The 119133-nt window shown below is 37.7% G+C and overlaps 2 protein-coding genes and 1 long non-coding RNA gene across 6 annotated transcripts; 2 read left to right on the top strand and 1 right to left on the bottom strand.

The window, feature by feature from the left end:
- The first annotated feature begins 15464 nt into the window (after positions 1-15464).
- On the top strand, positions 15465-107387 carry LOC143165479 (uncharacterized). 2 transcript variants are annotated; one of them, XR_012996261.1, is made up of 10 exons: positions 15465-15537; positions 16072-16166; positions 88444-88524; positions 97904-98289; positions 98755-98829; positions 100933-100974; positions 103920-103975; positions 104580-104700; positions 106014-106209; positions 107293-107387. It is a non-coding gene; the product is annotated as an uncharacterized LOC143165479 (long non-coding RNA). The 2 variants fall into 2 exon arrangements; XR_012996262.1 differs by lacking the exon at positions 88444-88524.
- PLA2G15 (phospholipase A2 group XV) lies at positions 25982-53214 on the bottom strand. Of its 3 annotated transcripts, XR_012996302.1 has the most exons (8): positions 53001-53214; positions 44724-44880; positions 43152-43270; positions 41464-41562; positions 40834-41058; positions 36608-36877; positions 32309-32525; positions 25982-26162 (listed from the first exon to the last, which is right to left on the bottom strand). XR_012996302.1 is itself a non-coding variant. In XM_076349340.1 (7 exons), the coding sequence occupies exons 1-7, from the start codon at positions 53137-53139 to the stop codon at positions 32497-32499; spliced, it is 1038 nt and encodes a 345-aa protein (XP_076205455.1). In that variant the 5' UTR covers positions 53140-53214; the 3' UTR covers positions 31408-32496. The 3 variants fall into 3 exon arrangements, 2 of the variants coding, with proteins under 2 accessions (XP_076205455.1, XP_076205454.1); XM_076349340.1 differs by lacking the exon at positions 25982-26162 and having other exon boundaries at positions 31408-32525; XM_076349339.1 differs by lacking the exons at positions 25982-26162; positions 32309-32525 and having other exon boundaries at positions 32606-36877.
- On the top strand, positions 71346-72675 carry LOC143165473 (leukotriene B4 receptor 1-like). Its single transcript, XM_076348931.1, has one exon. It carries the CDS (start codon positions 71415-71417, stop codon positions 72423-72425), a length of 1011 nt encoding a protein of 336 aa, XP_076205046.1. The 5' UTR covers positions 71346-71414; the 3' UTR covers positions 72426-72675.
- Positions 107388-119133: the final 11746 nt, after the last annotated feature.

Below are 119133 nucleotides of genomic sequence, written 5' to 3'. Positions count from 1 at the left end.
CTCATTTTTTAGACTATAAAATCATTCGTTTTTAATCCCTACATCATCACAGCTACAATACCATCATTAATAAATATTCCAGTTTTTTCCCCCACATTGATAGATATGTGAATATATGTAATCGTTTACTCACTGATCCTTCAAAAACAAACACCAGTGAAAAAATTAAAGTACACTTCTCTTCATGAAAACACCTCAAGGAAGTCTTCTAGTTTTGGAAATCATAAAGAGGATCCGGGAACAGGATCCTTTTCAAACTAGGTGTCCATTTGGAAATTAAAATGAAAAAAATAGAAGTAAAGTGAATGAATCACAGCTCATTTTATTCTGCTGGATATGATCATCTAGGACTAATATACATAATATTTGCAGTTCATTCTTGTTTGCCTAAAGAATTCTGCTCAAGATCCTGAGTGTTAACACATGCCTTGAATTCCTATTAGTACCCCTGTTTAACCTCTGCTACAAAGGTTCATAAATAGTTCTGCCTTTTGGCATGGAACATGCAGAGAGGGAATATAATGACAGGCTTCAGTGATGAGCAAGTACAGAGAAAGTTCAGTAAATAAAGTGCAAGATTGTGGTTCCAGTTTCCAAAAGTATAGGAGGGAAAGGCTATATGCAAGACAGCTGCACCAGCTTCTAAAAGGTACATGGAAGAGCAGAGATTTATAGCCATTGCATAGCATGGCTTTCGATATAACTGGAAGTTTCCATTCTGTGGTTTTAAACACATGAATTTCAAATGAAGTCTAGGGTGGCTTTGATCTGGTAGTATTTTATTAAATGGAACCTATTTCTAAATCTTCCTGCTACCTTTGTTTATCAGTAATCTTGCCTTCCAGTCTTCGTAAGAATTATTCTTAAATTATACAGACCTATAAAAGAGGAAAATATTTTTAAATTTAAGTAATGAGAGTGCCAAAGGCTAATCTAATTAATAATCTGATTTTTACCCTTGCTCCACCATTTCTTCAACATCCTTTAAAATATTAATTTGATATAAAACCAAAATGTCATACTACTTGCATATGCATATGAATGCAAGTCGTATCTTCGTGGCATATGGTATTCAGTTAAGCCTGGTATAGTTGACATATGTCTAAGTAAAGTCTCTTTCTGGTATTAGATATTTAAATTTATTCATTTGCATTTTGCTGTGGATAAGATGACACCGGGCATTTCTTGCACTTATAGAGATATCATTTTTCTTTAACAAATGGTTCCTGTTTATTTAAACCTTTCGGGAGAGTTACTGGTAAATTTTTGCTATGCAGAATGAGAGTCCCAAATCTCTACTGTTGGTAATAAATTCAATTTGCAATAAATTGGAGTCCAATCTGACTTACTCTGGTGATTTTCACTGGACTTTTAGTTTTGTAGGTACTGGTCCATAAATTTACGACATCTCAAAGAATGGCAGACTTTACAATGTCTCCCTCTTCTGCTGTCATTGCATGCTGTTCTATACTGAGGGATTTCACTGACATTCTTTTTCAAAAGATATTGGTAGTCTGCTCATTGTAGTCTTAAATGCTTTACCTTTGATTTCTAGTTTGTTTCTAGGCCAGTATTAAATGTGTGAACATTTGCAGTGTCCAGCAGAGCGCCTTGCATTGTTCTTTTAATCCCTTATTCTTGATTGTGATAAGCAACACTGGTTCCCAGAACTGAACGACTAGCTTGTCATAGTGCAAAAAGTCTGGATAATGAAGCTTTCAAAAAATTGTACTTGCTTCTCTAACGTTGCCATAGCAATATCATTCTGCAAATTCCTGAGTGAAAGTTTTTCACTTAATGTGAATAACTTCATTAGGGAAAGAACACTTAAAAGTTCTAGATCTACATGTTCTACTTTCCTAGACATCCGTAATAACAATGTACTTTAACTTGAATTTATTTTAGGAAAAGGAATGAGAACAAATAATTCTTTAGTGGGAGAGTATAATGTGTTTTAAATATGTAGTCTGCAATGAGTGCAAAAAATGGAGAACACCGTTTGTAAAGTTAAATTGAAACACACTAAAAGAAAGTACTTGGTAATTTCGTAGCTGCATGAACTACACTCTTGAGTGATAGTAGTCTTCTGCTCTTGGCTTTATTTCCTCAGAAGAGTAAGATAAATTCAGATAAGGTAGCGGAGATCTGTTCAAATTAAAACTGCATTGTTCAGCATAGCATTAGTAAGAAGTTTGAACTAATACCATGAGTTTGAGATGTTTTCATCTAGACAAAATCTTTGGGGCCTCAGCATCCCTAGAATATGATATAGCAAAAGGCTTTTCAGGAACGCATTTTGGGAAACTTCAGATTGTACTTCAAGTTGGGGGTACAGGCCCATATCTGACTCATCTTTATTCTCTGCTAAGTCAAATCATTTTCGGGTTAATTTGTTTGCAGTATACATAGTGCTTTGTAACTGAGTAGGGGAAAGATTGTTTTCCTCTAAAAGATAAAGAATTTATACTATTTATCCAAATACTGATTGTTCATCTGATGATCATGCATATACCTGCTGAAAATATATTCACCTAAGATCTGCTTTTTGGTTCCATAACATTTTGAAATGAGGGTTTATTTGACTTTGTTGTGCAAAGAATGGATGATGTATAAGCGTCAGTTTGGGGTATTTGGGTTTTATTCATTGAAAAGTATTCTATCTACTAATGTGAACAGATTCCTAATCCAAGCGTGTACATTGTCTTCTTGTATTTCCTCCTTAATCAGCTTTGCACTGTGATCGACATTCCAGCTTTTGCTTTTTGCTGATTTATATACTTGGAGTGTTAAAAAGAAATATACCCTTTACAACAAAAGCCAGAAATCAGTATTGTCAGGATAAATCTACCAGATCTTTAGCTACCTAGTGTTTATTAAGGATGCAAAACTAATGAGTGCACCTAATTGGCACGCCACAAATCTCTGCTTTTATGTTGGCAAATCTGTAGGGCTTTTGTTGCTGCAAATAAGATAGTACTGCAGTACAGTCACTGCAATACTGTGGTTGCAGTAAAAGACTAGATGACAACTTGCTCGGAGTCGTTCTAGTTTTTTACAACTATGTTTTAAAGGAAAATGTTTTTCAAATAGCTATTCTTCACACTGCGTCAAGGATCATATTTCACAAGAGCTTAATTCGTATTTAGACCCCAAAATTAAACAGTGATATTTTAAAAATACATAAACTGATTGGAACTTGCTGGTTGATCAGCATTTTAGGAAACTTAGCCACTTCCTTTTCTATCCTAAATGGAAACTGCTGATGACTTTGAAAAATCTCTCCCCATAATTGTATACTTTGATTGCTAACAGAAGGCCGAAAATCTCATCTTGAAATGGTAAAGTACAAAGCACACAGTTTCAGTGATTTTTGAAAGAGTGGCTTTTTAATCTGGTTATTGGGTTTCATGTTCTTTGTTCTTCGCTATTTAAAGTTTGCACATATGGTTGTGCTACTGTATGATACTACAGTGACCTTAGAATAGTTAGCGGTAGTTATCCTCAGAGCCTAGACTGCTGTCCTTATAGTCCAGGAGTATGTCATTAGTCTAGGGCTATGTTATTATCTCTGAATCTTTTTGCATCCTTAGATTTTCTGCTTATAAACTTAACACGATCACTAAATAGAGTATCACAAGTAAAATGAAGTCTCCCCAAACCAATTGATAATTGTCAGTTTATGTAGCCATATGTATCTGGATGCTGACTAAGATTAGAGATAGATCTCCCTAATACTTACTATTTGTATTTGATTTGTCCAATCCTAGGACATAATGCTACAATTAAAACATAATTTCTATATAAAATATGTTAAAAGCACCCTAACACTGTGACAACACAACAGTGAACATGGCTCTTTTTCATTAATAATCTGTTAGCATCGGTTGCTCATGAAGAAGCTGACCAGTCTTCCAACTTCCATTTTGCCCCTTAGGTTACAGGGAGAAAATGGCATACACTAAACTGTCTGAATAAGAGTGTAATTTTGTTGGAAACTGAACCCCATTGATGGGTAGTACAAGCCAGCATCTTTCTTTAAAAATAAGGGAATTCAAGGGATTATGCTGTGATAGCCACAGCAGTATGACAGGAGAGAGGTTATCTTTAGATGACGTTGTCCCAGCTACTATTTTGTCATTTCAGAGGCCCAACACATTTTACTAAGGGATTGTTTTATTTTAAAGACAGAGGAAACTTCCTTCTACCAAAAGGACAACATAAATCAGCATGTGTGTATTGGGAAGGAAAAAAAAAGCCTGTATTTTCGGTTTGCCACAAAGTTGTTTGCAATGCAAAACTGCCTGTAATTTCAACATACAAATACAAGCCTGATTACTGTGTTTGAGGGAAAGCTATTTTTGACAGTTTGACCTCCTTGAGTGATACAGTTTTAACCACACTGTCTTGTGGAGCCAACATCTTTGTAAGGTGCTGTTGCTACCAAAATAGCTATGGTTAGTATGTTGGTTGCCTAACTGTACTTAGAGCACCATGGGCTTTTTTTCCTATGTTAGTGGAGAAAATCATGTTATACAGCTAGAGAGTCTTATTCTAGGCTGGGTATCTACCCAGAGAGAAGAAAAATCATGCTAAGAAAATCAATAAGGCTGTAACTGTTTAACCACAGTTATTTTTGCATAGCAGAGGAACTAGATGTTAAAGTACTCTTTTCCAGTCTTGTTTTTAACATGTAACATGTTGAATTGAAATGTTGAACAGTGAGATTTATTATCCCGAGGTTGTTTGGCCTTACCAGTTTAAGAGATTAGGCAGTGGAATAGACTTCTGAAGAAAAATGGCTGTTATGGCAGTAGCGGAGATAAATTCAGAGTTAAGATTAAATATAAAGAAAGGAAACCATATCAAGGCATTTGAAGGCAGCCATGGCAACCATATAACTTCTCTGTCCTGCAATTACATTGTCATTTAAAACATTTTAGGTTTTGGTCTCAGTTTAGATGAGATTGGGTTCTAAAAATTATTTTTCTTTTCCAGAAAAAATTACATTTTGTCCTATGTCCTAACTCTCATCTCCTTGCCTTTATATGAAGGCAACTATAAGCATTGTTTTCCACTGACTGAATTATTTCCCTACAAGATCTTGCTTTATCTCCCATTTTGAGAGGGGAGGCTCTCTTTTTTTATTCTTAGGGGTAGAGTTTAAAAGAAGTGCATGCCAATTCTTACTCAAAGATTATTTTGTGTTTTATTACAGGATTGTCGTGGTTTAACCTCAGCCAGCAACTAAGCACCACGCAGCCGCTCGCTCACTCCCCCCCCGGTGGGATGGGGGAGAGAATCGGAAGGGTAAAAGTGAGAAAACTCATGGGTTGAGATAAAGGCAGTTTAATAGGTAAAGCAAAAGCCACACACGCAAGCAAAGCAAAACAAGGAATTCATTCACTACTTCCCATGGGCAGGCAGGTGTTCAGCCATCTCCAGGAAAGCAGGGCTCCATCACGCGTAACGGTTACTTGGGAAGACAAACGCCATCACTCCAAACGTCCCCCCCTTCCTTCTTCTTCCCCCAGCTTTATATACTGAGCATGACGTCACATGGTATGGAATATCCCTTTGGCCAAGTTCGGTCAGCTGTCCTGGCTGTGCCCCCTCCCAGCTTCTTGTGCACCTCCAGCCTTCTCAGTCGGTAGAGCATGGGAAGCTGAAAAGTCCTTGACTAGTGTAAACACTACCTAGCAACAACTAAAACATCGGTGTGTTATCAGCATTGTTCTCACCCTAAATCCAAAACACAGCACTGTACCAGCTACTAGGAAGGAAATTAACTCTATCCCTGCTGAAACCAGGACAGTATCCACCCCTTATTCTATACCATCTACGTCATGCTCAAGTCCCATATTTTCCAGTGCAACCTCATTAACCAACCACCCCGCTTTCCATCCTTTGATATAACACACAGATATCATTCCCTTAGTCTATGGACCACCCTTGTGGAATGTCTGTAAAATGTCCAGAAATGTCCATGAAATATCCATTGAGTTCATTTAGTCCGTGACTTTGGGCTCCGTCTGTGATGGTGGTCACTCAGGACAGGAGAGGTGGTGTGTTGCGTGGAGTTACTGGGCACCAAAGCCAGCTCAGGTCAGGTCACTGCTGCACTTGCACTGATTCTTGTAAGGCTTGTCCTCCACTTGTTCGGGTGGTTCCTGCTATAGTAATTCCTATAACACGCAACTCAAATCATGGGTTACAACAATTTAAAGGTATTTCCATTACAATCTCCACCCCTGGTCCCTTTGGGCCAGGTTATAGGGTTTAACATTGCAATGAACTCCTCCCCTTGCTCCTAGCCTGGCTAGCAACAAGGGGTTTCTGCTATAGTAATTCCTATAACATGCAACTCAAATCATGGGTTACAACAATTTAAAGGTGTTTCCATTACAATCTCCACCCCTGGTCCCTTCAGATCAAACCATAGGGTTTAACATTGCAATGAACTCCTCCCCTTGCCCCTGCTCTGGCTTGGACTTATCCACAGACTGCAGTCCCTTAGGGTAGTACCTGCTCCAAGTGGAGCCTTATCTATGAGCCACAGTCTCTCCAGGGGTACGCCTGCTGCGGCATAGACTTATCCACAGTCACTTTGAGATGCACCTGTTCCAGCACGGCCTTCTCCATGGGCCACAATGTCTTCAGAGATATACCTGTTCCAGCGTGGCCTTACTCGCAGCCACAGTCCCTTCAGAAGTAAACCTGCTGTAGCACAAACGTAACCGCGGCCACAGACGCTTCGAGATGTACCTGCTCTGGCATGGGCTTATCCACGGCCACAGACGCTTTGGGGTGTCCTGCTCCCGCATGGACTCATCCACAGGTCACAGTCCCTTCGACTCGAGTTCACACTGGATTTCCAGCCTGTCCAGTACAGCAGCACAGAAACAGCAGGGATGCCCTGGCCATCTGCCAGCCCAGGCACATCGCCATTGCGTTATCAAAATGTTCCCAGGCACAGCAGAATACGATGATAAGCAGTACAGCAGTACAGCAAGCAGTGAAAGCAAAAAACAGCCACTAACGAGCATTGGACTCTAATATACAGTAAGGCAAGCAAGCCCCATGGCAAGCACAGGAGCCTGCCAATTAATAGCTAAACAGCTATAACAGGTATAAATTCGATCTAGCACGTTCCAATCAAACCTGTCATTATCTCGAACCCTTCGAGCCCCACGTTGGGCGCCAAAAAGGACTGTCGTGGTTTAACCTCAGCCGGCAACTAAGCACCACGCAGCCGCTCGCTCACTCCCCCCCGGTGGGATGGGGGAGAGAATCGGAAGGGTAAAAGTGAGAAAACTCATGGGTTGAGATAAAGGCAGTTTAATAGGTAAAGCAAAAGCCACACACGCAAGCAAAGCAAAACAAGGAATTCATTCACTACTTCCCATGGGCAGGCAGGTGTTCAGCCATCTCCAGGAAAGCAGGGCTCCATCACGCGTAACGGTTACTTGGGAAGACAAACGCCATCACTCCAAACGTCCCCCCCTTCCTTCTTCTTCCCCCAGCTTTATATACTGAGCATGACGTCACATGGTATGGAATATCCCTTTGGCCAAGTTCGGTCAGCTGTCCTGGCTGTGCCCCCTCCCAGCTTCTTGTGCACCTCCAGCCTTCTCAGTCGGTAGAGCATGGGAAGCTGAAAAGTCCTTGACTAGTGTAAACACTACCTAGCAACAACTAAAACATCGGTGTGTTATCAGCATTGTTCTCACCCTAAATCCAAAACACAGCACTGTACCAGCTACTAGGAAGGAAATTAACTCTATCCCTGCTGAAACCAGGACAAGGATTCATGCATCAGACATCAGTGTAGCTTAAAAATACTCTGCCTGCTAGATTCCTACTTAAATGTTTTCAAGCTATTACAAGGCAGATGAAATACAGGTCTAATTTAAAGGTTTTTGTGCAACCATGCATCACAAATATAATACCTAGGTAAATCATAGATATTTATTTACAGATCTAAAAATACACTTAGTAGTTGCCTCGTGAATAAAACGTACTGGTTGCCTGGAAAGCTCCAAACCTTGAGCAGTAAAGCTTTCATTATAGGATCCGTTGTGATTAGAAGAGGTTACTGTTAAAAATTATGCTTGCAGTGCACAGCCGTGACGTGGGGACTACAACTGCACAAATAAATTTGCATTTTTGGGACTGGAATCTTGGCTCTTTAATGGAGAAAGAAGGTAAAAGAGAGAAAGACCAAGGAGTTAAGGAGTTTCCATCACTTGATAACGGGGTGGGAGAAATCACTGTGTGTTTATTCTTGCAGAATCATAAAATTAAGACCAAGGCATGTAAGACATGATGCAAATACCTCCAGTGTAATAAAACCCCTCTTAAATAAGAACCAACATCTTTAGAAATAATTGTATTTCTGTAAGAAGCAAGGAAAAATTTGTTTCTTACAGGTTCATTAAATACAAATAGTTTCTGATATGTTTTCCGTTCAATAAAGTGAAAAAGTTTGTGTGAAAAATTAATGTTTGTGATATATATATTTTACTTAGTTGATAATTCTTTTTGTTCATATGCCTTTCCCTCTAGTATGTGTATGAACATTTATATTAATTGATTGAGGCATCATTTGAAAATCATGCTTGCTTAGCTTCTGAGCTATGTGGTTTATTTTGTCTGTAAGTGATCCAACATTATTTAAGGAAAAAATGAGGTCTGGAGAACTACAGCTCAAATTTATATAGTCTTAGTAATTTTTAATATGAAAAAATTACTGTGTTGCTATCAGTTCCAAGTTCCAAATTTGGTAATTACATTCAATGCTATAAATTGTGAATGAAAATATTTTTTTACACAGGGATGCATGAGTAGAGAAACTAAAACATGGTGGCATTATTTTGCAAAAAGTTGTGAAAGAAAAGCGTAACACCACTTACGACTCTCCTGTGGATATTGAACTATATTTTAGCATCAGCTAATATAATATATAATAAAACCTGATAGGATTAATTTAGTAGTAAATTGAAGATAAACATCTACCTATGAATACTGTATGAAATTTATTCTTCAAGGGCCCTTTTCAGAAGTTGACCTAGTGTATTTAATACTGTTATATCACCTCTGTATCCTTCAGCACCTGTGAAAAACAGAATTGAAGCATATCTTACGAAAATAAGAGAAGGAGCTGATATGGAAATGTTACTCTATTGATTTAAGGAGCTTTTACAATGACTAGTCTGGTCTAGTGCAAGCAATGTTTGCTTATACTTCATTACACATTTCATGGTGTGATATGCCATCTAGCGTTAAATTCCCCAAAAGGAGCAAAACACTGCAAAATCCTGATATTAGCTTCATCAACAGTACACTTTGAGACCTAGTGGATTTTCTGAAATGTTAGGTGTTCAGGAACATACTGTGTATATACAGTAGAGTGAAGAGAGAATGTTTACTTCTGGTTTTACTGACTGTTTATTTTAATGTTTGCCATCTAGTATTCTGTTCAATAGCCCTTGTTGTCTGTGGATACATATGTATTCAAAAACTGTCTTCCCAGCTACAACCGTGCAGTTTGATGTTTATGCCTCAGGTAATGTTGATAACCTGCAGTGTCCTTTCTAAGAGTGCATGCTTTATGTTATATTTATGAAGAAGTTAAATTACAAAGAGAAACAGTTTTCTAAGGGCTTCTAAATGCATCTAGCTGGGTAGGGAAAAAATTTAATAACCCAGAGATTTTGTAAGGAATATTCATAGAATACGTTTTGTAATGCAGTGGAATATCCTTGTAATAAGCTGAAAATGACAACATTGACTTACTCTGCTTCTATCATACAAACAGAGGTGGGATTGCATGCATGTAGAACGTTGCTTAAAAAGTATGTTTTTCTGAGGGAAAAAGGGCTTCTGTATTGGGGGGGGAGAAGGGGGTGTCAAAAATTTGAAAAACTAAGGCTAACAGTGTCACAGTGAGCAATTTTCTTTCCTTTCCTTAGTTGAAATACAGAAATATTATGTTCAAAAATATTATCCTGAAGTTTTGGAATTAAACATTCAAAACTCAGGAGCAAATTGTGCAGATGAGTTAATTTTCTCTGAATAAGGCAATAAAAACTGGGGGACACAGTTCTGTCCCCCACTTGACATTTAAGCAAAAGTAAAATTAAAAAAAATTAAAAAAAAAATTAAAAAAAAAATATTTTCTAAGTCCTATTTCAGTAAAGGTTTTAAACATGTTTATTTGCTTTGCTGAATCAGAGCCATAAAGTGTCTTTTTCATTGGATGCTATGCTATATATCCTCAAAGTGTTCCGTAAATAGCCATAACTTACAGATTTTGTCACCAATCTACATCATGAATTTAACTAAAAAGTTGTAATTTGGTGAGCATCCATTTCAAATTATGCATGAATTTCAATTCTAACAAACGAGGATAATGGGTTGAAGAGATTACATGTTGATATATTCAAGAGAAATGGATTGAAATACACTCCCCTAGTGTTGTTCTGCAGTAGTCTTAGGATTCTGATTAAACCTGGAAAAGAACTCGTAATACCTCCCCACTTAGCATCCATCTTAAAATAATTCTTGCTTTGAAAAGAACTGAACCTTCCCTCTAAAAGCCAACATTTTAGTCCTAAGGGCAGCGCCAGTGTGTAAGTAATGTTAAACTAGAACTTTTAGGCTGAAAACTTCTTAACTCATATGAGCTTCTGAAATAATACTGTTAAAATGCATAAATTAAAAAGTTTTCAAAAATTGTTATTTTAAGAAAATGAAACAGAGCTTCAATATTTTAAAAGGAATGTCTTATTGCTTAGTAAGCTTGATCTTCAAAACAACAAAAAAAAATTAATTTTAGCACTTCTTGAAGAATCTGAATCATTACAGGAATGGACATTCCCTATTCTGGTAGGTAGTTGGGTATGTCAGGCTGTTGTTAGCATCTTAGAATGCTATTACTTAGAAGCCATTTTGGTGTTCAAGTCCTTTTACAAAGTTGATTTTATTAATACCTGGTACTTTTTTTGTCCTCCTCACACAAAAACTCACATAAAGATATGTCATTCTTTTTGATCAAAATGAGGGAGAAATGAAGAAACTCACTATATCCAAGCTCTTTGAGTTTCCAATATTTATTTTCTGTATTATGTCAATTTTCTAAATTAGCCTCGTTTTTTAACAGTTTCAGGCGAAGCAGTGTAGAAGCAGCTTGTTTTGTGGTCTGGCAGCCATCTAATCTGAAATGGGAACTATTTAAAGTACTTGTCAGACAAATATAACTTTCTCTTGATTCTAGTTGAAGAAGGGAAATGGCTTTTATAGTGAGTAATTTTACTATAATGGCAAACTTCAGAATCACTGTATTTACGAGTTAGCAGCAGTTGAAGTAATAGAGTATAAATGGAAAAGACTAAATGGTATCTCTTACAAAAATGCAATACACTATTTGAAAGTTAATGTCAGTTGGAATACAGTAGAAAACTCAGATCTTGCTTTTTTAATTAATTGAATGCATTAAGTGTAAACAGAGTAACTCAGAAATCTCTTCTATTTGTATATGTATAAGCCAGTTGTAACACTACTCTGGTTGCATGTTAAATTTTGTGAAAACTTGAGTCTTCTGTAAACTATGCTATACCCGTTAGGAGACCCTTGTCCACAGCTGGATGTGAATCTGTGGACATCAGTTTTCATTGATCCAGTTCAGGTCTTTCATAATTATAGGCCAAAGGTAGCCCTGACCAACCTCATTGGAAGTCATAAACTTTACCTCCTTACAATAAAATGAATATGAGTCTTCCTTTAAGAGGAAGGTAGTGTTTCACTTGTACAGCACACCAGCCCAGATAGGCACTGAGAACTGAGTGTCTATAAGTCATAGAAAAGTGAATTTTACTATCATATAAGAAGCTATTATTTGCTTCTTAGAGGAAAGCCAAAAAGTGAATCATACGATTCACTATCACTCAACCAAATTGGTGTTACACAACTGTTCAGTGGATATTCATATAGACATGCCACTCATACTCACAGTTTTTAAATATTTATTAAGTATGGACATGAATTTAGGGTTATCTGACTAAAATTCTGATTCACTGAGATTTAAAAATGTTACCTTACAAAATTAGTTTTTATGGGAATTATAATTAGGGTAATAGTAAGATTGTGAAAGAGCAAATTGTTCTGTTCTGCCTGTAGATCATTAGAAAATCTGTGTGCAGAATTCTAATTTCACAATATTTATTGGTAGTGGTGGTGTAAGTATTGTGTGTAGCAGAAGGAGCTCAGCTTGACTGTTCAGATCCCAGATGGAACTTGAACTGCTGGCAGTTTAAAAATTCTATATTTGACTTACAAATTCCTGCAAATGTTGATGCAGAGAAATAATCACGGAACAAGAAGAAATCAGAAAACTGGAAAAGCAGAACTGAGCTGAATATATTACCTTCAACTTCAGATAACGGTTTCTTGACACTGACGATATCTGACTAACAGTTTGAAATGTCAAATAGAGTACAATATGGCTTCTATACCTAAGGACAGGATGCTATTCATGCAAGTTATTAGTTTATAGAGTTCTTCAATGCATATTAAGTCTTATTAAGACATGAAATACCATTTTTTATGTCAAGACTTACAAAAATCTTTAATAAAATTTTCATGAACATATAAAAAGAAAGAATTGACAAAAACAATTTTTTGGAATACTGCTACACTGACACTGTCTTTAGCTATTCTTAACCTGGCTGCCTGTGTACCTTTTAGTTTCAAGGCTTTGGGGGTTGTAAGCTTTTGAAACACGATACTAGGATGTAAAGGTTATATCATATCAGTTTAAAGAAAACATCATACCTGCTACTATACACGGTAGCAAAAAAAACCTGCAAAATGGATTTATTGAGGGATTTTGAAAGAAGAAATGAAAATGTACCTCATTTTGCTATATAGTTCATTTACCACATAAAACAAAAAGCAGTGATGGTGTCTATTTAGAAAAATAATATAGAGTGTTGAATATAGCTTTGTAACATAATTCTATGAATGCTAAAGCCATGTTTACAGTCTTCAGTAAATGCATGTTTAAGGGTTTGGGATAATATCCAGGGCAAATCTGTACATTGGTTTTCACTTGACGTACAGATTAAAGTGACAGAACTAGCTTACAAGTCATATAAATGTATCCCAAACCAAACTTGGATTAGGTTATCATCTTCGACTACTTAGTTTTACTTTCTCTATAGATCACCTCAAAGTATTTCCATATAATTCTTCATGCCATCTGCTATTATTGATAAAGTACTGACTGAAGTAATTTGGTCTCTTGGGTAGTCACCTCCCCTCTGCCAGCCACACAGAAACTGAACCAGGGAGAGCAGAATTAACTCTTATGGGTGCATTTTGCTTGAGGATTCCCTGAGGCCTCTCTTCATGAGAGAACTGGCTCGATCTCTTATGTTGCCTTTTGAGGAAATGGGAGGAATAAATACACATTCACTTTTGTTGAATGAAAAAATATCACTGCAAGTATTATTACTGTGGTTCTGTATGTATGTAGGCCTCCCTGTTGGAGGAAGTGTGTATAGTGCTGTGTGTTTTGTCAGGGGGTAACACTATGAGAGAAGGTAATCTGCAAAATACCCAAAAGAGGGTTGAAAAGTCCTGAAAAAAATTTACACAGTAAGAAAGAAAAAGAAAGAGAGAAAGAGAGAAGGAGGTATACAAGGACAGAAAGTATGAATGAGCAAATGAGCATTATGAAGAAGACATTTAGGGGAAAACAAAACAAAAGGGGAGAACCTGATAACAAGTTAAGAAATTACAAATTAAAGGTAAAGAATATAAAGATGAGGGAAAACAGTTCTCACACACCTGGAAGGCTGCACCTGGAAGCAAGTAGTGCTTTGTAGGATCCTTAAAAAAGTGTGATGCGAAACTATCAATGGAACCTCATTATAGGTCAGGGCATATAAGACTTTAAGTTAGCCTTATGCTTTGGCATGTTTGCTATCCACTCTGACGTAACACTTACAAAAACCATCCAAAAAATGTGCTGCCTGTCATGTGTGATCTCCTACTTTTGTTGAGAACCTGTTCCCATAGCAACATTGCTATCGCATTATAGCCTGGGTATGTAAGTATAGCAAATTAAACTTACATTTGTATGTGTGCACATACTTTTTTTGCCTGAATAAACACACACGCATATTGTGTGGGTATTCGGATGGCATATTGTATGTGTCTTTTGGAGGCCAGGACACGTGGCTGGGATCTTTTCTCATCCAAAAATAAATGTGTACTATAACTTCATGAAGAAATACATTTAAATAATACCACAGACCCCGAGGCTGGAAGACCTAAAACTATAGATTAATTTTATAATTAGCTGTATATTTTGAAAGGTTTCAAAACATATTTTTGAAGAGAAGAAATATTCTGTGAAAGTAGATTATGTATTGCAAACCTGAAATTCTGTCTGTTTTAAAGATTTACATTTAACTTGCATATATGTAAGTTACATCTTGAGGTACAAATGTTGTGATAGCCCAGTTTCAGCTTTGTACAGTTCTGTGCATTGGATTGCTTTAATGGAGAACTACACTGTTCTGTGATCATGCCTTGTAAATGCTATAGTTGTGCTTTTTTCTAAACAATCTAACCAGGGTTCCCTCTGTGGTAGGTATATAAACCATTGTCATTTTACCTAGCTGAGAGAGTTAAACTGGGTATTTTAAAAGGTAATTACAGTGACTGGGTTATGGAGCTAGAATTCTAATGAGAGGTTTTGGTGTTACTGAGAATGCAAAATGTGTTTAACAATTCCTGGTCCAAATACTAGGGTGCAAGAAAGTAATAAAATAAAATACACAGTAAGCTTAGAGGGCAAAAATAAATTTTATACCAGCTCTCTTCCTTCATGTATTAGTGGGAAATATAATGGTAGTATGTTGCAGCCATCTCGTACTTGAATTCATTTGAATGCAGTGCAGCTGTAGTTCCACATCTTTTTCCAGCTCTTTCAAAAAGCTACTGAATGTTTTAATGTAAGTATAGCAGCTGCCCAGGAACAGCTTGTCTTGACTAAGTCTCAGTTTAACCTTGCAAAACAGACAGTTGTTTTTCAGCAGCTGCAGCAAAGAGAGTGCATTATTTTCTCACAGGTGAATTTAGTGGAGTAATTGACTGATTGTTAATGTACCTTTTAGGTGATCTTACATAACAGCTTTGGATGCTTTAAATGTTCCCGACTTCATACAGTACGTTGAAATATACTGTGTATTACATTTGTAGAAGGATAGGATAAAATTACAAAATCACTGTATGTATGAATTTATGAAGGCTTAAGGCTTTCTGCATCTAATCAGTGCTGAGTGTTATGATTGGTAGCAGTCATGCTAATACATATTTAGCAGATTAAGTGGCTCTCTGACTAGTACTCCTCTTACTCTTTTTTCCCATCATCAGTATCGTTTAAGGAACTGCACTGTCATAAAGAAAACTAGCAAGAATAGGAAACAATTATCCTTTGCTTCAAGCTTTAGATGATGTGCTAACATTCTTTTGGTATGTACAAGGCAACAGTGATAGATTGTTTTTATATATCTGCTGAAGAGAAGACAACTTCTGTGTACTTTTGTAGCAGTTACGGTAGGAGTTGGGTATAAGGCTTTTTCTTTCTTTGTAACTAAACATTATAACAGACTCTTAAAAGAACTAGAACCTCTATTGGTAGAGACTTGTAAAAACCAAATTACATGAATAGCTGCTGCAGATAGTTTAGGTGTATGTGATGTAGCTTCATTGCCGGGGGAATGTAGAAGAGTATTTCCTGTCATTTCCCTGGTTTTCTATTATTCTGACGTGTTTCCTGAAATGCAGTTTTAGACTGTATCCAAACACTATGTTTTAGTGCCAGCCATAATAGCTGCTGATGTAATACTACTCTGTAATTAAGTGCTTTTCTTTGAAGGTAGGGAGATAATAGCTTTTTAATGAATTTCCTTTTTCTAGAAAGAATTATTACTTGATCCAAGAGAATTATATGGTGGTGGTGGGGTTTTTAACTGTATATATAAATTCTTTTTTTTTTTTTTTTAGCCATTGACAAAGAAAGAGAAAACATGAGATGGACCATTTCAGAAATATGAATAAAGGAAGAGGAACTGATTGATGTGTTGCAGAACCTTTTCAAGGTAATTTATCAACATTTTTAAAAAATATGTAATTGTCAACTATGGCATGAGACTCCTCCTTTAACAGTTTATTTCCAAGTTGAAGGAATACAATGAACTTACTTTTAGATTCATAAATCCAACAGATTTTTAGTTATTGCAGTTGGGTCACAAATGGAAATATTTGAGGAACTACTGTCTAAATATTCACCTAGATTTTTAGAAAGTTAATTTAGATAAAAAGCATGGTTAGTTTGAATTCTGCTTCTGTCAAGTGCCTTATTTAAAAGAAAAAAAGATATGGCTGGCAAATTTTATTGAAGTGTGATACAGAAAACAGTGGATGTGGGGAATTACTTTCATCTCACTAGAATTTTTTTTGATACAACATTGCCCTGAGCAACCAATACTTAGGAGACTCTGTGAACCACCTGATATGAATAAACATTGGCAATTTTTTTTAAGTCATTCTAAGTCCAAGCACATCATGAGTCTTATAGTAATGATTAAAATACATATAAGCAAATTGTGCTACTTAATATAAAGTTAAAAGAACCTACCAGACACTGTGAGTTACTAGGTTACCTGCTGTTTGCCGTTCTCTATGCAGTATGTCTTAGAGTATAAGTATCTCTTAACCAATGTGTACTAGTGGCTCAGAAAAAAATGCTACAGGTGTTTTTTTTTAACCTACCAAAGAAGTCTGAACTTTCTAGCTGCATGAAGCAAAGGTATATTCTTTTATTACATAAATTATTAGAAATAAACTACCTGGTCCTTTGAATAATTTGCTCTACCAATACAGAATAAATAAGTAGATGTAAGTTGATTCTAGCAATTCTTCAAGATATAGTTGTATGTCTGAGGCAACATTTCCATAGAAATCTCTTTATTTGCCCTGCAGTAAGGGAGTCCATCCAACTTTGGTAGAAAAAAGTAAAACCAAAAAGCATGAATAATGCAGTATTGAGTATAACTTGTGGTTACACTTCAGCATTTTCCAGTCCTCAGTTCCTAGGGACATTAACATTTCAATCTGCATACATTTTTGAATGTACCAACACTTGATTGATTACAAGTATACCAAGGTTCTAAACCACAGCATATCACTGTGGAAACCAGGCTTAGTAGTCTGTGTGATGAATTCCTGGAACCAAATAAAGTGTGCAGAATTAACTGAGAGATTTTGTGTATTGCTTTTTTTTCTTTTAATCAGGTAATAATGAAAATACAAATGGTAGCATTTGTAATTATCATAATGTAGTAACAACTGATCCAAAGCTGCAAAACAGTATTTCTCATGCCAACTTTTTATGTAAACTTAGACAAATCACTTAACTCTGCACTCCTCCCTCACTTAATCCAGCTGTCTATGATGATAGTGCTACTTGAGTGTCTTATGACTGACTGTAGGTCAAAACTGAACAAACTTTTTTTGTCTGATGGAAAAAAAGGGGGGAGTGGTCTCTGTTCAGACGCCAAAGGGAACAGGATGATATCCAGTGTTTGTGTACTATTATATAAATGCTAAATAGACATCCAAATCTGATTATTTTCATTTACAATTTCCTACATGAAAGACTTGTAGCCTGCATCATCTACTTCCATGTCTAGCTGCATTAAGTACCTCAGAATGTTAGTTTAGTAAAGAGCAAGTTGCACAGATTCAGATAGGTTATCTTGAGATGTACACCTTGTATAACAATATTACCTTTCTGAAAGAAAGTACATGAAAATCCTACTGAATTCTAGAGATGCATATTTAAGGGTTAGCAGATTGTTTCTGCAGGGAGGTGCCTGCATCAAATCAGCCCTGATCTGACAAGCATGTGTTGCTATGGCAATGGAGACTATTGAATGTTAACACGCTGCTTCAGCTATGTGACAAATATGAAGTCTAAGATCTGTGATACATTTTCATTTTTTAAAGCATGTGTCTGCTATACTTTTCCCTTAAAAATTTGATAGCAGTGAACCATTTTTTTTTTCCTTCTAATATTTTCCTTGGTTGCAAGTTCCCTTTGGCAAGCTTCAAACTTGCCTACAGTGTGTTTATAAATAAAACTACTGAATAAAAAAAAAGCAGTGTTTTACAGGTTGCGGATTTATTGATGCTCCTATGAAACACTGGAAGCTTATATACTATTTCATGAATAGTTTTAATACAGTTCTTTGTATAACTGATGTTAAAAGGCAGCAAAGTTGGCTTTACAGTAATGAAGTTTGGTGCTAAAGTAAAAAAAAAATAATGTATGTAAGCTGTGTAACTGTCTATATGCAAGTCTATTTGCAGTGAACTATTTCAAGTTAGCTTATTTGTCTTTCATCCTTTGCATGTCTTGATAAATAATTCTCTGCTAAATGACAAGATTTGAGTGTTTGTAGAGAAAAAAAATGAAAATTACCATCATGTAAATGAGACATATGCTTTAGGTTTTTTCACCCTGCCGGTATTGCTGGACATGTCTAGAAAGGCAGGAAGTTTTGGACACTAGTCCTAAACAATATCTGTTCCCTGACAATTAATGTAAATGCTCTTTGAGCATTTGAGTGTATTCTTTCTTAAACACTGTCCTTGAAGGTCTATGTTAAGAGAAAAAATGGATGGCTTTTGGTGTCTGAATATCACAATCCCTTTTACATCCAATAGTCTACTGCAAATAAATTGGATTTCGGTGGACAATTTTGCTTCATAGGCATTTCTGCAAGATGGGCTTGCTTGATTCTGTGCAAAGAAGCTTGACTCTGCAGTCTCAGAAATACATGCTCCATTGTTTGCTCTGATAATGAGATTAAATGCTTGTTATTTTTTTCCCTTCCCTTGCTATATTCTTTTTTGATTTTGTGACCACTCATTTCCCAAATGGTATAGAATTCTTTCATTGTATACACATGAATCCCACCACACACCTGCTTCCCGCATGGGATCAGTACAATGAGCACCCACAAATAAAATGTCTGCTTCTACAACTACTATGCATGCCCCAGTAAGAGGATGTGCCTCAAAAGGCCCAAGAGGGTCTAGGCAGATTTTCAGTTCTCACCAGAGCTGTATTTGTATTAACCTCATTTCATGTCATAAATCTTTGACAGGTGGGTTAAAGATCAATTTTCCACATGTGTTTTCAGGGATTGCTTTGTAAACCATCAAGTGCAAAGGCCATAATGATATTAGTTACCATGAGCTTGCTGTCAGAGCTAACCTAGGACAACTGAAGTTTGTAAACAGGGGGTTTTTGTTCAAAGAGAACATTAATTAAAAAAGACTGTGCTTAAATGTGGAACTCAGTGGCAATTTCCACAGGTTTTACATTGCTGTAGTGTAAAGCATATGGTATACAGTAATTTCATTAACAAAAGAATTTTTGATCTGGGCTTACACCTAATATACACAGTGACTACAGACAGCATTACTCTCCCCCTCCAGATTAACTATACTGCACAATTACTATAGAAACTAATGATTTTCTAGATTTCCTTTAGAGCATACTTTTAACAATTTTAATGCAAAAATAATATATTCCTATATCTCAAAGGGCTTTACCACAGTGCACTAATAATGACTAAAAATGTTGTGATGTCTCTCAGTGACAGTTAGAAATTATAATTGAAGAATTTTTAAAAATTTACATTTTCTGCTTTCAATGTGTAAACCACTACTGATTTGGAAATTTCTGTGGTTTTATAAATGAAAGAAAATTTCCCCTCCTTCCTATTTAAAATTTTCATAAATACTTTTTGTCTCAGAATTCTGCAGCGTTTTAAGCAGGCATTCCAAAAAGTACTTGCTTAATAGACAGTTAACTGCACGGTATGGAGAACTGACATCTCCCAGATGCAAAACTTTTTCCAGGAACCTACTTTAATTAAAAATTAATTTCCTCACTTACCTAGTATTTGTATAGTAATGCTATTACTTAGGAATACAAATTTTCTGAAGGTAAGCCTAGCCTGTATCTGACTGAAGTCTATTGTATGTGATGTTTTGAATTTGGGTCTGAGTTCAGAGAGAGATCCAGGTGTTTTCACTCAGGTCAGTCTCAGATGCTTTAGTAGTCATTTTTATCTTTTGGGGTTTTGCTGGGGGGGCAAGGGGAGCAGTTTTTAAATTTTTTCAGAACAAATTATTTTTTATCTTAAAATGAAGGGAAGAATTTGATCATCAGTCAGCCTTAGGAGTCCTATGTTAACTTCTAGAGTAAATTAGAACATTATTAAGAATTTTATAACTTTGCTTTCTATTCTGCAGCAAAAGCAGTAAGCTTGTGTGCTTGATGAGCATGTTCGCTGTAACAGAAAAAAATACAATATATAGCTTTCCTGTTTTAGTTCCCAACTGCAGATGATAATAGTAGCACTTAAATATGGAAAATAATTTCTAAAGCAAAGTAGCAAACATTAATCTTTGTAAATACATTCTTGTCTGTATATTCAACCTGTCTTAATCAATGCATTAGCTATGCCAGATCATCTTCCAGCTAGCACTTACATGTGGAGAAATTAGTCAGTCTGAAAAGGAATACCTTAGTTTCCATGGAGCTACTCTAGTCTTTATGGACATGTTTGTAGGTTAGAACTGTACTGTAGGTAGAAAAAGCAGCACTGAAATAAATGGGGAGCAGAAAGCCTATGTAAAAAGATTTTGAAGAAGAACGAAATTAAACAATAAAGAATATTTAGCATTAGGCACTTCACAGGTTTCACTTCTACAAGAATCAAGTTATCGTCAGATCACCTTGTCAGGTAGATAAATATTTCTCTCTTCTTAACCTCTCTGGATTTTATTTATGAAGAGTCAAAGACATTGCATATTATTAGCAACATAGAAATAAAACATCAGGAATTCCTCAGTCATTCTTTTCTATTTTGTAGTTTTGTGTTTAGTTGGTGCTATATTGTGCCCCATTATTTCTGAGCTAGCCATCAGGTATAGGGTAAGAAAGCTTCCATCAGCTCATGGGCTTATATACCTGGTTCTAACAATTCTGAATGAAAGAATAGGAGAAGAACTTCATCTAGTCTCCTCCTTGGGCTAAGTATCTCAGTGAATGGTTTTCTTGGTAAAGACACCACCTTTCCCCCAAAATCTCAACTAACCAAAAATACCATTGAGCTCAGCAGCAACACAATTGAGGGACAGCTTGATATAAAAAAAAAAATCAAGCAGAGAATCACTGGTTTTATAGTGGAATATGAAAAGTAGCAGTATTCTCATTAGCTTTGCAGATTTCAAGATGCCAATTCTTGGTGGTCAATGATCTTTGTCAAAAGGCAATCGCGTCTGAATGGACATTCAAATCAATTGACTGCTTCAGCCAGCATACATGCACCCAACTGTATTTGAACTAATTGAGTCTCCCCTGTAAATCTAATTATAAATATAAACAATATCATTAAGGGCTCATTAAGAGGGTAATTACTAGTTTTGGAAACATCTATAATGAAACCCTGCCATTCTAGAACTGCAGTTTAAAGCCACAAGCTAATTTTAAAGCATCATCTAATAAGTCTCTGGAATAAATGTTGTTCTTTCAGGCAGAAGTTTTGCAGATTACCAGAAATAGAGAATTCGGTAACAAATTATAAGACATGCTTTCTTCCATACTTGGCCTATTATTTCAGTGCAAGTCCAACTCAGTGAGCAGAATTGACAGTAAAGTTAATGAGACTTTTAAATGTAGTTAGCTCAGGTTTTAATTTTGTGTAAAAGGAGGAAAGCATAAACACACAAATTTGGAATCAATTGTGACTGCTTAAAAATGCAGTCAACAGTCAAGGGTATAAATACAGTCTGTCCAAACAGCTAGCCTTGATGCTTTTGTTGCTCTAAAATCGCGTAGACACACAGCTATCTTCCCCTTTTATAGCTGTGCAGTGTTAGGATTCAAACACTGCTGTTTTGTTAGGATAGCTTTTTAACCAATAAACAATTCACTTGCCAACTCTTGGGCAGTTCTAACACCTGTATGATCTAAGAAGGAAAGTTGCATTTCTTGCCTTGTCCACTGAAAGCTTATATTACAATATGTACTATATATGTGATATATAAATTACGTTTAAATTAATATGAATAGCAATTAGTTGGAACAAGTAGGCAAAAGTGGCTGTAATAATGCTGGTTGTATGAAGCAATCTTTTTCATACTTTAGTGAAGATGATAGTTTGTTACTGCTTTTCTAAGAGAAAGGTGTGATTTTTTTTTAAAGCTCTGCACTGCATTCCTGCCCTTATACATATGAAAAACTTCCTGATAAAATCTAAGTCATTGTTATCACCTCAAGACTCACCCTTGCTATAGTGCTCTTGTTTCGACCCTCTTCATCAGAATCAGTTTCCAACTCCAGTTGTTACAGCTGGTTTTAACACAAAAAAAAAAAAGCCGTGTCCATTTTTCCACCTTTAATTACATTTTCTGCATTGGCCCTTCTCATTTTTGCTTGTTTTTCAAATATATAAGCCCTTAATTCTCTTGATTATCTCTCCTGTTTTATGCGATCTGTAGCACAACAGTACTTGTTGGTCTACCATAAAATATGAATGTCTTTAAATTCAACTGTGGCAGAATTGTACATCTTGTAAATCCTGGATAGTAACTGACAACTGCAAGCTAGGTTTGGAACTTGCTTTGGGAGTTGGTTCATCATCTTACAGTAAAATTTTGCTTGTTAAATTTAAAGAGAAGAGGAAGTGGGAGTAAAGACAGGTTTGCATCAAGAATGTAGCAATTCTATTCAGCCTTGAAATAACCCCATGGAGTAAGAGTGCTTAGGAGGTAAAAACTGGAACAAGTAATTGAATACATAAATAAAGAGCAAGGAGGATTTTTCAAGTGATTCAGTACCTTCCTCTGTTCTGAAGTTTGCCCACCCACTCCTACATACCACCTCCTGTGGTGCAGGACATTTTAATGCAACGTGGGAGGTTAGCATACAAATTCCTACTGACTGCATTTGTGCATAGCTTCCCACACACCTTTTGAAATAGGGTCCCTTATTTAGAAAAGTTAATGAGTATTATAGCTATGTCCCAAACTACAAATGCAGTGGGTTGAAAATTACCTGTTACATGCATTTTGAATTACTTGGCATTTCATAATTTTTAACTTTGTTACCGAGACAAGTTTGTGCACTAACTATGAGCAGTCAGTAACATGGAGAAAAGTGTTACTGTGCTGAGGACTGGAAAGCTAGATGCTGCATCTTGAAACAAGTACCTTGCAAAGGATGCTGTCCAGTGAAGTTAAGCGTACTCCAATGTTGAGTCATTGCTTGCGTTGATGACACACAGAGCTTAGGAGAAAACAGTGATTTTTCTGCAACTGCTTCATAACAGTAGTATAGTAAACATGACATAAGTCAACATCAAAGAAGTAATTAACAGCTTATCAGTAAAGCTTAATGACAAGTCTCATCAGCTTTCAGTGACATGCATGCTTTAGGCTGCTTCAGTCAGTTTTCTGTCTTACAGGAAGCTAACATACTCTACTCCTATTTGCTGAAAGCAGCCAGAGCTTTGCAGTCTGTTTTGGTATAATAGGTTCCTGATTCACAACTGGACCTCAGAGCTATTATAGTAAAACAGATGGAATGTAAGGTCAGGTCTAAACCCTACAGCTCTTATTATTTATCACAACTTGACTAATTTAGTCAGATAAAATATGGCATTTCCTGTTTTCAACCTGCCACTTCTCTGCAAAAAAAAATATTTTTATGGATTATGTGTTTGTACATTTCTGAGAAGTCAGTCTGAGCCAGCCCATACCTTCTACTGATTAGTGAAACCAGACAAATCAGTTTAATTTCTTAATTTACTAATTGGAGTACAGGAAATGGAAACAAACAACAAACGGTAACAAGTTGTTTCCTCTATTGATCTGAAACATTCAGAAAAAAATACTGACTGAACATACACTTAGCATTTACAAAAACCTTTCTGAAAGGAATAAGCGCATAGTATCTTACTGTATTCCATTAACGTATCTTGCTTCTTAAGGGCCTGATGCTGAATACTTATTCCCAACAACAGCCCCACATAACTCTAAGAAAACTATTTCAAGTAGATCAAGGCTTTGATCCCAAATTCTGGCTGCTTCATTGTACAAGAATATGGTGAAGCTAAACCTTAAGAAGTATTAGAAAAACTGTATCTAGCTGAAAAACTAAATACATTTGTAACCTACCTAACAAGGACTGGGGGTGAAGAATCATAGCAGCGGTATTTCTTCTTGTGCACCTCACTGTTTTGTGCTTTTGAAAAAAAACAAACATATTGCTACTACTTTGTCATACTTGGACATGCGTCTGACAGGTGTCATTAGTACCTTGAAAAACAGAATCATTTTATGGATTAACAAAACTTGGGATTTTTTTTAGAAATAGATTAGGTAAAACTATCTCTAACTTCTGCTATGGATCAAACTGGTTCCTCACCTAAACTCTATGGGATTTAATCCCAAAAGATACAGATTTTACTTTACAAATTGAATCCTTCTAGATTGATAATAAACGTATGAAGTACAGGTGATAGAACTTGTCTTTTATTCTATCTTAAGCTGCAACAGAGACAAGTTCTTATTTAAATTGGGAGCTACTCCTTTTTTAGAGATGTATGCTACTGTCATGTATGCTTATGTCCTTGTCGCAGGTGTACTCAGTGGTAATAAATCAGTGATCAACCTCAGAAAGTTAATAATAAAGACAGGTGAACAAGGAATAATGTGATGACCTTGAATTTATCACACAGGCTGTTCTGAACTGGGAGATGAAATAAACTGTGGGAGACATGAAAAAATTGGCAAAATACACTGAGGCATGTGGCCCTTAGGTGAGTCTCAACTCCTTAGCTAGGAATCTGAGGCCTCTTCAGAGCTGAAGCCTAGAGACTAGAGCTAGGCAAGTTAGCCACCATGAATACTAGAGGTCTCTGAAATGTGGAAGTCACACACAGTTCAGGGCCTTCTGTTAAAATTACTTTTAGCTAGGTGGAGACAGCAAACATTATGTCTCATTAAGTTTCTCTTTCTCCACATGTAAATCCAGATTCTTTGCTGCTTCTCACAGGAAGCATGCTCTGAAGACACATGATCTATACAAGTATCTTGTGCAAATATTTGATAACTTCAGGATTCCCAGACAGCTGCAGTCTTTACTGTTCAGCAATCCAACATCAGTCTCTGCTGGCCAGGGCTCTCTGGTTGAGAGCCCAGGAAGCTTTAAATTAGCACTTGCTAAGCAGATTTTGATGTAGGATAGTCAAATACCAGCAACTGCAGTCTAGCTAGCTACTTGTTTTTTCCTTATCTCCCCCAGAGTCAGAATTTTCCTTCTGCTTTGATGAAGTAGTCTTTAAAAGCAAATACATCATAGCCTGACAGACATCATTCTACCAGCCCAGCCTCCCACTTCTTCCTGCTGCCTTTCTGACATTTCAGTTTGTTCTTTTCTGATTTCCTGACACCCTTAAGCTCTGAGCTAAATTCTATCTTTGCATAGGCATACCTGCTAAGAAAACATGGGTTTCTTAAACTTCATTTGCCATTATTGAAGCATTTGGTCTCTCTCCAAAAAGAAACTGTGCATAACATTTGATTGTTATCAATTTGCTTCTGTCTGTGTGGAAGCTTTTCATGCAGTGTTTGGCTTTGGAAGGTTTATTTGAGCTTAAGGTGCTGAAATTTTGCTAACCATTTAAGCAGGGAAAAAAGCTTGGGCTCAGGGACAAGAACCAGGTCAGAAAGGCTTGAATCGAAGGCAGGGAGGAGAGTGAGTCACTGGATTAGGAGCCAAAACTAGACTGAGGGATTTTTAATGGAATGTTTTTTTGTTTGTTTTATCTTTTATGTTCTATATTATATCATATTTTAGTTACATTTTTCTTCATCGTATTGTAGTCTGGCATAGAAGTACAAATGGACACAATAGAAACATAGACAATGTGAAGTGACATATACTCAATACTTACCAGTAGGTGAAAAATCAAGCATGTGTTATCTTCACATGGGATTAACTGCTTTGGAACCTAGAGTTAGTTCAGCAAGATGAAATTACTAACAAGGAATGTGTTATGCAGAAAATGCATTCATTCACACACTACATTTTTCTCAAGTATTCTTTCCTCTATCAAAGAGTAGCATGCCAGCTTTGCCCTTACTCTCTAGCAAATGATTTGTTCTGTAGACTGAAGATGGTTTAATGACAAGAGCACTAACTTTGGAATTAAAGGTACGCGATTAGATTCTGCCTAAAGGAATTTGAACAAGTTACCTGTGTCTTTGTGTCAAATAGGGACAATGGTACTTGCCTTCATCTAGAAACATCGCCAGAGCTCAAGACTGAAGCAGGTACAACAGAACTGAGGATTTCACACAAGTACCAGAGATTACTATATTCTTTGCTTTATCATTTTACCCTCACTAAAACCTCTTTAACACTTCACTGCACAATTTCACCATCCAAAGATCCTTCCAAACACCTGAACTGCGTAAAGCAGGGGTGACCAATCCATGTTTTGGTTTGGTCCATGAAAGTATACCCTTGCCACGTGGATAGGCAAAGATCCCTTATTACTGCCGCTTGCCAGCCTTGTCTCCCAGATCTGTTTTCAGATTCCACTGTCATCTTTAATCTACTCTGGTAATGACAGTTTAAGTATTTAGTGAGATCTCCTATATTCTATCTTGCCTTTTCTTATACAGGTACAAAGAATCTGATAGCACAGCTAAGATAACAGCAGTGAGTTCCTAGCTCATCTTAATCAAACTGCTTAGACCTGTACTAGAATCTTTCTTTGACTACCTCAGACACAGCACAGTTTCAAAAATAATAATAGTGATGAAAATACTTAGCCTGTAGGCACAGTATTTTCATGCAGCTGAATTTACCATCTGGCTTGATGACTCTGTGGATACTTACTCTTTACTCACATAAGATGACATTTTTAGTTATACATGCAATGGAAGCTTGGTCAATAATTCTGCATTCCCAGAAAGGTTACTAGGTGTGAGTCAGTGGTTACAAGCAAAGTGAAAACTCTGAGGAACAAGATTTGTCCATTGTTCAGCAGTGCAGTAGGAAAACAGATCCAGCAGCATTTGCAGCACTTTTTTAAAAATACATGATCTGTTTTGTACATCATAGGACTGTACACTGAGTATATACATCCACTCCATGTAGTAGTTAGAGAACAACATGTCCGAATGACAGCTTACAGACTTGTAAAATTCAACAAGATACATGCTTCGTAGTTGGTGTGCAGCCACAACACTTAATGCTCAGACTTCTGACAGCAACGTCCAATTTGTGCTTTAATCTGAGCATGTAGAGGGGAGTGGCTATATAATTCATGCCTCGGATTCTTTTACTCAGAGTTTGAATCAAGCTGAAGTTTCTTGCTTTTTATGTCAGATAGAACAACCTTTGCCTTACTATTTAAAGTTCTTCCAAAAGCAGAATCTGCATATGGACAATTGCTTCAGGACAGGAAACATTTTGTGGATATCAAACTTAGGTCTTCATTTCCCTGTAATCCTGGATTTCTCAGGTGACATTAACACAGATGCCATTCAATATTACCAAAAAAACCCTCTGTAACTTATATACTACTGCCCTCTACTGCATTTTTAATATAGATCATAAAAGTATGCATTATGTCAACTCAAACCATACAAGTCACAGTTCTTGTCAGGTTTATGAGGATCATTCATGTCATCATTCAACAAGCCCACCTGCACAGCAAAGCTATAAAACAAAGTATTCAAAATTTTGGTGAAGAAAATCGCAATGTGTCTGAACCAGGAGAACCAAAAAAACCCAAGTACTTGTATAGTTGTATTCATTAAGTAAGTCTCCCATCTTTCATCTCCCAACTACATAAGAAAAATAGAGCATCACAGTCATTGTAGAATTAAAAGCCTCCAGTCAGTTCTAGCTGCTCAAATACAAGTTGAAAAAAACCCAAAACCTATAGGAGATGTGAAACACATAACCAATATTAACGCCTTTGGATTATCCGAGGTTCACAAATCTCTAATGCTACTGACTGCTGAAGGTGTCTACCAGTACAAAAGACATAAGCCTACACAAACGTACTTCTTTCCCAAGAACTGAGGTTTTCATATTTTTGAACGTGGCTCACATCCAGGATACAGCTTGGAATAAATGGCATCAGAACAAACTAGGTGTTAATCCTCTTAATTCAGTTCCCCAGGAACTGATGTTTTGTTTCAGTATAGGAAAGAGATTTCGGCAGGACATGGGGCACTTCAGACTTAACTTAGTTCCTCCAATATTTACAAAGCGTTCTGCATACTCCTACATCCCTCCTTTCTAATGGACAGTGGGCAGATTGAAGTAGAAAGACAGTGCTGCATATTTGCCATAAACCTTTGGATTAAGGTCAGGTAAATAACTTTCCTTGATGATATCAGGCTAGGGAATGTTTTTCTTCCCCTTTCACTTTCACTGCCATGACCAAGCTTTGCCATTCATTGCCAGGACACCACACCTGAGCGTTTGTTGAGATACTCCTCCCTCTGGTGGATACTTTGGTAGTTGTACCGCAAAGCCAGAGCCAAAGTTCGCATGAAACAGTTCCATTCGTCTTTACAAAAACATGCTTACAATCCTATGGCTATTTCCCAGAAGGGAAATAAATACTGATTTGATTGCAAAGAGTCCCTGGCACAGAATTTTAACCCAAGCTGCAGCGTATCCCAAGGAGGGAAGCTATAATTTTAGATACTGTTGCCAATGTTTGAATTCCAAACATCCCAGGTATTTCCAGACAAAGTAGATGTAAGCTTTCTAAAATTTTCCATGAGAAATTGGTGAAGCAGTTACAGCCTCAAGATCATGATGTCACTGAGTCTTCAGTAATTCCTCCCCATTAAAAATCCATTACCTTTCTAAGCCCTCATGTTTAAAACAGAAGATTTAAATGAACACACAAAAAGACTTCAAAAGCCCTTGACCACTGAGAACATCCCATTTTCTTTTGTTACAAATTCAGAATTTGTAAGCAAGCTTTACAATTACATGAAGCTGGGGGAAGAAATGCGGAGTAGTTTGATTTTTCAATGTTTAAGAGTGAGTATACTAGCATATTCCAAAGCATTGTACAAACATTGACTAAATTTAATGTAGCCCTGGAATTACCAGAAAGCAAGAAAAAGTGAAACTGATGGTCAAGTTCTGCTCAAGGCAATGCAGCAAATTACCAGAAAGACAGGATTACAACTGTTATGAAAATTGCTAGAAGCAACGTCTTACACTCTCTCCCCACAAGCTTTGATTACAGACAAAAATCAAGGATTACTTTGATTTGGCTTTAGTGTTCAAAATAGTTCTTTTTTATTTTGTCTTGGATAGCTATCAGATCCACACCCTCGGAGGGTACAGCTGACCTTTCATATTTACCACTTTTGAGAGGGTAGATAAAACCTGTCTTGAATGTTTGTGTCTTTGGACATCCTCTGCATTAGTTACCTCCATATTCATGTTTGACAAAGAGTAGCTTGCTGTCAAGGTATTAGTCAAGGCAGAATGAGAAATGGAAGTAGCTCAGCATAAAGAAAAGATCTCTTAGGCACAATCACACAGTCTCAACCATCTCAGTTGCACTGCAGGAGTGGGCAGTTCAACAGCGGTTGTGAAGCCTGGGTAAGAAACAGTGACTGGCTTTAACACTTTTTCCACTGAGGCAGCTAGTCTTTGGTGCATATGATAGGAATGCTGTTGAAGTGTAACAGATAGGAAAATTAACTCATTTTTGGTTCTCTTAACACATATCAAAAGACATTCAAGATGTGGTCAAATATTGTTGAGGGATTGGGGGGGCATGTTTTATGGTTTTGGTTTTTTGTTTGGTTTGGTTTTTTAATTCAGTTGTCAAAGACCAGCAAAACCATCAAGTGCTTTTCACTATTAAGGCTCAATGCTGCACACACAAATGCAAGCTAACTCTGTCAGATGGCCCTGTTTCTCAAAAGCCTAGATTTCTAAGTTGTTCAAGTCACAGTAGTCAAACTCAGGCTGATATATAAAGTGCGTAACATGCGACTTCCTCAAATTCATTAAGTCCATTGAAACTAATAGTCATTGCATAAATGGGGCTGTTGAAGAATCATCAATCAGTAAGAGAGTTTCTAGCTGGATTGCTTTGTCAAAGGCATCAAAATGTATTTTCTATTTACATTTTTAATCTACTAAAGTGATTCAGTTTTCAAGTTTCATTAGGGACTTTGTTACTGCTGTTCATCTTATTTTAGCTTACTGTACTTTTCCACTTTTTCCAGCTTCTGAGCCTTTTTTTTTTCTCTCTGTATTGCATGCTAAACATTCTTTCTACAAAAGGAGACAGCTCACTTTTTTTGCATCATAAAATTTGCTTTCCTTCACATAAAAGAAATAATTTTGTAACTAAGCCAAGTGTTTATGTATCCAGGTAACACAAGTACAAAGGTTCATTAGTTCACTAGCCACTCTGTAACAACTTACAAGGCTACAGAAGTATTTTACTTATAATATGGCTTTCCAGTACACCAACATTTAAAATTACCTGCTCCTTTCTAGATTTTCAGCAGTAGCTCTTTAACAGCCCCAGTAAAATGCTATGCAGTCTTTGCTTAAAAGCTGAATTTAAGAATTTGCTCCAGTCCACAGAGATCATTCTAGAAAGAACAGATTATTTTCTATGATTGTTAGCTGAGAGTGACACAGATCCACATCAGGCACCTTGAAATGCTGAGAAAGTGCAAGCAGTACCGTAAGTGGTAAGATGTGCTTTAACTGGTAACAAACTGAATAGAACCTGCAAAAAGTGCTAGAAGTGCTGGTATGATACCACTGTTGCTTCCAAATCTGCTGGGGTGGGGGGAATAACTTAAACTTCAACTATTTGAGAACTAATCCCTAAAACCTGAAATGAAGGTACCTTGGTAAACTATTTCACAAAAAATTAGTGATCACCTGTTACATGAGAAGGAAAAGAGTTCAGGATTGGGATATTCTGCTCAGATGCTGCTTGGTTTAGAACAAGAAGTTGGCAAGCAACATCAATATCGACAAACCATTAAGACAAACTTAACATCAATATTTTGAGTAAAACATTGCATATTAATTTCTTGGATTTCCTGGGCTCATTACATTCTGCTTTTGCCTGAAGAATGCTGATTTGGAAACTAAACATTCCACTTAACTCTCATTTGTTGATCTGAATGACCACAAAGTAAATTAGTCTTAAAACAAAGGAAACTATTAAGCTAGAATTTTGGAGGAAAACTGTAATTTAAGCAAAACAGAAAGTCAACATAATTTCTCAAAACTGTAATCCCATCATTAAAGTAAGCATTTAAGATAGCACAACAAAATAGCATCAGGGAGTATGCCACTGTAACTTTGTTATTTGAAAGATGCACAACCTGAGCTAGCACCGGTGTTATATCAATATTCTAGCATTACACAGGACACCAGTCTTTCACGTGGCTTGGCATCTCTCTAGCCAGGCCCCATTATCATTCTGTCCCCCCTTCCCTGTGCTCTTAGCCTTCCCAGCTTCTTCCAAGAATTGGCACAGTGCTTTAGTGCAGGACTTTCCCCATTTTAATAGGGAGCTGGAGGAAGTTCACATTCCCCTTTCTCCTGCAGTCATACAGGGTCAATGAACCTTGAGGAAGGCATTAACAAGAACTGTATTGGGACAAGATGTCCGATTAATAGGGATCTAGGGCACAGAGAGGAGCAGCAGTCACTAACACTCATCTTGTATTACAGTCTTTATCATGTTAAAAAAAAAATCCCCACAAGGCAAGTTTCAGCCTCATCATTTTTTCTTCTTTCTCAAGAGCTATAAGCAATCATTTGTACTATGATGTACTATCATTTGCCAGCCACCAGCGGACTTGCGCTTGCCCAAAAGGCTTTTAGATTACTTTGATAATGGAGATAATTTCCAGGGGGTTTTGCCTTACAGAATCATTGTCTACCATTAAAGTTTCTTCAGAGCCACAAGGCGCTATTTTTAATTGCAAAAAGACTGTTTCATACAACCATGAAACTGTATGGTCAACATGCATGGGTTTGTGGATCAGTTTGGAAACCAACAGTATAAAGGCAACTGCAAGCATTTAGGACACTTCAGGATTGAGGGACTAATTTCAAAATGATTACCTGAACAGAAGCATGAGGCATCCCAAGAACTTTTTTTTTTTCTCTCTCATACGAGGTAAGTAAGAAAGCAACAAACAAACGAAATCAAGTAATCTCAGTCCCACATCTCCATAAATTCAAGAACAATTAACAGAACTCCAGATGTACCACAAGGCAGTAGGTGCATTTGGAAGATGAGCCAGAAGCAGTTACTGTGAGAAAATGAGACGCCAAGAATCTGCAGGGAAGAAAAACAGCAACAAGTTGACATTCCATCTGAGCAGTGAGACAACACATTATTCACAACAGGAGACAAACTGTATTAGATCAACTTTATTATGTTATCAAAGTTTGACAATAAAATATTCAAAATCTATTGAACGCATTCATACACAAAAAGAGCATATAAAATGCTAGGTCTCAGAATATGTTCTGTACAAAATACTGTGAAGTGTAGAGCAGCAAAGTCATTGCCAAACATTCCCTGAATTTAAGAGGGCCTTGAACACACTGTGCTCCAAGAACTACCCTAATACCAGACATTCCTTCCTTTGGTCTGCAAGTCCTTTGCAATTATTGCTAGTTATTGAAGCCTTCTGTTTTTAAACAGAATCACATAGTGACTCTGCACCTCTTCAGAAGTGTTAAAATGACAGCTGAAAGCTTCTTCAGCATTTTCTGTACGTTTTGTCAAAAATAAGAAACACATTTGGTCCTCAAGACTATTTTTGGTTTCTGAAAATACCCTGGAAGAATAAAACCAAGTAAAAATTATGGAAAGAGAGAGACATGACAAGATATGTCAGTAAATTCAAACATTTCAACTGTGCATTTCAACTGTGCAGTGTGGCAAAGCACATGAGTTAGTCCTCTTAAGGAAGTGCCACATTCTCTTCTCCTTAAAGATTTATTTCTTCAGACCCCACAAGAATCTAGAATGCTCAAGTGCACATGGCTCTAGCAGGCCTGTAACAGTAATGCTAAATACTCTTGCCTTGTAGAGGAACATGCCGTAGTGAATAAGCACTTTTCAACATGCTGAGTGAAGTGGTTCAGTTTCAACGACTAGAATAATACAGTTTACTTGCTGCATTCACTTTTCAATGAGAACTCCATCCTAATATGCAATAAACTGAAAACGAAAGGGCTGACGATGATTTGGTAGAAAAATCACAACTTCTGGACATAAAACAGAACTACAGCCTGCAGAACCATCACATCCAATCAAAATCTCACCAGAAGCACCGTGCTTGTTCTAAGACAGCACTTAGAACTCAGGTACACACATTCTTGCACAACAAGGCTTTATAGTGACAAACAACATCAAAACAAAACAAAAAAAAGCCTTGAAAAGCTTTCAGTTTCATTTTACCAGGTTAACTAACACAAGTTTATTTAAAGAGACACACTCTAGGGCTTCTCTACTCATGGAAAGCTGATGTACAAATCTTTAGGTTAAAAGATACAGTCAACTGATCTCAGAAACAGTACTAGGTTGCCAAAATTAGAAAAGATTTTTTTTTTTTCTTTTGGGGCACGAAAAGTAGTATTAAAAAAGTAGTAAAGGAAAAAAGAATAAAAAACCCAGAAGAGCATCTTTTGGAATCATGTATTTTGGAACTTCAGATCACAAAAAACCCTGAAGCTAAACTCTTGGTATGAGACTGGAAATGCCACCAATTAATGGGTAAGGATGTAAATGAAGCTTAGAAACATTCTCCAGATCAGGTTAGGAACTGTTTACCTATGTTCTTTTCTCATTTTTTCAGCCCTTGATGCCCATGTTGGTATCCTGCAATACAGCCTCCAGCTCCACTCATTCCAGTGCTTATTAATAGGCATTCTACTTCAGCAAGAAATACAGATTGTGATAAGCTGTTTTCTGTAATTTCTTTCTGTTGTAAACCAGTAACATAGCAATTTATTCAAAAATTGAGTCAGACCACAGGAAGAGCTTTATCATCTTTGAGCAGTCTTGGAACACAAGCCTGAAGCTTATCCAGCTGACAGCCCTGCATAAAATAGAACACTTGACTAAAGGACTTTTTTGTGGGTTTTGTTGTTTTTTGGGGTTTGGTGGTTTTTTTTTTTTTTAATTTTTATTTTCAACAGTTACCAATTACAAATGGCTTGGGGCATCTCAGTACTTACTCTGGAAAAGTCTAGGCAATATTGCTGCTGAACTGTAGGTTCCTGGGCAACTGAAGACAAGATAAACATTCCATTTTAAAAAATCAGGAAAATGAGTACTCTTCCTCAACCAAAGTAATAGGGAAAATGCAGGGGGAAAATGAAGCTACATAAGGAAGTTAAAACCTAGGAAGATATTTAGCTTATCCATGACCCTAGTTCAAGTTGTTCTGGATTTACAAGTCATTTCTGAATTAAAACTTAAAGCCTTAAACCTACCTCCTCTGCCAAAATGTTCGCATTCTACAGTAACAAGAGTTCAAGCCTGTCATTTCAACACGTCTTATTGGTATATTTGATGGCAGCAAACATTTTATGCATGCTACCAAGACTGTTAAAAACTTTACCCTTTAGACAACTTCAGTTTCTTAAGTAATGAATCCTCAATAGTTCTGATGGGTTTCTGAAACTCTTAAAACATTTTACTTGGAGGACCTAGCATTTCGAAAGCATTCAAAATTGTGTTTTCAGAAAACTAAGTGCAGTCTAACTGGGTGACTGGTTTTAAAGCAAGCAAAAGAGAATCTTCGAGTGAAGCTATTTCTCCAACAGGACTTCTGTAATCAAGGTTGTAAATATGATGGCCTTTAGGCTGTCATTTCTGTGGAGTTCAGAGTTGAAATTTTTTTTTTTTTTTAAACATTGAGTAAAACAATACTGTAGGAAATTAACAGAGTTGCACATTCAGCAATTTATAGAAACATTTAAGGAACAGTGTATCCCAACTTCTTGAAACAGCAATAATGAAACTTGTAATCTATGGGAAATGAATTTTAGTCTTAAAATGTAAAGTTTTTCAGCTGAATGCAGTGTTGATCCAATCACTACTTGGTCAGTAACTGGATCAGAGCCTAAGTATTTGATTGAGAACAAGGTTTATACTTCATACTGTATTATATGCTGGCTTCCATTCCCCACCCCATTTCAGGAAGTTAACTTTTCTTTTTGAATTAGTGCCCACCATCCATTATGATTTCCACTACAGGAAATCATTTTTCACCCAGAAATGCAATTCTGCACTGTATGGATTGTTTGCCAGTATTCAATTCAATTAGCTTTAATTTATGTGCTGCTCCACACAGCTACCGTTATTGCAAGCACCATCCACTGTTTAGTTTCTTTCCCTCATTGATAAATAAAGCACAAGGTGAGAAGTCCTCAGACTCCAGACTGTATGTAATCAGGTTCTAAAAGTTGATGAGCAAACAATTTCTTCTTCTTTAAAAAAACAAACAAACAAAAAAAAAAACCAAAAAGGTACCTAATAAGAAGGTTCAAGTAATTCACACAGCTATCTTTTTTCCCCAAAAAGCTGCAATAAAAGAAAGGCTGGATTATGACGAAGGCAGTACAGTACCAGGCAGACCTCTTCCCTATCTTACCTGGTAGATATGCACAATTACAGACTAAGGTACTGGGAACTGTGGATCAGAATATGCAAGACCCTTTAAAAAGTTTACTGTGCTTCCCAAATTAATATCGTGCCTTTGTTTTATGGGCATCTGAAATTGCAATCCTTCCAAGCTCTCCCACTCCAAACCCTGCAAAGACCACACAAAGAAACTCGGGTATCTATGATTCTATGTAGTATGTGCCAAGGGGCTGCACAATCTCCAAACGAAAGTCTGTATGAATGTTGGACACAACACCAGAGGCACCAAAATGCGTATTTGACCAAATTTGCAGAATGTGAAAATACCATGAAGCATCATAAACACAAATCGGAGACAAAGGATCATTTAGAACACCAAACAACTTCTTGAACACAGCCTTAAAAAAACCACAAAATAAATAATTCAAATATCTAAATATCAAGGGATTAAAAGGCTTTTTCCCATATTTAAGGGAAGGCATCACAGGTGAGGAAAATAACTGTCAACACAAGGTATCACAAATCAAAAAGCAGCTTTTTCACATAGGAGATAGTAGTATCATTGGATAGCATTTGAATATGCTCATTTCCTGAAAGCTCAAATATCACTACTTCCTGTTTTTGCATGTCCACCCACTTTTGACATTGCAAGGCACTCTGTAAGTTTACTGTACCATCCCCATCACTGTAAAGAATCTTGGGTTCTTTGTCAGGAAAACTGTCATAATGGAAGGAATCAGGTGTTTCCACGCCAGTACCATAAAGACAGTGTATGCGCACACCAGGTGGTGTCATCTGGTAGACCAGGGGTTCAGTGTCTTGTCTCATGAACCAGCCATCTTCAAAATTTATGTCCCTGTAGAATTTTCGGTAATCCCGAAGAGTGTAGTTAGCTATAGGTGTGCTTACAAAGACCTTATCTGGAGGCCATGTGTAGTTGTAGGGGAGCATCCAATTTGTGGAAACTGCTGATCTCTGCTGGTCTCTAATCTTGAGTGAACTGATAACAGGTATTCTATTGTTGTCACCTTAAAAAAAAAAAAGTGGAATTTCATTATACACAAAGCAATGCATGAATCTCAACCAGCAGCAATTACTACCACTCACTGTGATAACATGAATAAAAAGTTTATTCCCTTTGCTTACAGTGACAATTTGAGAAGTTTTTCCTCATTTATGATTGTTTTGATAATTAACTTCTGCAAATAACTTCTGATAACTTACAAATTTAAACACAAGTTGAGGAATGAATGATTGACAAACTAAGAACACTATTGCCTTTCCAATGTGCTCCTTTTTAAAGGAGAAAATACTTCCTATATTAGCCAAGTAAGAAATCAGGTTTTATTATGCATTATTTATACCATTTGCAAGTTTTGTCTTAAATGCTCTTCTGGAAATGTGTTTTACAGTGATTCTGGTACCTAGGTCATGTTTTTGCTGAAAGAACAGATAAATACTACTATCCACACACGTGTAAGAACTCATGAAGAGACTTTATAGGCCTAACAAAACACTTAAAGTTTTGCATATTCAAAACAAGGAGAGTAGCTGTATTTCATTCAGGATAGCTATAAAAATTACCATATGGTTTATTTACCATTTGGCTTAGTGTTTTACCAGTTTATGCACTCCCTTCATAACGAAACCTACCAGAACATGCCTACAATTGAAAGAAAATGGCAGACTTAATAGTTACCTAAAAAGGTAACTTGCCATGAAAGGAAGAAGCAGCAAAGCAAGTATTATTGTCTCTGCTTATGCTATCAAGTAAGAATGCTGCACTCAATAACCCATTCAGTCTCTACGTGTAGTACTTCGGCAGAAGAAGAGTTAGAGCTTGTTAGCTTCTGGTGGAACCATGGAAAAATCGCCAATATCAGCATCTTCCCTTCCAGTCAGCATTTCAAGACTGCTAAAATACTTGTGTTGCTCAGAACACAGGTTTTCTCTAATGTAGCACTAATATTTTCTAGCAACTCTGGTAACCTAAACTATGTCTTTGCGGGGCGGAGGGGGGGGGTGGGGGCAGGCAAAACCAACAATTCTTGAAATACCAGTTGATAACTACTATAGTTGGGAAATGTTTTCATCTGGCCAAGCTTTTCCAAGGCATTATATTTTCTTAATATAATATAAATCTAGAGAGCTAGAGCTTATTATCAGTAAAGGTCTTAAATTATCCGATACCCAATAAACCACATAATTGTTGCATTTTACCAAATTTAGACTTACAGAACTAGTGTTTGATCAAAACATTTCAAGAATTTTTTTGTAGACATCAAGTCTATTGTTTTCTTAGCAGTTTGTTCCAAAGATGGCTCAAACTAACATGACTAAGTTGTAATTTATATGCATCTTTCTTCATATTTTTACCATTGTTCTTGCATCTTCACAAAATTAAAAGCTGCTTAGTAAATGCCAGATACAGTGATTACTAGAAACAATTTTTTTTTAAAAAAAAGCAGCCCTGAGACAAATCGGAGCTTATTTTCATTGTGACTGTCTGATCAGACCTATTTTCCATTATCACAATGGCTGGCACACCTTAATTCTTTTGTCAGCTGAACCTTGAATCAGATTTTTCCATTATTAGGTCCAGGTGGTTACATCATGTAGTGATGCAGGTCAACCGCACCATAAAAATTGAAATACTGAAACCGCTATTCCTGAAAGAGCACCAAAGTATATTTTTCAATTCCGTAAGGTGGCACTATTGCTTCAGCCAGGAGACCTAAAGCACAGTCTTTAGTGCCATCTTTAGTAGGACTATATGGAGACATTGCTAGTATAACTCTGAAACAGACAAAAAGGAAACCCAGAAGAGCACAGCAAGAATCACAAAGGTCCTGAAAAATGTGTTTCATATTACTGTGTGGTGTAAATACTTAACTGTGCACACTCACCACTAAGCTACTGAATACTACGTGGCAGTTTTCAGAGAAAGCCTGAGTTCTGAATTGAACAATGAAAGGAATGTGTACAAAATTTATTTCCAGCAGAATAATCACAGAACCTGACTATTCCAGCCTTCTCTTACAGAACTATTACAAAATGCTTATGAAATCCTTTACTTTTCTCTGAAGTGCAGAAGTACTCTACGGCCAAGACCATGCTTAAGTCAGCAGGCACAACACGCACTGACAACATAGTGAACAAAATATTAGGTCTAAGGAAGACACTGCTAGCATCTCAAGCTGACCAAAAAAAAAAAAAAAGAACAAATCAAACAAACCACCACAATGAACTTTGTGTCTTTGCTCACTGTAGTGGGAAGAACATCCTCACTTTATTGGCACTGGAATTGTAATGATGTAAGTATTGATCCTGCAAAACACATGAATAAGTAGCAGAAAGTATCACAGAAAATCTAGAGAAAATAATTCCACCTGTGTACTGTTTACCACTTTGATAACACAACTGTGGATTTGACACGAAGTTCCTAGCCATTACCATATTATAAACAGGAATGGGAGCAGAAAGAATGCATTCATAGCTTGCCTTGTCTTTCCTGCAACAATACTGTATTTTTCTTTAAAGCAACAATTCTTTTACATACTAACACCCTGATAACGTCAATTTTAGAAACTCTTTAATAGACTAATGTAATCCAAGTGTTAATGCCTGATGGTGGTGATTTACTACAGATATTTGAGACAGAACTAGCCTAAATATGTGCATTCTGATATTATGTTCTGCCCATTTAACTTTCCTACACCAGTCTTAAATTTCTGCTCTAAACACGGAGTTTAGTACAACAGAAATACAGATTAAAAGATTACTGCATTTTAGGAGAAATTTACCTATTCATTATGCATTTGTATAGCTAGCCACTTCAGATGAGATGCATTATAGAGGATAAACAAGATACGAAGCACAAAAGTTTAATCCAAAAGAAATCTGGGACTGTGGAATTTTATATAATCATGTGGAATTTTGTGAAGGTGATATTAACAGGGCTCACTTCCTGCCATTTCTGTAGCATGCAAACTTGTCAGACGAAGCCCGTAGGAAAAGGGAAATCAATTTTTACAGTGCCATTGCAATAGATTTAATAAAGTATAACTCAATACAAACATCCAATTTAAGTTTTCTAATTAGTAACTGAGCTGTGCACTGCTATTCAGAATCAAATGCCTTTGCTAAGCAAAGTATTCTTTGATCTGTCCATGCATGGCTGGCACTTGCTGTGTGTTCAGCATTTTGATGAAGTCCAGTTTCTGATGTCAGCTTTGTTTAGGAAGAAGACAGTGATATCCAAAGCTAACAAGTCAGAAACAAGCTAAAAACACAAGCAGAAACATCATGAACTAAATGCCAAAGCACAAAAAATAATTATGGTATCACATGATGGGGTAAGTGAACTTTTTCCATCAGTCATTTGCAGTTACTTAGTGAAATACATTATGCTTCTTTATTAAATTTTTTTTAGTCTCAGGCATATCCAGCACGCTAAACTCAAGATCTCAAAGATTCACTTTCGTTATCTGTAGAGTCGTAACTTTTGACAGGCATTTGTGCTGTGGGCACCACTTCACCACCATATCTGCAAGTTTCCCTTAATGTTAACCTCAAGCAGCTTTACTCAAAAGGAAATTACTGAATGCTCTGGAGTCCTTGTTAGCTTTGCAATACTGAACAGAGAGCAATCAGGCTGGAGGCAGAAGTGACAGAAATAGAAGATACCAGGCCAAACAGCAGATGACACAGCAATCTGCTGAAAAGAGGTTAGGAGAGGTCAAGAGGGGACGCAGCTCCCAGTTAAGGGATATAAAAAAAAACCCCACCAACTTAGTCCACTCCCATGAACAAAGAATGACAGTCTGGTCACAAGGCTTGAAACATCAAGTTGCCATCACTTACGGAAAAAATTATGTTTAACTTCCTAGTACCTTAAACTCTCATCCTCCAGTCGTACAGTTAACAGTCTAGTCAGTATCTTGCACTGCTAACAAAATACATTGCAAACCTTCAAATTACCTACCTGAAGCCAGCACACGGAGAGTTTTAGCCACTCCTCCCCATGGAGCACCTAATGACACATAATCCTTTATGTACTTGTCTTTCCAATCCTGAGTCTGATGGTTGAGGAAGTAGAGGATGTACATATTACCCATACTGTGGGCAATTAAGACAACAGGACTTCCATACTGCTCATACATTAACTCTATCATCTTGCGAAGGGCCACAAAATAGTCTCCATTCTCATCTAAAGTAAACATACACAGGTTACACAGTTATAAAGTGTGAATGCTGAACTTCAACACAATTCTTTAAAAGGTTTTTTGAAACTGTCTGTGGAATTAATAATGCAGAGCCTAGAAATTCCAGTATTAAGTGGGAGGGGTGGGTCTTTTTGTGGGGATGTGTTTTGGTGGTGTGGGTTTTTTGTTGTTGTTTTGTTTTTAAGCAAGTCTTCAGTAGCAAGTTGTTTAAAGCAAAAAAAGAAACCACACCACAGGGCTTTCACCTGGGTCCAGGGGTACCCAGGCTCCAAGAACTAGTCAAAATTAAGGTTCTAAGTATAATTGTACAGGTGGGATGGGAGAAGAGACCCAAAACATTATTTGCAGGCTGGGAGAATAAAATTTGTTCAAGTAACAATGTTATTTACTTGGTGCCTTTCGCCAGTCATAAGGTGCTCCTCTTACATCTTCATCACGTTTGTAGCCCCAATCTACTAAACTCTGCACCAGCATATAAAAGTAGCTGCCTGTAGACATTAGATAAGAGAGAAACAGAACAGTGAAAAGGTTAGCATTAGAAGCAGCCGTCAGACACTATCACAAAACATAGTAAGTTCTGGAGGCATTATCTCCAATACCATATATATAGACATTAAAACTGTAGTCTTAGTGTTTGACAATCTAGAAAGCTGCATATTAAACAAAATGAGTTATACTTGCTGTCCCCCAAAAGTGAGAGAATCCCTTATTAAAACTTCTTACTAGTTGGCTGATCTATCAAACAAGTGTGGCAGCAAAACATGGCATACACAGAACAGATAAATTTTCCTCAGCAGAAATGCGTCTCACTCTTGAACTGTAAAGGATACCCCTCAGAATTACTACATTAGAGTCCTAGCTTTTGTTGATTGCAAATTAACTTCAGGTAGGGTATATAATACATTCATAAAGGTTAGCCTGGACTTCGCCAACATTTATTCTTGGAAACAAATGCTTACAGTGTACCCCAGGGCAAAATTCTGGAAACTACCCCAAAACTACTTTTCTGTCTATCAGGTAGTGGACTAAGACTTAAGTGACTGAACATAATGCTTTAATAGCAAAGAAGGGAAACATTTGCAGACTGGCTATATATTGAAAGATGTTACATATTACAAGCTTTGACACATAGGATGTAAGTATTACCACAATTAAATGCATCTAGTAACAGCTTGAAAAATTAAGTGTCAAAATATCCTATTGAATATCACAGTCATATTTAAGTTTTGAGCAGAACTTCACTTGTTAGTCTTGAATGTTTATCATATTGTCCCTGAAGTGAACATAGGCAATTTTAAATATGACCCTGTTCTAGTTATAAGAGTCATCTAGTGAAGACCATTAAGCACTGCCCTTTTGGGCATTGGTCCCTAGAGAAAAAGAAAAAGAAATCCATGCTACTAAGTATGTGAAGCTCAGTGCATTACTGACTATTAAATTACTTCAGCCACAGCTAAGAACTCACAAAAGCTTATCGGAGTCAGTGTTTTCTGAGAGATGACTTCTACAAAAAACACTAAACAAAAAAACCTGCACACACATTAATGCAGAAATCTTTTGCAGCACAAATGTAATTCTGACACTGACAAAAGACAGGGAACTACAGGGTGTGGTACCATATCTCCCAAGCCCATTAACTCATTCTTAAGGCCAAAGAACATCTTACTCAGAACTAAGCTGAAATGAAGTGGTTTTATTTTGTTTTTGCTTGGCAAGCTTCAGTCACAGAATTTTCTGCTCAACCCATCTCATTTTCCAAAAGCGTCTGTCTTCAAAGTGCCTACTCAAGTTTCATCCAGAGAACTTAAATTTGGCACAAGACTAAATAACAATGAATCTTCTTGTCTCAATCTATCAGACCAAACAACAGACAAAACAATACAATGCAATGAAAACACTTAAAAGCAAAGTGAGCCATATGCTACCCTACTACCAAAAAAACCCCAACAAACCACCAAATCTGTTTTTCTACTTCTAAACAGAACTGTAATTTGAAATCACATTTCAGTAGCTTGTTGTATACACGCTAGAAAAATCCAACAAGTCACAAAGCACTTCAGACACAGCTTGTACATACCAACACTCCTTTTACTTGGGTCAAGGAATTCCAAGGAAAACGTCTGCCCAAAACCTGGGACTCTGATATCCACTCCATCTGGTGGTTCTGTGATCTTACTTGTTCGGTTATACACCAGCCTGGGGGGAAAAAAGAAAAAAGAGAAAAACATGAAATAAGTCATATTACCACAGGACAACTCTCAGCTACATTGGATCTTACATTCTGAGTGCAGTAACAAGAACTTTAAGTGCTATTACCCAGAAGAAAAAAAAAAAAACAGGCAGACATGATAAGAGTACTCTAATGGCTAAGAGGTTACACAATGCAAACCATTATTATAATTACTTTAATGCTTTACATGCAGAATCTGAGACTTAATCTTCTCTATAAAACTGAGTATACAGAATTGTGGCTGAACTTCAATTTTAGAATATAAGCTACTTTATATAGTTCTATACCATTTCACTTTGCATCAAGCCACATAACGGAGAAAACTTGTCAAAAACATAAGAATGTGGCAGTAGAAGATAAAATACCTGTAAAATCAGATATCAGAAAAATTCTCCTAGATAAAAATAATTTGTTTCTGTTTAACTAGAATACCGATACCAGCATAAGGGAGTACTTGATATTTCTTGACTGGTAACAATTGGTACCTCAGGGAACACATAGAGGTATTGAGTGTTTTGTAGATACTTTTCAAGTCAATTTGAGATATGAAGAATCTGGAGCATTGGGTCAGGGTTGGTTTTAATACTGTATCAATACAATTGCCATTTCTGAATGCAAGTTTTTACCCCTAGATGGAGTCTTAGAATCTGAATTGATACTCAAATCTTCACACACCAAAAGTCTCTCTAACCTGTAAGGCATATAGCAAGACTTAAAGCAGAGGTACAACTACACAACAGCTTGCTGTAAGTCACATAAAAGAGCAACATGCCAATACAATATTTTTAAATTGCACAAGCTAAATATTTCTTGTGTTCATAGAGATATTTGTATGTTTTTTACAGGAACATTAATGAAGCAGATTGAACGATAAAATAGTCTGAAAGCTTTAAATTAGGCAATGTTTTAAAGCAAAATAATTCTTGAAAGAGACTTCCAGACTGCCCTTGAAGGACCCCATGTGTCTCAGCTGCCCGTGAGACTGCTCTTTAATGACACACTGCCAGCAAAAGTGCAAGCTCACATTCCTCCTGCCTGTCCCCTCAGTGCTGCCCAATGTACCTCCTTCCCCCTTGCCTCATCAAAACTTAAGTAACTCATCAAAAAAGTGGAAAATGTTTTGCTTTAGATAAGCCTACAGAAGTGTCTGATAAGTGCCCTAACAAACACTGAGTAACTGGTAGGAGAGAAAGTGGAAGAAACTAAGAGAACCTCTGCTTTTCATCAGTGATGAACAGCTACCTCAGATGCAACAGAGCCACTCTTCTGATTCATCCTGTTACTCTACCTAGCAGAATTCCAAGTCATTTCTCTCACTGGTCTTGAATTAGAAAAGAAAATTTAAGGCGGCCATTCTGTGCAAAGCATGTCAGTCTAAGGAAAGGAGATAACTACAGAGAGCAACATTTCTGGTCTTACCTGATATTGTCAATCCAGCAGTCAATGATGATGGGCAGAAGCAATTCTAAATTCAGCCAGAGTGTAAAATAACTGTCTGTCTTCTTAGAGCAGAGATAGTGCACGACTGATGGCTTATCTAACTTTGCTTCCAACTGATTACCTAAGTCCCCCGGAACTGAAAGATATAAAAAGGAGACACTTAAAATTAAAATGTATAACATTTTACGTTATAATATATACATCTTAATACTGTAGACCTCATATGCAGTATCACTGCATCTAGAGATACCATTCAGTTTTGTAACTGGATAAAAAAAATATTACATGAGAACAAAGTACTGCATGCACATTTTCCACTGCAAATATTTAGATTTTTAAAAAATCATTAGCTGAGGAACCACCATGTAGAATAATTCTGGCTCAACAGTTCATAACTTCAAAGAGCAGACTGTATAGGAACAGGTCACGTTAGGCCACGGGCATGAAAAACAGATGGTCTCAGACGTTATCAAAATTACCTGTGTTTTAAAGTGCAAACTGAATCTTTCTGAAAGAATTTTTTCTTCAGACTTGCATGTACAGTTGTAAAACAGTTCTCTTTAAAGAGAACTCTCTCAGTTTAAACATGTTCTCTTTAAACAGTTGTCTGCAAACTATCAATTTGACATAAAGAAAATTTGAAAAGTGGAAGCAGCTTCATTTCTGTTTTTTATTTTCACTTCTTCACCTCTGACCGCACTTTTGCTTCACAAGATTTAGTTGGCTAGCATAATAATCCGAATACATAGTTTCATCTTCTCCATTCAGGTTTGGATGCAACACAGGTTTGATGTTCACTTTTTTTTTTTTGATACATTACATCAGTAATAGTTGGAGGGAAGGGTCTTGTATTTGCACCTTCTCTGAAGTGCACTGTTCTTAAGGCATATACTAAATGCCAGTATTCCTTTGATGAAATTTTATTTTCCTTTATTTATTTTAAACACTAGATGGAGACAGGAATATTATTTCTAAATTAGAATTAAGCTTAAAAAATGCTCTTACAATTTTCAGCAGCAAGTTTCCAGAGAAACTTCTTACATTGTGTTTAATCATTTTTTCCTCAAGAACCAGAAAGGCAAAGATACTTCAGTAACTGAAAAGTTTCTCTGTATTAGAAAAATTTAGGAGTTAAGCACTTCTTAAGGGTTCCCCCCACCTCTTTCAGCTCCACACACACCCACCTTTTTTGGGTGTCCATAACTGTATCCTATTTACTTGTCAATGTTTAATTTCCAAGTTTTTTAATGCAGGCCTATCCATACAGTTGCTTTTTTTTCCCCCACTTCAGTAAATTATTTAATCAAAACAGTTTAAGTTCTATAGAACACTGATACTTAGCAATGGTTTAAAGAAAGAGATAATATCTTTTAGAGGAGCACCTAGTTTAACTGGAAGGCCAGATATGCTTTCAGAGAAACACTTAATGCAGAACTGAAAAAGGACAGAACTTCAGATTAAATATAGACCTGGACAACCACACTCTTACAACCTTCAACCACTCCAGGTTATGCCCCACCACAAAAGATACACCTTAGGATTTCTTTATTAACTACCCCTACTTTCTCATTAGGTTTTTAGTGTTTTATTTCTGTAGTCTTAAGTGAAATGTTACAAGACCCGGTAGCTGACCACAGTTTATCTTAGGTCATATTTCAAGGACTCTGATATACTGGAAAGCATAGTAAGGGAGATTATAGTATTGCATCACACCCTAGAAAGAGTTTATTGAAGTTCAGTCTTGTAACCTCACAAAATGCCATTTAGTTATTGCTTATAGAACTATAAGGCAACAGCTTGTTCCACAGTCTCGTGCCTGTGCTGTATCAGTGCTATTAATTAGAAAAGGAACAGAATGTAATTCTATTTATATCAATCATTCATGGCTCGCCAGTTTCAGCAGCAGACCTGCCAAGGACCAAACAGGTTGATTTTGTCTTCAGTTTCAACGCAAAACAAAGTAGAAGAGTGACATTCTGTTCTACCCTGGAATCTCATTTCCTTGGGTAAAAATCAAGTTCTTCCAGCGAAGATACCTTTCAAAAAACTTAGACAAACATCTGGAGTATCAGAGTTTTAAGAACTTGCTGAGGTTTCCAAACAGCACTCAAATAATCATAAGCACACCTGCTCAGCGTAGGAAGACTCACAACTGAAGAAGTTTAAGATTATAATCAATAATATAATTGATAATTATATATAAATTGATAAATACATTTATCAACAAGAGTCCTGAAAGCAGGAAACTGTACAAAGCCTCACTTGGACTTAATGGAGTGATCTTAGATTAACTGCAAATTTAATTTGGTTAAGATACTTTATCCTCAAGCTTTTTGAGGATAGAGGCTGTGCTCCTGTGTCCAATTCAGAGCAGAAGATGAGAAACATTACATGCTAATTTTTACCCAAAGGATGACAAGGAACAAGTTGAAAAGTGGTAGTTTATTTAATTCTAAACAAAAGATAAGGGGCAAGTACCACCAGTGCCAAGATACAGTACTGCAGTTAAAAAATAAAGTCTCATGTACAGGTGTGATGCCTGTTTGTTTATAAAGCAGGGATTAACAAAAAAAAATATTTTTTTTCAGGTTTACATTTCCATATTAACAGTGAAACTGCTAATCACAATTCATGTTTTATTTTCTAAAGTATATTCTGCAAGCTGAAGAGAGTTCATGATGAAGCTATAGGGAACAAAATGCAAATTTTTATTTTTCAGTTTATAGAAAGAAACATGCAAGATTTTCAGTCCTCACCCCACACAATTTAAGTGTTAATGATTTACATTTTGACTGGAGAACTACTTAGTGGCTTTTTGATAAGTTACAGGTTAAAAAAGATCACATTGAAGATTAATTCTGTAGGACAAGGACATACCTTTCTGAATTTTCTGTGATGGAATTTGAAAGCAGTAGAAAAACACATTTCCCTTTACTTTCAGACCATACACAGAAAGCATCTGTGAGCAGAGTAATCTGTAAGTAATTTTTCTCCTCATCCTCTCATCTACCAGTATCTGTAGTTTCTAAGCCTTTTTGCTGGAAACATTATAGATAGTTCTTACTTTTGAAAGCCTGCAGACTGACCCCATAAATGTACAAAATAACTGGCAAGTGAAGTTCTGCAAAATACATCAGCACCAGTTAAAACTGGATGTCCAAGAAAAGATCTCAAGTAGTACCCTTGCTTCCCTAACTTGCAGTTGTGCAATACATGTATTGACTTCTGAACTGCAACATTTTGAAATATGAGATTTCATTTTCAGCAGAAAAAAGTGTTTCCATCAGATTTGATGATATATCAGTTCTAGCACATTCTCATTTTTCACAAAGATGGTAATCCTAACAGAACTCATTCTAATACATCGATGAGCTCAATTCACTTCCAATATTACAGTATCCTTTACAGTATCTTTTGTCTCAACTGCCCTGACAAAATTAGTAGATCTTGTTCTGGGATGTGTTCTTGTTTGATTAAAATTTACGGAAAGCACACTTACAAATGTCATTTGGGAGTTTAGAAGAGGTTACAGACTTTTCTAAGTCTGGGAACTACAATAACTAGCTTTAGGATACACTGATACTCCTGCCTATCACTATCCTTAAGTCTTAATGACAGATTCACAGTTCCCAGCAGAAGACAATAAGCAAACTGCACCCTGGAAAGTGACTTGCCTTAATACCGCTCAGGAAAGAAAGAGAAAAGAACATTCAACAAAAGCCATGAATAGGGGGATTTTAAATTTCATTTGGAAAAAAGAAAAGATAGTACCTACATAATAACTAGGGAAGGGGGGAAGCTATTGCTTGTGTGGCAAAGAGGCCATCAGTTGGTACTTTTTTTTTTTTTTTTTTTACTACTTTTATCTGAAATGCAAATGCCTTTAGATATATATCAGCTATCGTAACTTTTTTTACTGGTATAATTTCCTCAAATAACTATCATCTTTCTGGTTCTGTAAAGTCGCCTTCCTTCAAAATGAACCAAGTTTTCCAGAAAATTGATTTTAAACTCTGACCACAGTTCTCTAAGGAGGATGTCCCAAAGTAGCTCATAGACTTAATGACAGACCACCACAGAAAAGGCTTGTGTTTAAAATTAGGAACAAGAAAGCAAACAACACCTCACATGATACTCCTAGATACCTCAGATCACATGAGGCATAAACATTTAAATCACTCCTGACATCTAGCCAGCTGACCATACAAACACACACACCTCAATTAGCAGTCAGCAGGAATTCACAGACAAACCTCTTTTGCATGTAAATCAATTATTAACAAACTTCATTTAGGTGTCTTTCTAGAAAACTTTAGCCAAGTACCTAACAAATTGTTTGCAGAAGGTATCAGAACATTGATATAGTAATTGTGTTGAGTCAGCTCTAAAAGGTAAAAGGTTCAGTGAATCCACCACTGATCTTATAAGGACAGGTTATCAGCTCCCAAAATTGATAAGACATGAGATAGTACGCAGTGATTATTGATGGACTATATGGGAAAATGAAGGAGGAAGAACAGCCACAAAATAAAGGAACTTCTTATTGCGAGCATTAGAAGACAAGCATGTTGAATATATAACTAAACTGGTAAGAGAAGTGGAAAAATATTATAATTGCATGTAAACATGAAGCAGACATCCAGAAGTACTTGCACAGAATATATATATATATTTTTAGTAGGTATTGTCAGTAGAGCAGTATGCAGCACGTTGTCCTGGTTCTTAAAGGAGATTCTCCTGTATGAATATATTGCCCTGGCTGAATAGGAAACTCTTAAAGAAGACATGAAAGCAATTCAGTATCTTAAGTAGTCCCCTTTTCCCCAAAAACACTTGAGAAACTCCAAGACAATCACCTTGCATTTTAATGAGCATTGTGTCTTTGAGATCAAGCCTTCAGACAGGACTCTGGAAGTAAGACTTTGACTTTTACCTCATGTTTCTTCTCTACTGCCACTATTATATTAATACCCTTTGATGCTTTGTTATTTAAATCTCAGGGAAAACTGAGCAAGTGCATTGCAGTATTTTGCTGTCAATTACTACCCATGTAGTAGTAATGTAGGACCATGTAAGTTTGGTCCCTGGTCTTGCTCCCTTGGTATGTACAAACATCATCTTCAGCCATAGTAGCTCCTGCTACTAAGGCACCATTTGATGATGCACAGACCAGCTTAAAAAAATAACCTAATCCAAATGGAGTGGTGCCACTCTCCACATTCCTTGTGCCAGCTCTTCCATTAAGGTAATTCAGCTACAAAATTAATCACTTCTTCCTCAACGGGTTAATTTTCCTCATGCTTTAGCAAGACAAATGTCTCCACAAAGCGGCCAATAAGCAGGCACAAGGAAAGCTGGGGGGGCACTAATGACCTATTAGATTGGCTTAGCTGTTTCACAGAACCACACTTCACCTAAGCCAGTTAGGGGGCTCCACAACTCGAGATCTGTTGCCACCACAACTACAGCCAATAGTTAGGAGGTTGTATTCAAGCAGCTCATCTGTTTTCAGATTTGAGATTCCTAGAAGCAGTATTTTTGTTAGTGGCTGGGGAGCAGAACAGAGTTACCCATATGTAAGCAACGCCCCATATTTGCAAACTACTGCTCTACTTCCTCCTCCGTTACTTGGGTAAGCACAGGTTGCAACTGCAAGGGGGGGGTCATTACACAAAAAATTTGAGAGCAAGTTAAACTGGGTCTTGTGACCATCACTGGTCTAAAACATTTATGAAGTGATCATTATGTTGACAACATTCCTTTAAACAGCATTCCTTCTTTCTTTATTCCTTAAAATCAGATGGCCAACATGCCATGCACAGAATAAGACCAAACTTGTTAACTCCCCTTTCTACTTAAGGGTTTTAACTTCCAAACAGACCAAGAGTGAATGCTTAGATCATGAGACCACATTTACTACAAGATAAAAACATATTTAAAAAAATGAACACATATGAGGAATTAAGAGTCTAGATGCCAGCCTGATAAATCAGGAGGATCAACTCTGTATCCCCCTCTTGTACAGACTCCAAAACCATCTCAGGCTTGTATAGGCCTGTATAACGCAGCCTTGCGTACACCTCTCAATCTCCTTTTGCATTTGTGATTCCAGTGCAACGTGTTTTTTCTCCCCTCTCCCAAACACCTGTGCTAAGCCAGCACTTAGAATGCCTCCCTAAATGATTCTCCTAAACCCTTCTACCATCCTCATCACAGTAATTCCTAAAAAGCTTATCTTAACATGTCACCTACGCAAGAAGGGTGAAGAAAAGGTCATGAAAAGTTAACTAGAATCAAGATGAGAACATTTCACACAGAACCAGTGAGTGACCAACAGTCACTCCTTCCTCTCCTTTATTTGTTTGACCTTCACTGCCCATGTCACATCTAATTGAAGCTAAGCTCTTAGTGCAGGTGTTTTTACAACAAGTCATTTCTAGACATCAAAAACCCATGGTATTTTACAATAGTAAGTTTCAGCAAATCACTCCCTAAAAGCACCTACTTTCTCAAACATATACAGACAACCCAGAAAAATTATTTCTGTTAAAACCCATTGAATCTTCACTGTCTGGACAGGTCAGGACTGGGCAGCAGAAAACCGCAAGGCTTAAAATGCAGACGCTAACTAGAATAGTAAGAGCTGCAAGTTCTGTAGGTTTGATGAAAATTCACTTTAACAGCAAGAAAGTCTGTGTTTTAAACCACTCACCAATGAACGTGTGCTCAGCCACACAGTATTTACCAGAATGTCTCTTAGGAAAACAAAATGTAGGTCAGCCATGGTTTTTAAAAACATCTTTAGGGAAGATACATACTTACAGCAGTATCATCAGCATCAGTAGTAACTCCACGCTTCTATAACCACTATCCCTTTATCCCAGTTGCTTTTAAATCTTTGATTCCTTCATAGCTAGAGTTAAATATTGGATCAGCAACTAAAACACCATCACCTTTGTCATCGAGAAGCTTGCACTGGAGTAAGTGCCAAAGCTTATTACTAAAACCCAGCATTACAGCGTGGAGTGATGGGATGGAAGATTGTTTCTAACCTTCACGGACAGAACTCAAAAGAACTTTTGTTCACATTTTAACTCCAGCCTCTTAGGACATCCTTTTGCGGTTTCTTCTTCCAAATCTACATCCTCTCAGTTAGTTCAGCCATCTATTAAGAACTGTGAATTTGTACATGGTGGTCCTGAGATACACAGCATCTTTAAAAAAGCTTGTTTAGCGTTATGTCAGAAGTTTTTAACGGTAGTAAAAGTCAATAGCAGAGCCTAAATTATTATAAATAAATGGAGCTTAAACTGGACATGCCAGTAATTATCTTTTTCCCAGTATTTTCCGCATTTTCTTACTTTTTCTTCCCCCTTTATCATCAAGGTTAATTGCATAATAAGAACACATAGCATACTGAATACATTCACAGGACTGACTACGGACATTAATATCACCAAATGCACTTAATGTATTGGAATGCTTAAGAATTATGATTTCAGTAGACAAGTTATTAAAACATTTAAAAATTTATTCACAATTCTTCTTACCAATGGATACAAAAAGCACCTAAGAAGTATTACTTAGCAACCATTATATGAATACTTTCTACATATTTGTTACGAACTATTTTGTGTTAACAGGTGAAACCACAGGCCAGCAATCAATATTCATTTTCTATGTTGTGTGGTGAAATAAGCCTATTATTTTTAAAGTACTTGTAGTTTGACTGCTGTAACATCAAATCACTCCTCTTTCCACATTCTCTTTTATGAAAGGTTCGTAGAGTAAAAACTCGAGAAGCGAGGGTCTGGCTTTAGTTAATGAGCTAAGAACGTGTTTCCGCGAGCCTTGTTTTCCCCGTACCCACTGACAAGCTAAGGCAACCTCATATTTTCAGCACGTTTCTGCCCCCATGTGAGGTGAGGGGCCCGGCCCCCCCTACCCGGGCCTGTACTTTTCGCTTTCGCGGCCGGGGCAGAGTTACGAAGAAGACGCTCCGTGCCCAGCGCCGGCGCCCCCGGTACCCGCAGCAACCGGGTCGCTCGTAAAGCGGGGTCGCTCGGCGAAACACCCTGGAGACCCCGGGCGGCGGCGGCGGCCGGGCGGGGCGCGCCCCCCCGCGGCTGTTCCCGCCGCGCTCCGTAGCGCCCCAGGCCTCCCGCCGCCTCCCTACCAGGGGGGCAACAGCAGAGGCGGCGGGCTCGACCAGGTTCCACGGCGCCAGACGCACGCACCGCCGCCCCCGGCTCTTACCCAGCACCACGGGTGGCCCCGCGGGCCGGCGGCGCGGCAGGCACCCGCCGCCGGGGCAGAGCAGCAGCAGGAGAAGGAGGCTGAGGAAGGGGCTCCCTCCCGAGCGCGGGAGAAGCCTAGCGCCGGCCGGCGGAACCATCACCCCAGCGCATAACCCCGAGGGCCGGGAGCCACCGCCACCCTGCACCGGACACGTCGCCCGCCTGCACCGGGGCTGCCGCCGCCGGAGTGCGGCCCCGCCACCCGGCCCGGCCAGAAAAGGACCCGCCCCGCCCCGCCTCCGCAGGCGTCACCAGCCGATTGCGGAGAGCCGGAGCCGCCGTGCGGCCTCGCTCCCCTCCGCAGCGCCCAGCGGGCTGCGGTCGTGGGCCGAGCGGCTTCTCCTCAGGCTCCGTCGGCGGGAGCCCGCGCTCCTGTCAGCAGCCCGCTCACCGCCCCTCGGCCGCAACGGCCCTGCTCAGTGCCTGGCACCGCAGAAACCTCTGTAAATGTGGCGGCTCCCCCCGCCTTTCGGAGGCCCCCGGCTGCCGCGGCCCCCGCCACAGCCACAGCCGCGGCCCCGGCCCGGCCCGGCCCGGCCCGGCCCGTGTGAGGCAGAGCCGACAGGTAGGGCACCCCGCAGGTCCGGGCTGAGGCCTCTGGTCCCGGCTGGCAGTACGCATTTAGGGAGGGAGACGTGCTGCGGGAGGAGTACGTTTGTCTCGCGTTACTACATCTACAGTTGTGCGATCGTGAAGATTTCTGAGAGTGAAGCAAGGGGCGTTTGCTGCAAAACTTACGCATAAAAATAGCGCGTAAGGGGAGTGGTCAGAATGGTTTAAGGAAAAACAAAAATACTTAGCAGAGCTGGGAATTTTAGTATTACATAGTCAAGGGACTGGGCATCCGATATAAAAGCTTATGGGCATAGCTGTACCTCAGGCAACGCCTGACTAATGTGACAGCTAGTTGGTACAGGGTGTCGTTGAGGTCAGGCATTTGGCAATACTAAAAAAAAGTCATTAGACCTTTATACACATAACAAGAACAGGTAGACTTGTAATTACAGTAATTTAAAACCAGAAGGGATATAAGCCTTTGTGCTTCAGCAATACCAGTTAGTAGGAGTTACGTGCTCAGTTTGAAGTAGATGTGGTTTGGTGGGTGGTTGTGGAGGGGGAGGGTATCCACAGAAGCAGAAACTAAACGGAGAAAAAAATGGTACTTGGAACCAGTGTAATCACATCCCATCATCAGTCATGATTGTGCTGATGGGCAAGACAAGGTTTCCTTGGTTCACTCACATATCTACTGCTGTGGACACACACTTTCCGAGCCAGGTCTTACCAATTCATGCTCAGGGTAAAGCTATTTCTGATAGGGTTACTTTGCAACAAGGGCACTACAGTGCCTGCTTCACAGATTCCTACATCCCTCAGTGTGTCTACTAATTTTCAGAAATATTCCTACCTTGAACAGTTAATACACTAGCATGAACAATATCAGAAATGAAGACGTGGGAGTGAGAGACAAGTAGAAGTAGAAAACTACTTCTCATTGACTTGGTAACTCCTACCAGCTATACGCACTGTAAGGTATAAAATTGAAGCTGTTCTCGTCTCACTGAATTCAGTATTCAACAACATTTGTAATTCCTGCAGAAAGACATGTCAAAAAGGTCTGTGCGTGAAGGCAGAATCTGGTAAAACATACACAGCCTATTGACAGAAGTTTAGAAGAGTGGTGGGGGTGGCTTGGCATTGACATGGAAGGAGGAAGACACATCTTCTGAAATAAGACAGAGGAAGAAAATGCAACAAATTGCTTAACAAAGCTAAGACTAAGTCTAAACCTAGACTTGCCTTTTTCCAAGGCAGCTGCCACACCTTGTGTATTTACAATGACTGGGAAGGTATCAACATCCAACAAACCCAAAGGCCTGTCCCAAAGACAGGTGCTTAGTCACCATGCAAGTGTTGACTTGAAATGACCTCCTACTAAAACAAACTACAAGGCGTGCAAGTATGACTGTAAAACTGATTGCAACATTGATCCTGGTATAGGAATTAAATGTTACAAAATGCAGCGAAAGACCTTATGGAGGGGTAAAACAATATTTAAAGAAAACTGATTTCAATCACTCACAGTTAGTCTCTCATACCCCTGTACTCAAAAGCCCCAAAATGCACATGTCCAAATAGTCAGGCCAGGATCACTTGTGCTATGACACGAGGTTCAAGGAATGCCAGCTGTCAAGTCCTCACTGCATCTCTTGGGTTCCCTTGGGTAGCAGCAAAGCAGTTTTTGTACAGATTTTCTATGCCTTTTAGGAGTGAGTTATTATGATGTGATTTTTTGCCTCAGTCTTATTTCACCCTCTGTAAATTTTGGGCAAGCTCACTGCCTGTTGTCTTTGTTCCCTCCTTTTGAATCATAGAATCATAGAATCATTAAGGTTGGAAAAGACCTCTAAGATCATCAAGTCCAACCGTCGACCCAACACCACCACCCACTAAACCATGTCCCTAAGTGCCTCATCTACACGTCTTTTAAATACTTCCAGGGATGGGGACTCCACCACTTCCCTGGGCAGCCTGTTCCAATGTTTAACCACTCTTTCAGTAAAGACATTTTTCCTCACATCCAATCTAAACCTCCCCTGGCGCAACTTGAGGCTGTTTCCTCTCATCCTATCGCTTGTTACTTGGGAGAAGAGACCGACCCCCACCTCGCTACAGCCTCCTTTCAGGTAGTTGTAGAGAGCGATAAGGTCTCCCCTCAGCCTCCTTTTCTCCAGGCTAAACAACCCCAGTTCCCTCAGCCGCTCCTCATCAGACTTGTTCTCCAGACCCCTCACCAGCCTCGTTTCCCGTCTCTGGACACGCTCTAACACCTCGACATCCTTCTTGTAGTGAGGGGCCCAAAACTGAACACAGTATTCGAGGTGTGGCCTCACCAGTGCCGAGTACAGGGGCACGATCACTTCCCTACTCCTGCTGGCCACACTATTTCTGATACAGGCCAGGATGCCATTGGCCTTCTTGGCCACCTGGGCACACTGCCGGCTCATGGTCAGCTGGCTGTCAACCAGCACCCCCAGGTCCTTTTCTGCCAGGCAGCTTTCCAGCCACTCTTCCCCAAGCCTGTAGCGCTGCATGGGGTTGTTGTGGCCGAAGTGCAGGACCTGGCACTTGGCCTTGTTGAATCTCATACAGTTGGCCTTGGCCCATCGATCCAGCCTGTCCAGGTCCCTCTGCAGAGCCTTCCTACCCTCGAGCAGATCAACACTCCCGCCCAGCTTGGTGTCGTCTGCAAACTTACTGAGGGTGCACTTGATCCCCTCATCCAGATCATTGATAAAGATACTGAACAAGACTGGCCCCAGTACTGAGCCCTGGGGAACACCGCTCGTGACCGGCCGCCAACTGGATGTAACTCCATTCACCACAACTCTCTGGGCCCAGCCGTCCAGCCAGTTTTTGACCCAGCGCAGAGTACACCTGTCTAAGCTGTGAGCCACCAGCTTCTCTAGGAGAATGCTGTGGGAGACGGTGTCAAAGGCCTTGCTGAAGTCCAGGTAGACCACATCCACAGCCTTTCCCTTGAAGTATCTGTCTGTCTTCCTGCTGAGCCAACAGAAAGAGGAATGGCCTGTATGACTTACTGTAAACTTCTTGCCATCTTCCTGTTACCAGAAGGCAGGTCTGCTGGTAAGGCATTTCTGCTGTAGGCCTCTCAGAGCACAGGCCTTTTGATCTTGATGTAAACACTGAATTTGTCAGCGTTTACCAGTTTGATTGCTTTTATTTGTGTCCTTGATTATCACATACCAGTTTTGGGCCCCTCACTACAAGAAGGATGTCGAGGTGTTAGAGTGTGTCCAGAGAAGGGAAACGAGGCTGGTGGGGGGTCTGGAGAACAAGTCTTATGAGGAGCGGCTGAGGGAACTGGGGTTGTTTAGCCTGGAGAAAAGGAGGCTGAGGGGAGACCTTATCGCGCTCTACAACTACCTGAAAGGAGGCTGTAGCGAGGTGGGGGTTGGTCTCTTCTCCCAAGTAACAAGCGATAGGATGAGAGGAAACAGCCTCAAGTTGCGCCAGGGGAGGTTTAGATTGGATGTGAGGAAAAATGTCTTTACTGAAAGAGTGGTTAAACGTTGGAACAGGCTGCCCAGGGAAGTGGTGGAGTCACCATCCCTGGAAGTATTTAAAAGACGTGTAGATGAGGCACTTAAGGACATGGTTTAGTGGACGTGGTGGTGTTGGGTCGACGGTTGGACTTGATGATCTTAGAGGTCTTTTCCAACCTTAATGATTCTATGATTCTATATGTGCCATTTTTGTAACCATTGCCTTATTGATTCTACTCATGATATCACACATAGACATTTCCATACTCAATTCAAACCAGTCTTAATATTTCTTTTACAAATCTCTGTGCTGTTCTGGCACCTGGGAGTATCTTCACACTTCCCTAAAAACCTTTCCATCTTATTCTTCTCCAGGGAAAGCCTGCTAAACACATAATTGCTATTCCTCCTGCTCCGCAAGCCCAGGCCCTTTAGATAATGGTCTTTCAGCGGATGAATCAAGTAGTGTATGTCAGTTATTTCTTTTGTTGTCTCCTTTCGGGAGATCAGGATCATTCACATTCAAAAACAAAGTAAATTAAGCTCTTTGCCTTTGTAAGGTTGTTTAAATATGCACAGCAAATTTCTGTTTTCACATTGAGTGCCTGGTCCTATTGTCACTTGCACCAACAAACAGGAGGAACCATGACGCTCTGAAGAGTCCCTTAGCATTGCTTTACAGTTGATGATACCCTGCTATTAATCGAGTCAGTGTAACTATTTCTAAGTGCTGTTTTGTTAGAAGGGCAATCCAGCTCTTTCTCCAGAATGAATGACTTGACAGCAGGGCATTTGTAGATTAACAGTAATTTGGGAACATGACCATGTGTAGCCACCGACAGAATTCTACTAGTCGTCATCCAAGGCAAATCCAAGAAATAACAGAACCAACTACAAGTCTGAACTGCCAGTAAAATGCCAGCAAGCATATTATTATACAAAGTACATCCTATATACTGCTTCCTTCGCATGTTTTGTATCCAAAGCTGACTAGAAATGAAAAAGGAAGTTGTTACAGTTGAAACTACTGATAAAAGCAGTACTGCACCTTTTTCACTTATATATAAGGTGAAAAAAAATCATTATCCATACTTCAGAGTTCAGTTTGTTACCACTGTAGAGAATTTTTTTAATGTGCATAATCAGTCTCCTAAGAAAATATTCTTTACTTCTTTCAAAAAAACCCACCAGAAATAAACTATATTAAACACCAGAAACTACAATATCAGTAGCATTGTCTTTGTTTAAGACTCCCTGAGGGCTTGCATTGGCAACTTGACAAAAACAGTGAATTGGATATGAGTTTGCACACTGGTTATTTTAAAGAAACAATCCTTTCCAGAAATCTCATATTTGCTCAAACATCTTTTATTTGATTGAACAGAATTCTCTGTTTGCTTCTGATCCTTGCCATTTAAGTTAGTGTTTGTATTGGCTCAAATACCCCCAAACACAATTCTGCTGAGCTAGACACACTAGTAGAAAAACAGCAAGTTTCAAAGAAAGATGTGAAGACAACCAAAGTGTTGGCACAGATCTACACTGTAGGCAGAAGCCCATGTCAGCACTTTCCCCATTGTTAATGTGTTTCATTCAGGATTTTACCAAGTTCAGAATATGTTAACACAATCATCAGTCACATCTTTCAGAAGTGTGCTATCTTAACTTACCGCCTCATAAGATTTTACCAGCCATCCTAATTTTTGCATTTGAATTTGCACCAATACAAATTATCCCTGAGACCCAGAATCAAACCTTAATGAAAATGAGAATAGTGAACTATGGACACTTGCAGAAGCCTCTTAGACAAGAAAGAAGGTAAAAGATGTAATAAGATGCTTATTACCATGTATACAAAAAATAACGTTTGGGTCAATTTGCAGTGATTTGCTTTAATCATCTTCCTTGTTACTGAGTGTATAGACAGCATCTGCTACCCATTTCATTTTTCCCTGCAGACATCAGTACGACATCTCTTCTGGAATTCCCAAAAATTCTCTTTGTGTTTGGAAAATATTATAATACAGATCTGTGACATTTCTTTCCTTCCAACCCCCAAACATCATAGACCAGCCCAAGTATTCAGATTTAAATAAGTTATGTTCATATGCACAATTTTGAACTGGTGCCCAAGGCCAGGAAGGAATCAACTAGTGAGAAGAAGTCAGGCCTACCCAGAAACCTATATGAGCCTATGCATTGATGAAAACTAACATATGCACAGGTATAAGGAACTTAGGGAGACTAGAGTGATACATTTTGTTTTAGTTTGCCACAAGTAGTCAGATTCCATCAAGTTCACATTCAGAACAGCACACTTGTTCAGTTTTAGGCTTCGTTAGAGAATACAGATTTTTTTAAAGAAGCTAGGAATTTTTTTCCCCCTAATAATTCTTCTATCCATACCACAAAGATTTCCAGTGCTCCCTGACACAACAGATTTACCCTCCTAAGTTTTCCTACGTCAGTAGGAATCCTGGCCATTGTTTCAGCATGACTTTACTTTGAAAAAGCAGCACTAAAATAAAATCATACAACACCAATATGATCTTTCTTCACTGTCTACAGATCAAGATAATTGTTTGGTTTGGTTTTTTTAATGAAATATCAACCCTTAAAACTCAACTCAGGAGACAAAAAGCAAGTTTAATCCCTTCCTTCTCAAGAACGGTTTGAGGCCCAGTTGAAGTCAGTCATACATGTACAACGTATTTTGGTTGTAGTGCAGTTGTGACTGACCTGTGATAATGCTTATATGTTGCAGCTGAACTGAAAGGTGGACAGTCATAAACATGTATTTTTCTTAAGAGCTGAGTGTGCATTGGAAGGAGGCTTTTTTTTTTTTTTAAATAGCAACACTGGGTTATGTAATAATATTTCTTCAGAGTAAAACTATAAATATAGAAGATTCCATAAATATACCAGACATTCAGTTCAATTTATAGCCCAGTTTTGTTAAATTAGCCAGAGGAGGGTTCCACTTCTGGACTGCCTGAAGAGGGTATTGATTTCTTACCTTTAGCAAAGATTTTTTTTTTTTAAATCCGCTGTTGGACAGGTTAGCAGACTTTTTAGAAAGTCACTGCACTTGTTAAACAGCACTTGTTAAACTCAAGCTGTACTTTCATATAAGCGCAGTAGCATAGCCCCAGAACACAGTATCTGACATGCATTTGAACCACTGCTGCAGAGACTCCCTTCTCCCTGCTTCCTCAGCACTTCACATTCCCTTCCATATGGTTCCCCATGCTCACTAGCATTAGGACAGTAAACAAGACTTGAAATCAGTTCCTCAGTCTCTTTCAGGCTGAGTTTGGTTACAGTGCAGAACAGGGCCAGAAAGAAGGGAAGAGGGCGGTTGGATAGTGGGAGTACAGAAATGCAGGCTTACATGAATATCAACCTAGAACATCAGAGCCTAGCCATTTGCCAAGGTAGGATATCCACAATTAATAGATCCTGTCACTATCATCTCTCCTATTTTCAAACCTTTAATCTGTATAATAGAGATTATATTACTCTTTTGGCTCACATTTTGCTAAAGCAAATCAATTTGTGCTTGTAAACCATCCACATAATAGAGCTTCATAGTAAATTGTAAGGATCTAGTGACTAAGAGGCTGAATTGCAGAATTCCTGCTCAGTCAAAGAGAATTTTGTACGAATCTGGGAGTGAGAAATTCTTAACAAGAATGCTGGGACTTAAGGTACTGGGAGTTTTACTTAAGATTTACTCAGAGTTGGTGTTCTGGGTTGGACCACTGAAGAATTTTGAAGTTGAAGCTAGGCAAAATATGGAATTAAAAAAAAAAAAAAAGGCGGCAGTACAGGAAGATGGAAAGGGGAGATACAATTTTGTGTAGGATGAATATATGAGGAAAGGAGATGAAAATAGAATCTATGCTGTGATGAAAACTGAGTAGGTTGAACCCTCAGGGACAGCTTATGTCTTGCACAAATTCCCATAAATTACAACAACTTCCCGGCACGTTGCATGAGTAGTAGAACCTGACATTTTTTGCTGTGGAGAGAAACTGTTTGTGCCCTCTGAGGTAGAAAGCTAACAAGGTGGTTTTGATCTGCAGGCAAGATACTTTTCAGGTGAAGAGAAGATTGAGAGAAAAAGCAGAACTCGGCATGCTGTTATTGTCTTACAAGTCTGTAAGAGTGGCTAGGGCACAGTGACATACTTGTCAAAGAAAGCAAAAGAAATCGTTTGTCATGTGGCGTGAGTCAAACAGCAGCATTTCAGGATTCTAGCCCACATATAATGAAAAGGCAAGGAGACCACTATTCTTTGTTTAATAAGCAATTTCATCCAGTGTCACACCTTGTTTGGTATCCCAGTTGGGCAGGGTGTCACGGAAGTTGCTGAGAAATACAGGACTTAGGAAATCTGCTAGCTAACTCAAAGTTACTTCTAAAAAGACACAACACTGCTACTGCTAGATCCAACTGGTCACTGACAAAATCCATTTCTGGAAACACAAGTGTGTTCAGAAGAACTGAAACTGATGTCAATCATTTAGTAATTTATTGAGGGGAATGTTGGTCTTTATCTAGTCTCATTAAGGTTTCACTCACTCATTTTCAGTGCTAAATCGTTCAAACACCAAAGGATGGAAAAACATCTGACTCTGATCATATTTGTTGAGACTTCACTTCAGCCTATAAGAAACAATCTGAGAGTTCCCCTTTAGTGGGTGCATTAAAAAATGAACTGATGAGAGTTTAACTGAGTTTAAGGGATATGTAAAGATTTTTTTTTTCTTCATTTTATAATTATGGCTCTTTGGATCAGAAACGTGTATGCAATCCCACTAAAAGATGCATCTATAAAGCAGTCTTCTTAGATGTGGAGATGTAATGTACATAGACCATTAACGTACATTAAAAACAAAATTAACAAGATTAACAAAATGAATTGACCAGATCTGAGTTTTGACTGTCAGTGCATGTAAAAATAAATGCCTGATCTGCTGTTTGGCTGATACCACTTTCCAAAGAAAGAGATAGGTAGCCTACAAATGTATCTAAATTGTGTACAGACACTTACTATCCCATCCCTTAGGCATGTTAAGTTAAAAAGTATTGCTTGATGATTCCTGTAAGGACATAGTTCCCTTCTAGGCTGAGGGACACAGTCAGTTGGGAATGGTTAATCATGGGAAGATGGTTTAATCAGCAGCATCATGAGTAGCATTGTGTCAGGCTGTGTCAAACATGTCAGTGCAAAAATATAATTCTAGGAAAACTAAAGTTGGAAGGGACTTTTGAAGGTCATTATTCTAATCCTTTTGTTCAAATCATAGCTAGGATCAAACACAGATCAGGACAGTTATTCTGATAGTTCTATTGGGCAAATAATACAAGGATAATATAAAATGACAATTCTCATAAAATTCCACCATTTCATTTAACCCATTTCTGGGATTAACACTGAGTGAAGGGCATTTTGAACAGGGGGCAGTGAACTAACCTCTCATGTTTTAAACTGCAAAATTATATTTTAGAGACATTTGTGCACTTGTTAGAAAGGGGAAGCTTGCCAAAGACTGCCTGGACGTAGTACTCTGAGAAAATGGATTTAGTGGAACAACTTTTTTTTTAAATTAATATGCTATAAACAGCTTGAGATGCTTTAAATATTGCTACCATGCTACATTGCCAATATGCTACTAGACTAACACTCTTAAGAGTTTCTTCATGGTACGGTGAAAATAATTTGGCTATCAGTGTTTGGCAGCTGGAAGTGAAGCTGCTCAGATTACAAGCTGAAGAAGTAGAAAATGAGTACTGCTATCATCTGACATAAAAGCAAATTTTCTGCTGAAAGCAAGAAACGTATGAGCTTTCACGTGGCAGATAAATTGGTCTCATGATTTACTGTTAAAGGATATACCATTATGAGGCAATTTCAACTCTTCTACTTGGACCTCACCCTAATATAACTTGTGAAAACAGTTTTGATGTATTTGTGGGCTGCAAAGATGCCTTGGTTAGCTGGAGAAAACAATTCTTTCAAAGCTTCTATCTTACTCTATTTTATTGGATATTTCCTCATTTTGGCAAGCTGCTAGACAGTGCTGATTTTTTCTGTTGTGCTTACAGAAGATGACTGTTCTCAGATAACACAGAAAGGCTAATAATTTTCAAAATTTAAGTTCTGTTTAAATGTCTGGTTGTTTTATGCTTTAGAGTTGTCTTCTTGATATCTGTATAACCTTGTATAGAAGATAGTATTACATGATGATAATTAATAACCTAGCAAACCTCGTAAACTATAGATTCAGCCTAACATTGTTCAAAACCTGAATCAGAGAACTAGAACTTGGATAAAGTTTGTGACTGGATCTGTGATTTGTTATGGAGGGGACCCCTAATAATTTGATCAACCGATACTCAGCAGCAGTGTCTAGCAAGAGCCCTAGCCATGTTTTCCCTACTATGTAGTCTTTTTCATTCAGTAACAGACCTCAAAAGGTGCCAAAAACCAGCACTCTGTATCAGGATATATTGCACAGAGCAAACATTTTGCTATACCAACATGAAGTACATCTGGCTAATACAGAGGGGAACCAAGGCAGCAGAGCTATAGCAATAGTTTCGGTAATATTGTGGTCGGATACCACACAACATGGTTAATATGTAGCAACTCAAAAGACAGGAAAACAGCAATCATGAAAAAAGCAGTCACACATTTGCTGTGTAGAGGGAGAACAGATGTTAAAGAGGTACCATTCAATACCATTGAGGACTGAATGCTTCCCACACAGACAGGCATAACAAGACACAAAGCTACCAAGAAAAAATATATGCAATTAAAACTGCCTTTCATACAATAACAAATAACTTAACAAATTTATTTAAATGATACTTGACTTTTAATGGTTTAAGCACAGAATAGGACACACAGCAAACAGACATACAAAGCTCTACCAGACAGAGGACAACCTATGGTTTAAGGATTACAAGGTAATTGCATCACATGAGGATTTCTATGATTGTGGAGCATCTGGAGTAAATGAAGGAAGGATGACACAGTGACCTTTGGAACAAAGTCTTCTAAATGCTAGAGCACAGACTGGCACTGAGGAACAAAAAAGCTAATTATTATTTTTGTGGTTTGAATGTAAACTAAATAATTTTCAAAAAAATAAGGACATTTTTGACAGTTTAAGTATAGACAGCAAGCTATCCTCCTTTTTACACTGTAGCAGGGTGAAACAAACAGACTTGAGATGAGGGATCTTAGACCTCTGTGTAACTTGGTTTCTTTCATTCTGCCTCTGCAGCACACTGCAGTATAATTGAACTCTTGAACTTCAGAACTAGTCTGTTCCTCTGTCTCAGAGAGAATATAAAAGAACTGAATGAAGGGAGAAAGGCAACAGGGATGATGGAAAGTGTAGAATGGTTTCTGTATAGGGATTGATCATGTATGCAAGAACTCTTCAGTCTGGAAATAAGAAATGACTGACAGATGTAGGGTTTAATCAAATAAGGACTGTGGAAAGGATGAACAGGGATCAACTATTCACTGTTTCTTCCAACATATGAACTGTGGGGAACCAGATGAAGCTAATAGAAGACCAGCAAACAAACAAATGGAGGTGGTTCTTCACACAGCATGTATCAAAACTGCAGTGCTAAAAGTTTACATGAGTTCAAGGATAGACTTAGGAAGTCTACAGAGTAAATGTCCACAAAGCTTTATTAAACACACAGAAACCATACCTGGCTCAGGAAACTCCTCATCTGTAATTGGCTAAATGCCAGAGAATATGTGGGGCAAGTATAGTCACACGTGGCTTGTTCTTACATTCTTCCCTAGGCACCTGCTTTTGGCTGCCATCAGAGACAAGATACGGGGCTGAAAGGACTTTTTGGTCTGACTCAACACTAGAACATAAGAAATAAGAATGCCTAAACCCAGATCATGTTATTAGGCTCAAGAGTCAAATGTAAGAATAATATGAGATCGGATGACTTTAGAGTCTATTAGCCTTACATTCTATTAAAATCTATTAATTAGATTTTTAACTAAGAAAGTGGTGCTAACACTTTCTGCCAGTGAAAACACTTGCTTCATTTAATGGAGAAGTCATCATTATTCACAGCCATTTCTAATATTAAATAAAAATTCTACAGAAGCAATAGATCACATTACAGAATGACAGAAAATTACCTGTGCCTGAAGATTGCGTATCTTAGTTTTTCCATACAATATATTATATGTGCATTTAGTAAATAGCTGTTATTGTAGCTGCGTGTGGCATCTCAGAATCAATCCTGACTACTTTTTATTTCAGATTAAGAATGCTTGGACAAGATAATTCTGAATAGCAGCACAGTACAGCGTGCTAGCTTCTCTAGATATGCGGAACATATCAGGTATGCTAATTACTAAGTGACTGAGGACATAAGCATTCCTCTGCAAGTTTCTTTAGCTAACACACCTATGGTGGCTGCTACGGAGCAGGATAAAATCCTTGTATTCCTCATAAAATTAGTACAATCTTTCTACTTTCAGCACAGTTAACCAGTCTTCTGATGTAAGGTCACAAAACCAAGACTTCATGTCACGCTAGGGCCCAAGCTAGTGGCTCAATGCTTGTGTATTAAAGGAATTAAATAAGACTCGGAAGCTGCTCAAATCTGCTGAGCAGGGTTGTTTCACAACATGAGAGATCACAATTTGATCTGCTTTTCAAAGAGAATACAAGAACACACTAATGGAAACTACACTGAAGGAACAATTGTTGATATCATTGCCAAACTTTCCAAACTTTGTTAGTTCAGAGGCATAGAAAATTAAATCAGATTCCAAGTTATTTTTGTTGCGGAGGGAGCTGCCCTTATTGTATTAGTTACAGCAGAATGTAACATTGGAAATGGACATAGAACAGAACAGAACTGAGCACGCTAGAAATATGAGTATTTAGAAAATAACATGATCTGCAAGACAGAAAAGACATTGTGATTTTTATCTATAAAGTTATCAATAAATTAGAAACAATATTGAAATTTAAGTCGCAATCATCTAACCTTCTTATGCAAAAGAATCAGTTCTATTGGTCTCAGCCTTGAACGCTGTGCACCACAAGCAGAGAAAGGCTACACCTCCATGGCCTGCAGTCTTAGCCAAAAAGCCAACAGATGGTTCCCCAGTGCCGCCCTGTGTTGAAAATACGTAAGTACATGGACAGATCCTTTTACGTAAGAGTGTGCTATAGGAAATAGTGTATGCTTGGTTTACGTGCAAAACAACAGCACATGCACAGCAAAGTATGGGTCTGAGTTTTTTTATCACAGGTCCTTCACTAAGAGATGCACTGCCAAAGACTTTCTTTCATTACACTGCTGAATAACAAAAAGAGACATTGATCCTATAGCAATATAATATTTACATGCAATCCCAGCAAATGAGGTAGGAATGGCCGTAGATTTAGCTAAACAATAAAGAAAAATCAAGTAACTTTTGGCAGCAAATCATCCAAGCAGTATTTGTCATCACTAATTTATTACTCAAAAGGAAGAGTATGTAAACAATGTATTTGATCTACCCAGTAGCAATTGTGGTGCCAGATATGCTTGTGTAGATAAGGATTTTGGCTAGCAACAGTTTGTGTACATACAAATAGCAATTTAGTGATAGCTGATTTAGAACAGGCCAAAGTCTCACCTTAAATTGTAACAAATCTATACATTTACTGTTTGAAAGCTTGTACTATGAATAACAGGAAATTAAAACTATATACATTCATAATAGTGTTGAGAAAATATATTTTTATTTTTTTCCATAATCTCTGCATAATTGTTATTCATATTCCTGCTTATAGTCAGAATTATCAATATAGTTCTCCACTGTCTTAATTAGCACCTCTACGCACATGAACCTGGTATGTCTGTACAAGGAAGATATTTCAGCATATACTTGAATAGTTTTACAACTGCTGGAAACGCATTCTGATTGTCTGTGATCATTCTGTTAGGGTAAGAAAGGTACCAATATGTAAGCATGTATTGGTGCACATACAACCAGTGCCTTGTAAACACTCCTCCTATCACAAGTTCTAAAGCAGTTTTCCCTGAACATAACAAACAGGAAATCTTTTCTCTGGCCAGTCGTATAAAACTATCGTCATTTGCTACTGAGCTGGTTAAGGGATATCATTTTGTAATATTATTAGAAGACTGATTAACAACAATGCACATGGCACAGAATATTTCAAACTTTCTATTTATAGTGGAAGGTACACATCTTTTATTATGTTCTGGAACTGATCCCAGGGTGGCTCTTCACTAAGTTATTTTCTCTGGTGATAAAGAAGCACTGAGAGTGTTCTCATTTGTACTTGCTACCTCATGGGCTGCTGTCACAAACAGTGTTTGCAAGAGCTTAGAAATGTCTGGTACGTGTCTTTTCCTACACTGCACTTTCCTTTGCAGTAGTTGCAGAGCAGAGACATTATTAGCTGCTGTGTACCACCATGGATCCCATTTATATAGGAGACCCTGCTGTAATCAAGAAAGCAACATTCAGATCAGCTATGAACTAGCCCATAATTCTCTGATCAAGGCAAAGTGTGCCACTTTCACACTGTCATTAATAGCACCATTGAATTGAGTTTGTTGTAAGACAGCTATACCAACCCTGCAAATTGCAGCCTATCAGTTCTTAAAGGGAGCTTATAAAAAATATGGTGGCAAACTCTTTAGCAGGGCCTGTTGCAACAGGACAAGGGGGAATGGCTTTAAACTAAAGGGGGGTAGATTTAGACTAGATATAAGGAAGAAATGTTTTACGCTGAGGGTGGTGAAGCACTGGCCCAGGTTGCCCAGAGAGGTGGTGGATGCCCCATCCCTGGAAACGTTCAAGGTCAGGTTGGACAGGGCTCTGAGCAACCTGATTTAGTTCAGGATGTCCCTGCCCACAGCAGGGGGGTTGGACTAGATGACCTTTAAAGGTCCCTTCCAACCCAAACTATTCTATGATTCTATGAAATACTACCTTGTTTCAATGGCTGAAGAACTAAGGGGTTTAGGCTAGCAACTTCCTCCCTTCAGCATTAGCAGGCAAACAAGGTTACTAACATCAGTTTCCAGCGTCTCAGCAGATACGTGCTACTTGGTGATCGTTATTCTACAATCACTTACTAGACAAACATCCAGGGGATCCTTCTAAAGACAAAAATTAGAGAGGATTTAAAACGTCTTTTTGGTACAGCTAACCATCCACCAGAGAGAAGCTCATGCATGCATACAAAGAAAGATAAATCATTTGAATGATGAATGCAACACCCCCTTAATAGTTAAGCCAAAGCAAATTCTATTCAAAATGTTTCTTAGCAGTACCATAGACTTCTTGAGCTTGGAAAGTTTTCAGAAGTTATTTGCCAATCTAAGAAAGCTTCCCGTGTTAATGACTGAATTGTTGCACTACATATAATATGCATGCACACAACAAACTTCACAGATTTAGACCTTTTTTTTTTTTAAACACAGAAATGCAGCCTAATTTCACTGCTGTTGATAGAATTAGACCAGAGCTTATGTGGTCAGAAGCATGTTCATACTTCAAAAGCCCCACCCACATTTGGTCACTAGAATAAGATACCGAGTTGTTTAGCCACTGTTGTGTTTAGCATGTTATTGAACATAACTACACTGCTCCCCTTGTTAATGGAAATATTCGTTAAATTTCCCATGAAGTTTGTGTGCTACTAGTATAAATTTGACAAATAAATCAGATGCTTTTAGAGAATATTAAAGACAGCTTACAAACAGTCTGAAGTTTTCATAACGATCCAGCAGTCACATAGAGCTCTTCAGAAACATGCTCCCTAGCTAATGTTAACTCTAATATCTATGATATTACATCTAATAGCCTGTCTTCAGTGTCTTACTCAAGGGAGTCTTAGCATTTCAACACCTGTCTGGGATCTTTTTTGAAACAGAAATCCCAGGCTGTTGCTGCAATTCTGAGGTTCATTTGTTTCCTTGTTTAAATGAAAGATACAGCCAGAGGCAGAGGCCATCTGGCAAGCTAACTTCGACTGAAGTGAGGAAACACGTTTCTGAAAAATGTAAGGACAGATGCTTCAGAAGTTCAACCAGATCCTTACACCACTGGATTAGAACTAAACTAATACTGATACCAACAGTTGTACAGACAACTGCTCTTTGCCACCAAAAGTAAAGTTTTAAAGAGGAAAATCTTACAGAGGTGTCACCCAATGCTACAGGAACATACAGGTTCTTTTAGGGATCCTTGGTAGAATGAGGACTGGCCACAGGGTTGTAGTTACAATTAGAGCTTTATTATGACATAAAAAATTTAATTATCAGCATAGCTTATTGTTATCTACAATTTCTAGCAGTTAGCATAGCTTATTGCTACACAGAATTTTTAGCAATTATCATAGCTTTCAGTTAAGCAGAATTTCTAGTAATCAGTATAGCTTTCTTACTATCTGGAGTCTTTAGTTACCTAGGCTTTTAGTCACCTGGGCCCTCTGCAGATCAGGTCAAATTCTTAATAATCAGCATGTGATACAATAATCATAATCTAGATTCAGACTTTACCTAAAAGAACCTGCCTGTCCCTGTAGCATCGGGTGACAAAAGGTACTGGGCATTTCTCCTTGAATTTTTTTGGGGTTTTTTTTTTCAATAAAAATCTGCAACTTAGTTCAATCTAGATGTGCCACTGGCAATAAGTTAATAAAGAGCCCTTCCAAAGTTACTTCTGGAGAAATAATGATGTGTATAAAGGTGATTTCATTAGAAGAAGAGACATTGCCCAGCACTTCCTTTCATTAGTTGATTTTCACGAGTGGTTTTCAGAAATTCACTTTAGAATACAAAGAACTGGTTTGGGTTTTTTCCTTACCCAGTCTGTATTAAATGTAGTTAAAAGGAACTGGAATTATGAATCAGATTAAATCCAAATCAAAATCTTTATTACACAAATAGTATTTTGAAGATACAATACTTTACTTCAGTGGAGTTACTCTGGATTTGCTTTTGGTCTCATTATATACTCTTATGAGATCAAAAACAGCTAAGCGGATTTGGGGGTGGGGTGGTACAATCCTTTTTCCGTGGTGAAAGATGCTTTTTAACTTAATATTATGCACTACATTTGCCAGGTTTGTAAAATTCTACCTCAACACTTAGGGAAATAATCTGTATCACAGTCTTAAACTTAGGAGAGCGAGCTATGCATAACTCTTTTTTTTCTGTGCATGTTTTTATGGAAAATACCCTTCCAGTTTCACTTCTGTGACTCTTGAACATTTCTGTTGGTGCTGCTGGTTTAGTTCCTCCTTTAAGTTTTTAGAAATGAACTTCAAAAGAAGATGTTTTGACATCAGGATAACAAAATGTTTTCATATTCTTTTGCCAGACACTGAAGAACTTAGGATTCACACAGGATTTGAATACTGCACTGACTACCAAGTTTCCTAGGACATAAAGTCATAGCCCCTTGCTGGCACAGCAGGAGGACCACGTAATAATATATTTTTTCTCTGACACGGAGCATGTCTTCTATAACCCTATATCCAGACTATTCTGATGGTTACTGTTTGGCTAAGGGACTGCAATTTCCCAGAGCATTAGAAATACAACTCCCACCCACTTTATTGTATCAGTACAGTCTCACTATAGGACAAATGCTGATTTCCTTTATGCCAGCATATTAAAACAGCTAAAGCATGATCAACTGTTTTCTGCTGAATTAAAAAAGATGACATAAAGGCAGTAAGCACAATTTTTTATGCTTTGGAATGGAATTTCGTGTCAAATGTAATGCACATTTGTGGTTTATCTGCCACCTCTCTTTTTTTGGCTTTTATAAAATAAAATGTTGAGTTATTCATACAAACAAGAGTAGAATAGCATAAAGAAGGTTTCTCCTCATAGCTGTTGATTAGATCAGTAACTTTAACAAAGTAGCAAGCTTCTTTAAATAGAGACACTTTTGAAAGACCACCGACATGCTTTAAAATCTGCTGAAGTATGATGGATGTATAACTACAAGCAAAGTCAGGTGCTGCACTGTATTTTTATTTTTGCTTTGTATGCAAAAATGCACACTGTCTTCCTAAACAACAGGAACTGCCATATGTGGTCAGATGTTTTTAAGAGTGAGCATTAGGATGTGAGCTTATATGCCATATTAGTCTACAGAATATCAGTTAAGAGAGCTTTCTCTTGAGTAGTTCCCTAACACCTTCAGAATAAAAGCAGAGTGCAAAGCACTGAGGATATTGGCAACTGAGAACTGAAGAATTGCCAGAATGAGTCAAGCTGAAGAAAGCAGTATCCACTCGACGTGGAATATTGTGAGGTCAGTAGTCTGCATAATACTGAGCTTGTCATTTATTATTGGGACCCCAGGAAATTGCATCGTCATCTGGACTGTGTGTACAAAAATGAAGCAAGTATCTCCTTCAGTCCTGCTGATCTTGAACCTGGCCATTGCAGATGTCCTTGTACTGATTACTTTACCAGTTTGGATTTACTCCTTTGCTGACTCATGGGTTTTTGGAGTCATCTTCTGCAAAATACTAGTTTTCATTATTTACTGCAGCATGTATGCTAGTATATTTCTAATTACAGCACTGAGCTTGGAGCGGTTAATGGCTGTGTTTTACCCTTTCACAATTCAAAAATACAAAACAAAAGAAAAGATTTCTTTAATCGTGTTCCTCATTTGGTTCCTGTCTATTACTTTTGGCATTTCTGTCATTCCATTTCAAGAGACAGAAGAAATGAACGGTAGACTACTATGCACATGTCGCAACTACTCTTCTAATAGACAGAAAGTGTCATATCTTTTGCTGGAGACTCTTGCAGGTTTTGTAATCCCTTTTTTAATTATTTGCACTTGTTACCTGTGTGTTGCAAGAAGAATAAGCAGAATGACTTACCAAACCAAGCAGCGATCAGAACGGCTCATTGCCAGCATTGTGGTGGCATTCATTTTATGCTGGTTCCCTCATCATCTCTTTAACATCCTAGATATTATTTCAATTCAGATAGAACTCTCTAACGAGGAAATGTCTTTGGCACTGGATGAAATTGTGGGCAGAGGAGTGTACATCTCTGGAGCTCTTGTATTCATCAGTAGCTGTATTAACCCTCTACTTTATGCTTTTGCTGCACGAAGATTTCAAAATCACCTGAGATTTGCCAAGATATCAAAGCTGTTTGAACAGATGAGTCAGACTGTAACAGAGGAAGACAAGAAAAAAAGTTTGGTTGTAACCAAACAAGAAGATACTTTAGTAAGCACAGAAAATCTCTGACAAGGAACATGGACTTAGTGAATAATGTTGTTCTGTGTCATTCCTTCAGTAGTCCTTTCTCCTCATACTCTCAGTTTCATTTACTAAGCCATCCAGGTAAAGCTAGAGACAGGTAAAAGTTATTGGGGTTTGTTTTGTGTGTTATAAAGAATTGGCATTGACAACCTAGTTCGGTTCCTAAGTTAGTATCCACATCATGAAATTAGCACTATTTCACTGGTGCTGAGAACTTCAGCAAGGTGGCTAGAAGCTCAAAGTGTAAGGAATGCAGCATTTTTACTTTCCATTAAAATTATTTGTGATTTCTAGAAAGTCTGTGTGCAGAAAACAGAAAAGGATTGTATGTGGAAAACAGAAGCTTTGAAAGTTTAAAACTAAGTTTTCCTTCAGAAAAAATTGTTAGATGCTCAAAAATCCTTGTATAAAGTTTTAAGAGAGCATACTTAATTTCTTGATATGGGTAAGAATGGTTTTAAAGTATATTAATGACACATAAAGCTCTTTTGGGTAGATGGAAAATATAAAACTATTTAGGTTTGAAAGTAATAAGGGTTGTTTACACAGTCAAGCTCATTTACTGAATTATCTTGTGTTAATAGGTTTTAACAAATAAAATGTGAAGTGTGACATGCCTCTTCAGAAAAAACAGGAGGTACAAGAATTCTGTGTTGTATGGCAAACATAGTTACAGACTTCATGCTATATTTGATGTCAAATACCTTGCATACTTCAGTGGCAATTAAACTATTGATATATTAAATATACATACTATGAGTATCCTCAAAAAGTTTGATTCAGTTAAGATTCCAAGGTGTCTATTAAATTATGGAGGAATTGGATCAGGCTCTGGTGGGAGAGAAGGAGAGATCCTTGATACTATTTTTTATGTGTAAGAAAATTATGGTAGCAGTACAAAGTGTCTAATATCATAAGAACTTCACCTTGCAAATAAAAGCATTATTTTTTCTTCACTTGTAGAATAGAGTGGACTTTGCCATAAGAAACCAATACATTTAGCACTTGCAAGGACCTTATTTTAGTTTTGTGAATGTGTGCAAACTCACTGTGTAAAAACTGCATGGCATTGAGTGTTTGCTTTTGAAGTTTTTATTATTTCAATTGTGCCTAACATTTTTTATGTTTGCTCTTGCTTATTTTTAAGTCAATGATTTGTAATAAGATCAAGATAACTACTGATTACTAAGAAACATAATGTAGTTTCTTGTACATTGTTCTGGACAGCTGCTAAATATGTTACTCATCCTTACATTACAAATGTAAAGACTTTACAAATACTAACTAGAACTTAATTTTCAAAATCTGATTATGTAACAATGAAGGATATTTGAGTTGTATTAATTTAGCTTGTAAACTGAAATAAACATGGGGAAGTAAAATCCTTACCTGTTAACGTAAGAATATTTCTCTAGACGTTGCATATGTATTTGTTATTCCTGCTAGTTATGAAAAAGTCATTTTTTCTTCTCAGTAATAGAAAAGTCCACACCACAGAGGGCTTTCCATCAATAGGACTCCTTCACTGAAATTAAAGTAAATAAAACTTTAGCAAGACCTTGTTTGCAGCAAAGAGTAAGCAGCAGATGAAATTCCTTAGACTTTACCCCATCCACCTACCACTCTTTTTTCACCCCACTAATGGCTCTTTAATTGCCATTAGTATATTCAATATAGCAATGTGGCATTATTTCACAATAAAAGCAGCAACTTTAGTTATCTACTGCATAAAAAAGTGAAGCTGTATTTCCCAATATGTTCTTGAGATAGGAGTCACTCACTATTCAACAACACAGAACAGATGAGGAGATAATAAGCACATGAGCACTGCAACTGAACTAGAGTCAAGTCTAGGCCACAAGGAACCAAGCATTTCACAACTTACAGGTTGGGAAAAGACCCAGATAAACTTTAGTACAAGCTACCTGACCAGAATTTTCTTTTCTAGCAGTCTGTGCCCTATACCTAGCTATAATCCATCTTCTTCTTAGGAATTGGGTTAAACCCCTACCCATCTCTGTGCGTGTATCATCCATCTCATGAATGAAGCAGTCTTTTTTTGTGCCATTTGCTATTCAACAAACCTTTTGGGAGCACTGACTGCATGTTAAGTGCCTTATGCTCAGCTATGCCTAACCCAGGACAGACTATAAAGGGATCAGTGGCCAGATACATAATCTGTGCAATACTGCCTACTGCAGTGTTGTTTGGGTTTTTTTTTGTTTTTTTTAAGACAATGGGTAAGGAATAGTGAGTCAGACCTTTTTTCTTTTCTTTTTATCCTGTCACTCACAGACAAGTGAACTTTGCTGCTCAGGCTGCATCCTGCCCAGCATCCAGGAATCTTAAAAAGGGAACTAGTAACATCCACAGATTGGTAAATACATTCTAGGGAATAGTGAAATGATTAGTTAAGGCAGTTTTGAATTGAAAGCTGTTACTCTGAGGATTCAGACTCATTTACTACCATGAGGTAGCAGCAGGTGCTGCTCTTCCACTGAAATTACAGTACTTAGTACAGAGACCTAAACTAAGTTAACTAAACAATGAGAATGTTTCTTATGGTCAACAGACCAAAAAGCAGCACATTATCTATATTCTACTTCTGTGCTTTGACAGTAGATAGCATGAATTTTCTGCCTCAATATTCAGTTCTCACATTTTCTCCGCTGCTTTTTACTCACAACTGCAGTTCTGAAGTACTTGTAAAACATGCAGTCCATCAAGGAGCTAGAACCGTCCTCTTATGTTCATATTAATGGCCTTGGATGGCTGCCTCCACTAGTCAGTCATTTTTAAGAATTATGTTTCTTTTGAGGGCTGTTTGAGGAGTGGTAAAAGATGCCAAAACAGCAACCTTAACTAATTTCACTTTTCTACAGAGCAAGTAGAGCTAATTCTTGGAAACGCTGGTATGCACAGATAAAAAAACCACTGATTTAATATTTTTGGCAACACAGCCGTGATGTAACTGGGTCCGTAAGAGTCAATGTAGAAGTATAAGCTGATGACATGGTTGACCACTTCTTCCTTTGACAGGTACACATCAGGCCTATCAATGTAGCAAGCTTTACCACTTCATCTATGCTAACCTCCTCTATCACAAAACTACAGGGATTCTAATAGGCCCATTCAGCCAATGGACAGTGGATATTCTCATCTCCTAAAGTACTGAATCCCAGCCAAACCTAAGACCTAGCATAGATTTGGTCCAAAATGCTGCATCTTATGATAGTGATACTTCATGCTTCTTGTTGACTACATTACATATTCATCTTATAGATTATATTGGAAGATTGATAAAAAGCAAAGACTTTCCTTGATTGTTCAAGCTAGTTCAAAGCAGTGACTTGGAGGTGAGAGCAGTCTTACTAGTAACTCTTGTGGCACTCAGACCCTTCTGAGAAAAATGAGATTTCGTCTCATTTGAGTTCCTCTTATTTTTCTTACTTCCGTCCTTGTATATGAAGTCTGTCTCTGTGGTTTCAGTGTCCAGCTATTTCTCATGACACAGCAAGGAAGAAGGCTGAGCTAAGAGAGGGCCGCTTCAGTCACCTGAGTCAAATCACCTCAGATTACACTGAAGTACAGGGAACATTATGTGGAATCAATGCAACACTGCTTAGAACACTGAGTACAAGGAGGTAACCAGATGGTTTGAATTTCTCATGTTTGTAAGAATTAATAATCTTCTAACATTAATCTCTAACATTAAAGTCTTACCCAGCCTGAAACTTGCTGTGAACATTCCATGGGTATACATCGGGAATTTATCACATTTACTGTAGTAGGATCATGCTGCATAAAGTGAATTCATGCTGTATTAACAGGATTGAAGGAGAGCCTGAAGTATTTTTAGTTCATACATAGCCAATATACAAGAAGGATAAAAAAGAACACAAAAAGTATCAGTCTTACACCTTTTGTTGCCTGCTGACATCAAAAGTTTTCTGTAAGCATCATGGTAAAAGAGTTATTACAGAGGTCTGGATTAAAACAGTGGAGCTTTGTGGATATTTAGAGGCAACTTGTAATTTAAGAGGTAACACAAGGGAAATCACAGAGATCCTTATTTGCAGGCAGAAACAGGGCAACTGCATTATACTAAAGAAAATTTATTATTTTTTTTCTTTAACAAAACCAGCAGGACATTGTCTAGGAAGAAGTAGAGCAAAAGTTAAGAGACATTTTAAAGACAGTTAAGACTGCAGTTATGGAACTCTTAGGATTACTATTAACAGGACTAAAAGAAAGATTTGCATGCAGGACTTGGGTGAAAGGAGTAAAAGAACCTGGAAGCTAACAAATGACATGGAGACTACATAGGCGTGCAAATTCTTTCACATTCAAGCAAGAGTCTGATCCATAATAAATATTTTAGAAGATGCAGAATTAGCAAATATTTACAATGGTGAAGTTTTTCTCTGGTTTTATATCCTACAACTCTTGTATTACTCCCTTTTCTGCATGTATAGGGAAAAGGGAAGACTAAGGAAAAATTTATATTTGATTGGAGTGGAAAAGCAAGTGAGAAATAAGTCAGTTAAGATTATTAAGAAGAATATGGCCTTAGAATGAAATTGAGAAGTTCCGCTATGAAAGCTGACTATACAAAGAGAACAGAGAGGGAAGTGGGAACTATGTTGTTGCAAGGCAGTTTCAGGTTTTTGTAAATGCTTTCTTGTCAGATCAGTTAAGCACTAAAACAGTGTTCTTTCTTAGAAAACTCCTCAGCTAGACCTCCACTGGTTGTTAATAGCTTAAAGAAAAAAATCGAATAAAACATAGTTTCGAGAGACATAACCCTGTCCTCTAAGAGGGTGAGTAGCTTATGCTGCTCGTGTTAGCATTAAGAGTTGGGTGTGACCAGGGCTATGATGATGACCACTAGGATTTCAGAAACTTTACAACACTGTTTACAGTACTAAGAAAATTCTTGCACTGATAGGTATGGAGATAAGAGAATCGTATGCTATTTGATTCCTTCATGTCTTCTTTCCCCTTAAATCAATTATTTTAAGTCATGCTGGTGGTTCTTAGTAAGGATTAAACATTTTAAACTAGATTCATTTAAGTTGAAAAAAGGTTCAGATTAGAAGAAAATTATATTTATGGAATGTGTGAAGTCAGTGATTTAAGTGATGGAATTAATGGAAAGGATGCTATAAAGTCTTCCATTACAGGTTAAACAGTCACAACTCTTACGTTAGGAAGATTATACATCTGCTACAACTGCAAAATCTACTTAATTTAATAGAAATCAGCTACCTGAACTGCATCTTGATTGCAAACATAACTGGTTACACTCCAGTTTTGGCTGCAATTGTCTAAGTACTAACAGTGTGTACAATTAAGTGCATCACTATTTCCATTGGCTATTAACTAGAAAACAGTGCTAACTGTACTGAGACATCTAGAAACATTAGTGTATTGTAATTATGGATGTCCATAAAGTGAAGTGTATGTCCAGATGGTCTTAAATCAAAGGATTAGGAGTTTGGACTGCTGTTGGTAGATCTTAAAGTGACAAAATCTGACTTCATTTTTGTATAGCAGACCTGTTCACGATGTAGCACATTACATAAAAAATGAAGGGCTAAATATTTCATTTTCAAAGAATTATGAATTTGAAGCACCATTTATGGCCTGTCATTAACCTGGTAGTGTCACTATAAAAATGACAATAGGAAAATAGCCATGTGAAGATCGCTTCTAGTCATTGACACCTCATGCTATGGCAAGACGTGGCAGTGTAGACAATCTAAAAACATGTTGCAGATTCCACATCTTAACTGTACTACATGACTTCAACAGTTATTGTAATATTAACATTCACTGTATAATTCCCTGTTGAACTTGGTGAGTAGTATCAGAAACTTAGAAGTCATGGACATTTTTTTAAACATTGTAACTAATGAATTATGTTCATGTCCATTAGATTTAAAAATATAGCCATGAACCTTCAGCTACGCTGTAGAAGGGAGCATTATGTAGTTAAAACTGAAGGAAGCATTTAGCAGAGCAATTTTTTTACATGCCTTGTTCTCTTCTGCCACCATGTGGCTCTTCCATTTAAAAAAGTTAGGCCTAATTATAATACTCTTAAAGTCACTGAAACAACTGGTGAGGTACTTTGTTCATTGTTTCAGTTGTGAACCATATTTTAAGGTTAAGGTCATTGAGACAGAACGGATCACAAAAAAACGCAATAGTATATTGTTGCATCCAAGTCCTATTCATTTCAGAGTGATTTAGTTGGTTCCTTCCTTACTCTTCAGGAACCCAAGCCTACATTATTTTAAACATTGCATAAATTAGGCAGGCTGAGAATTTTTGACAGAATATAATTACCTCATGCCAGTTTGTGAAAAGCCTATGCTGAAAGCGACTTCCCCCTCTCCCCCCCCAACAAAACCATCAATAAGCATGTTGAGCTAGACCCTGACTCTTCAACTTGAGTAGCTCAGATCTCATCCCAGATGATAGTATTGATTTCTAGGCTCTTGGTAATTTTGAAGTGCTCTCAAAAAGTTTCAAAAGGTCTTGACTTCATTGTGATAAAATTAGGAATAGTTTTTGCAATCTTAAAGATGTCCATGATAAGAAAATCACAAAAGCTTTGCCTTTAAGAAAAAAAGAGAAGTGTTAAGAGTAAAGCAGAAAATGGAATCAAAGAGATTTGATTCCGATTTCCCTTTTTCTCTATTGCAATGTTTAGTTTCTGTATGTAATGCTTTTAGAGTCTGTCTATGAACAAGGCTTGGCTTAATCCTTTTACATTTGTCACATTGAATAGCATTACACTAATTGATTAATCCTACTTGTAAACAGATCAGAATCAGAAGAAACTGATTTTGCTGAAGAACTTCTCATAAGCACTTCCAAGAAGAAGAGCTCATGAATTGAAGGATTCTACCTATGTCTTTCCTTAAATACCCATTCTACCCCAAGGCTTGCATTGTATATTACACTAAAAACCAGCCATTTTACATTACACACCTTACTTTGCTCTGTGATGACTAAAGTAACATGAAAACTGAAGATTTTCTTTCCCTGTGGGTTCACTCAGTGCTCCTGTTGTTTGTTGTTATGCAGACAGGGCTGGTCCAAGGGTCAAGCCAGGAAGTCAGTCTGTATGTCAGGGTCAGGATCGGGTCCATTGAGAGTACCCAGCATCAGATACAGCCCAGTGATCACCAAGCAGGACCACAGTGGTTAGTCAGGGCTGAGGTCAAGCCAGGAAGTCAGTCCACAGATCAGGGCCTGTATCAACAAGGTACATGGCCAAACACAAGCATGACTGTGGCAGAACTCAAAACAGGCACTCCAACAACATAGCTCAGGTAGGGGCTGAAGGTCCAGGCCTGAGTTTATATGGACTCCAGGACCTATAGGCAGGGTCTGTGGAGTGGAGACCTGAGGTGGAGTTAATCAGGGTCATTAAGGGTTATTAGTGCACTCAGGAACCTGATAGATTCTCAGCAGCAATGGAAACACCAAAGAAAAGGAACAGGATAATGCAAATTGTTCATGGAATAATGCCCACAAGCCTCAATTGCCATTTTATGCAATGGCTTAAGTTGGGCAACTTTATATAAAGAAGGGGGGCCTCAAAGAAAAAATTAGGTTGTTTTTGCCTTTTAACATTTCAAGGTTGTCACTTTTTCACTGATATTTATGTTCCTTATAAATTTAGTATTACACCTGAAGAAGAATTTTAATATAAGAACTTCAGAGTCTTTTCCCTACATCGAACCGTTTTTCTTTCCTTAAGTCTTCAAGTCTTGTCACAGTTTCTCTGTGTTTGAAACACAAGAAGATATTTTGCTTCCTCTGAGATACAGAAAATTAAGACCTAACTTTGCACCATTGGAAATACATGGAAATTCTATGAGCGAAGGAGCTAGGAAAGCGTACACTGTTCTGATCACAAAGATGTTATCACAAACTGCACTGAGAATTTCACCTGCTTTGGATCACTGAACTTTGACTGGAGTTAACCAGACGATTAAATAGCCCAATGTAACTGTTGGATTGGCCATGTGATATGATCTTTCACTCCATTTAGATAAATGCCATTGGTTGAATAAAGTTAAATATTTAGCGGCCTGAGCATAATAGCAAAAAAGAAAAAATGCTTGGTATGTGTTTAAAAACATAATGATGCATTTCCCAAGCATCAAATTCATATTGCATTAGCTATAAAATATTTGTTTCCTTGTTGCTATATAATTTTACACACATAAATAGTTTTAGGCACATTGATAGTTTCACAGAGAGGTAGTGATATTATTTTAATGTTTTAAATTATTGGTGTTATCCACAAGTATTAAGCTATATCAAAGGGAACTAAACTGTTTAAGAACCCACAGAGCCTTTTCCTGCCTTTTTTACCAATAGGTGAGGGAGCTCTAGGAGGTGAGCAGGCCACCAGCCCAGGCTGACTTGACAGCATGATCTGTTTTACGCTTTCCTCACACATACATTCCTCGTTAGATTAGGGGAGATAACACCCCTTTCTGTGCTTCGGCTGCTATTATAGTTGCTTAGTTCCTAAATGTTTATGACAGCTTGGAAACACCATTTCTGAAGGAGCTGGGACCCTGCTACCCCAGGCCAGGGGGCTGCCCATGTGGCTTCACCCTGTGCCAGACCTCCCAGCTCTGCAGCAGTGAGTTTGGTTTCAGGTGTACTCATTTCTAGCTCTTTTTCAGCATGTTGGAGTAGCATAGTGAGACAGTGGCGAATAGATAGACCCCCAAATGTCCCACTTTGCCATTACTTTTTGTATGCCAAGGAAATCCCTTCTCGTTTTCTACATTTACAGGCAAAATTAAACACACAGAGTGTGGCATTGATAAGCTTGGGAAGTGAAGTTTCATACTTTCAGGCTAAGTGTAAACATAAGCTTCACCTTAGCTGCTTTAGCCAAAATCACTTCCTTTTCTTTCTACTTCTTCCCATGTCCACATGCAAAGTAGCTCACCATCATTCCTGTTTAAGAAGTACAATGGTGTCTCTGATCCCTGGTATAGGCTGTAACTGTGATGTGGAAACATGCCAGGTTTTTTTGTAAAGTGTACAAGTATTGTATTTTTCTGTAAAGTGGACCACAAAAAAAGGGAAACCCAATTTGATTTGTCTGAATCAGAAGATAAAGATTAGCCTCTTAAGCTAGCAACTTCCCGTATTTTGATTGCTATTATAGTTTATTCGATTCTTCAAAGAGCTGTATTAAAGCAATAGCAATTACTAGAAAAACGGATGGCAGGAAAACCTAAGGATTTGTCTCTTTTTCTATAACATCATGAACTGCTTTGAACAGTTAATTACCTATCTCTAAAATCTGTTTTTTAAACAGATGTGTAATGTGTAACTCTGGATGTGTAATTAATGATTGCATGATAGCAAATAAACCAATACAGCATAAAAATATTTTTTCTTTAAGGAAGAAGGATTTTAACCTGTATAAAAAGGGGCTCAGGAAATGGAAAATTGCCTCTTTGCAGTGGTTAACAGAATTGAGGAGACTCCATTCAATCAACAAGAAAATAGGGGGATGCCATAGTAAAAAAGGCAGTGAAAGTAAAGAAATATTTCTCTACTAAATTTGTAACTGGCCTATGGAAACCAGGGCTGCAGGTGTTCATGGAAATAAGTAGTGTTGCAGGAATTTTAAAACGCTATAATTTTATGACCAGTTATACAAGCTAAGGCAATGATACGAAGTAACTCTATCTTCTGCCTCAGGATATAAGCTGGGAGTCAGGAGGGCACTCCTTTTAATGCTCCAACATTACCTATATCTCAGAAGAAGAATTTTGTTTGTGTTTTTTCTGAGTAGAATTCACGTTCCTAGAAACTTTAGATGGTTGATGATTCTAGGCAGAGTTCAGTTTTGTATTTAATATAAAACAATTCTGAAGAAATTCCATCATGCCTCAAAATGCAAGCCAAAGGTACGAATGGATTACAGATGCCGCCCTGATGACCTGCATGCAAGCAAAAACCCTCCGCACAACTGACAGAGGCTGTGCTATTTGTGATACTACTCTGTGCTATTACTACTCCCAGTTTACAGATAGGAAAATGGAAGGTGAAGGGAGGTACCCAAGGCAACACAAAAAGTGTCAGGGTAAGAGTTAGAAAAGTGTAATAATATATTACCATAGTTAAATACAGGTCTAACAAAATTATCAACGTACAGCACAGGTAGGCAAAATACTTCAAAAATTTTATTATTAAAAGACTTTGCTGGCTTTTTATAGAATTGGTATTTCAGGAAGGTAGACTTCTTAAACTAGTATGGAATTAAACTTAGTAGGGTTTTGCAAGTGGCTTCCTGGATTGAGACTAAGGGAGAAATAATAGAGAAAGTTACATTAGAATAATAGATTAAAATTTTAAAATTAACATTTTCTCAGAGTATAGTTAGAATGAACAAAGAGTTATATATATAAAGTATATATTAAGTATATAAATAATTGTCTTTACAGACAAAGCTTCCCACATCTTAATTAAAGCAGAAGTTTTAGCTTTTGATTGCAAAAGTCTCTAAAGAAGTTTTAAACAAAAGCAAGGAACATATATTCACAAAGCAATCTCAAACAGCAGTTTTTATCTGGAAAAATCATTTTGCAGAAACTAAAAAATAACAGTCCTCAGAGTGAACACCTACTCTTTAGGTATTTGATTTCAACATGTGTCAGAGGTCAGACTAGAATCTCAGGTTATTACTTATTACACAGAACACAAGGAGTGTTTTTTTATTCTAGTTTCAGACTAGAACAAAAAAAACATTGTAGACTCAGACTTGTAAAAAATTAGAAATGCACTCTGAAGCCTAGTATTTTTCATTGATAATACAGGCTTTAAAATTATTAATATATTAAAGACCTCTGTTGTATCATCCCTGATTTTTACTTTCTGAAAGTATGTTTTCTGGTATGCTGTGTCATGATTTGTTGCTTTAACATCAGACCTCTAAAATTATATTTCAAATTGGTTGTACGTTTTCCATTTAGATGTAATGAGCACAATAGTACAGGACAGATCTTTTGTAGATGAGTTTAATTTTGGGCAACTTATACTTCAGAGAAGCCAGAGAAGGTGAAGGCTACATCTCTCATATATCCATCTAAAATGGATTTCCTTCTCAGACTACACCATATTTATCTCAGGTATTACCTTAGTTTCAGGTATTTATCATGGACAGCTTTCTTCAGCAGTTTAAACATCGTCTCCAAGTCAGACTGCCCATTGTGAATCACTGCATTTAGAAAAAACAATCCAATGGGAAGCTAGTTTTGCTGACGTATTATTCATGCCTTCGCAGCTCTCCATTTTTCACCCTGTTGCTCAGTATGTTGAACTGGGCAGATGCTGCAGATGACACACAGCTCTTTGACTTAGCTTTCAGTTTTATGTAACACGCCTATCTCATTGCCTCTGGCATTTATTTCTTTTATAACCTACAATATTCACATATTCACTAGAATACGGAGAAGATGATACCTATTTAGAAAAGATGAAATGAGCTAATGAATCATCATTTTACCTTTTGCTCAAGCAACACAAGGAACCAAACAGTGTACAGTAACAGTTTGTGTCAGTGTGCACACATCTGTATCCATGCACATACACTGTTGTGTATAGGGAGAGATTGCCTATATAGAGTGTCATGTTTTTTCACAGCATAAATGAATTGTTTTTACTAAAGTTGTAAGTCAATCAAATATATACATTATAAAAGCAAGGAAAATCCCTAATTGTGCAAGGAGTTTGTTCCTGCGTAACTGTTGCGTGCATTATTTACTCTCATTGACTTTAATATGACCACTCCCAAGCTTAAAACTAAGTATGTGCTGAATGTTTAGATTTTCAGAGGAACCAGAGTATAAAAATCTTCCTAAACAGAAAGCTAGTTCCAAGGATTTTTTTCTTTTGGAAGAATTGCCTAAGATGTATTTTACTCTGCCTGATGATATTTCTGATATCTATAATAGTTTCTTCACATGTGTAGTCTATTGCCATGTGCATATGTGTTTGAAATATGAGATGCATCTACTATCTAAAGATATTTAGAAGTTGTAACTCCCAGAAGGAAATAATTTTGTATATCAAGAAAAAAGGGCTCAGCATGGTCACCCAGCCTGAATACGTATATATTGTACACAAGTTCCTTTTGGCTAACAAAGTACCATAAAGTCCACTTTTGTGTAGTAATAGCACATAATAAACTGGAGAAAGAACAGGTTGCAGACAGCTTCTGCAGAGCATGTGATGTGCTGCATGTTCACACCCTAGCACGCCCTGTAGTAGCTTGTTTGTACATCTGGACCTACAGGCAGTAGAATCCTTGTTTCACCTTTTGCTCAAACTTCATTTAATAGGTGCAAGCAGCCAGGATAGTAGAAATAGAAAAAAATTAGTATTAAATTGGCTAAATTTTGTCTGAATACCATACAAAGCCTTCCCGACACCAGGTACATCAAAGTATATATAAGGTATACCAAAGAAGTAGGGAAATTTTTAATATATAACCAAAGTCTCCATAAACAAGAAAATTATGAACACCACTGAGAAATGAAAATTTGAAAATGCAGATTCTGATCTATTTGCATAATGTAAGGTTTTGAGGCTAAAAATAAAACCCAATAGGCATAATGAGATTTGCAGTAAAAAACACAAGTGTGCAAATCTAATGCTAGCTTCCTCTTGAAAGCGTATAATACTCAAGTTCTGTAATAAAAAAGCAGTGCTGTGGAGCAAAATAGGAAAGGAGAGGTTAACAGAGATATTACTAATTGTACTTTACTCAAACTTTTGGGGGTATGATTTGGTTAACATGAATAGAAAATACATGAGAATCTGAAGATACAAGTTTGAGAAATGCTTAAGAATGCTAATAGCCCCTCTTCTATGTACGTAAATGATGGCAGTGGCACAGTTCTCACCATCTAACTTAAGGTATTTAACTAAGGTGGTTAAGTTACAAAACTGGCTCCCTACGACTTCAGGAGATGTCTTAAATTAAATTAAAAGCTTGATGCTGCCAAAAAGGGCTTCTCTTCCCTCCGCCCTTCTCCTGTAACCCTCTCTGCTCTTGGCTACGTGATCCCACTGCTTACCTTGATCCACCTCTGGAACTCATCTGACTGCAGGTTGTTCAACCTGATAAAACAGCAAAAAATTACCCTTGCCCACCTTCCAAAGGTGTACATTTTTGCCAGGTTAGTGAGTTTTGTTGCCTGACCTTGAAATCAATCAGATAAACTCCAGAGGCAACACAAGAAAGATGTGGGAGAAAAGAAAAAGAAGCTGGAAAAGAGGGACAGGACTGGATGCCCTCCCTCCAAGAACTATTAATTTGGCTCAGCCACTTGTCACCCTCTGGACTCCCTGTTTAACCTGTAGAAAGAAGTAAGTAGTTCCTGAAGCAATTTAGAGGAAGATCTTATTCATCTATCAAATATATTAAAAAATAAGAAGATTGCTTTCCGAATTTATCTTCTTAAACTAAAGGTTTAACTTTATGTGGTATAAATACCCCACCTTCATCTTTCTTATTCCAAATCCAACCTCCAGAGCAAGCTGGAAAATATTCTATGGCCCTCAATGACTTTTTTCCATTGTTAATCTTTTCTATTTGGCATCTCTGTCATCTTTCTGGTGACATTTTCTCCTCTCAGTACTCCTTTTGTTTACATTTCCAGGCGTGGGGCTTGTTTTTATTATTTTATTTTTTTATTGAACTCATTCACTCAATACTTATTTTGATGTTTTCTTTCAGTGTGTGACTTTGTTGTAATTCTTCCCACTCCATCATTTTTTATTAACAGTATCTTTTGTTCTCATTATTACTCCTCTTCCAGCTATATAATTGTGTTTGCATTCTTCTGTAGTTGCTTTGGCTACATCTGTTTGAATTTTCTTCTCTGAATGCTGCTGGCTATTTGACAACATAGTTCTCTCTACAATTGCTTACTTTCTGTGTAACATTTAATTTGGGGTATTTTTCCAATTATATATTTTTTTCTATTTTAGTCTTTTTTTTCCAGCAAAAAAACGCAGGAGGTTGTAACAGAGCAAGACATCACTAGCAAATAGGAAAAAAGCCTCAGGAAAAGTAAGAGACAGCACTTTTTATCACGCCAAACTTGTTCACTCATTTGTTTAACCCCTGTCAAATAGGCTGAGTCAGAGATTTGACTTTTTCCTGGTGTTATGGATCTAGCCAAATATTTGGTTCAGAAGATGCTTCCATCAACCTAGGGATTTGAATTTCTCCAGTTCTGTAGCATCTTACACCTGTAGCTCCATAAACAGGAGACCCCCTCAAACAAATAGCGGCATGTCCTCATGCCATAGATCACATAGCGCGGGTGCCTCAGTTCAGATGTTGTGGGAAAGTGCTGGGACTGTAGGCTGGAGGGTCTCAGGTTGGGACTGTGACTGAGAGGTGTCTGTCTTCAGTGAGGTGAGGAAAGAAAAGGGAACCTGCAGCACTGCGCAGCAAATGTATGGAGGGCTGGCTGTGTGAGAACACGTGTTTGGAAGCAATTGTGTAAATTAAGTTTCAGTGCATGAAACTTAATAGGTCTGGAGATTACTTACAGATTTTTATATTCCTGTGTTGCCTATCAGATAAGCATTCTTTCTGATTTTACAGACAGAAAATGTAGTAGATTAAGTAACCTCTTTAGGATTTTTTAGAACCATAGTATGTAGTTTGCAAATAGAATCAAGACTTTCTGACTCTATGGCAGCTCTTTTCCCATTAGATTGTCTTTCTCATGTACATCATGCTACTCTCTGATACTTTTGGTGTACTTGTTCTTTGTATCAATGTGTTTTCTTTATATATCTCTCCTGACGGTTATAACATACATAATGATTTTTACTTTTTTCTCCTACATCCATCCTCTTGTTTCCACTCTCCCTTGTTTCCTTAGCCACATCTTTCAGTCATTCAAGTCCCCCTATGAGAGGTTTTACAGCACCTTTGTCATATTGGTGCTAAAAGAAGGAAGCTCACAATATAAAATATTGGAAGAGGGATAAAAAAAGGTGGGTTTGAGCTATTGTATCAGTGAGGCATTAATGCAAGTCCTGCTAAGCCTGTGTCTTGTAAAACTATCCCATAAATTTTCCTTCTGTCATAACTTGAACTTGCAAATGAGAGCAGACTCACATAGTATTTGACAACAGAGGCTATACTATGACACAGAGCTAATTAATTCTGCTCAGTATTTTGTATGTCTCTTTTCTTGCCTTTCGTCCTCATAAATGCATGACATCATGCACAAATTGAATAGTCTTTCTAACTACAAGATGAATCTGCTTTGTGGCTGTCTGTGAATCGTCCTTTAACACCGTGTGAGCTACTACTGCAATAATAAAGTTTGTTATCTGTAAACTATGTCTCAACCTATTGCTGAGTAGACCATAACATAAGTGCTTTTGGAAAAGTTATGGAAGCTTTCATGTCTATTGACCCTGTACATCCCTGGCATACTAAGACAGGAATTCCAAAGTGTCTCCTAACAAGCTATTTATCAAGGTGTTATTCATGTAACAAGCCATAAAGAGTTACCTTCTCTTCTAGGCCAATGTCTTCTGAGCCAATGTACATAGGTAGTGCTTCCATTGTTAATCGTTAACATAGTAGTGCTAAAAGAATTGTTTTGATCTATTAACATTCAGAGGTTTTAATTTGCTAACATGCTGGACTCTGCAAGTCTATAGATTCCCCTGAAAATATGCAAAAATGGCATACATTCACAAGATGAGGAGCAGTCCTTTTCCAGTGTATGTGTGTGCATGTGTATGCACAGAAAATATATTAGAAATCAGGAATAAACTGAGTTTCTGCTTATAGAATTCAGGGATTGGTGATTTTCTTTCTTGTACAGTATAATATAGAATCAGATTAGCTTATTAAGGTGAAGCTTAGTTGATCTGATAGAGTTTGGTCTATTACATTTCCTTTCCTGTTTTACAGATGACTGAATTTTTCCCTTGGGATATGGAGTGAGGACCGAAGTAAGAGAGCTGGCTTTGGTCCTTCAACTGCTTTCCCAAAGTAAGGCAGATAAAAGTAAAATTTACTATATCTCACTAACAGCTTTAAGGAAAGAACAACTTTGCTTCTAAATTTAGTTAAAATCAGTATGGCTCTTAAAAAAAAAAAAAAGTGAATTGTGCACAGCACTACCATGAGTATAAATGTGAATTAGGAAACTTTGCTCCTGGCACATGGATATTATTTAATACAACCACAGTATCAAACAGAGGAGATACAGCAATAGCCGGCTTTCTGTCTCATGTTCTTAATACAATGCACAGAGATTTATTTAATTTAGTGTATTGCAATATCTGTAGCAAACTAATTTAATGGAAGAAATAAGAAACAACACAGAGCAGCAAGTCTAGTTATTTGCATACTTAGTAAACTTCCTGAAGCTGCAAGTAAACAGTGTTTATGGTATCAAAACTCCCTGCCTGCAATCTTCCTCTCCACTGTTAACTGGCAGTTTACTGTAAGCATCAAAGTAAAAACATGTCTTGAGTTTGAATTTTAGGTTTAATAGTAATTAATTTGAGCAGGGTTTTCTAGGTTTAAGGGATAGTGTGAAAGGCAGGTTTTGGCATAAATAAATAATCAAGCAGCAAAAACTGGCGTCTAGCTGGAAATACTGGGATGACAGGTGAAAACCACTGTGGAGGACCAACCTGATTGAGGCCTGTAAATGTAAGGATGAGGTGGGGCCAAAAAAGAAAGATGTTAGCAGAACCTCTGACTGATTTTAGCAGCATTTTTGAAAGATTTAATTTAAAACATATGTGTATGACTAGTGTATAAATTTGTTTTGCGTGTGTTCTGATTAGTTTTAGTAGTGTTCTGGTTATTGCCAAAGCAAGAGCTGATTGTGCACATTCAGTCCGCAGAAATGTTTAAGAAATCAGGAATTTGGACTGTGGATGCACAGTTTTTTCTCTCAGTGACGAATTCAGTTTACAACGTTTGCTCACCTTGTACCTCTATCCTCATGCGTGGTCCTTGGTGATAGTACAACTGTTTGTGAGCCTACATGGTTAAGCAGATCAGGGAAATTATCTGTTAAAAATAACCCTTTTTCTTAGGGTTATCTTAACCCTTAATATCCTAAGAAAAAGAGTTATTTTTAACACAGATCAGTTACTTGATATGTTTCATCATGCAGCCCCACAAGCAGTTGTATGAACCATCATACCAAAGCCCAGAATGGCGGCAGGGAACTCTTTAAACAGACTTTGCTACAGAAAAAAACAGAACGTCAAGACAGTCCCTTCCTTCAAGCATTTGAAAAGTAAATTTTTCTTTTCACATTTTTTCAGCGTAGGAATGTGCTTTATTCTTTCTATGAAAGCCACTAGAGAGCAGCAAATATTTCAAGAGTGGTCAGTCGTAAATGTAACTGGTAAAATGACATCAAGATGATCAGTCAGGTAATTATGGTAAAAGAAGCAGAACTGGGACACTACTTGCCTGATTTTCTTACGGATACATTGTTTGTTTTCTTGGTATAATTGCAAATAGACAGTACACATTTTCAGGTGTAGTTCTACAGGTTATTTCTCTTCAGTGACCTTCAGAATTATATCTATTCCATTCACAAGTTTAAGCAAGTGCTTTATCGTCATCACAAATAGCAGCTCACCAGTTTGAAAGGCAGGAGGCGTAAGAACAAATCATTGCTAGTGAGAAAGTTTCTCTAATTGGAAATTTGTCAGTCAGTCTTAAAATAGGAAGCAGATTACAATCTGGTTTGTGTCATTAAAAATTTTTCATAGATACTGCTTATCTTTAAGTGTTCTTGCTGAAAAGAAAAATCTGTCTGAACTGGCCCTTTGATTTTCAGCATCAGCAGAGAGATGGAGCTTAAAGGATGTGGAAGTTAAATCTAGCCTGGACTATTACAGCTTGTGTTTTATTTCCTCTGTAGACAGATTCAGCCTTTAAGAATGTAATTTTACGCCTTTTAAAAGAACTTTCATATTTAGGTCTCCAGGGTAGGATCAAAAATATGTATGACAAAATGAAGTTACATTGTATTCTTTTGATAGCGAAGGCTACGTGTACACACTAACCAAGCTTTGCCATAGCTGGGAGGCAGGATTACTATATTATAGTAAGAACAACGCTAATGGTTGCAGTCACAGCATGCATTATCTTACCCCACTGCTGTACCCCCTCACCTTTATTGGGGAAGAAAGGGAGAAGAATGGAGATGACATGCATTTTTACTGGGGGTAGATGGCAAATAAGAAAAAAAATTTAAAATGGGAAATTTAACATTGATAACTAAAAAAAAGGACACAAGCTCATTTGTTTGCTGTTCCAGACAACACAGTTCTGGTGAGTGCACTCTTACATTGCCCAAATTAGAAGGATGCAAAACCTTGATAACACTACTCTGTAAAAAAGACTATTGAACAGTTTTCTGTTCCATGATCCCATTTGCATCCCACAATTTCATGAGAGTCCAGATATTTAATCATTTCATTTCCGAGATCTTGGATGGCAGACTTTCCTAGCACTTCCTACCTTGTGAGAATATCCCAGCCTACCAGCCCAGGATATCAAGAAATAAGAAGAAGAAAGCAATGACAGCAGAAATATTCTTTAACTTAGCACAAATAATACTTCTGAAATGATTTATTGATTCTGGATTTATGAGAGATTATTTCAGTACATCATGAAATTATCTAAAAACATGAAGCTTGTGTCACCCAAAAGCAATTTTGCATTATGGATGAGAGAGAGTTAACAGCCTCAGGCTGCACTGGGGTTTCAGAAGCTCAAAAAAGATTTTTTTTTTTAGGGGTTCCCTGTATCTTTTATAGAAGTGTAAAATCTTGCAAATTTGGTTTCCCACTTTTAGAGTATCTCTTTGGTCCACTGTTTTGATCTCTTGAAAATGTGTCTCCAAGTAATAAGAAACCTTCATCTTATTGTTAGTGGGATCACAAGCTTTCCAGTAAATGTGACTGAACATACCAAACATATTTGCATGCTGACAGGTGGGGTAGCTATTCTCCCCTTGGGGCAGGGTTGGTGGATCTTAGGTTGTAAGTAAAAACATGCCTGTTGCAGTGAGTAATTACTGCTGGGAATAGCTTGCTTCAACAGTAGTTTTAGCCAGGCTAGCAACAAAGCTGGCTCTTCCCTTTGTGTCAATTTAGGATGCAAATTAATCAGAATCAGCTGAAAAATCTTTTGTCAGATTCCTAACCAGACTGAACAAAGTGGTTGGAGCTTTTGAGAGTTTAAAGTTTCAGGTCGACAGAGGAATTATTAAGTAGATACTTAAACACAGCTTTCCTTTTTCACTGTGATGATCACTAGTTTTTACATGTGAAGTAGCACATATGGGCATAAAATGAGAAGAAGATTACTTGGTTCTGTTCTTAGCTTTGTCTCAGGACTTGGTTTAATGATCTGGTCCAGCCTAGCTTCAGCTGGCTCACAAGATCTCTAGACCTGTGTATCTGCTACTGTCTCTACTCAGAGGACAACTGACAGCTCGGATTCATGAGCAGGGACACTTTACTTTGGAAGATTGCAGTTGTTCATACCCATACTCTCCACCTTGCTGGTCTTCAGGGATGCTGCAGCCATTCATGCAGCAGTTGCTGAATTTTCGCATGTTTGTGGACATACTTTTCTATATTTTACAGCCTACCATGTTAAAGAACACCAAAATCTTTGATATTTATCTTCAGTGTGTTGGACTGTAAATTTGTAGCAAGGTGTTCTGAAACTATGGTAGGTCAGGAACTGATCCATAGGCAGCTGAACCTCTATGCAGCAGAAATGAGGCATATACCTAGGAACAGTATTTTCATCAGCATCCTAAGCTCGTGCATCCCTCTGACTATTTAGTTGCCTTCTGGTAATTCAGTTAACTTCAGGTGTCTCATCTGTGACGTGGGCATAGGAAAGAAACACGCCTAAAGTATTTTGATTAGAAAATAACACCAGTTCTGCATACTCACATTAAAAAGTATGCGGGTCTCAATAAATTTAATAGCAGGTATAAAGATAGTAACATAAAGACTTTTGAATGGTCAGAGCTTATAAGTGATATTATTTTTATCTCAGTTTAGAAGAGAAAACTAGACAGATAATCCTGATTCTGTGATGGTGCTGAGTTTCATTCTCTCCGTGTCACACTAATGTAGTACTGGAGTAACACCAATATTAGTGGGATATTCAAAGCAAGGAAAATTCCCAAATAAAAATGCTCTCTACTTTACATAACTGGTATTTTTTCCTAAGCAAATAATGAGATTTTACATATGGCACTAAAAGACAAGTTCCTTATTTTTTCAGCCATACATGGGGATCCATACATCCCTGAGCAATGCAGAACAGAATGTAAAGCCTGTCCTTGCGCCCAAAGCCCTGCTGCCTGACTTGTTTTCTTGATCTTTAGTGGAAAAAAACAATGCTAAAAGTTGAGTCATAATTTATATCAGTCTATCATCACAAAATAATTAGACATCATGGTTTTGTAAGTTTCAGAACCCAAAATTTCTGTGTAAACCTGAAGTCCTTTATATTAAATTTCCGAGTTAATGTAACAAAAAGTTAGAGCACCAAGTTTATGTTTGTAAACGTAAACAGTGGCAACAATTAAAAGGCCCTTATAATTAATTTGATAATTATAAACAATTGCAACAATTAAAAGGCCCTTATAATTAATTTTAAAATTATATTTTTACATGATTAATATATATTCAGTCTTTCATACATTGAATATCATTTGTATGTTATTAACTGTGCTGTATAAAGTGTATGACTTAGATTTTTATAAGACACTAATTGAGATCCCTGTCTTCCCAACGTGATTATTTACCCTAGGTCAGGGTCCAAGTCTCTCAGGTAGCCTGGGCTATCCTCGGTCAGGGTCCAGTTCCACAGCAATTTAAGATGACCAGGATGATCTCTGTCAGCATAGCTCCATCCGTCCCATCCCCTGCCGTACACATCCTCTCCCTGTCAACCACAACCTTTCACTAGCTGATTTGGGGGTTATATTTGCTCTTATCTGACCCTGTCAGAGTCCACTGAGTCAGATTTTCCCACTTTTTTATCACTGACTTGGCCATTCTTACTGTAAATACCCAAGTCATCTTTTTATATAACAGTAGTTTTCTGGAGAAAGAAAAGTTTCAGTGATTGGTATTAAAGCAGTTTTCAGTCATGAAGCAATCTGCTAAGTGGAAAGGGAACTTTCAGGAGCTGTCCAGATGGTGTAGAAAGGGAGGCTCGGGGACCAGTTGGTGGCTCTGTTCTTGTAATACACAAGAAATATATAAATTTCTTCAACTTTAAGTGTTGACCTCTGTTAAAGCCAATCAATTCTTACAAGCTTTTAAAAGAATCTTAGTGAAAATTAGTTTTTTACTACATTTTTGTGAAAAGAACTCTTCTAAACTACTTTAACTTTATGTAAAAGCAAAGTAAAAAATAAACGATAGGCTTGTAGATTTTTCAGCAATGGCTTTGATAGAATTACATAGACTTATTTTTTCCAATTTGTATTTTAATTAAAAAACCTCAATTGTTTTGTTTTTCTCTTTGCATGTAAATTTTAGTTTAGAGAAAAAAGTCCTTCTGATAATATTGGATCAGTCTTCTGATGAAAGTGGCAACTTTTTGGAAGAAGGCAAACCCAAGATTTTTCTTGCCTGCGGTCATCAAAAATCCCTGATTCCCTATGAAAGAAGAATGTCAATCCAGGTGTCATTGCCAAATTCCAGTATGATAGTTACATTTCCTACCTAAATTCTCCCCTCTAATTTCAATTAGACAAGGTTTTCTCCACTTTCTATGTCAAGATGTCTGTGTTACTGGTTCCCTCCCTTCAGGCAGCTGACTTACACTTCAAGGGTGACTGCATTTCAGTGTGGCACAGGCAGATCCTGTAAACAGTGTGTGCCTTGTAATTACTTTGTAAAACTTCCTCTGTGTCTGGACTGTAGAAACAAAAAGCAATGGAAAGGTGAGATCATACTATTATGAACAGACAGTAGCATGGGAGTAGAGGCTAGTAAGACATCATTTCATGTGATAATATTCAGTATTCGGTAGTATGATATTATTCAGTATTCCAAATATGACAAGGTGACAGAAATACACTGAAAGGCAACAAAAGCCTAATAAAGAGCAGCCAATATGCAGACACCTTAACTTGCAGGAGATTGACCATCAAAACCTAAAAGGCAGTTCCAACAAGTTTTGACTAGTGAACTATCTGGCTAGCTGGGGAGGAGATAATAAATAAAATCTAGACAGCTCAATCTTCTCTGTCCTTACCTGAGGGTTTGCCTGCTGATGGGAAACGTCAGTTGTGTTACAAAACTATTGCGATCCACAATCCTTGGACAGAACAAAGATCATATATATAGGTAATATATATCATATACTAGGTAAAATTAAAGGAGTTTTGCCACAGATCTCTTTGATCCACTCTGACTGATGATCAGTGTTTGCTGTCATATGAGGGTCTAATCCGAGTTCAGGCTTTGCCTCTGGATTTTTGTCAAGCTGCTCCTTGATCCAGCAAACGATGTAGCTACTTCCCTGTAATATGATGTTGATGAGGAAAACTGCAGTCCTAGGTGAAGGAATAGAAAATAATTATTTTCAGTGTCCCTGAATTCTAGCATTGTGTGTCAAGAATAGCACAGCATTTTCAAGGTGTTTTATGTCCTTTCCTTCTTGTTTTCACTTCCTTCATATTCCTGCAGTCACTAGGAAAAAGCTCTTAATGTCTAGGTATGTTGGATGAGCATTTTTTGATTAGAACATTCCTGACAAGCTTGTCATATTTGATGCTGGGTCTGTAGCTCCTATGGCACTGTCAGCATAGCATTAGCCAGTCATCTTGCACAGCAGATTTGCAGCATATATCAGTTATTTCTGCACAGAAACAGAATATTATGCTTGCCTTCACTGGCTGAACCAAATCCGTGGAGAGTTGTAGGCTAGCTCACATTGCTGCTGCCCAATGAGTACTGCTTTTATGAATAAAAAAGATTTTATTATCCTAAGCAGGAATCTTTCAGTAATAGGAAGTTTTATTTCAATTGTTGGTTTCTAATAAAGATTTTTCATTGCTAGAAGAATTTCTCTGTTAAACTGGAGATGGCTAAAGAAAGGCTCTCCAGTTTTTTCAATATTCTAGGCAAGGTGCCAATTTCAGAGCATTTCTCTAAGCTACTATTCATGCTTACAAAACTGGTCCTAGTGAAAGAAAACAAAACCTGTTTTTCAGATGGAGATGACTGAGGCACAGATGTTTACTGCTCTACCCAAGGTTCCATATAAGAATTAAGTGGCAGAGGAAATGAAACCGAGATTTCTTGACAGCTCTTAAATTTTAATGGTTAAAGAATTTTTTCCTATTATATCTTCCTGCTAGTTTATGGCTGATTCTTAAGGGAGCATGACCAATAACAGAGGTTGAATCTCAATTGCTTTATCAGCTTTCCAGAATGTATTGTGGCAGCTGACCTTTTTAGTGAGTTTGCAAAACTCTCCAAACCAAAGGGAGGCAGCTGAGGAAAGACCTCAGAGTTGAGAGAACACTGTTTGTGTTCCAGGTTTCCAGCCTTACCATATGTTTAAATGTAAAACTCATTATGTGCAACATAAGGTTTTAGGGAGAAAAACGGTCATTTAAGAACTTGGGGAGAGTTCCAATGGTGGGAAAAGAAGAGTCCCTTTTTCATTTTTATTGTTTTCTACAAGTAATGAATTTTCAGCTTTGAATTTTCTGACACTAAGTTTTAAAAAAAAAAAAGGAAACCAATATTCCTGTCAGAAGCAAAATTTGGAGGACAGCATTTTTGGGGTGTGATGAACCATTAGTTGAGAGATTAACGAGGAAAAAAAGCAAAATGTAAGATATGCTGAGATAGTAGAGTAAGGTTTCCAACTTTGTTGGAAGTATGGATGAACATACAGATTGGGTTATGGGGAATTTTGAAAAGTGATTTATATTACATTCAGTTATACTGGATAATACTCTGAGAAGAAATAGTTTCTTTCTTTTTACATCACAGACCTAATATGGAAGAATCTCAGAAGAAGATCAGGACCAAATAAATAAATGTAATTCCAATTAACAAAACAGAAGGCCTATCTATGTGTACACACAGCTGCTCCGTCAGGGTTTAGGGTTCTAAACCATCAACAGGAAGGCCACAAGGGTAATTACAAAGTAATTCAGTTCTTACCCATAACAAAGGACCAAATATCACACTTGATTACACTAATCTTATACTCAAAAAGATATATAGATGAGTACTTCAGATTGTGAATCTATCTGTTTTTGTGTACTTACCAGTGTTGTCCGGAGAATCTGAAATCACCTGGATGCTTTTTTTCCTGTACAGCTCAATTAAAACCTAGAGATTAGCTGAGATGGATGACTGTCAAGCTTGGGGAGTGCTGTTATCGATGCAGTGAGCAGCAGTGCCTTCCTATTGAATGGCCTTGTCTGTGATTACTGCACCATCACCTGTCTGGATACCCAGAGGGCTTATTCCCCCACCACCAGTACAGGAAATAGCTCTGTCCTGAGGCCGGTGAAGGAAAAGGTGAAGGGGTCTTGCTATCTTTTGTAAGAAAAGAGGGGAGTAAGACAGGAAGAAAGGTAAAAGTAGTTACGATGCAGTTCTGGTTCAGGAAGCTGAAAGGCAAACCGAGTGATCCCTGTACCGGTACCTGGGGTATATGCAGATTGTCCTGTTTGTTTCCTTTCCTAGTCAGGTAAAGGGAATTTGTATTAATCCCTTCTGTAATTTCACTGATGTTCAAGGAAACTTTAGGTGAAGACTCTCACGTAAAAGGTATTCCCCCATACAGCTTGCTCAGAATTGCACAGTGTAAATACCATATAGTAATACATTTATAGTAGCAGATTTTTTATAGTAGCAAGAGGTTTAGAGAGTCTGAGGATTGCTTTCTATGACATAAAGAATATTGGTCGTTCATGACATGTTTGACATACAGAAACAAAATAAGAATTTTGCTGGCCTCATCATGAGAACTAACTTTGGGTCTGAAGCAGCCGGTATATTCAGTGATGTCCCCCTCTTTACCTTCCCAGTCTGATAAACTGGGTTTTTTTCTTTTGTTTGTACATTCCAAACATGTAAACAAAAGCCAAGATTTATAAAAGGTTCCCCAAAGTAGAAAAGGTACTGACTTTGTGCTTCCAGGGTTGGCCTCAATTACAAGCAAGGTCAGTGACTGCTTTTGATTCCCTGTATCTTGACACTTCAATGACATCTCTAGAAGAGGAAGCCCAAAGTTTAGGAAACTAAAAGATACATTACTCTCGTTGAAAGCTCATCCCTATGAAGACTTCATTTTAACTTTTTTTATGGCTTATTATTTATTTCAGTGTCTGAGTGCCTGTGACAGAAGTTCTCCAAGACTTATCCTGAAATTTACCTGGCTCCCTCACAGAAGAGAAGACAGAAAAATAATCTGATGTTTTCACCACAAAATGCGGAAGTCATCTTTAACTTTCCTCAACAAATTTTATTCTCATATGACATGATTAAGTCATTTGAGCCTGCTGGAAATAATCAGATTGATTGTTACTCTTGACCTCTGAGAGCTCCTAAAAATTATCCTGAGCAGTGCTACATATGAACTAAAACCAGAAATACTAGGTAAACCAGTGACACTAGTACAACTGGAGCTGGGTGATGAATTCTGGTAATCTCCTACCTCACAAGAGAATAGCACCAATTGTACATCTGAAGACTTTTTTTTCTGCGCCTTGTGAGTACATGTTTCAGTTTCATTCCTAATCCAGAAGATTATACTCATAAATTACAGTTCTCTTATATTTTGGAAGAAAAAAAATATTTCAGGAAAATAGATATGCATGTTAATTTGTCTCTGAATTAAATGTTAGTCGAGTGGCACTCTTCAGAGATTATTGCATATAATCATTCTTATGGATTTTACTAATAGAAAAATTATAGAATATTATAGGTTGGGAGGAACCTCTATGGTACAGTCAAGTTACACAGGGCTTGTCCAATAAAGATATTAATATCTCCAACATAGAGATTTCACAGCCTCTCTGGGTCCACGTTTGGACATTTGACTACCTCATGGTGAAAAATGCATCTCCTAATATGTCATTAGAATGTCCTTTCCTGCAGCCTGTGCCTCTGTCCTTTTACTCATCCTCCAAGAAGAGTCTGATTCTGTCTTCTCTATACTTTTTACCCTTTACAGTTTAATTTATTTACAAAAATTCAACATCCTCAGAGCTTGAGATGGGGAATATCTCAGACAAGTTTCATTCAAATGGTGAGTGTACATTTCTGATAATCTGAATTTACCCGTAACCATTAAGATTAATGCACATTGTAAATATTTTCTGTTTTCAACAATAAGAAGTCAGTGGTAATGTCTAATATAAGATGATCATTTCTTGCTTTCCAAAACTGAAGAGCTTGGTTATTCTAATATTTATTTTTAAAGAAGAGCATTGCCTCTAGGCTGTAACTGCAAATCAGTTAATATTTTTTAATTTTATTTTGAAATACAGTATTTAGTGTTACTGGGGAAGATACCAACTGTGCAGAATGAAGATATGTTATACATGGAACCTATCTCCAGAGTGTCAGAGTACTGGCTGCACTGATAGGCCTTTATTGCTCTGACCAGCATTACCTGGGGCCTCCACCCACACCCCTTGCCAGTTGGTCCAGGAGGTCCTATTTCAGCTCAGGCCTGGGAAACTGTTCCTGGCCTGAGCTCTCTGTCAAGGAGTAGCAAGATTGGGGCTGCTCCATGTGTTTGGGAGGGGGGCAGCAACCCTGGAGGCATGGGTGACTATTGCACAGGCTGCCCCTTTGCCAGGCAAGGGGTAGTCCTGCAATAACTGACTTGGGTGTGCAGAGGTCATGATCCTTCAACAGTCCCAGATGAAGCAAGTTAACAAGCCAGGATCTACTCTGGGAGTCCCAGTCAGTGGCAGGAGGAGATGGGGCCAGAGGTCACACTGGAGAGAGACAAGCTACCTATGACACAGGTACATGTACAGCATGGCTAAGGAAAGGACTCAGGGGCCCAGGGCTGAGCTGAAATGAACTCTTGGGCCTGTAGGCATGTTATGTGGATTGAAGCCCCAGCTGAGCTGAGTCTGGTCACCTAAGGCCTACTAGTGTACTTGGAGCACTGACAGTGAATATAGGACAGGCAGAAAGTAAAAAAGCCTTTCTGAAGTATCTTGCCACAGTTAATCTGAATGGGTAAAATGATAGGTAAATCAAACTCTTCTAAGAAAAGTGGAGTCTATATGGTAAGAATCAGATTGGGATTGTTATCTGCGAAATCTGTGTACTTCGTTTTGGTCTTCTTTCTGGTGCAATGTTCTCTATGGGCAATCTATTAAATGAGGAAGGATTACCGTGTGAATAGCTCACAGCGCTGCAGTTTTTGCACTAAGAAGCAGGAATAAATGTTCTGATCTGAAACGTAAGATTTCTTGCACCGGCTGCTTTCCTACGTGCTGCCTCATCCTGCTCACGTATGCAATATTCTTCCTTCAGGGAAGCATCAGCCGCTCCAGTGCAGATGAATATGTAAACAAATAGCAACAGGACTAATTTACTACCCAGTCTCTGAATGTAGATAGCTGAGAGGTCAGTTACTACCCTTGCAATTTCATTCTCTACAGGACGTTGTTCAACACTGTGTTGCCCACCCTACGTGGGTCAGATACAGTTTCACTTAACTATTTCTGACACAGTATCACAAATTAACTCCTAATAGTGTACAATTAGAAGGTAAGCAACTGGGGCTTGTCATTCCTAGCAATAAGCTCAATTTTGATCTTCAAGGTATACCTTAAGCCTTCATCTTTTCACCTAATGTCTCCTAAAGATTTCAAAAGGTAGTCTAGCTAGTCTTGTGACTCTGGCATCTCCAATACCTAGCGCTTCTGATTAAAATGAAAGGACAGCTAAAATGACTTGCGTAGCGCACTAGTTTTCCTGTGAGCAATTGCTATATTTGCTAGTGTTGTACGTTCACTAATTGTAGATTTTTGAAGTTGTAAGTGGAATAGGAATTCTTAGAAGACTTTCACATTAGAATATGAGATATCTTGGAAATCTTGCATCTATTTAGATTGGGAAATTTGCAGCATCTCTGAAGAATGAATACATAAGGTCCAAGACAAATATTACTGTCAGAATTTTTTTTTTTCCTTCCCCTCACATACTGCATGTGGGACAAATCAAACACCCTGTGGCTATTTCTTCTTTCTTTGCTTTGGTTTTATGCATTTCCTGTAAGCCGTTACCAGAATGTACATGTTTCAGGATCAAATCGACTTTTACGGCACAGAGGTCAATGTTACTGGCTTATTGTCTTTCTACTGTCTTTCTTCATCCTTGTTCATAGGCCAGCATGTGGTCAAGAGCATCCTGGACAGCACTGTGCGAGGTATGAGCAGGTACATGCTGCAACTGCAGCACATGAAGTTGTAGCCTAGGGTAGCTCCTATGGTGAACCACTAGAGGCTGCTCAACAAACGCAGCCCACAGCCTCACCCCTTGAGGAGGGTGGATGAGATCATGTGTATGACTGAAGAAAAACATTACTAGAGCAGTTGCCTAAAACAATACGTTCTTCCTGGTTGGGATAGTGAGGAGTTACAAGAATAGAAGTTAAAAAAAAAAGGTGGAGATTTCCTTCTCTGATTTCTGGGTCTTTTTATTTGCTGCTTATAAGTGTTAACAGTTGAAGACAAGATCTTGCTGACTGTTGCTATTTCTATTACACATAGGCCATTCTGCTCGATTAAACTGAGGGGAAAACAAAAAAATGTATGCATAGGAACGAGTTAGAACTCCAGCAAAAACATCAAGGGATTTCATCATTGGCCATCTTTCTGAATAACTGATTGGGGAAAAAAGTGTATGTGTATATATACTTATATAACATATATTTTAAATATATGTGTGTGTGTATATATAAATATATATGCATGTTGTTGAGGAAAGGGTTCCTAACAAATCCGTTGATCCCTCTGTCCTCTTGTTTCCATCATCCACTGGAGTTTCTTGTTAAGCTCAGATGACAAAGAGAAATAGTTTTCTGTTCACTGGAACTGCTGTCTCTTCAGTGGCTCTACCAACAGAATACTTTATTTTGATGTTTAATAAGGTCTAGACTAAACCCTGAATCCCTAAACTTCAAAAACATTATCTAGGACCTTTCCAGCTAAGAAGAACAAAAACTATATATATGTTATGAGTTCCGATAACCAGAAAAAAACACATCATAGAAATTAATCGCATTTACCAGAATCTAGAGGCAGATTCAAAGGAAGCAGAGGTAAGAAAGCATCAGAGGCAAATGTGGGCTCTAGAATGACCTCCCAAAATGGAAGTCATCTTGAGTCCTGACACTTTCATTAGTAAATTTAGTATTGTGGAGCTGAAGGGACAGTAGAGTCAGAAGCTTACTAGTAGCTCAGTGCTGATTCACCTGGGGTGTTAAATGTTGCATTAGTTAAGCAACAACAATTGAGAAGGAAGCTGTTTCCTGGAGATTAACAGGTGATGGGGAAGGCTCGATGGCCTGAGGCTGCTTTTGTTATTAAAAGGTGGGATGGGGAGGAAAAAAGCTGGCTGCATGGTATTTATTAATGAGCAAAGCTGGTTAACAAATAGGGACAGGATGTTTCTAAAATGACTATTCCAGCCGTCTGATTGGAGTCCCTTCTTGAAAACCTGAATCACTTTGTAGCAGACTAAAATTAAAGAAAGCAACTGTTCAAAACGGTATATCTGTGCATACTGCTATAGATGCATGTTCAGAACTACCTAAAAGGAACACTCAAAATACATATGCTTGTGCATCTGATATATTGAAAAGATCTGTCCTTCATACCATCAAGTTTTTGTGATATTCTGGTAAACAAACACTGACGTTCTTGTCCAAGATCAGATTCTGTCTCATACATCGATGGTATAAAAAGTTTAAGGATAGTGCTGTACTATTCTTTTTCCTCAGCTGTTACATCTGTGCTTTAGCTATCACTCTAAAAAGATTTGAAAATATAAAATTCCAAAAGTAATTTGAAAGACCCAGAGGCTAAAATGATTGCTGTGGATATTTTAAAATACCGCTAAGTAGCTATGAGTGCATGACCCATTAACCAATTAAGAGTTTGGCTGCTTACTATTTAATCTCATTCTGTTGCTTTGTCTCCTTCTGTACATGCATCTGAAGTAAATAACTGTTATGTTTTTAGAGCAATATGGTCTGTACTAAACTGATGAGGATGTATGCCATAACACTTTAGTTATGACACCTTAAGGAAGTCTGTTCTTATGTCACCTCTCATACTAATATTATATTTGTTTGAAGGACCCTAGAAGGGCATAATATAATGATCATTCTTCTTTGCAGCAGTACTTGCTAAAGCAGCTTATAGTTAAAACAGCATTTCCAGCCCCAACCAACCCCCAAAAAGAAAAAGGTTGTGAAACTGCAACTTAATGTCACCAAAAGATAGTTAGGGAGTCAAGGCTTCTGAAAATTCCCTGAAAAATTTACTTGCCAAAACAAGTTTTAAACTCCTGGTTACAAACACAAAATCAGCTTTTTACAGTGTGTAAGTAATGAGAGGGATGTTGCATCATGGCTTTGGCCAGTCTTACGGTTTGCTGAAACGGGGAGACTCTTTACTCTCACTCCTGACTGTATGCCCCTCTATTTATGTAGGCTCTGGCAGTAATAGAATCTGTGTAGAACAAACTCAGTCTGGTGCCTAAAAGGTGTTTTACTGGTGAATTAACAAGTTTCATTGGCTCAGCTAGAGTCTGACCACAACCACAGCAGGTACAAAGAGATGGGATACATGAAGCTGGGAAAGAGAAGAGTGGGGAAACAAGAAGGACCTCCCACTTCTGGCAGTGGCAAGCTGTCAAACCAGCTTAGCTGTAGCATTTAACTTCAAAAATTGTGTTCAGAAGTTTTGCTTGAAAAGGCAAGTGTCAAATTAAAGATTTTTCTGAACAGAGTTTACATTCAGAATTCAGTTCAAATTTGCAGGTGGTCATGTGAGCCTGTTGTCTGATAACTATTTGAACATTTAAAGTTTAAGACTTAGGTATCATCTCTATATTAAAGTTTTAAAAATTTCCCTTGGTAATACCATGCAGTGAAACAAAACATACAGAGACTTAAATACCCTCAGCCAGTTTTGCAGTAATCTTACCATGCCCACTAAGATGAAAAGTAGCAGAGCAATCGATCAGTTTACTATGATTTTAGGAGTTTCTTAAACTCTAGTCCAGCATTCTCTTAGAAGTGCTGCTGAGACTATTGAATATGCTATCACCCATAACTTGGTTTTTTGTTCCTGTCGTCTGGAGCAGTTCTGAGCAGCAGAAATACCGAGCAGTTCTGGCAGCAGAAAGGTAGTACTCTATAGGTGAGATCATCCTAAATGTCATAAAATGTATTTGTTGGCTGTTTAAACTGAAGCAGATGACTTTGAAGGAAATTAGATAGTGTGTACCTGCCTTTTCTGACAGTAGACCCAAGAAGGCTGCACTTTCTGCTGTAGAAGCTCTGACAGGTAAATGGGGTGTATTATTGTTTGCAACTGACAAAAATGTTCACAAAGTAAACTTTATCTATACCAGGTCTGGAAACATTTTCCTTACTCTGAGGCTGAATAGATCTTTGAAATGCTTTTGGCAGGCCAACTATTAGTACATACTTCCGTTTAACTAGTTACAATTCGCACATAATATGAAAAATTATTGGCTGTAGGCCACATGAGAGCTGAATTAAGTTGTGAATTGTGTTTGCCTTCTGGATCATAGCTTGACTACCCTGATCTACATAGTAGAAAATGTTCAAGCAGAGGATGTCATATTATTCAGCTGTAAGGGTTAATGTAGTAATGATGAAAGCTAAACTGAGCAAATAAATGGACATTTACTATTTAACATATGTGATGTAGTGTTTCTGTTAACACTGCTACTGCTGAATGTTCCTATTGACTGTATGTTTTCCTCTTGGTTTTTCAGAGCCACAATTCAAGACAAACGACTCAGATTTTTTTTTTTTTTTCTTCTAACAAGTTGAAATACTCCTTTTCTCCTCCTGCCTCATTGAGACAAACTGTACAGCAGTGCAACTGCAACAGCAGTATGTTTGTCCTCTTGCCTTGGGTGTATTGCACATTCACTGCCTAAGAACACTTTCAAAGGTGACCTAATTCTGGGTGGGCTGTAAACAAAAATGCCTGTTTTAAAAGGGAAAGAGAAAGAATATCCATGGACTTTTCAAGGCTTCTGTGTATCACCTCTATATTATGAGTCTCATATCTGATTCCCACATGTCATTATTATATGTATATAAATATACATATTTTATATTTAAAATTGGATGTGTCTATCCTGTGGTTTTCTTTGTAGTGCATATGAAGTGTGAGACTTACTACTGTTTGAACATGCCTCCTATATTTTTTTAGATAAATCTACTTGTTTTGATACTCTTCTTCAGGGTAAAAAATTCAAATTGGTCCAGAGAACACACAAACCTGGGGGAAAAGTCTAATTATTGGGTAGAACTTGACTATCATCTTCTGAAGACATTAAGAAGAACTTTTAGAATTAAGTTGAAGGAAGCAAAGAGAAAGAGAAGGCAAAAGGTGTTGTGCAACTGCTGAGCAGAGATTTATTCTACAATGCTTTGTAAGACAAACAAAAGCAAAAATCTCTTCATGTGAAGTTAGTCATTTAAGACTGACTCTGCAGATCTGAATGATGTTTGATCAGCACAGTGGTCCAACCATACAAGTAGTCTAGGTGCAGCTTAATGTTACATCCTTCTATTTCCTGAACAACATACAAATTAGTATGGGTTATTATTTGAATGAGTCCATAGGAGAAAATCCATGATGAGATGTTCGTTCAGTTGGTAGCACTTACCATTTGATTTGAAGGTAAGACAGTAACTGCAGAGCACTGGTATGGGATACTGTGCCACTACCATCTTCCAGAGCATTTCTTATAAGAGGTTCATAGTTTCATGGCCAAACACAAATGCATCATGATATTATGTCTACTTAAAGGCTCCCACACTAATTCCAGCTTTTTAGATCATACTTTACTGCATGCCTAAGCTAGAGTGTGGTCTTGCAGAGATTAAATGACAATTATGTTCCATTAATATAATTCTGCCCTTTAGCCATGGGCAAAGGACACAGTTTTGGAATTTTCAAAATGAAAATGAAGGCAAGTATTACAACTAACCTTAAAACCTGCATTCACTGCATATCTTACCGTGGTGGAATAAAATGCATCCAAATAGTGCAAAGGAGTAGGGTACATCAAGCATGACACTAGCAATGCATTCTTTATTCAGAATGGATCCAGAGTCCAGGAAGTATAATATAACTGATTTATATAAAAATAATGACAATAAAGCTTTTCCTTTCTTGCTTTAACTTTCAACAGGAATTCACCCAGGTACTTATTCAGGACATTTTTACAAGGCCCACTGGGGTCTTTTATCTGCTGACTTCTATTGAGTCTGCTTAGCTGGGAGCAATAGAGGAACTTCAATGCAACAAGTTAGCTCTGTGCTGAATGCTGCCTTCACAACTGACATCTGCCATGTCACAATGAAACTTCTTGAGAAACTGCGCAAATGGTAAGAAATACGAGACCTTTTGCAGGAATGTGGTTTACATCACATTTGGGATCTTTGCATGGCCTGGGAAAAACTCAGTCACGATCCAGCTTTGGACTAAAGCCTGCCACTGGAGTTGACTTGATATACGCAGAGTTCTTTTCTATATTCTTAATCAATGGAAGCATATCCTCATTCCTTTCCAAAGGCCCTGTCAAGCAGATGTCTTTTGAATTGTGGCTAAAATACAATTTCACGCTATTTCTAAGTAGGAACAGATATCCTGAGTTTCTGAATCCTCACAGTGAATTCTGCCAGTCAATGCCTTTTGTTATATCAAGGATATCAAATTGAGGGCACATGGACTGCAACTGTGGCCATGTGTTGGCACGTATGTACACAGAGGAAGGAGTAATGAGAAAAAAAGATAAGAGATTATACACCCATTCTGTGTAGTACTTGTAGTTCATAAGCAACATATGAAAAAAAAAATTGCTTTGAGTCAAGCAGTTCAGAAGTAGTCCTTGCTGTACTGACATGAACTTCATTTCCTTAGGTTTTTAAGGTGCAAGCCTTATGCAGAGTACATGACAACACTATAATCCAGATGGAAAGCAATTATTAAGGGCTACACAAGGAGCAACTGTTGCATAAGTATAGTAACTTCAGAGTGAAGCTGCTTAAACATGAAGGCATTGCTGGGAGGGGTGGAGGAAATGTATCATAAAGAAGCACTTATGTGGAAGGAGCATGTGTCTTCTAGGCAGTCATTCTAAAAAAGGGTCCTATGTACTGCTGGTAGAAAAGTGAGAGAGTTGCCTTCAACTCAAATGTAAAAATATTAAGTGTATAATGGCATTATAGCAGGTGTGAATTTCACCCTATTAAGGCAGTTTTTCTTTGAAGTGTCACTTCCTTTCAATGGGGGGAAGGGGGAGACAGTAATGACTATATGTCCTGAATGATGTGTTAAATAATATGTATTCGATTTATACTTGTAATACTATTGTGGGAAACTTGTGATCTCTACAGACATTTGATCATTCTGTGTTGCTATATACTCAGCTAATATTCAGCTCATGCTAATATACTCAGCATTTTCAGATACTTGAGAGAAAGTATAGAAAAATATAAACTAAAGGAAAAATGTAGGAAGCCAGAAATGCTAAAAGGGAACAGATCAAGTGTCTGCCTTTGGCCCAAACTTGAAAACTCTGAGGGAGCATAAAGGTGAGGAATGAAAATGAATATATCACAAAGGATCTATGGGTATGTGCATGTAGATATATGTACTTACTTGTCTATAATATCGGATCATGTATTTTGGTGAGCTTGCTATCCAAACGTTAACGTTACCTTGGTTGAAATAAGATGTATTTTGATCTAGGAAATAGATTAGGAAACTGAACTGTTATATTTTGATTCTCTGAAATTCGATGTTGAAGTCACTGAAGTGTTTCACACTATGTAAATTAGCTTCATATATGTCTTTATCCTCTAAAGGGCTAAAGAAATGAAACAAATAGATCCCTGAGCTCTGATTTTCCTTCGTGTATAAACAATGCTCTTGAAATTACTGGGTTTTGTCTCACTCAAAGACAGTGGATCAAATAAACTCCTCAACATTTCGCCCCCATAGTAATCTTTCTTGATACATGCTGAAGTTTTTGTTTTACGTTAAAGATGAAGGCAGCAACTGAGGCTTTAAGTTTGAGAGCATTCCAGTACACATCCTTTGCCTCAGTATTCCTCAAGCATTGTGCAAACTATCATGCCCAATGCCAAGCCAAGTTCCCTGTAGAAATGTGACAAATGTTTTTTGTAATCTAGCCTTGACTGTATTGTGGAAAGACAAATGAAGACTGAAGAGCAGATTTTATATTAAACAGCAGCACTTGGCAATGAATATTTGTTGCCCAAGAACCAGGAACTGTGGGCCTGACTTGCAGAACTGTTGGCTTAATTATCCCTTTTTCTGAAACAGACTTAACACTTTCTGTCAGTGATCATACGATTTTTTTTTTTTCAGTTGAGACTGTGTAATCCTGCCTGCTTAACCCACGTATTACCAATCCCTTAGGATTCTTCTAAGAAAGGGATGTTTTCTTTTCTACATGAGAGAAAAAAAGTCTATCTTACGCAGCATATTGTCCATACAACAATGAAGAAGTTACTCTATGACTCTTGAGTGTGTGAATACAGTGGTTTTGTAAATCCCTTTGAGCCTAGTCTTGAGAAAGGCAGCTAATCCCAGTAAAAGGGTATTGCTTCATATGAAATCTTTGCAGAGCTGTGGAATACATTCCTCCATCCCAGTTGCCCAGGCTGTTTGCATACTGGGGCTTTGATTGCTACTGTAGATAAACTGGGCAAATAAATGAAACTGGCTGTTATTTTACACCCACTAGTTTTGTTTCATTACGTATATGCTCACATCCTCCTTCTCCCCCCCTCACCCCCCATAGTATATTGTGACTATATTATAGAGACTGCTGTTCTTTGAAGCAATGAAGATGCATCCTCAAATGCATTGTCTGTCTCCTCTACTGCTTTTAGGCCTGTGCAGCCAAGTTGTAATTCTTAAAGTATGAATCCTTTCCCCATTGCATTTGAGCCTACATCATCCCAATGTGTACTGCAGGTTTCATGCTCAGAAGAGCAAAAATAACAATAAAGTAACTGATTCCCAATTTTTAATTTTCTATAGTTGTCTGCCCGTAAATGCTTTCCTCTTTAAAGAAATCCTGAAGGAAACTTGCATTAAAATGCTGTTGATTTCCTGTCTTTTCTTTTAATTGTTATGCTTACAAAATACTTTCATGCCCATGAGCTGGAGGATTCTGATTAAGTTCCCACAGAGTGCAATTACTCACACCTACTCCACCTTACTGCTGTGCTAGTAACTGTATCTTATTAATCATTGTTACTATCCACCCAAGCCTTAGAAGCTACTATAATTTGTAACATGTCACAAAAACTGTAAGAAATACTTAGTGGTATTTCTACTACTGAAGTCCCAGTCTTTTATATGACATTAAATTTTCTTTGCTGTTGCACAAATTCTACTACTAGCCCATCTGCAGTATGTAGTGGCAATAAAACAAAAGGTGGTTTTATATCCTGAATCAGAGGGAAAGGTAAAGGGGGAAATCTGTGAAACTACGGGAATGATTCATCAGTAAGAAGGTTTCCAATATAAATGTTCGGTGTGCTTTAGGCATTTTTAGGCAGCTTAAGTTTCAGCAGTGAGTTCTGTGCTTTGATTTTTTTATAATACTGAATGTGTGTGTTTAAAAATTGTTTCTTTAAGTATACTATATTAAAAAAAACCAAACAACAAACACAACAACTTCCTGAGATTCATATAAATACTGAGCATCAACAGGACTGACAAATGTTTTTATATAATAATTTAAATTACAGATGAACCAGAAAAAGGAGGATGCAAGTGATCTAGCAATTATACCATGATGCTGCCTCAGAGCAATGAGAGGGTTGTTTACATATAATGAACCCTTATCCTGTCTTCTGGAACTGCCAGTCAGCCTACCATTGCTCTAATACAGTATATATATCAGCCCAGAGGGATTTGAGAGGAACCCACCAATTAATTTTCTTCTAGTCACAATGCAGCCACCAATGGAAGAGCTGGATTCAAACTGATGAAAGGGTAGGAAACATATTATCAGTATCCTAAGCATCAAATGCTTTTGAAAAATACATCTCATGGTAAACGCTTCCCCAAAACCTTGTGTGAACTATTTAACAAGAGCACAAAGACAGGTGACGTGCACTGGCTTTGCCAGCCAGCCAAGATCTTAAGATCTAGCTGTTTATGCTTTTTTACCTCCAATTATCTCTCAGGATTATAAGAGACTGCTCTTAAGGCTGCGCTGTGCAGGAAGTGCTAAGTATGTTCATAAAGGTGTGGCTTAGCTCCCTAGCAATTCCATGGTAACAGGGGCGTAGTAAACTAGCCTTAAGTAAAACAAACAGGCTTTGTGGAAATCAAAAGTTGAGAATGCACGCTGTTTGCATCTCTTTAATCAAAGCAGCTAATCTTTGATTGAAGGTGGTGGGCTCCACCTTGTTCCCCTACACCCAACAGGTTCACGAGGGTTGGATAGATAAAGTCTTGTGCGTTCAATACCAATGCAAAGGAATGTTTTCAGTCATTTTTGCAAGATATGTTGTGAGAAAGAGATTAATTTTGCATGTTATTTTATCACAAACATAATGTTAAGTAGAGGAAAAGCCCTGTATCATTTATTAAAAATCTCATCACCCTGTACAGAATGGCTCGTCTTACACTGAGAGGTACAGAGCAGAACCCATAATACTGTAAAAAATCTCCACCCTTTGTTATTGGATCCTTTTGCCCTGTCTTTCCCAAAGGAAATTATGTGTTCTTACCAGGAGTTGACAAGCACAAGTTCAGCTCTTACACAAGGCAAAGCAGATTGCTGGTATTCATCTGGCTAGCAAGAATTTAATTTATAGACAGTGTTCCCTTCTCCAGGAATCTACATGGCAAAAGCACACTTTTTTCCTACTGTAGATACACCCTCAGGCAGGGATTCCTGCATAGATAGAAAGTAATCCAGAGATCTGAAGAGGCAAGAGGACCTGATCTTCAGAGTCTTACAATTTATGTCTATACAAAGTAGGTGTAAAATGTTACCCAACATGACTCATCTGTAACAGTGATAGCCAACCTGGCTGCCTTTAGTGACAGCTGCAGGTGTTCAGTAGTAACTGGCCATACAAAAGCTTGATGTGCCCTGAAGCCATGGGTTCCTGATGCTATAAGGCAGCTGTACCCCTCTTATTTTCCCGTTCCCATGAGTCACTGTCTTGTTTTTGCCAGGATAACTGTTTGTGGAACCAACCTCTGAACCAAATGAGGGAATGGATCCATCTTAAGGAATACTCTACCAAAATGAGGTGATGTGATGTTCTGTTTGGTTTTAACTGAATCAGATCCAGCTTTCTGAAACTGGATCGATATTTCAAAGCTGATTCACAGTGTAGCCCCACAAATAGTCATGCTGAAGAACCAGAGAGGACAATGAGCCAAGGATGGGATGAGAATGAATAGCTGAGGCTGGATGAACAAGGTATGCCTGAAATTTATATTTATGTCAAACATATTTTATTATGAAACCTACAGCTTAAGAGCACAGTTTGTCATATGTGGCAGGCCCAACCAACTCCTAACTATTCTCATTTCTTCAGTGGGGGTATGTTTGTTTATAGTGCATACTAGGATTTAATCTATCTGAAAAATAATGAAGGAGTAGATTGGAATCCTCTGCCTCCCTGCTCACACAAAGCAAAGCAGTAGAGAATGGAAAGGAATGGTTGAAAGATGGTAAGTTAAAGTTACGTCCTAGACATCTACTTCACCCAGAGCGTTATCAGTACATTCACTCTACTTACTGTGTAGCCACTCCCAGGACATGCCAGGCAACTTTCTCTTGTGTATGCCCCAGGGCTCTTTTCTTTTTCCTCACCACCATGTATTTCAGTGTAGAAAAGGCAAAATCTTAATGTATGTTAACTGTGTCACATTATGATTGAAATAGTTGAGAAAACCAAGGAATGACTGAACACAAGGTGACATTTCCTGTCAAACAAGGGTGTGCCACATTAGCAGAGGGCTGTGGAAAGGAGTTGTGGTAGTACTGGCACTTATAGAACAGCTCTGTCACTGTACGTTATCACAACTCCTAACTTATTGGGAAGGGAAAGGGCAGAACTCATTGCACCTGCTTGCCATGTGCTTAGTTATTATCTGTGTTTATAAAGCAATTCTGTGGCTATTAAGTGATAAAATGCACTGAATTGCATCATGGCGTCTTACATTTAAAATTTCTGTAGTGTGCCAAAGGGAAGAATCTAGGTAGAGCTGTCTTTTTTTTTTTTTCTATTTTTGTTTTTTACTTGAATATATTTGCTGACTGTACAATATGTTTCTTTGAGAATGTATCTTCCTGGGAGTTCATATCACTCTCTAGTATCAGCCAGATGTATCAGTAAGGACACTACTTCTATCTTACTTCCACTGTATATTCCACAGCATATAAAATCCACCATCAGGCCAAAGGAAGAAGGATATTTGCCCAACCACGCTCAGAGGTTAAAGTGAAGAGAGGGTTTGTTGAATAGAAACAATGAAATTTATTTGGGTGAGAATCTGATTACTCTACTGACATAACTGTAACTATAGAATACAGTTCAGCGTAAACTAGAGTCTTCCATGCAAGCAATCGCATCTAGAGGTGCTGTAGAAAAAATGAGGTATCTTTGCAGAAAATGTAGTTGTCTTATCAAGTTGCAAATGGTAGAGTAGAAAATAAACTCATCTAGTCTTCCTAGAAATTGGCGTATTAGTTCTGCTAGAGTCTGGTAGTAACAAGTCAGACAAGACTTAACTTTTTAAAGACCATGTACTTTCAAGACAAAGACGGTAAAAACAAAAATACAGAAGTTGTATCAGAGGCCTGATTCTTTGGGGAAATTGTTCTATCATTGTAATTGGATAGAATAGGACATAGAGCATGTTTGAAATCCCCCTGTCAGATCCTGAGTATGTGATAATTGGTGGTGGAAGTGAAGTGGAGCAAAATAAACAAAATCAAGATGAAAGAATGAGAAACCGTTGAATGGTAGGTCTCCTATCTTGTCTGTTTTGGATGCACATAATTGCATTCATCAGTTTATTATACAAAATACTTCTATGAAGTGTTTTTAAAGCCTAAGTCCTTTGACAAGTGGTTAAGTTTTGCTTAAGTTTTGCATTTATATTTTACTTCTGTTTATACTGTGGTGAGAAAAAGATGTGTATTAGCATATCTGTATGTGGAATAAGTTTAATTAAATTATAATGAAGAAACAGGTTAAATATCAGAGCAGCTAAATCAAATGGGAATGAAATATTATGGGAACACACCCTCATTTTTTATCAGGGTTTTTAAGTCAGCTGAGTGCTTGTGGTACAACTTAAATAAAAAGCCAGAGCTTAGTAATCTCTGCCAAGATACTCTCATGAGGCCAGTATGAGCCAGTTGTCAGTAAAGCTTGAGAAAATGTAACTTGCATAAATTCATCATTAATTGTGTAATTCGTACAGTTGTTTTTCATAGAGCCATTTGGACTTCCAGTATACAGTCTTTTTTATTCACTTGATGATCAGTTCTTTCATGGCTGCTCTATTGCAGAATTGATTCTCAACTCTCAGTGAGAGTAGCATATAGCATGCAGATCTTTTGATGTAGATAGTGACATTTACATTTCTTATGTTGTCTAATTGTTTTTTCTGTTTGCATACAAGGTGACTGGAGTTGGATATCCAAAGTTCCAGATGGCTTTGGCTGATTTTGTGTTTCAGTAAACTTCTGAGAACTTTCTAGATCTACAGTGTGAATGCATTTATGTGTGGGAATATGGTGGGTTGAATATCATCAATTCATTGAAGGAGTGAATACAAAAATTAATTTGTAAAAAGTTAAAGGACTACTGGATTTCCTGTCTTGCTATTCCTATGACTGGAAGTCTCTGAGTTGGTCTGTTAAATATGAAGTATAAAATGGCCTAAACTAAATGCTTTGTGTAGACATCAGGTCATTCTCATTTTCTGTTATGAGGAGTTAACCACTTGATCTTTTCACAAGAGGATATAAAGTTTATCCTGTTGAACTTTAAACATGTGAAGTAACTTTAAATTTTATTGTTTACAAATTAATAAGATGATTCTATTTAATTGCATTTAAATAGTAGTGAATGAAAGCCAGCATTTTGGCTTTTAGCTATTGCAGTGAATTGTGTTATCAATTTATGTATTTACTCTTTTCACTAAAGTGTGGTAGTGGTGGTAGGAAGGATGGTGGTAGTGTTTTTTTTTCCTTTATAGCTGATGTAACAAACAACTCATTATATTAAACCTCATCATTAAAAAGCAAATTTTTTATTGTTGGATATGCAGTCACACTGACAGATTTGTAAACTGCTATATCCTTTCAATGGACAAAGAGAGGATGGGTTAGTAATAGAAGTGTTTTAATCTAAGGCTGAACATCAGTTTGCTTAAAAACCTGCCACAGAAGTAATATTTTCCATTGAATTTCCATTTTCGTATTATACCTGAGACTAGTAAAAAAGTGACCAATTGCAATGAAAATTTATTTAGGCAGATTCTAGGGGCGATAAAGCTTCACACGAAGTGAATTTTCAATCACAGGTAAAGTAGGTTGAAAGGTTCAGGAAGTACTTGCATATTCATCTCATTAGGTAACAGAAATCGTATCACATGGCTTGTCTAACTTACCGCAGCTTGAAGATCCTGTCTCAACTAGTTGCAGTGAATTGTTTAAAAATTTAGCAGTGAGATCAGATTGGCCACTAGGAAAAAGTTTCTCATCAGCAAGGTAGTGCAGCATTGGAACAGGTCATCCATGGAGGTTTGGAATCTCTGCCCTTGGAGGTTTTCAAGATGCAGCTAGACAAAGCATTGGCTGGTTCAACCTAGTGTTGGCAGTAGTCCAGCTGTGGGCACAATGTTGGACAAGAGGACTTCCAGAGGTCCCTGCCAGCTAACACTTCAATGAGTCTAATTCCAGAAAACTTTGGTAAATTATTTGAAGGAAAGCATTATTTCCGATGAGAGAAAAATCTAAATTCACTGTGTATTTGTTGTAAATGGTTCACTTTAATGTAAATCTATAATAATATTAATGAAAGACACTACTATGCATGCATGTTTGATCTGTCGGTAAATTTGATATAAAAGTAAATGCTTAGATCTTCAAAAGCTTGATATCCGTAATCTGGAGAAACCTATACTCCAGTGGGAGCTGAGCATGTATAAAACCTTCGTTAGGATTAAGACACTGGATTAATTGTCATCCCATAAAGGAGAGAAGCTATGTAAAATAATAGGGAAAGTAATTTCATTTTTATTTATCTATCTAGCCTAGTCACCAATTTTATGTTTTAATTTACCTTGAGTCAATAGAAGTTAAATTCCAACTGATACAGGATTCTAAGTGAATGCTTTCAGTATGGCTTGATGGGGCTAGTGTCTGCAGGATAACAAACCATTGGAAACCACCTTTGTGAAGCACTTATGCATATTGCTGAGCTTTTGTGAATATCCCAATGGAAATTATTTCAAGGCTTCCACACAGCATTGTAATCATGACAGACCTACCTGGCAGACCAAAAAATCAGATCTTTCCAACCATCTGAACAGCAATCAAAGAACACTGTTAAGCAGTTGTTCCCATGCCCTTTCCCACTCATTTGCCGTTAAAGAAAGGATGCCAGAAAATTCTTTACATATGGGTTTATGTTTCAGGAGTTACAGTAAGCTCCTCCTTCAGAAAATATTGCTACAGTTGTTTATAATCCCATCCAGGAGCCAAGGACTGAATGGGTATGAAATCTAAATGTCTTTTCACATTTACTTATAGATCACTTACAGATCTTTTACTTCCTGTGCCAGTCAATTTGGAGATGCTGAGGCACGCAGAGAATTTACTACTATATCTGTTGTGCAGATAAACACCAGGGCTCCATACTTATTTAATTTAGCATCTCTGTTTCTCAGAACCACAGAATAATTTTGGCTAGAAGAGACCTCTGGAGGTCATTTGGTCCAACCTCCCTGCCCCACCAGCATGGCCAATTTTGAAGTTAGAACCAGCTTCAAAGTTAGTTCACTTTTCTCAGGGCATTTCAAACCGTTTTACAAAGTTCATCATCATCATCATCATCATCATTGTCTTCCTTTTAACTGACGAGTGAAGTATTCATAAGGCAGACAAATAACTTTTCAATATCATACAAGTTTGGAACAGAAGATTGACTTTTAGCTTCCTTGAAAGGTAATTGAAGTATTGCTGTAGATCTGAATGTGGCCAGGATATTACTCGAGATCTCATGTCTCCAAGTTATGAACTCCTTTTATCGGGCTGTAACAAAAGAACTTCAGTGGTCAGGACGTTCAGTCCACGGGTGGGTTTAATAATAATGTAGTAAAGGTAAAGGGGGTGGGGTGGTGTTTTCTTTTTTTTTTGTCTTTGTTTGTCTTGATTCATGAAAATGGATAGTGTGTATAGTAAGAATGAAATTGTCACTACAGATTTGTCCATTGCAAGCACAATGCATTTAATGAGATTCTTCAGCATTCTCATGTGATCTAACTGTAAAACCGTTCTATTTTCCAGTTTTGTTTGTTTGATTAAAAAAGAAACAAAATAATCACAGTACTGAACTTGCATAACAATGAATGTCCATCTTTAAAGCTTTTATTGTCCACCCAGTTAGATTTATGAGACATTATCCCTGTATGGAGCCTACAAACAAGAACCTCTATAAATATGCCTGCCAGGATTAAAGCTAAAGGTGAGCAATAACTGTTTATTTCAGCAAGATCTTGGTTACAAATTAACTTTGCTAATGCTCAGTGTCTAACTGCTCGTCCCACATGTTGTTTCAGGAAGTGGATCCTGTTGCTATTGTGTGGAGACATGCAATGCCATTCCTTTAAATGTTTTAGATCAATAACATTGTAGAGACTGTTATAATTAAGGGTTGCACGCAGAGAGATGGAGGGTTGTGGATAAAGGGTGAATGGGAAAACAATTGCATAGTTTGATACTTGAAAATGTCTGAAATCCCAGGAAGGCCAGTGTTTATTTAAATTTTTCTTTTAAACATTTTAGAATATGTTTGAAATCAATTTAGCTAGAATAGTTTAGATAAGTTAGTAACAGTAGAAATATATGAGTCAAGATAGTCTAACAGTAGAAACCAGGTGGGTTTTCTAGGAAGAGATACTACCTTTTATTAGATGAGCTAATATAATTGTGAAAAGCGTACAAGCTTTTGGGCTCATTAGCCCTTGATACCATGCGTAGATTTCAAGTAAGTTTTCAAGGGTCTTTGGCGTTGATATGAGTAGGACTTCTTTAATTTGTCATGTTGCTATAAGTGAATTACAATACTTTTTTCTTTCACATTAGATCCTAAAAAGACAATTGCACAGGTATTGGCATTCTCTGTGCCAATTCACTGAAGCCTGTGGGCATATATGTCAAGCTGGCCAAGAATATGTCATGTGTATGATCTTCTGTAGAAATCTGCTAATTATAATCCCATTTTGTATGAAGTAGTTACATATTAGGCCTATGAAATGGCACCCTCATGAAGGCAGCTAAATTGTAGCAGACTGGTACTTTTTTTCTGTGAACATAGCTACAGGTAAAATCTGTGTTTACATTTATGTGTACAGACACTGCCTCCCCCCAAACACCCCCATGATATATGTGTATTTGGGAGGGGAGGAATAGGCTGAGTTAAGAGGAACAGTTCTCACACTTGAAGTCAAGTATCATATTTTTATGGCTCTTATTACAGACTTAAGGGATGAGAATCATCCCATACACAATGAACAGGCTGTTATGCTGCTTCATTACCACTACATCCAAAGGATATAACTAACCAAAAAGAATATGAATGGGTTTTTATTCTACCAAGGACTTCTAGACATGTATTGACAGAGGAAAATATACTGCTGAAAACATCTTGAATATGTAAATATATCTATGTTACAGATGAAAGTTTTCATCTTGGAGTGTTTGGGAATTTGCCCTTTCTATAACAATGATCTATCTTCAGCTGCTTTTCAGGCAGCTGCACATGTGAGCAGCAGAGAGGCATTTAACAACTATCTTGGAATGTTCAGTGAGATACACCTGTGCACTGCGAAGTTCTCTGCATGACCTCTGCCAGGTAAATACTTGCAATACATGAATTCTAAGATAATTCACATGAGACAGCATCCTTGAACTGTAGTTTACTTTCATTGAAATAAATGGGAATAGTCTTGGTGATGGTGTTAGCATGTGAATTGGTGTTTGCCGAAGGAGGTCCATAATAACTGCCATAATTAACCAATTATAAAATTAGCATGTTAAAAGAAGAGAAAATGTGATGTTAATATTTAAACCCATCAGATAATCACAGTTAAATGTCCAGCTCTGCATTTTCCCATGATAGACATCAGTAGCTAAATAGCAGCACCATTTTCCATTCAGTGAAAACTGTATTTCAACACAACACTAATACTGAAGTACAAACTGAAGATTTAATGAAGCAAAAGAAAAATTATGACTAGTCTAACGTGCAGCATTTGGCCTTTAAAAATCATTAGTAACTCATTGGTGGTGGCAATAGGAAAAACAACAACATGGTCAAAACAGTTTAGAGGTTTTTGATTTTCATTTTGCTTTAAAATAAATTTGAGTTTGACAACATCTCCAAAAATTGTCTCAGTCCCCAGTGCTACAAATATTACTACTGCTCCCATCGAGCAGAAATGCTTAGAGGAGTATTTTTATAGTAGCTAAACTAGGTGGTATTTTCCCATTGTAGAGTCTCACCTGTGAAACAGGAAAGAAATATAGAGAAAAACTGCCAGTCTTGGACTGCAGTTAATGCCCAGGAGATAGTTCTTTATTGAGGAGTTATAGGGTAGAAAATACAGGGCTTCGTATTTCTATTTTGCAAACATCCTAGATACACCCCTTCCCAAAAACAAAAATTATTTTACTAGGACCCACCTTTGCAAACCATATGCAGAATAGGGCCTAAAATGCAAAGTACTTTCTGCCTGCAATATCCCTTAAACATTCCTGTACAATACTACACTTTTATTATACATTAACGTTGGCATTGGTAGCTCAATACATACACAGCAACGTGCACAAAAGGCAATTAATTAGAAGCAGGTGGAGACTTCCGTGCATTTCGAAGCTAAGTCATGGATTGTGTTTTAGCAACTGTACGTGTATATTCTTCGGCTTTCCAGAAAAAATGGGACCCGGTCTGACCCCCAGATCTCCCCCGTCCGCCGGGCGAGGGGCCGCGGGCGGCCGTGCCTCT

Source organism: Aptenodytes patagonicus, chromosome 11 (assembly GCF_965638725.1).
Source record: "Aptenodytes patagonicus chromosome 11, bAptPat1.pri.cur, whole genome shotgun sequence".
Taxonomy (NCBI): Eukaryota; Metazoa; Chordata; class Aves; order Sphenisciformes; family Spheniscidae; genus Aptenodytes; species Aptenodytes patagonicus.
This window is presented reverse-complemented; position numbering and strand designations above follow the sequence as displayed.

What these genes read in the sequence shown, in the direction of transcription:
- PLA2G15 (XM_076349339.1), bottom strand. Translation starts at nt 53,139, where the DNA reads ATGGTTCCGCCGGCCGGCGCTAGGCTTCTCCCGCGCTCGGGAGGGAGC. An exon ending in GGGGCCACCCGTGGTGCTGG is followed by an intron (nt 44,881 to 53,000) that starts GTAAGAGCCGGG and finishes TATATCTTTCAG; the next exon opens with TTCCGGGGGACTTAGGTAAT. An exon ending in CCCAAGTAAAAGGAGTGTTG is followed by an intron (nt 41,563 to 43,151) that starts GTATGTACAAGC and finishes TAATGTCTACAG; the next exon opens with GCAGCTACTTTTATATGCTG.
- LOC143165473 (XM_076348931.1), top strand. Translation starts at nt 71,415, where the DNA reads ATGAGTCAAGCTGAAGAAAGCAGTATCCACTCGACGTGGAATATTGTG.